Here is a 144,179-nt window from a genome sequence, read left to right as displayed (position 1 = left end):
GAGCTAAGCAGTGAGGAGAGAAGCAGCTCCCATCCAACAAAGAGACGACGGGTAGTGAATAAAGAGAACCATCAAGGGGAGGTGATGGTGTCTGAATGGTCTAGTGGTTAAAGTGTTGGGCTTGAGACCAGAGGATCCTCTGTTCAAATCCCAGCCTGACCGGGCCCTTCAAGGCCGGCGAATCGTTGTGAAAGGGTGTGGTCGGCTCATCAAGGTTTACCATTGCAACAGCGTCTTCATGCCAAACTGGAAATTCTGTGGGCAGACCCACAGATTTCTCCATCTCCTCAGCTGCATTGAGTTAAATCCATGGTAAATCCACCAATCAATCCAGTTAAATCCATTAAATCCACGCTTTTCATCATCGACGTCACTGCAGTAGTTTCTGTCGCCCTCAGCTGACAGTGTCATTGTTGACACCTGCGCAGCAACGCGGTCAGGGGGCGGAGTAACACATCAAATGTGAAACGGTTTTAATATTTTGCCACCGTCCACACAATATTTTATGGTCTGAAATCTCACACGATTAACCAATCAGATTCACGGAAAATAATTGGATTAGAATGTAATTTTGATTTGTCTTTAGTTTGTTCTTTTGTGGCCCCCATATGAAGAGCTTTTTTTCAATTTTTTTCCTCCAAAGGTGCACCCCCCCCTAACAATTTTAGCACCAACCGCCAATCCTCTTCACTAAATTTGATTGAAATCCATTGGTGTCTTTTTGAGGTATTCTGAAAGACAAACTCAGATTATGATTTGTCTTCAAACATTGCTCATATATGAAAGCTAATCATGAGCTATGTGCTAACCAGAGGAAATAAAAGTAGCGACTCACACCTGAATCAGCAGTGTGTAGATGCCACTGTCAGCAGGGAAAATAAATTTATTACACATCAACTGTTTTCCTCCATTAACCACTTCCAGAGAACAAATGAACCCTAGGGGGTAAACAGAAATAAACACATTTCCATGCATACTAAAGTATGCAGCTGCTGTCACAGACATATTATCAGGTTTTTAGCACACAAGGAGAAATAAGCCAATAGACAAGACATGATATGAAGCAAACCTGCAAAGAGATCATTGGTGACAGCTGTACATTTGATGTCACATGCTGTTACAACTTCACATCCTAATATTTTAAGAAATGTTGGTCAGACAAAGAAAAACAGTGGAATTTTCTTACTAAATCAAAGTTTAAAAAGGACAAAAAGAAGTCCAAAGCTTAGTGTCTACTTGCACTGCATCCTCTTTGCCTGTGTATTTGTGAGTCCTCACACTGTAAACTCAACCAAGTTAGAAGAACTCAAAAATACTGAGGTAATCAGTTGCCACAATATTTTTGAGTTCATAAACTTAAAATCAATTGTTCCCACAACTTAAATGTTTTGATTATATCAGGGGTGGCCAAGTTCGGTCCTCGAGAGCCACCTTCCTGACACTCTTAGTTGTCTCCCTGCTCCAACACACCTGAATCCAATGAAAGACTCGTTAGCAGACTTTTAATGAGCCTTTCATTGGATTCAGGTGTGTTGGAGCAGGGAGACAACTAAGATTGTCAAGAAGGTGGCTCTCGAGGGCCAAACTTGGCCACCCCTGGATTATATGCTACATGTACCTCATGATTACAATTAAATTAAGTAACAATAATTCCCTTCAGCTGCTCCGTTGCTTTTCACTCAGGGTCACCACAGCATATTCAAGGTGGATCTGCATGTTGAACTGACACAAGTTTTACACCGGATGCCCTTCCTGACACAACTCCACATTACATAGAGAAATGTGGCATGGTTGGGGTTTGAACCAGTAACCTTCTGCACCGAAATCAAGCGCACTAACCACTTGGCCACCACCCCTGCTAAAGTGTTTCAAAGGATTCAAAAGAATTTTATTGTCATATGCACAAGGGAACATGTTCCCTGCATAATGAAATGTGATTACTGCATTTAACCCATCCTAATTGCCAGTTAGGAGCAGAAGTCGCCTTTAGGCGCCCGGGAACCATCTCCAGATGTATATCCCTGCCTTAGGTCAACAGCAGGGCTGAGCAAACCTTGACCGGCCTCATGACAACAGACAACACACACATAACACACACATAAGCTGGCCCGATACATGAACACATATAAAAAGCAGACACAAGGTAAAACTTGGGAAAGAAAAACCTTCATTGCTGCTGCATTGAATCACGCAGCAGCAAAGCAGGAAAAAAACCCATCAGCACAGTGAACAATGATCACACACAACAACAGGACGAGAGACGACGACCGTGATTTGTAAGAGTCCAGTTATCAGACAGAACACCCGGAGGCCGCCTTTAGGCGCCATCAACGGCCTTGTTCGACCAAACTGGAGGGAGGAGGGGCCCAGCCCTGAACAGTCCACTGTCCACAGTCAACGTCAGAGCTGGAGAAGCTGAGGGCGGGGGGAGATGAGGGGGGGTGAGGCATGAGCGTTGTTCTTCTCCAGGAGGTTTTTATCACAGCGGCCTTGAAGTGCAGCTGTGTTTTGGGAAGCCGAATGAAAATCCAGATTAGCAGACGCCTGAAAGATTCTACAGTCTGAGAGAGTGGCTTCCAATACATCTGAATTAAGAGAGGAGATGTGGTCATTACTGACGATCAATGCGGTTTTCCAGCGCAGCAATCTTCCCGGAGATGGTATCCAATGCGCGGTTAACACCCGCCGACTGAGCTGACACTGCCCTTCCAATCAAATCAATCATGTGGGGCAGCCTGGACGGGCCAATTATTGCCGCTTCCACCTTTTTAATTTTCTGGTAAACCAGCGCTATGCCCGCTCCACACAGCAGAAACCCGGTCACCACCATACCAAATATATACACATCTTCGACGTCCTCCACAGACAGTGTGTAAAGGCACATGACCTGCCATTTGGTTAAATAAAAAATATATGCCACTGACGGGATTCAAACCTGCAATTTAAAAAAGGTCTGACTGACAGAAGGAAACATTACCACTGCTAATCACTATGTTATAACAGGAGCATAAACATGCAGGTTCAGTGTATTCGAAACTCTAAATTTTCTGTAAACCTGCTGACTTATTCTTAATCCTGTGAACACAGAGCAAGCTCACATCCTGTGATTTCAAGGCATGAGAAGGCACATACATTTTAACAAGTTCAAAAACAGCTCTTGTATCAGTATCAGCAGTTCTGTATCTGAATCAGATCGGAACTCAAAATCTGGATCAGCCCATCTCTACTTTAAAAATCAATTTTTCATTCATATACTGTATGAAAACTGTATGAATACTGGACAAAGCCACATCTGACATAAAACCAAATCCTTTTCAAGATATGCTGTATAACGTTACGTTTACATGTGAATCTTTAAAATCATCAAACATATGTTTGGACTGGCAACATATAACTACACGATTAATTTGACTTTTGGCAAATGCAGACATTGAACCAGCAAATATTCAATGAGTGATATGTGTTTGTGTATTTTGGTTCTTGTCTCATTCTCGGACACAGCCTGGTTCTCACAGCTGTGGTCCATGAACTGATAAAATGCACCTGAAACTTATCCACCAATTATCCCCTCATTATATTAGCCTCTATTCATCACACACTGCTGGCTTATCTGGTCGTGGTTGTTTTGCCCTGCTTTTCTTACTAACCTGAGGGCTATTTCACAAAAGCACAATTAAGAAATCCATGACAGCAGAGAAAGTGTGGCTTGACCTAGTCCAGTTATTGCAGCCTGGCTTTATATATTTCTTGCTTACGAAGCCATTTTCAGAAATTGTGACTAGGTGAAAGGAGATACAAGTACTGTAATCTGGATAAAAGTGCATATGCCGTCTTCATCAACAGACCATGACGTTGACCACTGCCTAAATAGAGAAGATTTGTACCATGTACTTCACAGCCAGTGAGTAAGAACTACGAATGGAAGGCTACAAGGAAGCAAATTATGTAATATGTAAAACTGGATATCACCAGTGGATGTATTTTACAGTGTTTCTTTCTGCAATGAGGCACTAGACAAGGATGTCCACACTGTCCTTGACTCTGGTCTCTTCTATAGAGCCTCTTGAATCCATGAGCCAACTGAACAGTAATCTGAAAGGCATACAAACTAGGGTGGGAATTTTTAGGCACTTCACGATTCGATTCAATTTGATTATAATTTAGACAGCTACTATTCAACAATAAAACAATTACATTTATTATCTTTTTTCTATACAAGATTTGTTTTTCTCACTGTGTGACTACTTGTTACTTGTCAAATCAAAGTGTGGCACCAGTGAAAAGTTTCATGTTGAAATTTTGGGAAAATGTTGAAATTTTTGACTGGTATTGTATTTTGTAATGATCTATAATGAATGGGTGCCTCTCAATCACTGATTCGAAATTCTAAATCCCAGAGGCTATTGCCCCCCCCTCCCCCGCTAAAACTGCCTATGTAAATGTGGGTTCAGACTGACTCTGTGTTTGGATTATTACCACTCCAACAATAAAAGGTGACATTCACATCTGCAGTTTCTTTCTGCATTTATGTGCACATCATCCCGATCCACATATACTAATACATTTTGTACTTGTGTTTGAATAATTAAAACAGGAACACCAGTTGTGTTAATGGCGAAATTTTGTTGACACCTCACTGATTTGCTGACATCTTTACACATGTATTTTCTCTTTAATTACACTTTGCACTTTAATATACCCCTCCACAATGCACATATTAAAATAAAAAATAGTGATGGAGACCATTTTAGGTAATCAGCCATGTTACCCGACAGATAACCTATTTGGATTCTTTCTCATCCGTTTATGAAACAACGGAATGAGTCTGTGTTCACCTGAGCCTCCTTACCTGATATAGGGATTTACCTGTGTCCAACAACAATTAAGCAGAATAGAAAAAGGTATAATGGTGCAACACACTGGTTGCCAATTAGAGCAACTGCTGACTGAAAAGAAAAGGCACCAGAGTTAGACAAACCTTGCTGCTAGCCTAGTCTGTGGCAGGCTAGCCACACAGAATGTCCCCATGGTTACTGATGTGTAACTTCTTTCATGAAAGGGGGACATCGCTAAATTCAATGAGGATAACAAATCCAGTTTTAAACCACAGTGTAGGTTGTCCAACACTCATTTACCGTATTTAAACTTTCCATCTCTCGTCTACATCTATCCTTTACTTACTATGCAATCATGTTCTGACCTTTATCGCCATTCACAAGCATCCATTTATCAACAATCACAAACTCCTTGGAGAAGAAAAATGTAGAACATGCTTTTAGACTACAGCCATTGTCAACATTAGAGCTGCAACAATTAATCGATTACTCAGTTCTTAATCACTCACTCATCTTCAACTGCTTATCCAGGATTAGGTCATCGGCAGTTATTAATCAACTATGAAATTACTCATCAACTATTTAATAATCAATTGTTCAGCTTCTTAAATGTGAAAACTTGTTTATTTTACTAGTTTTACTCCTATTATGTAGCAGTAAACTGAATATCTTGACATTATGGGCAAAATAAAACATTTGAAAGCATCACCTTGGACACTGATTGACATTAATCACCATTTTCCGAAATTTCATAGGACCTAATAATTGATTTAACAATTGATTAATGAAAACAATAATCAATCGATTAATCAGTTATGAAAATAATCATTAGTTGTGACCCTAATTAGCACTTATGATGTTTTGCAATATGAAGCTCATGCAATACACTAAAAAAAAATAAAAATAAAAATTATTTCCCTCATATACACTGGACCTAATACTTAATAAAAATACATTTTCATCTTGGAATATTGAAATGTTCCACCAAACACTGCAATTCACATTCTAACTCCCAAACATCTGAGTGCACACGTCAAAGTATTGCTCCTGGGAAATGCAGCAATAAAATTGCTAATGTAGCATTAAATCCTCCTCTGACCTGATTTTCTTATTCAATGATCAGTTATGATTTTTATCAAAATGGCTACAGTATATATCAAATCCAAATGAAATATTTTTTTCTGCAAACACCCACTACAAGTGGGATGTTTTTGTATTCAGATTCCAAAGACAAATCACAATGTCAGTATCAAAATCACCCACATGCTCCAGATACTTTAACATGAATATTAAACAGACTGCATTGTTTCCGATATTTGATGTCTTCTCATTATCAGACTACAGTGTATGAAGACTGGTGAGGTATTTAGTGTATAAGTAGATACTTTAGTTACTTTATTAATCATGAAGGCAATTGAAGCATCCAGTATCTTAGACACACAGACACATATACTTGTGCACACGCGCATGCGCGCACACACACACACACACACACACACACACACACACACACACACACACACACACACACACACACACACACACACACACACACACACACACACACACACACACACACACACCACAAAATAATCTACCAGACAGGCTGCATCACAAATTATTAACATCTACATGTTGCATTATAAAGTTTTTATATGAGGATGAAGTGATTTTACACATACATTTCCAATTCATGTTCTTTTGCATAATGTAAAGTAGTGTGATCACATAATATAAAAAAAATCTAATGCACCTAGGTCTCAGATCTGTACAGCAGGGTTGGCATGATTATGACTTTGTATACAAGGATTTTTCTCTTGTATTGAAATTATATGTGAAAAGCTGGCCAAAGGCAGTTCCAGAACATTTGAGTTGGTGTTGGATCTCAACATCAATTATGTCATTTGAGAGAGAAAAAAAAACTTCTTTGTCACCATTAAATTGGAGAAAATTCCATTCAAAGTATCTGGTAGCATGGACAGTATCCCTACAGAGGTGAACGTGTGCATCATGTTAGATATATCTGTGTGTGAATTCCTTATTTTGTTACTTTGCTTTTAGTATCAAGCTTTTCCTTTATTTAAGTGGTCATAATACATGCATTATTCATTTCCCATCTGGTTATTTGTCTAAAAATCCATGCAAACCAGTTCTAACTGGTTAATGACTGAACCAGGGTTCTTCCCCTCTGTCTATGGGAGCCAATAAAATGAGGTGTTGTGGAATAAGGTCCACCCATTGTAACGCCTATAAATGCTTTTTAGAAAATGTTTCGTCTTTCTTTGTTCATGGTTCTTGGCTGAATAAAACTCCTGCATCAGCGAAGTTCATAAGAACCCAGATCTGTAAATCTCACTGTAACTCTGAATAAGTCTAACTTGAGGAATAGTTTGTTTCCAGAATCTACTTGGTATGGACTCGATTTGTATGATTACAGAATCAGGAGAAGTCAACAATATTTACCTTGCTAAATGGAATGAAGCTTTTTAAAAATGACTGATTCTTTCCTTAGACTCCTGTCTATTCGGCGATGCTGGTCTCCACTAAGTCATTATATTGATGATGAGGGACTTGTTGAAAGCAGAACAATCTCCTCATGCAAGACTAATTTTCTTTTGCCAGTGTAAAATCCCATAGACATGTCTGCTACCTGGGGGGACGTTAGTGGATGCTGGATAAATTACTGAAAATTGAAAAACGTATTAAACTTACGTATATATAGGTTGTTTGTCTCCTGAGCATTGGACCTCATTTGCACGTCACTGTGCTCCACCCAGATAGCAAGCCAGCAACTGCTGGTATAAAAATGATGTCCATTACATGGGCATATTCTAGATGAAGTACACAACAGAATGGGAAAGTAAAACTAGAATTGAACAATAGATATAATGTGTGGATGGGGTTGTGCCAGACTTTTCATCTGGACTGCAAAGTACAACTCCTGGCAATAATTATGGAATCACCAGCCTCGGAGGATGTTCATTCAGTTGTTTAATTTTGTAGAAAAAAAGCAGATCACAGACATGACACAAAACTAAAGTCATTTCAAATGGCAACTTTCTGGCTTTAAGAAACACTATAAGAAATCAAGAAAAAAAAAATTGTGGCAGTCAGTAACGGTTACTTTTTTAGACCAAGCAGAGGGAAAAAAAATATGGACTCACTCAATTCTGAGGAATAAATTATGGAATCACCCTGTAAATTTTCATCCCCAAAACTAACACCTGCATCAAATCAGATCTGCTCGTTAGTCTGCATCTAAAAAGGAGTGATCACACCTTGGAGAGCTGTTGCACCAAGTGGACTGACATGAATCATGGCTCCAACACGAGAGATGTCAATTGAAACAAAGGAGAGGATTATCAAACTCTTAAAACACACACCAATTAGTTAAACTGCAGGAATGTCTTACAGACATAAAGACATGGATGACCTCTAATTTCCTGCTTTTAAATTCAGATAAAACTGAAGTTATTGTACTTGGCCCTACAAATCTTAGAAACATGGTGTCTAACCAGATCCTTACTCTGGATGGCATTACCCTGACCTCTAGTAATACTGTGAGAAATCTTGGAGTCATTTTTGATCAGGATATGTCATTCAAAGCGCATATTAAACAAATATGTAGGACTGCTTTTTTACATTTGCGCAATATCTCTAAAATTAGAAAGGTCTTGTCTCAGAGTGATGCTGAAAAACTAATTCATGCATTTATTTCCTCTAGGCTGGACTATTGTAATTCATTATTATGAGGTTGTCCTAAAAGTTCCCTGAAAAGCCTTCAGTTAATTCAAAATGCTGCAGCTAGAGTACTGACAGGGACTAGAAGGAGAGAGCATATCTCACCCATATTGGCCTCTCTTCATTGGCTTCCTGTTAATTCTAGAATAGAATTTAAAATTCTTCTTCTTACTTATAAGGTTTTGAATAATCAGGTCCCATCTTATCTTAGGGACCTCTTAGTACCATATCACCCCAATAGAGGGCTTCGCTCTCAGACTGCAGGCTTACTTGTAGTTCCTAGGGTTTGTAAGAGTAGAATGGGAGGCAGAGCCTTCAGCTTTCAGGCTCCTCTCCTGTGGAACCAGCTCCCAATTCAGATCAGGGAGACAGACACCCTCTCTACTTTTAAGATTAGTCTTAAAACTTTCCTTTTTGCTAAAGCTTATAGTTAGGGCTGGATCAGGTGACCCTGAACCATCCCTTAGTTATGCTGCTATAGACTTAGACTGCTGGGGGGGTTCCCATGATGCACTGTTTCTTTCTCTTTTTGCTCTGTATGCACCACTCTGCATTTAATCATTAGTGATTGATCTCTGCTCTCTTCCACAGCATGTCTTTTTCCTGATTCTCTCCCCTCAGCCCCAACCAGTCCCAGCAGAAGACTGCCCCTCCCTGAGCCTGTTCTGCTGGAGGTTTCTTCCTGTTAAAAGGGAGTTTTTCCTTCCCACTGTCGCCAAGTGCTTGCTCATAGGGGGTCGTTTTGACCGTTGGGGTTTTTCTGTAATTATTGTATGGCTTTTGCCTTGCAATATAAAGCGCCTTGGGGCAACTGTTGTTGTGATTTGGCGCTATATAAATAAAATTGATTTGATTTGATTTTGATTTAAAAGAGGGTAAATCATCACGCAATGTTGCAAAAGATGTTGGTTGTTCACAGTCAGCTGTGTCTAAACTCTGGACCAAATACAAACTGTCAGGATTTGGACTTTGTGCGTGGGTTGGCTTGTTGCTTTTGTATCCGTCTCTTTGGCTCTGTTTGTCTGCTTGTGTTTTCCCTGTCCTGCTTTCTCTTGCTCCCCTTCTTCTCTTGGTTCAGCATGGGAGGCGTTTCCCTCTGTGCTGGACACGCCCTGTCTCTGGAAGGTTCTCACACCTGTTCCTGTTTATCTGCTCATCACCTGAGGCTTTATATACCGCACTGTGTGCCTGCGTTACTCGCCTGATTGTTGTGCCCTGTGCCTCTTTCTAGCTCTGTTCCTTGTGTTTCTTGCCTGACTGCCTCATCGTGTTTTTGACTGCTTGCCTGTGTATTTGGACCTCGTACCTGCCTGATGATTATGTTACTGTTGCTCTTTTTGGACTGCCTCTTTGTGTACCGACTCCTGCTTACGAATCAAGTAAACGCCTCAATTGTACAGAGCTGTTCATCCGCGTCCCGCAATTGTGTCCAACCTGCTTTCCCAGTAGATCCTGATAGAACAATCAGGCCAACGATGGACGCAGCAGACATGGACCCTGAAGCTGTTCAGCGGGCGGTACACCACCACAGCCGGCGGCTTGCGCAGCAAAAGGATCAGCTAGCTGCCCTGAGCTCTGGAGTCAGTGAGTTAGCTAAATGACAAGACGCTTTCATGTCCTCTGTGAGCTCACAGATGGAGCAACTCCTGAACACACTAAAACATTAGGTTCCAACCGGTATGGTTGCCGCTACGACGCCGCCTCTGGGACCATCGACTGACCCACCGGCTACCGTTCCCACCCCTGCAGTATGTACCCAACTTGCTCGACCCAAGCGTTTTTCCGGAGAGTCCGGGGATGTTCGACCTTTTATCACTCAGTGCAAGCTGCACTTTGAACTGATGGCGTCAATGTTTCCGTCTGATCGAGCTAAGATCGTATTCATGATATCTCACCTTTCCGGTCGGGCGGCTACATGGGCAACAGCCGAGTGGGGCCACGATGCGCCATCTTGCTACTCCCTTTCGACATTCACCAACTCCCTGCAGCAGGTTTTTCAGCATGCCTCTCCTGGCCGTGAAGCAGCTCGTGCTTTGATGAGGTTAAGGCAAGGAAATCGTCGTGTGGCTGATTACGCCATTGACTTTCGAATTCTGGCTGCCAAAAGTGAGTGGAATCCCGCGGCGCTCCAAGACGTCTTCTTCCGGGGCCTGAGTGACTTCATACAAGATCAATTGGTGTCTGTGGATCTGCCTGAAACTCTTGACGAGCTAACTGCACTGGCTATCCGGACCGATCGCTGTCTGTCCGAGCGTCCGCGACGGGACACCCATCATCCACCTCCCCGGCACATCTTTCCATCGGTCCGTGCCTCGTCCAGTCACTTGGGAAGCTCCGCCACGGCTGGTTCGGCTGAAGAGCCCATGCAGGTGGGGAGGGCCCGCCTCTTGACCGAAGAACGTGAGCAACGCCATGTGGAAGGACTTTGTTATTACTGTGGACAACCGGGTCATGTAATTACTGTGTGTCCTGTGAGGGTTGCGCCAGGGCGGCCAAAAGCGGTATTACGGGTGAGTCAGAGCTCAGTAAATCCTGTTTCCAGGAACATTTTATTAGCTACTTTCACATCTGAATTGACTACATTAACCAGCCCTGTGTTCATTGATTCTGGAGCCGATTCTAATTTCATGTTGTCCTCTTTTGCCAGGTCCCTCCGCCTTAAATTATATCGGCTCACATGGCCCCTGATGGTCCACGCTGTGGATAGCAGTGACTTGGGCCAAATTACTTTTCGCACCCAGTCAGTTCGCATGACTATGACAGGAAATCATTCTGAACTAATCAGTTTTCATATTTTCGATGACTCACTCAGTAATTCTGGAGCATCCCTGGCTACAACGCCATAAACCCAGTCTTGATTGGGGCCTGGGAAAAGTAGGCAATCCGGAGACCGCGAACTGCTGGCAGTGAAAGTGGCCCTGGAGGAGTGGCGCCACTGGCTGGAGGGGGCACAGTTACCTTTTTTAGTCTGGACTGATCACAAAAACTTAGCTTACCTTCGTACGGCAAAACGGCTCAACGCCCGTCAGGCCCGATGGGCCGTATTCTTTAGCAGGTTTAATTTTGTGCTGTCTTACTGCCCAGGAACCAAAAATGGGAAACCTGACACGCTGTCCCATCTTGGGGACACATCAGTTTCCACCTCACCTCCTGAAAACATACTTCCTGAGGCTTGCTTCATCTCGGCTCTCACATGGGACATTGAGGCCAAGGTTCAGTCAATGCAGGGGAACACTCCGATTCCGCCTGAATGTCCCGCAAACAAGTTATTTGTGCCGGTCTCTCTGAAGGGGGAGGTCATCCACTGGGGCATGATAGCCATTTTTCTTGTCATCTGGGCATACAACGGACTAATGTTTGTGATTACGCAGAGATTTTGGTGGCCTAAGATGTTATCGGATGTCAAGGAATATGTTAATGCTTGTACTGTTTGTGCTATGCATAAGACATCTACACGCCCACCGGCGGGTGCACTTCTGCCTCTGTCTGTTCCGGTCCAGCCATGGACTCACATCGCTGTTGACAGGTTTGCCGCCCTCTAGGGGCAATACTGTGATCATGACTGTTGTAGACCGTTTGTCTAAAATGGTGCATTTTGTGCCGATGCCTCGCCTTCCTTCAGCCCGGGAGACTGCTGAAACCCTATTGACTCACGTTTTTAAATTGCATGGATTGCCTCAGGACATTGTTTCGGACCGGGGACCTCAATTTATTTCACGATTCTGGGGGGAATTCTGCCGTCTTCTTGGGGTCTCGGCCAGCCTCACATCTGGTTATCACCCACAAGCTAACGGTCAAGCCGAGCACCTAAATCAGGAGTTGGAAAAGGGTTGCGGATCCTGGCTTCCCAGCATCCCGCCACATGGTCTGCTCAGCTTCCATGGATTGAACTAGCTCACAACTGTTTGCCTACTTCTGCCTCTGGTTTCTCTCCATTCCATGTAGTGTTTGGTCATCAGCCGTCTCTTTTTCCCTCCACATGTCTGCTCTCCCCCGTTCCTTCTGCTTTGGGACTCATTTTGCGGTGCCGGCGGACCTGGGAGCGGGCCCGGAAAGCTCTGTTGCATTCCTCACGGGCCTATAAGACTGCTGCAGACCGTAAACGGTCGGTGGCACCCTCCTACGCCCCGGGTCGGTGGTTTGGCTGTCCACTCGGCACCTGTCGTTGTGTGGTATGCCACACAAAATGGCTCCCATTCTCTGTTACCAAAGTCATTAACCCTGTTTCTGTTCATCTCCATCTCCCTAGGTCCATGAAAGTCCATCCTACGTTTCATGTCAGCCAATTGAAGCCCGTTCTGTCCAGCCCATTGTGTCCGGCTGCCGGTCCCCCGCCATCCACCCGGTTTGTGGGTGGGGGTCCTGTCTTTTCAGTGCAGCGCCTTCTCACTTCCCGTCGCTGGGGTCGCGGGATTCAGTATTTGGTGGATTGGGAGGGCTATGGCCCTGAGGAGCGGTCCTGGGTTCCCTCCCGTTTTGTCCTGGACCCCGGTCTTGTTCGTGCTTTTCATGCTGCTCATCCTGCTGCTCCTGGGCTGTCGGGGGCCGGTCCTTGAGGGAGGGGTTCTGTCAGGATTTGGACTTTGTGTGTGAGTTGGCTTGTTGCTTTTGTATCTGTCTCTTTGGCTCTGTTTGTCTGCTTGTGTTTTCCCTGTCCTGCTTTCTCTTGCTCCCCTTCTTCTCTTGGTTCAGCATGGGGAGCGTTTCCCTCTGTGCTGGACACGCCCTGTCTCTGGAAGGTTCTCACACCTGTTCCTGATTATCTGCTCATCACCTGAGGCTTTATATGTGGCTCTGTGTGCCTGCATTACTCGCCTGATTGTTGTGCCCTGTGCCTCTTTCTAGCTCTGTTCCTTGTGTTTCTTGCCTGACTGCCTCATCGTGTTTTTGACTGCTTGCCTGTGTATTTGGACCTTGTACCTGCCTGATGATTATGTTACTGTTGCTCTTTTTGGACAGCCTGTTTGTGTACCGACCCCTGCTTACGAATCAAGTAAACGCCTCAATTGTACAGAGCTGTTCATCCGCATCCTGCAATTGTGTCCAACCTGCTTTCCCAGTAGATCCTGATACAAACAACATGGGAAGGTTGTTAAAGGCAAACATACTGGTAGACCAAGGAAGACATCAAAGCGTCAAGAAGAAAAACTTAAAGCAATATGTCTCAAAAATCGAAAATGCACAACAAAACAAATGAGGAACGAATGGGTGGAAACTGGAGTCAACGTCTGTGACCGAACTGTAAGAAACCGCCTAAAGGAAATAGGATTTACATACAGAAAAGCTAAACGAAAGCCATCATTAACACCTAAACAGAAAAAAAACAAGGTTACAATGGGCTAAGGAAAAGCAATTGTGGACTGTGGATGACTGGATGAAAGTCATATTCAGAGATGAATCTCGAATCTGCATTGGGCAAGGTGATGATGCTGGAACTTTTGTTTGGTGCCGTTCCAATGAGATTTGTAAAGATGACTGCCTGAAGAGAACATGTAAATTTCCACAGTCATTGATGATATGGGGCTGCATGTCAGGTAAAGGCACTGGGGAGATGGCTGTCATTACATCATCAATAAATGCACAAGTTTACGTTGATATTTTGGACACTTTTCTTATCCCATCAATTGAAAGGATGTTTGGGGATGATGAAATCATTTTCAAGATGATAATGCATCTTGCCATAGAGCAAAAACTGTGAAAACATTCCTTGCAAAAAGACACACAGGGTCAATGTCATGGCCTGCAAATAGTCTGGAACTTAATCCAACTAAAAATCTTTGGTGGAAGTTGAAGAAAATGGTCCATGACAAGGCTCCAACCTGCAAAGCTGATCTGGCAACAGCAATCAGAGAAAGTTGGAGCCAGATTGATGAAGAGTACTGTTTGTCACTCATTCAGTCCATGCCTCAGAGACTGCAAACTGTTATAAAAGCCAGAGGTGGTGCAACAAAATACTAGTGATGTGTTGGAGCGTTCTTTTGTTTTTCATGATTCCAGAATTTTTTCCTCAGAATTGAGTGATTCCATATTTTTTTTTCCCTCTGCTTGGTCTAAAAAAGTAACCGTTACTGACTGCCACAATTTTTTTTCCTGATTTCTTATAGTGTTGCTTAAAACCAGAAGTTGCCATTTGAAATGACTTTAGTTTGTGTCATGTCTGTGATCTGCTTTTTTTCTACAAAATTAAACAACTGAATGAACATCCTCCGAGGCCGGTGATTCCATAATTTTTGCCAGGGGTTGTAGTTATGGCTAACTGGAAACACATACAAGAGTGTTTCAAAACGTGGTTTGAACATCAATCAATCAATCAATCAATTTTTTTATATAGCGCCAAATCACAACAAACAGTTGCCCCAAGGCGCTTTATATTGTAAGGCAAGGCCATACAATAATTATGTAAAACCACAGGGGGTCAAAACGACCCCCTGTGAGCAAGCACTTGGCTACAGTGGGAAGGAAAAACTCCCTTTTAACAGGAAGAAACCTCCAGCAGAACCAGGCTCAGGGAGGGGCAGTCTTCTGCTGGGACTGGTTGGGGCTGAGGGAGAGAACCAGGAAAAAGACATGCTGTGGAGGGGAGCAGAGATCGATCACTAATGATTAAATGCAGAGTGGTGCATACAGAGCAAAAAGAGAAAGAAACAGTGCATCATGGGAACCCCCCAGCAGTTTACGTCTATAGCAGCATAACTAAGGGATGGTTCAGGGTCACCTGATCCAGCCCTAACTATAAGCTTTAGCAAAAAGGAAAGTTTTAAGCCTAATCTTAAAAGTAGAGAGGGTGTCTGTCTCCCTGATCTGAATTGGGAGCTGGTTCCACAGGAGAGGAGCCTGAAAGCTGAAGGCTCTGCCTCCCATTCTACTCTTACAAACCCTAGGAACTACAAGTAAGCCTGCAGTCTGAGAGCGAAGCGCTCTATTGGGGTGATATGGTACTACGAGGTCCCTAAGATAAGATGGGACCTGATTATTCAAAACCTTATAAGTAAGAAGAAGAATTTTAAATTCTATTCTAGAATTAACAGGAAGCCAATGAAGAGAGGCCAATATGGGTGAGATATGCTCTCTCCTTCTAGTCCCCGTCAGTACTCTAGCTGCAGCATTTTGAATTAACTGAAGGCTTTTTAGGGAACTTTTAGGACAACCTGATAATAATGAATTACAGTAGTCCAGCCTAGAGGAAATAAATGCATGAATTAGTTTTTCAGCATCACTCTGAGACAAGACCTTTCTGATTTTAGAGATATTGCGTAAATGCAAAAAAGCAGTCCTACATATTTGTTTAATATGCGCTTTGAATGACATATCCTGATCAAAAATGACTCCAAGATGACCAACATGTTTCTGGAATCTACGAGGTCTGTGAGAAAAGTATCAGACCTTTTTTTTTTTTCAAAAACTATATGGATTTGAATCATGTGTGATTACATCAGACAAGCTTGAACCCTCGTGGGCATGCAAGAGTTTTTTCATGCCTGTCGGTTACGTCATTCGCCTGTGGTAGTGGTCCAGCCCTCTCGTCGGAATTCCTTTGTCTAACAACTTCCTGAGAGACTGGCGCTTTGCTTTATCAAAATTTTTTCAGAACCTGTGAGGCAGATCGAAGTGGACACCATTCGAGAAATTCAGCTGGTTCTCGGTGAAAATTTTAACGGCTGATGAGAGATTATGGAGTGGTACTGTCGCTTTAAGGACTTCCCACGGAGCGGGACGTTGCACAGCGCTCCGAGGTGCCGTTGTCAGCCTGTTTCGAGCTGAAAACCTCCAAATCCCTTTGTTGACCCAGGACGTCGTGAGAGAACAGAGAAGTTTCAGAAGAGCTTGGGATCAGCAGTTTATCCGGACATTCCACTGTTAAAGGAGATTTTGTAATGAAAGACGTGCAGATGGATTGGTGCGTCGGCAGGCAGCCGGCGCGGCGCGCCGCCACAGGAAAAATACCTCCGTTGGAAGCCTTAAGGACAAGTTGGAACATGTCCAGATACTCTACTGAAAGCCATCAAAAGCCGCCTGGTTTTTACAAATGGTCATCAACAAGGAGGTGTTTTTCCTGACTCCAGCAGGTGATTTCAACATCACTTAACATCACTTTGAGCAGGTGGGATGAGTTTATCAGTGAAATCACCTGCTGGAGTCAGTGGCTGCAAGGAAAATCTGCACCCTCTCGGCCCTTTCTGGAATAGTTTGGACACCACTGACCTACTGAGTCAAAACAAATGCTTTGAAATCTTTCATTTGATTGTCCTCTGGTTTGGAAACATAATAAAACAAAAGTGAGTGAACTGTTTTTTATCTTCATATATAGAGTTAAGGCTACAGTCAGTGCATGGTCTGTGTGTGCACCAACATGTATGTTGCTTGTCCTGATGAAGTAAGTCATACATACACCCTGAGGCCCATTGGTGGCAGTGTATCTCTGGATTCCTTCTCCTGGACAAAAAGTTCTCTCCAATCAGCTCAGAGTTTTTGTTAAACATCAGGTACATCAGGAGAACAGGGCCCGATTTCATCAAACAGTCTAATCTTTCACTCTATTAGACTTACTTAGTCGACTGCAGTTAGTCGCCCAGCATTACCTGTATAATCGCCGTTTCACATCGACAGCTAAACTTGTAGATTAGCCATTTTACCTTAGTTAATGGTTTCACAGGCATAACGACCTCGCGTGTGCCATTGCCAAGAGATGGCGCCAATGCGTAACAGTTTTGTTTACTTCTGGGTTGGTCATTTCATGAACTATGTAGCCTTTGTTTCATTAACTGGCTTTATCAACATTTGCAAACACATACAAACAGAAGACTGACGTGCTTAGCGCTTAGCGAAACAGTTTCACTCTTCAGTTTTTTCTTCTACACTTCTGTTAAGCCTTTTTGTGCACACAACTTTGCTCAGCGTAACAGCAATGGCCAGTGGCTCATGTGAGAACTGTCACAAACACATCATGAGAGTCATTTTGAGTCATCTCTTGGAGGAATATGAGTCACATGGGATGCTCTTGAGTGTTCCATCAAGTGGTGGTACATGATAGCCACCATTTTTGAGGTAAGACACTGACGTTTTGTCAACTAAAATAAGATTAGCTTCCTCTTTACCAGGCTAAAAACTTTAGTCGGGTAACACAAAACTTTAGCCGACTAAGCGCTTTGTGCAATGACTAACGTCAAAAAAATTAGTCAACTAAGTGAGTTTATTCGACTAAACAAGATTAGATTGCTTCATGAAACCAGGCCCAGGAGAGACAGAGCATTCTGCTGAGTCACTGATCTCCATGAAGCATAAAATGAAGCAGTGAAAATAGTACTGCAAGTACATCTGTCTACGTGCAGCCACATTCTTTAGGTGTTAAGATTGTTCTTTCTGACCAGTTGTGATAGAAAGAGGTCATGTTATACAGTTAAACAAGCTGAATATCTCAAAAATGCATCAGTGTTCAGTGAAAAAATATCATAAGCTGTAAGATTATGTGTCAATAACAACTCTATTTTTGGGCTTTGAAGAAAAAGCCAGTTTGTGAGCTTGTTGCAGTTCTCTAAGCGAGAGAAACCATTCTTCATTCTGTCTCCCACACTCAGTGTGGGCATCTCACAGAGTCAGCAGGGGTCCAGATACAGACCTACTTCACAGAACTCTCAAATTAGCCATTTTTAGTTTAAATTTTCTTTATAGCAGCATGGCGTTTTGTGTGCACACTAATAAAAAGTGGGACTTTCAGGATGTTTAAGATGAAACTCACATTAAGTGATAAATGGTTGAAAACAGATTTTTCATTGGACCCCTTGAATTCACTTTGGTGGATCTCAGTCAGCATCACTTCTTTATGTATATGTGCAGTTATAGGCTATAAATGTGTAATCTATAGGACTTTAGCTCAGTATAAAATGAATGACATGAAGATATCACACCCAAACCCTGATTATCTAAAATGGGGTAAGGCGTTATTGTTTTGTCAATGAGGGTCCAATCAGGGTACATTATGATGCCTGATTGCCTGATTTGAAGATGATCAGTTGCCATCCAAATCACACCTATGTGCTCTGACAAAGCTCTACTTGTGTCAGAAATGTTGGCCCAAAATTGTTCTATGAGCTCATTACATCTACTGACCAGTAATCATAGTAATCATACATTAAGTGGATCTAACAGATGAATTTAGCGACAGCTGCTAAAAGTGCTAATGTCGTTAGCATACAACATTAAAGCCGCCGAGAGTTTCACTGTGTCTACTGCAACAGTTAGGATGTTTCATCACACAACAAGCCGTATTATTAACAAGCACTTAAACAGACTTTACCATGATAAACTGGTATTATGATATGAAAAAAAAAATAGTTAAGTGAATGTAAAGTTCATGGGTACACCGCATGAACTGTTTCTGTTTTAATCTGCCTTAGGACAACAGATGAAATTTAGCTATTGCGCTAATTCTGGCATATTTATGTTTAAGCTGTGCGAAAACATTGATTAATATGCACTGTCCTAATTCAAATAAAATAAATAAATAAAGAGCATATCACTATGTTGGTTTGTTATTTGTTAGTGTGTGTGGGGAAAGCACCATGGCGTTATTTATGCACCAAATATTTATAATTCTGATTTTTTTGGGAATTGCTGAGGATCTGCCAAACTTTTCTGAACGCGGAAGCAGGTGAGCGATCACTCACCTACACCAGAGATGCTCTTCTTTCCCTGCGATCTGCAGGAATCATGCCTCTGGCTGATCTGACACTGTGGAGACCTTTAAATCACGTTTAAAGACTCATTTGTTTTCCCTGTTTTATCATTAGTGTTATGATGTGTTTTTAATCTTGTACTTTTTTACTGCTGTTTTTTTCTTATGGTTGTTTTTATTGTGTTTTAAATTTTTAATTGTTTTTATGTTGTGAAGCGCCTTGAGACGATTTTGTCATGAATTGGCGCTATATAAATTAATAAATTTGAATTTGAATCTGCCGGAGACGCTGAGGATACAACAGGCCCGCAGAGCACGTCATTGGAAAAGAGGCAGACGAGGAGGAATATGCCAGCGTTTTCACCGAAGAGGTAACAGACCGCCGCTGATGATCCTGTACAATGCGCGGTCTCTAAGAAATAAGATGGAGGAGCTTCGTACCAATGCCAGAGTAGGCTTTGAGTAGCGGGAGTCAGGCCTGCTTGTGATCACAGAGACATGGTTACATGCGGATATTCCAAGCTCCCTTATTGATGTGGAGGGTTTTTCTGTCATTCGAGCGGACCGGAGCGCATCCTCAGGTAAGAGCTGTGGAGGAGGCATCTGTGTGTTCGTCAATGAAGTGTAGAAGAATTTTTAGGTCCTTATTTGAACTATGATGAACTATCAAGTGTCCTGATCTGAACTATATGTCCTCTGGCTGAACTAGCAGGTGTTCAACCCCCCAAAAAAGGGCTCTATTAGTCATTCGGTCTGTCAGGGGCTTTCCAAGGCCTCTTAGGTGCTTTCCCACAGGCCAGGTACAGTGGGCCTCAGGCCAGCTGCACCTGTGGCAGAAGGCCAGCTGCACCTGTGGCAGAAGGTTTTTTTTTTTTAAAAATCAGTTGTAAATCCTTCAAGTTTTAATGGGAGCGTTTGTCACATTGAAATAATGGCCTAACACCTGCTTAGGGTTCACTAGAGGACGCTTCCAATAGAAAACCATGTCTTGGGAATAAAATAAATAAAAAAGTCGAAGGAAGAGCGATGCCCGCGGGTCTCCAATAAATAGATGAGCGCGGTCATCACATATTCAGTCTCTCTAGAGGACTCAGTTTGTATAAGCTCTGTGTCAAAGGCTTACATAAACTTAAAAACTCTGTGCATTTTATCTTGCTTAAGGCTGAATTATTCCAAAGTGTTGTGTCCTTTTCTTGCAAGCCTCTTGCAATTAGTTTGTGTTATCTAAAGAAGACATCCTGAGACGACCAAAAGAAAGACCACGACAGAACTTGGCGAGCCAGCCAGGAGTGGGATCCAGGGGCATTCCGGCAGCCTGGGACGGTCCAGCTCATCCCTCCAGACCGTAAATAACAATGATCACAACTAAAAGGTAAGCAGAAACCTTTTATAACTTCTGCACGATCTGGAGGAGTGAGTCGGGTTTTCCGCCCAAGTTGACAGGTGATATTTTTAATTGCCTCTTACCCAAAAGAACCTGGACTAAGAAAATTGACAAGAGACTAAAAAGATAAGATTGAAAGTGATCAGGCCTTGTAGATAAAATGCTCAGAAGGTGTGTGTGTTCCCGGGAAAAAGAATGTCTGTGTGAGTGAAAGGTCAGGAATGTTCATGAACTCTGGTGCGGAAAAGAGTGCGTGGAGAACTAACCTGGATGCTTGGGGAATAATTGGTGTTGAAATTCGTTACTAATGTGCCGGCTGATAGCATGCGCTGTAGGGGTTAGTTTAGGGGAGTATACTGACAAATAGGTACAAGGTAATACGAGGTTATTTAAAGAAAAAAGAGACTGAAGTAAAATAAGTGAGAAAAAAGAGTTTAACAGAGAATACGTGCAGAGGAAGCACAAGATAAGTGCCTGAGGGGGCGCAGTAGAAATACCGTACGTGATAAAGAGATTTAAAGAGAAAAGTGCAAAGAAGCACAGCTGACAGTAAGTAAAAAGAGCTCAATAAAGGACGTCATTTTTTTAAGAAAAGAGAAAAACTATAAAAAAAAATGAAGAGTTAGTGCAGAATACATGAGAATTAATGAAGCAGAAAATAGTGCAGTAAGGCACCAAATACACGTATTTTCAGTGCAAAGGCACATTAAGCTCACAAGGAGCTCAGTAAGTGAAAAAAGGAAACATATACAAGTGAGAAGAACGTGCAGAAAAGCACAGGATATGCACGCGAGGCGTGGTAAGGCGTAGAAGTAAATGAAATATTGTACGCTCAAAGAGGAGCTTTATAAAAATAATATACGAGTTGAAGAAGAGATACATACTCAAACAGAACACATTGGTGTTAAGTGAGTAAAAAGGTTGTTTAAAGCCACGGAGTAAAAAGTGGCAGAAGTCTAGATAGAGATATATAGAAATTTGTTTTTAATAATTTTTGTGTATAAAGCTTTTGAAGATTGTTGAGTGGGAGAGCAGAGAGTAAGCGAGGAGTTACAGGCAAGCTGTGAGGGCTTGCAGGCTGGCTGACATACAAGATTAATGTGAAGCGTACGAGGAGGAGGAGACGTTTAGACCCAACAGAAGGACTTGGGAGGTGCATGACGGGCAAAAGAGGAAAGTGAAAAAACAGAGATAGTGGAAAAAAGACAGGAGAAGAGACTGCTGTGTAAATACAGACAAGGTAGATATTATTTAAAAGAAAGAAATCTAATAAACAAACATAGCAGAAAAAGACAAGAGAAGCGGAAAGTGAGAAATTAGAAGGAAAATAGAAATTCGGGAGCAAAGACATTAGGAAGTGTTAGGGTTGTAAGAGGATTAAAAAGAAATAAAGTTGGTTATAAATCAAAAGAGTTAAAGCTTAGATTATAGTGAAAAAGCTGACAGACTGATCAATGCTTGGGACAGTCATTGATGGGAGACTTAAGTGATGATGAAATAATACTCCCAGAACATTACTTGACTGACGGAGACATCGAAACCCAGGGAATCAGGACACATTTTTGGCTGGAAAGGACCTATTTTGACAGTGTAGGAGCAGAACATTGGCAGGACGAACAAGAGATCAATCAGAAATTATGGCAGATTACTAAGGTAATCAATCTGAAGCAAAAGAAAGAACAATTCCCTCTAATTAATTGGGAGCTGCTGATAAGACGTCTGTGGCATCAGGGTTTAACCCCGTGGCTGGAGCTGCTTTGTGCTGATCCTAATAAAGAAATTAGCATACCATTAAATCATTTAATAACACTACCAACCGATCCAGGTGAAGAACTGTTTCCTAGGTTGACTCTGACTGTGGTCCCAAGGAAGGTTCAGTGGGAAACAGGTACATTTTCATATTTAGTTAAAGAAAAAGAAGACGGGCATAACAGTTGGAAATTGAATCCTTTTAAGGGTTTAAAATACAAAACAGGTGTTACAGCCGGCAAGTTATTGGTCTGGATCAGGACAGCCCCTGAGGGACTACCAGAGCACCATAGAAACATCTCACATAGCGTTTGTCAGGGTTACATGGGTAACTCTCAAGGTCAAGGTCGGGAAAGTACCCCGCTAGACTTAGTACTAAGAAAGTATCCAGGAAAACGCATTAAGGCCAACCAATGTATGAGAAAGTGGCACAAAAGGTCACATGGGGGCAGGCAATGGCCTTTGGAGGGATCATTTGATCCGGTGATGTGTGAAGCAGTTGCGGTAGAAATACAGAAAAAAGAAATTAAAGATCAGCAGAAGAACGTAAATAACAACAAAAAACGCACTGAAGAAAAATAAGTTTTGGCCTTGTTCAAGCAGGAAGCACAGAGGCTACAGCAGAAAAGAGAAAAAATGACAGAGGAAAGATCCAAAGAGACTAAAGCCAGTGCACCAAGCTGGGAAGCACAGCCACCCCCATACAAACGTCATGATATGGGAAGGACAGCTGGACAATTTGTATTAGGAACTCATGAAGAGGACCAAGGCATGGATGTGGAGGGCAAATTCACACTGACACTAAAAGCTCGGGAGCCACAAGGAGACAGGTCCTCGATCTGTCAAATGGATCATACAAGGTCTCCAAGTCCAGAAGTAAGTGGTTTCCCATCACGACCAGTAGGGGGAGCCACATATAACAGTAACACTGAGGTAGACGAAGATAGAGAGAAAGACCTGAAGTCTCCACCTGCGCCCCGAGGTCCACTGAAAACCGTCCCCTCCCACCATAAGTCAGCCGACTGGACCTTCTCAGGCTATAGAGGCTCCAAAGAGTGGCACAAGAGCTTCTGTGACACACTGGATCTAGCCAGAAAAGGTAATGAAGAACTAGCTGAGCAACTTCGGCTAGTGGAGGAAAGAATACAAAGACATAGGGACGCCGAGGAAAGAAGAACATTACAACAATCAACGCCCAATCGAGGGAATCACATTATAGAGCCACCCACCCGGAAGATTTCTGGTGAGGTCGTCATTGAGAGTGCAAAAGAAGCCCGACTCAGGCAAAGACAACAATGTGTAGCAAAAAACATAACGGCTTTAGAACAGGATATAACCAACTGGATGGACTGCCTGGGGCCAGTCAGTCGCACTCGATCTGGAAGACAGTATGGAGCCCCCACAGAAGAAGAGGAGGACGAAGACCTCATATGCCCACTAGTGGTCAGAAATGGTCATCATGTGTATACCCCATGGAGCTGGACAGACATGGTGGGGCTGGCCAACAGGCTGCCAGACATCACCCAAGGAGCTGGGAGATGGATAACTGCCTTAGAAGAAGGCACTGCAGGGGTAACCTTGTCTTTAGGTGACATAAAAGCCTTGCTAATGCATGTAATGGGAAAACATGACACTGAAGAATTAGCAGGAAAGGTTGGACTAATGCAGATGATGGGCACTAATCAACATGATGAAGTCCCCTTTAATCGCTATAGAAACTCCATGTGGGAAGGACTGAGAAGAAAGTACCCTGAGGTCTTGGATCCCTCTAAATTGGATGATGAGGAGTGGACACCTGAAGAGTGCCCAAAGAAGTTCCTGCACCGATTCCAGAAGAGATGGGTGGAGGAAACAGGAAATGCATGGAACCATTCTCCAGCAACTGAAATCCTGTTTAAAATAACTGTAAAAAAGGCTCTACCAGATGAGGTTCAGAAAGCCCTAGATGGAGTCGTGGGACTATCGAAAATGAGTTGGGCTTTATACTCTGAGCATATTTGTCACCATCTTGAAATCTACAAGAAAGAAAAACAAAAAGAAGAAGATGCAGCAAAATCCCTGACGAAAAAATTGGTGCAGATGCAGTTGGGAGAACTAACCAAAGGCAAGAAAGAAAAAACAAAGACCCAGGCACCAATGATGACCCCTGTTCCTTCTGAGCCGGCAAGCACAGGCCCTATGGCAAACACTGCTGCCACCATACAGGCACCTGTGGTAACAGCCACACAGAGCCCCCAAGGAGCAGCAGGGAGCACTCCTGCAGGAGGAGTCTCAACACCAGTGGAGCATCACTATCACTACCATAGCACTGGCACACCCGGGAATGGACCCACCTACAGTCATGGGTGGAGAGGAGAGTCACGGAACTTTCAAGGTCAAAGAGGAGGGTGGCGAAGAGGATCTCGCCAACCTTCATTTGGAAGCAGATTCCAAAACTCAGCTCCCAGGAACAGTCAAGCGGGACCGCCTATGGGACCAACACCCCCAATAGGGGAGCAACCCTCTAATGAGTGTTGGAGCTGTGGACAACCTGGACATCGAATGAGAAATTGTCCAGCCCGACCTTGGGTTGGACCCTCTGCCTATTGGCAATAGGGGGGCCTAGAGAAGACAGAGGGGGAAACGGTGGCATTGGCTATTTCTATGATACCTAAGGAAGAGCCAACCGTCACCGTTAATATACAAAACAGAGATTTCCCTTTCATGGTGGATACAGGGGCAACATACTCTTGCATAGGGAAAATGGGCGCTCATCTCCCCCTCTCTGGATCTGTAATTAAGACCATCGGCTTCTCTGGGAAAACTCAAATAATACCTTTTACACGCCCACTTCCTGTAACGATTGCAGGAAAAACAATTGAAGCATCCCTGTTATACTCACAAAATACACCTGTGAATTTGCTGGGAAGAGACATTTTATGTAAGCTACAAACCCAGATAGTGTGTACCCATCAAGGACTGCAAATACACTTTCCTGACGAAGCACTCACCAACATTATAGTGCTTATGGACATGGAAAACAAGGTCCAAACTGTGCAACCCATGGTATACTGGCTGAAGTTACAACCAGAAAATTCAAATCTTCAACTGGAATGGGAAAAATGGAAGCCCTGGGCAGAACAACACTATGCAAAAGTATATACACCTAGTTTACCTTTACATGTCACCCTGATGTTCGATACCAAACAAGAACAGACTGATTATGCATGCTGCTGGGATGCATTGATGAATCAACGGCTGTTTCACATAACCACCACAGAAATTTATTTAGGCCCCCAAGGGGCCGCAGCTTCTGTCAAGCTAACTTCAGCTGAACAACAATGGTATCAAGTGCCGAATGCCACGCCTCATGTGACCCTTTTAGTCTCAGAAAAGTACGAATCCCATGACCTAGGTCTAATGGTAAAGACAGCCTCAGAAGTTGAAGAATGGCAAAACATGGAAAGTCCACAAGTACATCTGTCGAAAGACCAGCAGTTTATACACATTAACTTAAAAGTAAATGATGAGACTATAGCTCAAAAAGTGGAGCTCAATCCTAGACCAGAGGGACAGATGGTGTTATCGGCCCAACAAGAGAAATTGTTAGAGCAAATACCACCAGTGTTGTGGTCCAAAAGCAAAACAGATGTAGGACTAGTAAAAACAGCCTTACCAGTAAAAATAAAAGTAAAACCGGGAGCAAAACTGCCTCACCAAAGGCAGTATCCATTAAAACCTCAGGCTATTGAAGGCATAAAACCAGTAATTAAGGGACTAATGGCAGCTGGAGTTTTAATAAAAACTGCAAGCCCATGCAATACTCCTATCTATCCTATCCCTAAAAACAATACCAAAGAGTATCGGCTGGTACATGATCTGCAACCTATCAATGCAATAATAGAAATGGATGCACCTATAGTACCCGATCCGCATACTATACTATCAAGCATCCCTGCTGGGGCAAAATGGTACACAGTAATCGATCTGTGTTCAGCCTATTTCAGTGTGCCTGTGCACCCAGATTCACAACATTTGTTTGCATTCACATTTCTGGGACAACAGCTAACGTATACACGGCTACCTCAGGGACTGAACCTGTCCCCAGCCATCTTTAACAAAGTCCTGGCTGAAGATTTACAACACCTTGACATACCCAGTACATTGGTGCAATATATGGATGATCAGTGTGAAAAAGATTCATTAATTGTATTGCATGCATTGGCAGATGGAGGTCATAAAGTAAGTAAGGACAAATTGCAGTTCTGCAAACAACAAGTAGAATACTTGGGAAGACAGTTGTGTGGGATCACGCGATGTATAGCCCCAAGCCAAGTGGAGGCTATAATCAAGGCTCCCAAACCCCAAACAGTGGGACAGATGCTTTCATTCCTTGGGATGGCAGGGTACAGTCAGCCGTGGATTTGTGATTATGCTATAAAAACTGCACCTTTGCGTGCCATGGTTAGAGCAGTGGGCCCAACAAGCAATGCAGCTCTCCTCGTCTGGACAGAAGAGGCAACGGGAGCTTTTGAGGCCCTAAAAACAGACATGCAATCTGCTCCCGCGTTAGGTAACCCAGATTATGGGAAACCTTTCCATTTGTATGTTACTGAAAAAGCTGGTTATGCTTGTGCTGTATTAATGCAGGAAACAAATGAAGGAAAACAACCATTGGCCTATTACAGTACAAAGCTTGACAACATTGAAACAGGATTGCCACCATGCTATCAGGGTCTAGCAGCAGCTGCCTTTGCATTTCAAAAAGCATCATCCATAATCATGAGACATGCAGTAACGTTGTACACGTCGCATCAGTTACATGCCCTGCTAACCAGTCAATGTTTTGTCTTAACACAAGCTAGATGCACTGGATATGAAGTTGTGTTGTCCGCTCCAGAAATAACAATACAACATTGTCACACGGTGAATCCCGCCACCAAATTGACCACACCGTTAGATGGTACTCCACATAACTGTGTGGCAGAGACAGAGAAATTTTTGAGAGCCAGAGAACATTTGTATAATCACGCCATAGATGCAGATCTAACCCTGTTCGTGGACGGCTCATGCTTTCGGGATGCCGCGGGATTGCATGCGGGTATGGGGATTGTTAAATTAAACACGGATGGCGAGACCTTTGAATTACTGGAGTCCCAAGGAATTGATCAGCCTTGTTCAGCCCAACTGGCAGAAATCAAAGCCTTAACTATGGCTTGCCAGATAGCTAAAGATCAACATGTTAATATCTACACAGACTCAGCCTACGCTTATGGCGTATGTCATGTACATGCAAACATTTGGAAACAAAGGGGATTCCTGAGAGCAGATGGCACTCCTGTCACTCATGGAGAAGCAATTTCCCAACTGTTACAAGCTCTCCAATTACCGTCTGAGGTAGCCATCATTAAATGTGCAGGTCATCAAAAGAATAATAACATCATAGCTCAAGGTAACAACCTAGCAGATGATGCAGCTCGCAAAGGAGCACAAGGGGAAAATATGTTTCCCCTGTTAACCATCCAAGATTGTGCCCCACTGGTTTCACTTGACGCACTGATAGTGGCTCAAAGTAGGGCCAGTGGAGAAGAAAAACGAATGTGGGTTAAACAAGGCGCTATTGAGACACGCAGTCAGGGGCCAGCGGACAAGCTGTGGCGCAGTAGTCATGGACATTTTGTGTTACCCACCAATTTATTACGACATGCAATCATTTGGGCCCACGGACCCGATCATTGTTCGCGAGTCCAAATTATGAACAAACTAAAAGCTGTCTGGTGGTCACCATATATGGCAGCTACAGTGGACCGTTTGTTGAATGAGTGTGAGGTATGTGCACAGTACAATGTCCGGAAATCATTCACAGCCCCTTTAGCCCACATTCCGGTCCCTGATGGGCCATTCAGGCATCTTATGATGGATTTCATAGACATGGGAACTGAAAACCGAGTTAAAGCAATGAGATATGTTTTGGTAGTGATATGCAGGTTCAGCCGATGGATTGAGGCAGTAGCCTCTGCAAATCAAGACCATAAAACGGTAGCCAAATTCTTGTGCCGAGACGTCTTTCCAAGATTTGGCATTCCAGATACTATCTCATCTGACAACGGTAGGGCTTTTGTAGCCAAGGTTACACAAGAAACATTCAAACAATTGGGTATCAAACAGAAATTTGGGTGTGTTTATCACCCCCAATCAAATGGGGCAGTGGAACGGGCTAATGGCATTTTAAAGAACAAACTAGCAAAAATCATAGCAGACAGCAATGGCAAACTAACCTGGCTGGATGCGTTGCCGCTTGCTTTATTGTCAATGCGCTCACAAACTAACCGACTAACCCATTTGACACCATTTGAAGCTCTTACAGGTCGGCCGATGCCTATTCCATACCTGAGAGGACCCTACGAAGGACCATCGCTGGAGCAGCTACAAGACGAATGGCATAATTATCTGAGACAATTAACCCAAATACACAAAACTATCTTTTTGCAGGTCAAAGGTGCTACAGAAGACAGAGAAGCAGAGATTCCACTTGAAAATCAGACCATCCAGCCTGGTGATCTGGTTTATGTCAAAGTGTTCAAAAAGAAGTGGGACAGGCCCTGCCGAGAAGGTCCTTTTAAAGTTATTCTTGCCTCACGTACAGCAGTCAAAGTAGACGGTAAGGACACTTGGTTTCATTTAAACCACTGCTGTAGGGTTGGTGGCCCAGTGCCCCTGCGGCCTCGGCAAGCTCGTCTTGGCAGAGCCGCCGGTCCAAGGGGGGAAGCAAGAGAAGCCAGAGACCCTACAGCAGCACCGAGGGACGGCCATGCCTCCCTGCAGCCAGAAGCAGCACCGAGGGAAGGCCACGCCTCCCTGCAGCCAGGCGAACACCGGCCAAGGCGCTCACAGAGACTGATTGAACAAAGACGACGCACAGCTTCAGAGAGTAGTGGATCCCTGCCAGATAGAGCAGCGACAGACTCAGATACAGACTCAGAAACAACTGGAGACGCAGGCCAACAGACAGACAGAGATACAGACCAACAGATAGACAGGCCACAGGAGACATCAGACTCGGACAGCAACTCAGTAGATTTACCGACAGAAGAACCGCAGGAAGTACAGCCCAGACAAAGCACAGATACACCACACATCCCTAGTGACAGCTCATCTAGCAATGGCTCACTCAGTAGCACATCTAGTAGCACATCTCAACAGTCACCAGAACAATGATTAAGGAATTATTCAAGGGATTGACAATACTACTGGTGGTCAGTATGGGAGAAAATAGACATCCAAAACATACAACGGACTGTGCTGTGGCCATGGCCGCAATAGCAACTAAACAAGGCATTCTAAACACAGGAAAAACATATAATTTGGTATACATTAAATCAAGAGCCTACAAGAACATAGGAATACAGGGAAAGCTGGGGGATTACATATTAGGCAAAGCCATTAGCATTAAATGTGAAGAGGAGGGAACACTCAACATAGAGGTAATTTGTGATAAAAGAGGATGCAGGGAAACCAAGCAAGACGTAACTGTTACAGTACATGAAGCCACAAAATGGGTAAAAATCAAACCAAGGAAAAAGAGGACAATTAGAAGCCTAGAAACAAGCAGTCACTTAGGGAGATGGGATCCCAGTACAGACCTAGCCCGCACACAAGGGTTGAAGACCAATTTATTTTACCAATGGTTGAAATTTTCGGCTAGGCAGATCAGTGAAAAGCATTGCATAGCCTGTCACCGGAAGGGTGTGATACCTCAGGCTAAACCCCTACCTGATATCAACAACTGTTATAGGAGTCCCCAACATAACTCAGACCAAGCAGAGTGCTATACACAATGTGTTATGAAAATGGCAGTAGGTGATGAAAAATATGCTGCCGACAGTAAACTTTGTCCAGTGCCTCTAAGTACAGAAGGAACTGTTCCACCTATGATTAAAATAGAGAAAGGGATGATACACCCATTTTGTATAGCTAAAGGATTAGTAGCACAATACATAAGCGATTGGCAGGTAGGGACGACCCAGTCAAAACACCATATACAGTGTATGCAAAAGCAGCAAGAATATAAACCGGCCAAAACATCATGGAACATCACCGTATGTCACACCCTGCCAGCAGCAGGCATAGAGTGTGAACAAATAGTACTGGCCACAGGGGGGTCTGTAATTGGACTGAATCTCACCCATGCTTCATGGGTATCTACTCCAAATTTAGCTAAGGGAACGGTACCCTTAGCTGACATCTTTTGGATATGCGGACAAAAAAAGAAACTCCTGTCATCGCTGTCCCCTAATTGGAAAGGCCTTTGTGCTCCCGTGATGCTCACAGGAGCAATAACAGTAATTGAAATGCCAAATTCAATACAACCCATGCCACAGAAACTTTGTAAGAAAAGAGGAATAATGACATTTAAAACAGACTACAACGTCACAGTAAGAAACGGGATACCAGAAGGGATACCCCGACAATTAGAAGCCATAGACAGTAGCAGAGTTATAGCAGATGAAGACGGGGATAAATGGGGATGGGCATTGGCTCTGTTCGGGGTTACTCCAAAAGTCTGTTCTAGGTTCCAGGAGGTGCAGTGGATTAATTACTTGTGGTATAATCAACAAAGATATTTGAATTGGACATTGGCAGCTGTAGGAGCCTTAACCGAACAACTGCACGCCACCTCGCTGATGACAATGCAAAATAGATTAGCTATCGAGATGATGATGGCTGATGAACAAGGAGTTTGTTTTATGATCAAAGCCACCGAATATTGAACAGCTATTCCCATGCGTACAGGGGAAGACGGAAATTTGACAGAGCTCTTAATCACACTTGAAGAGATGCAACAGGGACTATTAAGTAACTCCATAGGAGGGAGAAATGAAACCGATGATTCTGGATACATCGTAGGGAATGGAATGAATATTGGCCCGCTATTTACACTATTTGGGGCTCTAAGGAGAGGGTGGATATCATGGAAAGACTGGTTATATCAGATAGGTGTAGTCTTGGCACTAACAGGGGTGGCGGTCTTGCTGGTAATATGTTGTGGTATTCCCTTGATAAAATTTCTGGTCAATAAATTGACTTCATCCACAGTAGGACAGCTCCCACTGTTAGCCGTCCGAGCCCTAGAAGAAAGCACAAACGAAATAGACAGAGAACCAGAATATATGGAAATGGATGAAATACCAATTATCCTCCCCAACAGCCCCCAGCTACCTAATATTGTGGCGTATACCCCAGATAGGGAGGACTGGGATGGACCATGCTTGGTGATATTGTAGATGAGGAAGAAGACATGCACGCACATTTACATTCACACACATGCACCCACAACAATGAGGGATAGGATAGACAGTATCTGAAAGAATGACATGGAGCTGTAATAATGAACGTATATGTATATTAATAGGACACAGGAGTATGGCTGAGAGACCAGACTCCCCTGATCAGGGACCTATGCCTGATCTGCCTCTATCAAGTCTGATTGGACTCTCAGAACTGTTTGGAGAAGAGGATATACTGGAGGGACGGTCGAGCCATGATTGGTCGCCACAGCCGCCATCCATCCAGCAGCTAAACCAGTTGGCAACAGAAGGATCCTCATCGTTCCAGCACCTGGTGATGACAGCTTCACAGAATCTGCCTGCAGCAAGAGTCGGCCCAAGGACTCCACCATCATCTGAAGGACCCTTTGGACTCAGGAACACACCCCTTCCGCAGATGCCATGGAGACAGTCACATGTGCCAGTGGCAACGATACCCTCCCGGGAAGGCAGCCAAGGTCGGCCATATGCAGCAACCGCCCGAGTGGTAGCTGGCCCCAGACTGTGGAATGAGCTACCTCTTGAGTTACGTACTATTCCTGACCTAGCACTTTTTAAATCTAAGTTAAAGACTTATTTATTTAAACTGGCTTTTAACACTTAGTGGGGAGGTGACATGTTCTGTTATTTTTATGTTTTTTTTATGTGTTTGTTTTATTTTGTAAATTTGTGTTTTTAATGTTAAGCACTTTGGACACCAGTCGGTGCTGTAAAGCGCTTTATAAATAAATGTTGATTGATTGATTGATTGATTGAGTGCATCCTAGACCCAATTCACTGCTAGGACCTGTCCCCAGCTTTCCACCCCCAAGGCAGGAGAGATATTCCGATCAGCCCAGTGCCTCTGGAGGAGGATCGGCAGGGGTGGACCTTAGCCGAACTCACCCACCAGGACAGAGGGGAGCTTTGTACAGGCTGCTAAATGCCCAGAGTGTCCCAACCACTTGCCCGTGCGACATCAACAATACTCCCCCCACACACGAAATGCCTTCCCCCTTGTACTTCCTGTCCCCTGGACTGCACAACCTTAATCTGGTCATGGTCACCCCACTGGACATGGCAATCTTGGCTCGAGAGCTTCATGTTCCACAAGAGTCTGCTCCAAAAACCTTGGAGTAGCTCCTGCCCCTCACAAATCACATTCCCCATGGACTATTTGAGGAAATCATGCCACAACTGAGTCAGACAGCTGCATACCTGTTAAGGATACACCGTGACAATGCCAACATCTCTTGTGCTCAGGAGGGCCTCCATACTCAACTGTGTGGTCTTCAGTCTAGTATGGACATGCTAGCCAGCATGATGGAGCATATGGAGAGGGAACACCTAGGGCTGGCCACCACCACCCTGAATGTGGGCAAGAATTCTCTGGGGGCCCTGTACAACTTGGCCAAGCAGCACAAGGAGCTGGAAAGATCCATCAGAGAACTGCGAGACTGTCTGAAAGCCAGAATTCCTGATCCTCCCCCCACTACCCCTGAAAGGCCAACCTCCCCATATTCCCCAACTTCTCCCAAAACTTCAGACGCTGAGTAAATGCTGAGGAGCGCGGACTGACGTAATGGCACTGAAAACGGACGATGACCTTGGTTCTTGAGTTTGAATTGCAGACTGGTTTCAGAAATCTGAGTGTAAATAAAAAAAACAAAAACAAAGAAGGATATATGTTAGTAACAAAGGTCAGGTAAATGTCTGTCCTTACCATCATCTGCGTAACACAGATAAAGCTAAATGCATACACATAGATATCACATTGCAAAGTTATAAAAAGGGGACCCTTACACGGCGTGTTTGGAGATTTAGTAGTAAAGAGGCACCATAGGGACCCCTTTTTCTTGAATTATAGCATGCCTCAAGAGACATGCATCGCCTAAATTTGGCGCCTGGCCAAAAAGGGCATTAGAAAACAAGCTAAAAAAGAAGAAAAGCAAAGTGGAAAATGTTGAGAAACGGCCTATAATGAAAACCATTATATGATTGATTAAGGCAAATGACTTAAGGACGGACATGAAGGGAAACCATTTATTGTGTTTATCATTTAACTAGATATAGCTGCGCTAACCTTAGAATAGTTTCTTGATTGGTTGACTAAATAGTGGTAACATAGGGGTTATTTGATGCATTTAAATAATAAATGTGTGACGCTTTAACAAAATATGTAGAACCAAGTATAATGGGTTGGAGCCTCTGGTTGAGTGAGACAATAGATGCCAGAAGATGATTGGTTGCACTAACGTCAATGTAATGCCTTTACTTTGCCATGATTAAGAGGTTGCTGTAACTTGTTTTATGTGGCCATTTTAAGTGCCTTGAATTACACCAAAACTCAATGTTTGAATGTCACCTTGCGTTGATATAATCCAGCTAATTGATCACCTTGTGCCTTAGTATGTAGGTTCACCTGCACTTAAACTTAAATATATTTACCGTGTGAAGTATCACTTAAATTCATATCCGCACCAGAGTTATCAGTAACTCGAGTGATGTGTTTTTCTGTTTTATTACAGTACACAAATGAGGACGTCTTGTCAGTAAACAGCCCAAGAGTATAGTTGATGTAATGGGACTCTTTCGAGTCCCAGAGGAGGGACTGTAGAAGAATTTGTAGGTCCTTATTTGAACTATGATGAACTATCAAGTGTCCTGATCTGAACTATATGTCCTCTGGCTGAACTAGCAGGTGTTGAACCCCCCAAAAAAGGGCTCTATTAGTCATTCGGTCTGTCAGGGGCTTTCCAAGGCCTCTTAGGTGCTTTCCTGCAGGCCAGGTGCAGTGGGCCTCAGGCCAGCTGCACCTGTGGCAGAAGGGTTTTTTTTTTTTTTAAATCAGTTGTAAATCCTTCGAGTTTTAATGGGAGCGTTTGTCACATTGAAATAATGGCCTAACACCTGCTTAAGGTTCACTAGAGGACGCTTCCAATAGAAAACCACGTCTTGGTAATAAAATAAATAAAAAAGTCGAAGGAGGAGCGATGCCCGTGGGTCTCCAATAAATAGATGAGCGCGGTTGTCACATATTCAGTCTCTCTAGAGGACTCAGTTTGTATAGGCTCTGTGTCAAAGGCTTAAATAAACTTAAAAACTCTGTGCATTTTATCTTGCTTAAGGCTGAATTATTCCAAAGTGTTGTGTCCTTTTCTTGCAAGCCTCTTGCAATTAGTTTGTGTTATCTAAAGAAGACATCCTGAGACGACCAAAAGAAAGACCACGACAGAAGGCTGGTGCAGGAATTACACTGTCAGGGAGATGGTGTGTAACAAAGATGTGGAACTTCTGTGCCTTTTCGTGAGACCCTTTTATCTTCCGAGGGAGTTTGGTAATATTTAAATTTTTGCTGTTTATGTTCCCCCAAGTGGAAACGCAGCCCGAGCTGCAGCTCAAATTGCAGACTTTGTTCACCTTCAGTTGCAACGTACGCCTGGTGCTCCTGTTTTTATACTTGGTGATTTTAATAGTTGTAAATTAGAACTGTCCCTCCCTGAATTTGATCAATATGTTGATTGTGCCACTCGGGATGACAAGATTTTAGATAAATGTTATGGCAATATTAAGAATGCCTACAGGGCCAGAGCAAAGCCTCCCTTGTGTTGTGTGGGCCGCCAGAAGATTAGGTACTGCTGGCCCACCACCAGAGGGCGCCCTGTCTGGAGTGCGGGCTCCAGGCACCAGAGGGCGCAGCCGCCTAACAGGAGCAGCCAGGGTGACAGCTGTCACGCATCACCTGCAACAGCTGTTACCAATCATCTGATCAGCAGGGGTACATCAGCAGGACAACGTCTCCACCTCTTTGCCGAGATATCGTTCTACCTGGAAGGTAACATTCTCAGCTAACTGTGTGACAGTAACCTTTTGTGACTTTTGTGCGTTGTATAACAGACTCCTTTTCCAACGAGAGGTGGAGGTAGTTTTCCTGCCGTGCGGATTGCTGGGTGCAAACGCGCCCACATTTAATTGTTTCTTTTTTCCTCGCCAGCAGTACCAGGTCCGACACGCGGAGGCAGTGGCCACCTGGGAATTCGGGACTTGGCGGCTCCAGTATTCCCGGGGTCTGGTGGCGGAGGAAATCGTGTGGTTCCGGTTCTGCTTTGGACAGACGTCTCCTATCTTTGAGCCTGCCCACACGACACCTTTTGTGATTTGGCTTTTTGTCCATTGTTGTAATCTGTTGTATTTGTTGTGCCCATTCACAACAGTAAAGTGTTGTTATTTGACTTCCTCCATTGTCCGTTCATTTGCGCCCCCTGTTGTGGGTCTGTGTACCTACACTTTCCCAACACCTTGTCTAATTCAGATCATAACATAATACATCTGATCCCAACTTATAAGACTGTGTTGAAGAGCAGCAAGCCACAGATCAGGACAGTGCCTGTTTGGTCAAGTGATAACGTAGAGGCTTTAAAGGGATCTTTCCTTTGCACAGATTGGGACATTTTTCATACTCTGGACATTGATGAGGCTACGGATACTATAACAGACTACATACAGTTTTGTACTGATTGTGTGGTTACCAGAAAGGATATTATTATGTATCCAAACAACAAGCCTTACATAACCAAGGAAGTTAAAGACTGTATTAACCGTAAAAAAAATGGCTTTTAAGAATCAAGACTGGATGGGGTTAAAAACTGTGCAAAATGAACTGAACCAGATGCTAAGGCATGCAAGGAAGAGGCACAAGGACAATATTGAGCAGAATTTTGCCTCAATGGACTCTAAAAAACTTTGGGATTCAATGAAAGTGGCAGCTAATATGGTAACAAAAAGGAAAAGTTTTGTAACAGATGATGATCATGAAAAAGCAAATGAGCTCAATGACTTTTATTTGAGATTTGAGACTCAGGATTTTTCTTTGGATCGTGTTAACATTTTAAATTCCATTTCATCTATTGATTTGCGCCCCAGGTTAGTAGTTGATCCAAGCAAAATTAAGTTACTTTTTAGTAGGGTTCAGAAAAATAAGTCTGCTGTCCCAGATGGCATCTCAGCTTTTCTTTTAAAGACTTTTGCAGAGGAGCTCACACCAGCCTGGTGCCCGGTTTTCCAGCAGTCTGTGGATCAGCACACAGTTCCTTTACTCTGGAAAAAGTCAATTATTGTTCCAGTACCCAAAAAAACCCTGCCCAACGACTAACAATGATTTTAGACCGGTAGCTTTAACTTCTGTTGTTATGAAATGTTTGGAAAAATATATGGTGTCTATTTTAAAGTCAGAGATAAATTCAGATCTAGATCCCTTGCAGTTTGCGTATAGGAGAAGGCGGGGTACAGATGATGCCATTAATGGCATCACCCACCTGTCACTAAAACACCTCGAAGACCCAAAGGCTTACGCATGTCTTTTATTTATTGATTTTAGTTCAGCTTTTAACACGTTACAGCCTCATTTACTGATTCAAAAATTAATTCACCTGTCAGTAAATCCTGTAATTATAAAATGGTTTTATTCTTTTTTAATAGATAGAATTCAAAATGTCAGAGTTAATAACACTGTCTCTGATTCTAAAAACATCAGTACTGGCGTACCTCAGGGTTGTGTCAGTTCGCCTGTCCTTTTTACTCTCTATACTAATGATTGCATTACCGCTTTCATGGAAATCATGTTATATGGCTGGGGGGGCCTGGCTGCCGGTTTGTTTCTGTCTTTTGGTTTTCCTCCCAGGTGGCGTGCATTTGGGACTGAGTGGCTGTGTTGCTGAGGCTGTCAGGACCTCACCCTGATCACCTGCGACTCGTCAGGACTCACAGCTGTGGTGCATCTGGATGGATTGGAACATGTTGGCATTTAAGACTGGAGTGCACAGTGTGTATTTGCCAGAGACTCGACCTTGTGACCAGACGGGTGAGATCGTCGTCTCGGGAGCCATCTCATCAGCAGCGGATGCTGAGAATGTCCAGGTTTGATGCACAGTCTGTGAAAGAGGAGGGGGTGAGGTTTCACGCTCGTCAGCACACTTCCTGAGGTACGTTAGATTTTGTGACTAACAGTTATACAGTCAGTAAATGTGGTGTCCCTCACACCTTATTGTATTGAGCTGTTTGTTAGTCATGTATCAGCTTCCACTGCAGTGGAGTTTTGTGAACTGGATGTTCCATGCCTGCAGGTTGGGAAGCTGATCAGTAATCAAGCCAGGAAGTGTTTGCTGTTTGTACACCTTTAAGTGTTCTGTGTGTAGAGTGTGGACTCACATAATGGTTCCTTCTTTCACAGACTCGGTTGTTGCGGCCACCTGGGGGGTGTCGGCGGGGTCCTTGGGTCCGAAACAGCTTCTGGCTCCGGACCGTTAGCGCTGCTGGGAGCGCACCACGCCAGGCCGCACCTTTTTGTTATTATATTATCACTGTTATGTATTAAATTCAGTTAGCCTTTGTACCGTGCTCTGCTTATTTCATACTGGGTCCTTCAAACGCTGGTCGGTTCTCCGAGCTGCGTCCGACACATAACAAATCATGTTTTTAAGTTTTCTGATGATACTGCCATCCTCAGTCTGCTTCATAAAGACTCAGATCCATCACTGTACTTTGAGGAGGTGCAGTCTTTTGTCCACTGGTGTGATGCTAACTTTCTTACTATAAATGTAAAGAAAACTAAGGAGATGATAATTGACCCTTGTTCTATTGGTGATCATACCCCTCTGGTAATCCATGATGAAGAAGTCAATCAGGTCAGCTTTTACAGGTATCTAGGCGTTTACTTATCCTCAACAAAAATATAAACGCAACACTTTTGGTTTTGCTCCCATTTTGTATGAGATGAACTCAAAGATCTAAAACTTTTTCCACAAACACAATATCACCATTTCCCTCAAATATTGTTCACAAACCAGTCTAAATCTGTGATAGTGAGCACTTCTCCTTTGCTGAGATAATCCATCCCACCTCACAGGTGTGCCATATCAAGATGCTGATTAGACACCATGATTAGTGCACAGGTGTGCCTTAGACTGTCCACAATAAAAGGCCACTCTGAAAGGTGCAGTTTTATCACACAGCACAATGCCACAGATGTCGCAAGATTTGAAGGAGCGTGCAATTGGCATGCTGACAGCAGGAATGTCAACCAGAGCTGTTGCTCGTGTATTGAATGTTCATTTCTCTACCATAGGCCATCTCCAAAGGCGTTTCAGATAATTTGGCAGTACATCCAACCAGCCTCACAACCGCAGACCACGTGTAACCACACCAGCTCAGGACCTTCACATCCAGCATGTTCACCTCCAAGATCGTCTGAGACCAGCCACTCGGACAGCTGCTGAAACAATCGGTTTGCATAACCAAAGAATTTCTGCACAAACAGTCAGAAACCGTCTCAGGGAAGCTCATCTGCATGCTCGTCGTCCTCATCGGGGTCTCGACCTGACTCCAGTTCATCGTCGTAACCGACTTGAGCTGGCAAATGCTCACATTCGCTGGCGTTTGGCACATTGGAGAGGTGTTCTCTTCACGGATGAATCCCGGTTCACCCTGTTCAGGGCAGATGGCAGACAGCGTGTGTGGCGTCGTGTGGGTGAGCGGTTTTCCGATGTCAATGTTGTGGCTTGAGTGGTTCATGGTGGCGGTGGGGTTATGGTATGGGCAGTCGTCTGTTATGGACGAAGAACACAGGTGCATTTTATTGATGGCATTTTGAATGCACAGAGATACCGTGACAAGATCCTGAGGCCCGTTGTTGTGCCATACATCCAAGAACATCATCTCATGTTGCAGCAGGATAATGCACGGCCCCATGTTGCAAGGATCTGTACACAATTCTTGGAAGATGAAAATGTCCCAGTTCTTGCATGGCTGGCATACTCACCGGACATGACACCCATTGAGCATGTTTGGGATGCTCTGGACCGGCGTATACGACAGCGTGTACCAGTTCCTGCCAATATCCAGCAACTTCGCACAGCCATTGAAGAGGAGTGGACCAACATTCCACAGGCCACAATTGACAACCTGATCAACTCTACGCGAAGGAGATGTGTTGCACTGCATGAGGCAAATGGTGGTCACACCAGATACTGACTGGTATCCCCCCAATAAAACAAAACTGCACCTTTCAGAGTGGCCTTTTATTGTGGACAGTCTAAGGCACACCTGTGCACTAATCATGGTGTCTAATCAGCATCTTGATATGGCACACCTGTGAGGTGGGATGGATTATCTCAGCAAAGGAGAAGTGCTCGCTATCACAGATTTAGACTGGTTTGTGAACAATATTTGAGGGAAATGGTGATATTGTGTATGTGGAAAAAGTTTTAGATCTTTGAGTTCATCTCATACAAAATGGGAGCAAAACCAAAAGTGTTGCGTTTATATTTTTGTTGAGTGTAGATAATCAGTTCAGCTGGGAAACGCATGTCAATAACCTATGCTCTCGTTTACAGCAGAGGTTATATTTTCTGCGCAGACTTAGGGCATTTGGGGTTGAGCAGAAAATCTTGTTTTTGTTTTATCAGGCTGTTTTGGAAAGCATTATCCGGTATGGGATGTCATCTTGGTACGGTAATCTCTCTGTCCAGTTAAAATCCAGGCTTCCTTGTCTGGTGAAGACTGCTATGAAAGTGGTAGGGAGGACGGGAAACTCTTCCCTGCAGTCCATGTATGAACAGTCTGTTCTCAAAGGAGCGCAGCGAGCTTTGTCAGATCCTTCTCACATCCTCTATCCTGAGTATGAACTCCTACCATCTGGTAGGTGATACAGAGTCCCTCAGTGCAAATTGAATCGCTTTAAAAACTCATTTGTGCCTACATCAGAGTCTTAAATATGGTTCCTGGGATAGGTAGTAGGATTGTGCGTTAATGACATGGTGGCATTGTTATTTTAGTGTTATTTATTCACTGTTAGTATTTTCCTTAACCATATGTGGGAGATGGCTGTGCAATAGGGGTATGTGTGTTTAGGGATATGTGCAATATGCATGAATTATTATGGGAGACCGAGGTGTAATACGGGCATGTGTAATTTGGATATGTGTATTAAGGATGTGCAATATGTATGATTGATGTGTGTATGAAGTTATGTAATTTGTATGAGTTATGTAATTATGTCATGGCGGTTTTACTTTTACTTGTGCAGCTCTTGGAGTCTAAGACAAATTTCCCGGAAGGGACAATAAAGTGTATCGTATCGTATCGTACTATCAGACATGATGCTGCTTTTGTTCATATCTTGTCGACAAGGGTAATGTTACTATGACAAATCTTGCCAGCTCCTCACGCTAGCTAGCCTTTAAATTTTTACGAGAGTTTGAAGATGGAAAAGTAGCAACATAACAGCTTAACTGATTCATAACATTAAAATTAGGCTATTCCATCCAGTTCATACTACATTTATGTTAATCCAGGGGTCCGTGTACCAACATAGATGTATCTTATTTTAATGTCGATTTTCAATTCATATTGGTGAATTATTACACTTCTGTTGTCGTAGTATAAATGCTGTGGGCAGACACATGAGACCGATCATAGTCTCAGCGAACAAGTAACTCAATATGACAGTCAATTCATCTAAAAAAAATTCTGAGAGACCATGCAAGAAGGAGACAAGTGAGGAAAACCACCAAGATTCTACACTGCACACTACAAAAACTATTATAATATGATGGGAGAGGAAGGAGTGAAAGCAGAAAAGTGTCAAATCACAGCCTTTTGCTGTGTCAGATTTAACAGGTGCACTTCAGGCTGCAGGTTTGAGCCTGAGCATGGTGTGAAAAAAATAAACAACCATTTTTTTAGTCACAGAATTTACTCCGGTCCCACATGCAAGGGTTTTTTAACAGAAATACATTGCGATCAGATGGGACATTTTATCTGATGTGAGCGAAAAATCCGTTCTACAAAATACGTTTTATATGGTGTTTATTACATGGAAAATAATACAAAAACATTGGGACTTTTTTGTCCGGTGACTGCGGATATCTGGTTTATATGATGACGGTAGGTGAGTTTTACTTTACATGTGACTGAACAATAAATTTACCTCTCAAAGCTTTGACGATGAAGTCGCGGCTGTCCCACACAGCTGACTTTATTTTTCTTTTGTTCAGATCTGAAGGGAATCTGTACTTGAAGCCCTTGCTATGTCTATTTGTGCCTCCAAATGCACAACGACCTGGAATTTTCAGAGAATAAATAAATAAAATAGCTGGATTTACATGCAGACAGATTAACAGCAAGATGTCACCACAAGTCACGTAACCGTTTTTTTTGTTTGTTTTTTTTTTCCACTCGTTATGACACTTTCCATTTGACCCTGAAGTCATAAATTGCACCTGGAAATGAAATTGTGACTGGAAATGACATCACACCCACATGCTTCCATTTTCCACGCAACAGTGCAAGTCCTAAAACAAGCTGAGCCCCACCATGGTTTTGGAGTATAGAGTGCCACAAAAATATAAGGCCCACTGAAGAGAACTTTTAGAAGAAGAGGACAGATGGTGCACAAGTTACATTAATGTTTTAATTCACTGCTCAGTGTGTAGCGTGGTGTCACAAGTCATTGTTAGCAACATCTGCTGGGTTAGCCATTATTAATGGCACCAATTGATAAATACCACATTACGTGGTATTTCATGCATAAAAATACTATAACAACATGTCCACAGACAGCAGGAGGAGAGCACTGTGTGCACAATTTGTAAATTTGGACACAAAAAAGACAGAAGTTGTTGTGTGGGCCGCCAGAAGAGGAGGTACTGCTGGCCCACCACCAGAGGGCGCCCTGCCTGAAGTGCGGGCTTCAGGCACGAGAGGGCGCTGCCGCCACGGACACAACTGGGACAGCTGTCAAGAGATAATGAGTGACAGCTGTCACCCATCTGCTCTACATCATCTCACTCCATAAAGACCGGACGTCATCTCCACCTGATTGCCGAGATATCATCTACCTGTGAAGGTAATATTCTCTGCTGTGTCAGAACTGTGACTTACGTGTGATCTGTTTGCAGCCGTTTTCCTGTGGAGCCTTGTCAGCTGATTGGTGGTTTATGAGAGTGCCGACGTCTTCGCCTCTCACTCCTTCCAGATAAGTGCTTTAACAGGAGCTGCACATGTGTGTGATTAGAGGTGGAGGTGACTTTCCACCTTCTGACTGTTTTTGTTACTGGGTGTGCACACACCCACATCTCACTGTTTGTGCTCCTCACCAGGAGTACCAGATCCGACAGTCGGGGACGGTGATCACCTGGGAATTCAGGACTTGGTGGCTCCAGTATTCACCGGGTTCTGTGGCGGTGGAAATCGTGTGGTTCCGGCTCTTCTCAGGACAGACGTCTTCTATCCTCGAGCCTGCCCACACGTCACCTTTGTGAATTGACTATAATCAGATTCTGAGATTATCTGTATATTCGTTGTGCACATTCACAACATTAAATTGTTACCTTTTGGCTCATCTATTGACCGTTCATTTGCGCCCCCTGTTGTGGGTCCGTGTCACTACACTTTCCCCAACAGGAGTCCTAAAAAAAAATGTAAAAACTACATCTTTCAGTACTACTGATGCTCACAGCCATCTTGAACTTTTGATGAGTTGGACTTACAATTTTGGGGTGGGCGGGGGGGGGGGTCATAATGGAAACAGAAATGGGACACACCATTAGAACGTGTGTGTAACAGGAAGACAGAGGCAGGAATGAGAATAAGAGGAACAGTAGTAGCCAGTAAACCAGTACTGATCGGTATATCTGGTGTTTCTATTGTTTATTTGTATTTATATGTATATTTGCAAAATGTTTTTCTTTTTTTCACTTTTGATACTCTGTGTGCTTCTTATCCTATGTGCTGCTATACAATGCTGCTGGAACCTCAATTTCACTGACGGATTCTTCCCAAGGGATTAATACATTTATATCTAATCTAATGTATTTGCTCCACCCATCATCATTTCGACCTCATGTGTGAACAATCCAGTTCAGGGGGATGGGTGTTATGCACAGGACCATGTGGGCTGCATTTCAGGGGTTCCCAAGCCATGTAGTGTTTTGTTTGTTTGTTTATTCAAATCAAAAATGCTTTGGTGACTTGCAGGAAGATGATCAAATCAAATCAAATAAATTCTATTTATATAGCGCCAAATCACAACAAACAGTTGCCCCAAGGCACTTTATATTGTAAGGCAAAGCCATACAATAATTACGGAAAAACCCCAACGGTCAAAACGACCCCCTGTGAGCAAGCACTTGGCGACAGTGGGAAGGAAAAACTCCCTTTTAACAGGAAGAAACCTCCAGCAGAACCAGGCTCAGGGAGGGGCAGTCTTCTGCTGGGACTGGTTGGGGCTGAGGGAGAGAACCAGGAAAAAGACATGCTGTGGAGGGGAGCAGAGATCAATCACTAATGATTAAATGCAGAGTGGTGCATACAGAGCAAAAAGAGAAAGAAACACTCAGTGCATCATGGGAACCCCCCAGCAGTCTAAGTCTATAGCAGCATAACTAAGGGATGGTTCAGGGTCACCTGATCCAGCCCTATCTATAAGCTTTAGCAAAAAGGAAAGTTTTAAGCCTAATCTTAAAAGTAGAGAGGGTGTCTGTCTCCCTGATCCGAATTGGGAGCTGGTTCCACAGGAGAGGAGCCTGAAAGCTGAAGACTCTGCCTCCCATTCTACTCTTACAAACCCTAGGAACTACAAGTAAGCCTGCAGTCTGAGAGCGAAGCGCTCTATTGGGGTGATATGGTACTATGAGGTCCCTAAGATAAGATGGGACCTGATTATTCAAAACCTTATAAGTAAGAAGAAGAATTTTAAATTCTATTATAGAATTAACAGGAAGCCAATGAAGAGAGGCCAATATGGGTGAGTTATGCTCTCCCCTTCTAGTCCCTGTCAGTACTCTAGCTGCAGTATGTTTGAATCATATTTATCTAATAGATTACAATTTGTTCATGTAAATGGGGAATCTTCTTCACAGACTAAGGTTAATTATGGAGTTCCACAAGGTTCTGTGCTAGGACCAATTTTATTCACTTTATACATGCTTCCCTTAGGCAGTATTATTAGACGGCATTGCTTAAATTTTCATTGTTACGCAGGTGATACCCAGCTTTATCTATCCATGAAGCCAGAGGACACACACCAATTAGCTAAACTGCAGGATTGTCTTACAGACATAAAGACATGGATGACCTCTAATTTCCTGCTTTTAAACTCAGATAAAACTGAAGTTATTGTACTTGGCCCCACAAATCTTAGAAACATGGTGTCTAACCAGATCCTTACTCTGGATGGCATTACCCTGACCTCTAGTAATACTGTGAGAAATCTTGGAGTTATTTTTGATCAGGATATGTCATTCAAAGCGCATATTAAACAAATATGTAGGACTGCTTTTTTGCATTTACGCAATATCTCTAAAATTAGAAAGGTCTTGTCTCAGAGTGATGCTGAAAAACTAATTCATGCATTTATTTCCTCTAGGCTGGACTATTGTAATTCATTATTATCAGGTTGTCCTAAAAGTTCCCTGAAAAGCCTTCAGTTAATTCAAAATGCTGCAGCTAGAGTACTGACAGGGACTAGAAGGAGAGAGCATATCTCACCCATATTGGCCTCTCTTCATTGGCTTCCTGTTAATTCTAGAATAGAATTTAAAATTCTTCTTCTTACTTATAAGGTTTTGAATAATCAGGTCCCATCTTATCTTAGGGACCTCATAGTACCATATCACCCCAATAGAGTGCTTCGCTCTCAGACTGCAGGCTTACTTGTAGTTCCTAGGGTTTGTAAGAGTAGAATGGGAGGCAGAGCCTTCAGCTTTCAGGCTCTTCTCCTGTGGAACCAGCTCCCAATTCAGATCAGGGAGACAGACACCCTCTCTACTTTTAAGATTAGGTTTAAAACTTTCCTTTTTGCTAAAGCTTATAGTTAGGGCTGGATCAGGTGACCCTGAACCATCCCTTAGTTATGCTGCTATAGACTTAGACTGCTGGGGGGTTCCCATGACGCACTGAGTGTTTCTTTCTCTTTTTGCTCTGTATGCACCACTCTGCATTTAATCATTAGTGATTGATCTCTGCTCCCCTCCACAGCATGTCTTTTTCCTGGTTCTCTCCCTCAGCCCCAACCAGTCCCAGCAGAAGACTGCCCCTCCCTGAGCCTGGTTCTGCTGGAGGTTTCTTCCTGTTAAAAGGGAGTTTTTCCTTCCCACTGTCGCCAAGTGCTTGCTCACAGGGGGTCGTTTTGACCGTTGGGGTTTTTACGTAATTATTGTATGGCCTTGCCTTACAATATAAAGCGCCTTGGGGCAACTGTTTGTTGTGATTTGGCGCTATATAAATAAAATTGATTTTTATTCGGCACACAAAGTTTTAATTCGGCACACAAAATATTCAAATAGAAAAAAATGAACAATTCCACAAACAAACACAGACAAAACTAGTGAGTCCGAAAGGGTGTGGGCTGAAGCAAAGCTTATTAGCGCCCACCCCTGCTAGTACAAGTCCAACAATTCTAATCAGTCATATTTACATAAATATAAATTCACTACTACATGTCGACACACAGACATACACATCAATATACTATTCACTTATAATTATATTTATATAGTACCAGATCATAAGAAAGTCAAATCAAGGCAGTAAGGACTAACCTTACCAACCCCCAGAGCAAGCACTAGGCAACTGTGGTGAGGAAAAACTCCCTATAAGGAAGAAACCTCAAGCAGACCAGGCTCTTGGGGGTGACCCTCTGCTTGGGCTGTGCCACATATACCTATATACATACGTATATACTTTACAAACAAATATATACATACATATACACAGTCACTTATATACATATACATATACACCTACCCATATCTATATATCTACATACGCATATACATACCCACACATTCAAATATACAATAAGTCCCACTTATAAATTGAACATTCCATATAAATCAAATTATATTTGCTTCTTTATGATACTTAGACATGATGTTCTTTTTGAGTAGTTTCTTAAATCTCACTCATTCTAACCTCTGTTGAACATTTGTTCCATTTCCTCACCCCAACCACAGACACACAAAAACCCTTTACATTTGTTCTTACTGGTGGTTTCATAAAAATTGCACAACCTCTTAAACTATATCTGGATTCCCTCAATCGGAACAGACTCTGGACATGTCTCGGTAAGGCTTGGTTTTTCGCTCGAAATAAAGTTTGAATTGTAATGTAATTGACCAAATCAATGAATTTTAATAAATTTAAAGACACAAATAGAGAATGAGTTGGTTCACGATATTGTTTATTGCAGATGATTCGTATGGCTCGTTTTTGCAAAAGGAATATTGGATTGGTATTTGATTTGTAAGTGTTTCCCCATGACTCAACACAATATGTCATATATGGTACCATCAGAGAATGATATAAAGTAAGTAACCCTTCTTGCGGCAGTAGGTCTTTGGCTTTATACAAAATGGCTATAGTTTTTGACAATTTTGATTTCACATAATTTATATGTGGTTTCCAGCTAAGTTTATTATCAATTATAACACCTAAAAATTTATTCTCTGTTACTAACTCAATTTCCTTATTGTTTATAGTTAAATTTTTACATTTGGGTGCCTGTTTATTTCCAAATATAATACATTTAGTTTTCCCAAGGTTGAGTGACAACTTATTAGCATCAAACCAAACCTTAAATTTTTCCAGTTCTTTCTCCACTATGTCCAGAAGCTGTTCAAGATTTTCACCGCTACAGAACACAGATGTATCATCCGCAAAAAGGACACATCTCAGTGAACTCGACACCCAACTTATATCATTTATATAGATTATAAACAACAAAGGACCCAGCACTGAGCCCTGCGGCACCCCACATGTGACATCCCTGAGTTCAGAATTTGTATTATTGAATTGAACATACTGAAATCTGCCTTGTAAATAACTAGCTATCCATTCATATGCCAGACCTCTGATTCCATATTTCTGCAGTTTACTTAATAGTATTCCATGGTTAATTGTGTCAAACGCTTTCTGTAAATCAAAAAAAAAAACACCTATTGTGTATTGTTTATTATCAATTGCAGTTGCAATACTTTCCACAAAGTCCATCAAAGCATGTGATGTAGTTCGAGACCTTCTGAATCCATATTGTTCTTCACAAATGATGTTATGCTTCAGTAAATAATCATTTAATCTTTTAGCAAATATTTTTTCCAAAATTTTGGAAAATTGTGGCAGGAGTGATATAGGTCTATAATTAGAAAATGTGTGTTTGTCACCAGTTTTAAACAGAGGAATTACTTTGGCTATTTTCATTTGAGAAGGAAATTTACCAGTACTTATTGACATATTGCAAATATAATTGAACGGTTTTACTATACAATCAATAACTTTTTTTAATAAAGCCATATCCAAATTATTAAAATCAGTCGATTTCTTACTTTTTGAACCATGAACCAGATCAAGTATTTCCCTTTCATGAGTACCACCAATGAACATTGAAACAGATTTGTTAAACGTTGAATTATTTACCCAGAAGTTATTAGTTGATGAGTCAATCTTACTGGCAAGATTTTTACCCACATTAACGAAGTATTCATTAAAGTGTTCAGCAATAGACTCGTCGTTATCAATCGTGATGTAGTTGTTACTCTGAAAAAATGAAGGATAATCTCTAGTTACTCTATTCTTTTTTACTATTTCATTTAATATGTTCCATGTGTTTTTGATGTTATTTCTATTTTTGACAAGTAACTCATTATAATATGTTTTTTTACTGAGTCTCATGATATTGATTAACTTATTCTTATATGTTTTATACTTACTTTCAGCTTCCTTAGTTCGTAGTTTTATGAATTGTTTATATAGTACGTTTTTCTTTTTACATGCCCTCTGAAGTCCCTTAGTTATCCATGGTTTGTTGCTATATTGATTTCTATATATTTTGTCAACAAATGGACAGTGTTTATTATACAAACTGGAAAAAATGGAAATGAAAGCATCATATGACCTGTCAACATCATCAACAAAAACATCTGACCAATTCTGACTTGATAAATCCTCCCTTAAATTATCAGTTGTTTCAGGTGTTACTTTTCTACTCATGAATTTGATATTGCTTTGATACATACAACAACCCTCCAATGCAAAGACTGAGAAAACTGGCAAGTGATCACTGATATCACTGACCAGTAGTCCCCCACTAAGATTACCGGATATAACGTTAGTTAAAATATTGTCAATGAGAGTTGTTGAGTCCATAGTTATTCTGCTAGGATGAATGATGGTTGGAAACAGTCCTAAACAGTACAAGGTGTTTATAAATGAGGTAATTTGTGGATGATTGTGAGGGTTTAAAAAAATCTATATTGAAATCTCCACAGACAAATAAATGCTTATTTCTGTTGATTTTGTTGTACATTCCTAAGATAATGTCTTCAAAGGTGTCAATATTTGTCCCAGGAGCTCTGTAAATGCAACTAACAACTATGTTTTTGGAGTTTATAGATGTAATTTCTATGGTAACACATTCCATGATGTTGTCCACTGAAAATGACATGTTGTTAATGAGTTTACAGTTATAATCTGACCTTACAAACAATGCAACGCCTCCGCCCCTTCTCGTCTGCCTATTAACCAGGAACAATTCATAACCATCAAGATATACCAGATCTTTATTATCCTCATTTAACCATGTTTCTGAAATTGCAATAACTGAAAAACGTTTTTTGGATGTTTTCAAACAATCATTAATAGTGGACAGATTACGAGAAAGACTTCTGCTGTTGAAATGTATAATTGAAAAATTTTCATCATTGATTTTATAATTTTGAATTGTTCTTCTGTAAAATATTTGCACTGTCTCATTTGATTTGATATGAAGCAATTAAGATGTGTAGTGTAGTTATTACTACCATTACTATATAGTATCCACCCATTTTCAGAGGCCATAAGTAATCCAATGTTTGACAATGAGTTTCAAGTCTTAGGTATATATATATATATATATATATATATATAAAACGTTTACATAAGTGTGATATCATGTTCTGATGACTCGTTTTTTAAGTGATAACTGTTAATTTTGATGCAGTCACGATAAAAGGAGCCGCTTTCCACTGTGCAAAAACTGCGGTGTGTGCTGCTCAGTTACAGAACAGTCTCACGTCTAAAAAGGAACTTTGAGACTGATTTGTATATATATGAAACAACCAGATCATTTCCAACGTGAAGGCTTTGTTGATCCGGGACATCGTTTGACTTACACAAAAATGGCAGGAGACGTGGACATCAGTACTTTTTTGGCACATTCCAATGTTACAGGAGTTTTTTTCATGGAAAGAAAAGCGGACGGATGCGCACGGAGCCGCTCATGGCGCGGGACAAAAGCACCTCCGTGTTGGTCTCATAGGACGGCTTTCAGATGGCTTTCAGACGGCTTTCGGTGGCTTTTCAGTCGTGTGACTATCCGAGAAACTGTGGATGAGCTGGACATGCCAGAACATGTCCTGTGAGGCTTCATCACGGCGTTGCTTTGCGCCATGCGGCTCCGTCCCGACGCGCGGAATTCCTCCACTCCTCTTTCCATGACAAAAACTCCTGTAACAGTGGAATGTGCTGTTAATTTCAAAACTGGACGCTGTGTTTTATCCAGGACGTCCTCTGACTAGCACAGGAATTGCAGAAGACGTGGACATCAGATTTCGATGAAATCTCAAGAAAAAGTTAAAATTACTCAGTTCATTATGTGGAGCAGAGACACCGTGCGTGCGCTGGATGACGTGCGCATCAATATTTAACACTTCAGGGGAAAAAAGCATTTGCAGACGTATTTCATTAAAAGTTAAAAAGTATTGCTGTCTAACATCTTTATGTGTAAATATCTCATGTTACAATGTGGAGACCCACGGCTTATAGACAAGTGTGGCCTATTTATGTACAATTTCTTTTTTCTTTTTAAAATTGGTGGGTGTGGCTAATATTCAGGTGTCCGGAAATTATGGTACAATGGGGTGTGCAATGTGCAATGGAAAGTGCAAAATGCAAATGTGTATGTACAAAATGTATAATGAGTGATGAGGTAGTCCATGGATGTGACTCCTGTTAACTGTACAGGAGTCTGAAAAGCGAGAGCGGGAAAGAAAGAGGTTTTTTTTGTCTTGATGTGCTGCATTTCACACTTTACCTCCAGCATGCGGGAAGAAGGGTGAACAGTCTGTGTTTTGGGTAGGTGGGGTCTTTGAGCATGTAAGCAGCTCTCCTGTGGACTCTGTGTGGTAGATGCTCTGCAGACAGGGCAGTGGAGCCCTGGTGATCCTCTCGTCAGTCTTAACCACTCTTTGTGATGAAGTTGGTTAAGATGCTCTCAACGACACAACTGTAGACGTTACTGAGGATCTTGGGTGACATGCCAAACTTCCTCATCCTCCTCAAGAAATACAACTGTTGTTGGGACTTCTTAACCTGTGAGGTGTTCAGTGTCCTGGTGAGGTCCTCACTAATGTGGACACCCAGGTATTTAAAGCTGCTCTTCCTGTCCACTTCAAGCTCCCAGATAAATAGTGGTTGATGAGGTTTCTTCTCCTTCCTTGTGTCCACAATCATCTCCTTCATCTTGTTTGTGTTGAGGGTGAGGTTGATGTCCTCACCCCATGACACGAGACCGGCCACCTCCCTCCCGTAGGCCACTTTGTCACCTCCAGTGATATGACTGATCACTGCAGTGTCATCTGCAAACTTCAGGATGATGTTTTAGAATCAGCAGTTTTTCTCTGACGTTTTTGTTCAAAACACTACACACAATCTGGCCCCTGATCATAAAGTCCCTTAGTGTATCAAAATTGCATGTCTGTGCTTTTAGTTTGAGGTCATTCGGAAATTCACCATGCTGCTGCTTTTGAGAACAGAATACATATCTCTCATATTGTATATCTCATTTTTATTTGGAGCACAATGAGCATCAAAGTTGCTGAGCCCATTTTCCAATTTCACATGGTCTTTTTCATTTACAAACACAAATGTAGCTACACTCCCTAGACTTGTAAAACTACTATTACAGCCAATGATGCTCATTTCACTATGTAACATTTTTATTTTTGTTTTGTTCCTGGGTACACAGTGTGTTTTCCTAACCTGTTATGCCTTAAATAAATAGAAAATAGCTGTTATTCCACAGAAACTTTGCTTCTGTGATCAGGACAATGATATTTTGAAATTTGTCTGTTTTCAAGAATATTCTCGATTCACCTTCACTACTACTGAGTAGTCTTCTAGAATATTCTTTAACTGCTAGAACTGTCCAGAATTTTCTAGAAGTTTCCAGAATTATCTAGAAATTTCAAGAAACTTTTAGAACTTTCTAGAAAGTTAAAAAAAAAATAAATCAAAGTTTGTGCTGAATGTAGTCATTTTTCCATAGACTTTAGACATAAGCAGTTGAAATATAACACTTAGAAGCCAGGAACAAAAATTGTGTTACATAGTGTTTTCAAGGATCCTACTTCAAGTCCAGTCTCATGGCCTCAATGTATGGTGATTTTTTTTTTTTTTTTTGCTGGAAAACACAGCAATTCCTGCTCTGTTGGCTTTACCTCCTCCACCATCATGTCTTTTTTCACAAGTCAGTTCACGCCATGTTCACATGTTGTTTGATTGGACATGATAAAGAACTGCAACAATATATTATTTACTTTTATTCAAGTCCACTTCCATCAATATTGTCTTCTCAAGCCTTTTCTTCATTTTTCCCATACATTTAACTAACATTGCTGACAGGGTGGTGGCCAAGCGGTTAGTGCGCTTTGTTTCAGTGCGGAAGGTTCACGATTCAAATCCCACCCCTGCCACATTTCTCCATATAATGTGGAGTTGCGTCAGGAAGGGCATCCGGCATAAAACTTGTGCTAATACCAGCATGCAGATCTGCCTTGGATTTGCTGCAGTGACCCCGAGTGCAAACAAGGGAGCAGTCGAAGGGACTTACTATTTAACTAACATTACTGACATCTAGCAGGCAGAAGTAAAATATATAATGATCACAAGTTGGTGAAATAATAAGGCACCGGTTAGCACAACACATGATGTCTTCCAAATGCTCTAAAAGACAGGTGGTCATAAGGTTTTGAAACATTCCCAGTGTTTCTCATCAGTAATTTGCAGTGTTGATAAAAGGTTTTTGGCTTGTAGAGCAGGTAGCAGAGGAGATAAGGAGCTGTCCTGTCTGTGTTCTCTGGAAAGACAATTAATCTGCATTGTCTCAGCCCACCCAACTGCCAAGATGGGTACTGGCCTTTACTGGGGAAGGACATGTAAGGCATTATTAAGTGCTATCAGCATCTGCTTGATCAAAATGTGGCCGTTCTTTTGGTATCATCCCTAACGCCATGCTCTATCCATTATTAATTGCTGGTTTAACTTTACCTTGCTCTTGATAATTTCATCCTGTATTTGCCAACACAGTGGCCATCGCCTGTGGTTGCTATCTTAACTTATTCGCTCAGAGTATTTCAATAAATAAATAAACAGAAGCAGTCCAATCCATTGAGTAGGTAGCAGGGTAAAGACTTTTGCCATGTCAATCGGAAACAGTCAGTATAATAAATAAAGTGCATTCAATGTGATATTGTAAGCTGCATTTGCTTGTGTATAAGTAGTTTTTTTGTTGCACTTATCTAAAACGATATGACATTTTTTCAGTTTGTTTGTAATGAACCTTTAATTCATACCTGTGTGTGTGTGTGTGTGGGGGGGGGGGGGGGGGGGGGGGTTAAGATATAACTCAACCACAGATGTGGTGTGAGTGCTCTGGGCAGCTCTAATTATCTGGATTTAACAAAACATAATAGCACATAAGAACAATAAGTAATCCTTATTTTAAATGCCCATGTAAAACATCACGTCATATGCATTTTTTTTTCCCTATTTCACATTAATTTAAGTCTCTGCACTTTATCTCACATTGATGGCAAGTCTTAAAAAGAGAATTAAGCTTTCAGGTGATCTGAACTTTTCTTTATAATGATGAGAAAGCATTAAACAGTTTATTTAAATAAATATGCATATAATTAAATTTATATGTATAGTGACACATGTGTCCTCAAGCCCCTTCAAATGAGCAAGATTAAATAGTAGCGGCCCCATCTTGGTTGGGTGACCAACCATTCTGGCAACCACAACAATTAAAAAAAAAAGATCTACAAAAGCAAGACAAAATACAAGAAATTTGTAGCACACAATTCTAATTGCAACTACCAGCAATAAGAAAAAATGATGGAACAAGCAATGCAATTCAGTAAAAATACATTTCAAACAATAAGAGGAGTAGAAGAACAAATCAACTTAACTAAATGAGTGGCAGTTTTAAGAAAAAGAAAAGAGATGTTTTTACCCAGAATTATATGTATATTTACACAAATCACATAGGTGTCTTCATCATCTGTGTGTAATACTCCAGTGCATACCAATGGGAGCAATAATTTTAATAGCAATGGGGGAGTGATATTTAAAATAAATAAATAAATAAGTAAATCCTCTCGCATTGCATTCATCTAATATGTCGATGGATTAAAACCAATTTATTTGATTATTTGAGTAAATTTGGATTAAATAAGATGGAAACAAGCTTGCAAGTTGAAGCCCTCACTGATACAGAAATGCACAGTCCATGAGGGGAGGTCATGTGAGGCAAGTTAGCCAGAATGGAACGAGAGGAGAAAATCAAAGATGGCATCCACCAAAAACAAACTGTGAATAAGCATGGAGAAGTCCACATGAGTAAACTACTATGCCATATGAACTGGTCTTTGCATGTGAAACAGTACAAAATAATTTAAAATAATGTTTAAAATATGATTTATAGGCAGCAGTTCATCATGTGGTAGATGGCGGCTGCACCAGTTGGCACCACTTCAGAATTCTATGCAGCTCACACTCACGTGACACCGAACACCAGTGGATCCAATGCAACAACATGCATGACATGCCCAGTGTTTGGCTGGTACCAGACAAAGTATACGAGGGCTGTCAATAAAGTATAGGTCCTTTTTATTTTTTTCAAAAACTATATGGATTTCATTCATGTTTTTACGTCAGACATGCTTGAACCCTCGTGCGCATGCGTGAGTTTTCCACGCCTGTTGGTGACGTCATTCGCCTGTGAGCACTCCTTGTGGGAGGAGTCGTCCAGCCCCTCGTCGGAATTCCTTTGTCTGAGAAGTTGCTGAGAGACTGGCGCTTTGTTTGACCAAAATTTTTTCTAAACCTGTGAGGCACATCGAAGTGGACACGGTTCGAAAAATTAAGCTGGTTTTCGGTGAAAATTTTAACGGCTGATGAGAGATTTTGAGGTGATACTGTCGCTTTAAGGACTTCCCACGGAACGGGTCGTCACGCAGCGCTCCCAGGCGCCGTCGTCAGCCTGTTTCAAGCTGAAAACCTCCACATTTCAGGCTCTATTGATCCAGGATGTCGTGAGAGAACAGAGAAGTTTCAGAAGAAGTCGGTTTCATCATTTTATCTGGATATTCCACTGTTAAAGGAGATTTTTTTAATGAAAGACGTGCGGACGGATTGCAGCGTCGGCTCGCAGCCGCCGCGACGCTCCGCCACAGGAAAAACACCTCTGTTGGAAGCCTTAAGGACAAGTTGGAACATGCCCAGCTGTTAAACAATTCCTCAGATACTCACTCCACTGAAAGCCATCAAAAGCCGCCTGGTTATCAAATGGTTATCAACACGGAGGTGTTTTTCCTGTGCCGCTGCACCGTGCTGGCTGCGTCCCGACACGTGGACCCGTCCGCACATCTTTCATTAAAAAAATCTCCTTTAACAGTGGAATATCCAGATAAAATGCTGAAACCGACTTCTTCTGAAACTTCTCTGTTCTCTCACGACGTCCTGGATCAATAGAGCCTGAAATGTGGAGGTTTTCAGCTTGAAACAGGCTGACGACGGCGCCTGGGAGCGCTGCGCAATGTCCCACTCCATGGGAAGTCCTTAAAGCGACAGTATCACCTCAAAATCTCTCATCAGCCGTTAAAATTTTCACCGAAAACCAGCTTAATTTTTAGAACCGTGTCCACTTTGATGTGCCTCACAGTTTAGAAAAAATTTTGATCAAACAAAGTGCCAGTCTCTCAGCAACTTCTCAGACAAAGGAATTCCGACGAGGGGCTGGACGACTCCTCCCATAAGGAGTGCTCACAGGTGAATGACGTCACCGACAGGCGTGGAAAAACTCACACATGCGCACGAGGGTTCAAGCATGTCTGACGTAAAAACATATGAATGAAATCCATATAGTTTTTGAAAAAAATAAAAAGGACCTATACTTTATTGACAGCCCTCGTATAGTTCCACCACAGCTGTTGTTAATTTTCCATAATCCATCCAGCAGAAACATCTATGTTGCTTTTTTTAATAATCTGGTGCATCCAAATAAACCACCGTTTAATCACTTCATCCCTATTATGTGCTATTTTACTATAATTTGATGAGTTTCAACATGATTGCATTTAGTGTTGTCTTCCTCAAAGCTGGGATGGAGGATGAACCCACCCACTCATCTATACATTTCTACCATACATACCCTACGCTGTTGCCAATGCAGGGAATAACTGTATATGTAGGGACTGTCCATATCAATGGTTGGAATTCTTTAGTGGTTAATGTGATATTGTTGTTAAACCCTTTGAATTAAAGGCAAAAGTCTGCTCTCTAATCATGTTTAGATTATTTCATTTCAACACTATTGCAGTAGTGTACAGAGACAATATTACACAATTGCCTCAGTGTCCCAAAACTTATATAACTGATTGTAGGTTATGAGGTTGTCCACTGCAGAATTTCACTTCAGACCATTTGGGGATTTGTCACCTCACTGTTTTATCTTTAAATTGTAGACAGGAACTCATCAGTGCAATCGACCAGCTGAGGTGACTGGTTGCATTAAGCTTCTGCAGACTGTAGGCCTTTCACAGCACCTACATTTAAGTGCCATCACCGAAAAGTAATGTGCCTCAGTAGTGCAGCAGATAACTGAAACAATCCTTCAAATGGTGATACAAGCATCAAATTCGGCACAAATACTCCCCAGACATTCCTCTTTTGAAAAAAAAAACAAACAAACAAAAAAAAAACGATTTTCTCCACTTAAATTTTCAATAGGCATCCAGGTAGGGGTCAATTGACGAAATACACAGATGGTTCACAAGTTTTTGGTTTTCCTTTCCTTTGTCTTTACTTAAGTCATATCCAATGTCATGCTCCTTCAGAATCTTGCTGAGCAGGTCCATGATTAAGCAGAATAAGAGAGGCGAAAGGCTGTCTCCCTGAAGTATCCCTCTCTGAACTCGTACGTCTGGGATTGTTATTTGTCCCTCTGTGTGATTGAGGGTGATGGTGATGTTCCGCTTGTTCATTTGTGCTCTCAGGAAAGATCTTATTTCCTCATTTATGTTGTAGAGTTCTAAGCACCTCATGATCCAGGAGTGTGGTACACTGTCAAATGCCTTTTTGTAGTCAATCCAAGCCATGCTGAGGTTCCTCTGCCTTGTTTTGCAGTCCTCCAGGATAACTTTGTCTGTCAGTAACTGGTCTTTAGCTCCTAATCTTCTTTTGGAACATCCTTTCTGTTCATTTTCCAGGTAGCTAGTGTCAAGGTGTTCATAAATGGCATCAGCTATGATTCCTGTCAGCCATTTGTACGTTGTTGTTAGGTAGCAGATGGGTCTGTACTTGTTGGGAAGCTGTGTTTCCTTGGTCTTTGGAATTAGGGTTGTGTTCCCTGTCGTTAGCCAGTCTGGTGTGTCTTCTTCTCCATTCAGTATTTTTGTGAAAGTCACAGCATAATGTTGGTGTAATGCTGTCAGTCTTTTCAGCCAAAAATTTGGGATTTTGTCGATGCCAGGTGCCTTGAAGTTACTGTATTCACTCATTTTCTTTCTGATGTCCTCTTCAGTGATTACAATTGCTGGCATTTGTTGTTTGTCTTTGTTTTTCTGTTTTATTTTTTTAATCCACTCAGCCTCTTGGTGTTGTTTTGGGTCTTCAAAGAGTGGTCTCCAGAATTTTTCAATTTCCTCTCTCTCAGGTGGCTGTTGTACTTCTATTGTGTTGTTTGCCAGCTTTCTATACACTAGTCTGGGATTTTTTGCAAATAGTTTATCTGTTTTGCTTGTATTTTCTTGTCTTTGTTCCTAATTTGTGCTGCGAAAGCTTTTACTAAGGCTTGATGTTCAGCCAGCCTTCCACCTAGCAGTTTGTCTTCAACATTGTATTTTCTTTAAATGCGATTCTTTTTGTGGTTCTTGTTTCCCAAAAATGTGGCCATTTGGGAGATCTCTGCTCTTAGGTGGCTGATTTTTTGTTGTAATTTCTTTTTCCATCGTGGCATGGTATTCTTTTTCTTATTTGTGGTGCCGTTTCTCTCCAATGCATGTGTGTGTGTGTGTGTGTGTGTGTGTGAGTGTATATATGTATATGTATGTGTGTGTGTGTATGTGTGTATATATGGATATGTATGTATGTGTGTGTTCATATGTATGTGTGTGTGGGTGTATGTTCACATACATATATAACTGTATTATTTATGTGCTTTATATATTATATATGAAATATTAAGCTCAAAATGACGGCAACCGTGTAATTTAAGTAATTTAATTTAATTGAGGATGGAATTGGGGGTGGGAGTCAATAAGCTTGTCTTCATCCCACTCCTTTCCAAGTTGATTCTGTTTGTGTTATGTTAATTCATTTATGCCTTTTTTGTCTTTATTAATTTTCTTTTTTCTTTTCACCATTTTATTAACAGTGTCAAGTGTGTACATAAAACTGTACTATTTGTTTATTTGTTTATATTGTTTATATTATTATTGTTTATATATTATGTTATATATTATATATTATGTTGACTTGGAATAAACAAACATATATATATATATATATAAACATGCAGACTTACAGTATCGCACGAATATGAAAGCTGCTGATGACTCGTAGTCTGACTTGTTCGCTTCACCTCCGTGAAGAATTTGCTAACAGATGGTCCGGTGGTTAGCTGGTAAGCTTTCAATCTGTGTGTTTTTTCAGATGCTGTTTAGATATTTATGGAGTACGTTCATGTCCGACTTACTTTTTCGAATCGTGTTTTTAGCTTCTGGTTTGTAAAGAAAATACGCATTTCGGACTGATTGTCATGGGAACTGGTCCGATATGGGAAAATATCCAACCAGTAATCAGCCTTTCAGAGCGTGCAGCCATATAAAAATTGGTATCTTTATCAGTATGTTTGGAGCATCTTTTAATTTTGACCCCTGTGTAATTCGTCAATTGTCCCCTTCCTGGCTACCTATTGAAAACTCAAGTGGCCAATCGATTTTTTCAAAAGAGGAACATCTAAGGAGTATTTGTGACGAATTTGATGCTTGTATCACCATTTGCATGATTCCACTCTGAATATGATCTTATCTGCTGCACTACAGTCAGTGATGTCCAGTTGCACTGTCAAACAATAACCTGTGATCACAGGAAGACACACGGACAGACCCTGAATAAAACTGACTGCAACACTACCTTAACCTGACCACCTGCTCCTGGCAGCTGTTCTTCGATAACAACTTTCCAGCCTCCTGAGCGGTGACCTCTGAGGTGCTTGAGTAGATCAATCACAGCCTATTCACTTCTGCTGTGGTCATGCCTGCTCTCAAAAAGCCGTCACGGGGGGGCAGCTGTGAACATTTTCCTACCCCGGCACTCCTGAGACATGTAGTCGGACAGGATATCAGTCTCTTTCACAGAGGAAAGCCGTGTCAATACACTCTACAAGCTGAATGCTGACAAAAGGGCAGAGTCGGTACAACAGTCCAGGGAGCTGATTTCTGGCAGAAAACCTTATTATTCAGTAGAGCGTTATGCAGGTTACGCTCTGTGTTTCTGCTGTTCAGGTGCAATGTCTGTACAGTTTATGGTTTTATGAACAAGCCAGCTGCCGTTGTGTTAACCTGGAACAGCCACGTAAAAACACAAATGAGTGATCTTCTGCTTTTGTATTTAAATTTAAATGCTTTGAGAATCAGTTTGTCTGACAATCTCGTCGCTGTTGGTGCGTAAAACAAACACACAGTGGTAGTCACTATAACGACTGCAGATTTGTCTTGGCACATGAAGGGGTGCTGTGTTGAATGTGCTGCATGCAACACAACCACTTGCCTGAACCTGTGCACATATAGATGAGGTAATATCGCCCCCTTGCGGTCATTTGGCTTGCTTGTTTAGTGCAGAAAATTCACAGTAAAACTTTAATATTAAGCACATATATTATTATAAGAAGGACAACCATCCTCAAGATTATTTTTAAAGAGTATCATTTTCATGCCATAAATGTCATCACTTACTTTGTAGACTTGTGTTATCTTTCAACAACTGCAGTAAAATCCAGCAACAAATCATTGTTTGGAATTCAACAACCTGAATGGAACATTAAATAAACTGACAGCACTGAGATAAGATACTCAGAAACATTTTGCTGCAGGTCGTCTGCCAACATTGAAGTCGAGGCTTAAGGAATTTATCTTGAATCTTGTGTTCTGGTTTTGATTTCAACAATAAAACTACAGCAAAAGCACCTTGCACTTCTTGGGAGGGATTGTCACAATAGAGCAAGAGAATCAAGTGGATATTTTGGATGTGGGTGGGGAAACCTGGAGCAATTTTAGGCTACATAAACATCTGCACAGAAATTGTTGTGACACAAAGAAAAATGGGTCTGATTTTAAGGTTCTGTTCCTAACATCATTCATGGACTAGCGCCTCACTACCTGGCTGACCTAATTAAATCTTATGTACCAGCCCCTGCCCTGCGTTCTCAGGATGCATCGTTATGTGTCCCTAAGGTTAAAAAAAGAAATCAGCAAACCACAAAGCTTTTTCTGATTAAACAGGCTGATTTTCTGGGCCTGGTTTCATAAAGCTTCCTCCACTTTTGGCCATGGTTGCAGCAGACAATAACTGTTTGATGTGTTTGTGACAGTTCTCACATAAGCCACCAGGTGTCGCTGTTACCTGTTAACCAGTTGTTAGCCAGTTCTTCACTCATTTTGAAAGTTTCCAGAGAGGGGAGCCTGCCTGATTCATTTGTCCAACTGCTGGAGAGATGACACAGATTCTACCACGCTGACAGGTAAGAATGATGCTGAGGAAGTTAAGGAAGGAGCATAAAGGCAGCAGGCCCAGATGGTGTGCCAGCTCAAGTAACAAAAGCATATGCAGAACACCTTAAAGAAATGAAAATTTTCTGCCTGTCACTACAACATGCTAGTGTTCTGACACACCTCAAATCTTCATCCCATTCCCCAAAAAGTCATCTGTGAAAAGCGTAAATGATTATTGCCCAGTGGCGCTAATGTGGACACCGGTGCTGTCATACATGAGGAACACAAGCCACCCAGAGCATGTGAGAACCCAAAATCACACATCTTCTACCCTCATTCTAAATACAGGCACTCCACAGGGCTGTGTACTGAGTCCTATACTCTTCACACTGTATGACTGTGCATCCATTTATCCCTTCAACTCCATAATAATATGTGGAGACAACACAAATGCAGGAGCACTGATTTCAGACAGTAAACATATTTCCACTTCAGGAACTCCCCAGATTTCATGAATGTTCACGGTATGGCCCAGTATTTGATCTTTTCAGCCATTGTGACTCCACTGCGATGAAGACCCACCAGGCTCACAGTGAATGCAAGCATCTGATGCTGAGAGCAAGCAAAGAAAATGTACACATTTCCATTCCAACAATTTTCTGTTCATGCCATAGAAGTCAAGTCACAGCAAGGACACAATTATACAAAATTTGAAACTATCCAGCAATGCACAGTAAATTGATCGAACAATATTCAGCAATACTAATTTGAACTGATATTCAATAACAGAATAATTTGTCATTCAAGGCTTGGCAGGCTTAAAACATTGAGGTTCTAGATGATATGAGTTAAAATAATCAATTTTAAAATTGCATGTCAGAGCTGCTTTATCATGTATCAGTGAGAATGGAACAGCTTAGTTTGAACTGAGATATTATTGAGCAAATAAGACACCTAAATCAACACTCGGAATTTAACTGGTTCATGTGTTGCATGAGTTTACAGCTAAAACACATTCATTTTTACAAAGAACTGAACATGAACTGAATCAGTGAATTAAAAAAAATGCCTTTGTCAAAACCATGAAAACTACAAAAGAGAGAAAAAGTGCAAAATTGATAGGAATTTATAACTGTAACTCTTACAAAAACAGAGAGAGAGGGTGTGAGTGAGAGAGCGAGAGAGAGAGAGAGAGAGAGAGAGAGAGAGAGAGAGAAGATGAGGACACCCACATGGCATGGTCTGGAGAGAGGGTAATAAGAATAATTTTAAAACCCTTTCTTGGATGTGCATGCACAGTTGGACTCTGTGTGCACAACCTGTCCATGCATCTATATATTTATAGCCGAGTGGCCTCTCCGTGCGTGCATGCGTGCGTGTGTGTGTCTGTATAACTTTGATCACGGAAACACGGGGGGAGCTGACATTTTCCATTTGGTATGCTTATGTAGTTTAGGTCAACGATGAACACCGCCAAAACAGAACATTGATAGGTCTAATATTTTTGGGGAACAAATGGATATTAGCTAACAACACTGAACAGTGGATGTTGGTAATTACATTCTGGACTTACACACCATTCCAGCAGGGGGCGGTAAATCATGTATATATTAAAAGTGAAGTGGCATCTGTGTACATGTATGCGTGCATGCATGAGTTTATTTAGTAAGTTCAATGTAAGTACATAATATAATTGTAAATACATTACAAATACAGGGATGACAAGAAAGTGAAAATACTTATTTCCATTGTGGTCCATTTAAAAATCAAATGACAAAATAGAAGTAATAATATAAAATGAAATAATAATAATAATAATAATAATAATAATAATAATAATAATAATAATAATAATAATAATAATAATAATAATAATAGTGTGTATATGATACCAAGAATCTCAACAATTTATAAATACATTAAGACAGTAAATTATCATTAAAATTAGCTGGAAATAAAAGGTTTCAGTTCATCTTCTAAAAACTGTTGAGGTTGAAGGTTCTAAAAACTTTCTGAACTCACATTACAACTCATTATTGAAACTTTGCATAATTGGTTGCCACCCTTGAAAAATGTCATCTACCCATTTTATAAACACTACCCATGGGGGATGGTTTAGTGGTTAAGGCATTGGGCTTGAGACCAAAAGATCTTCTGTTCAAAGCCCAGCCTGACTGGAAAATCACTAAAGGTCTTTAATCCCCTATTGCTCCCAGTGTGTAGCGAGCGCCTTGTATGGCAGCACCCTCACATCAGGGTGAATGTGAGGCATTATTTGTAAAGCGCTTTGAGCGTCTGATGCAGATGGAAAAGCGCTATATAAATGCAGTCCATTTACCATTTCCATTTACCCAATCTAGAGCCCATGGATCCCCACAGGCAACACCCTATTAATCACTTAATTCCATTAGATGGCCCAGCTCCTCCATGGCCAGAAAAAGGCTGCATGGGCACCGTGATCCTTTGGAAGTGTTCCGATAACAATTCATCTTAATCCATTATGCAGAGTATCAGTTAAAGCTCACAAACCCAGGACATAATACCGCGCTCAACAACAGCAAACAGAAGCAGCTGATCGGTGAAGCTGCATATCATCATATGTAGACCACTGGCACAGCCTATGGTGGACCAATTGTTCCAAATTTGAATGAGATTAGTAAGAGGACAGCTGAGGAAACCTCAAAGTGAGTCTGTTCTAAGATATCACACGGGGATTTTTCCCCCAACCCTGATAAGGTTTAGTGCTCCAATTTCTTCTTAAGGTTAATTGTGAACTGGACCAGCCCACAGAGAACCACTGTGCCAAATGTGACTCACATCCATTAAGAGATTATCCAGGACTAGCTGTGAAAACTTAATTTGTTCATATACTTTTTTTCTTTTTACACAAAGACCAGAACTGCAAAACATGCATATGCTGTTCTGGTTCTAATCTTCCCCTCTTGACAATATAGTCTCATGGACAGTTACTTCAGCTGTCTGTAAACAATTGTGAAAATGATGTATGATAATTTGGCGATCACAGTATGTCATGCTGCCTCTGTGCACCCGGTTGTGGTTGATCCTTCTCCCTTCTGGTAACTTGATATTGACAGGGACTTAAACCAGTGACTGAGTGCACATCCGAATGGCGTACAACCTCTTCTTGCAGTCATCATCCTAATCTATGGGATTTTTATTTATTTATTTAATGTGGAACTAGTTGTGACATGTTAGAAACATATGATAACACCAATCCAGTGCCAAATATGCATGCATGGTAGAGAAAACAACAGGAACATACAACTACTGTACATGAAAAAAAGGAGATATGTGTCATATTTGATACTATAAATAATATCTTAAAACTACTGAGGCAGCACAGTGACTGTAAGTGTTGTAGTCCACACAGTCAGCCACTAGAGGTCAGATTTGTACAACCTCACAAAAAGGTTTGAACTGATTTGATGCATTTTCACAAACACCTGGAAGATATCTTATAATTTCTTATGCTTGTCCAGTCAGAAGTAAAGCAGAGTTGTGTCATCACCCCTACACTCTCCATCATCTTCATAGCCACAATCCACCATCTGATCAAGGACAAGGTGTCACCATTAACTGACATCATGTGCAGGATGGATGGAAAGTACTTCAGCCTGAAGTAACTGAGAACCAAGCAGCATGTCATCATTGATGGAAGAAGATCTTCATAAAATCCTTGAAACCCTTGACAAAGCCTATACCAAGCTTGGTCTTCACATCAGCCTGAAGAAGACACAGATCCTGTACTAACCTCCACCCAACATGATCAGTCCAAAGCTTCCTGTTGTGAAACTGCACTGACGGGTCCTGGAGAACATGACCTACTTTCCATACTTGGGCAGCCAACTGCCAACACCGATGACAAGATCCAACACCGACTCAAGTGTCCAGTAACTGTCTTCAGCCAGCTTGGCACCCCTGTGTTTTCAACAATAGAGACCTTCAATGTGACATGAAAATCCTTGTCTATAATTCCATTGTCATGCCACCCTGCTGTACAGAGCTGAGACCTGGATCACCTACTACTGCCACCAGAAAACCCTTAAGCGATTCAACCAGTGTTGTCTGAGGAGTATCCATATCAGGTGGGAAGACTAAAGTAGCTTGGGTGGGTGGGTCAAGTCTTTAGGGTGGATGGCAGCCAACTTCACAAGCAGATCTTCTATTTCCAGCAGAGTTGAGGAAAATGGTCCAGTGTAGGCAGACGAAACCCTGGAAGGACCTCAAGAAGCATCACCACAATATTGACTGGAAGACCTCCATTGACTGGAAAACATGGGAAGAACATGTGAGAGACCCAGACTGCTGGTAAGCAGTGATCCACATGGGAGTGGAAGCCTTTGAAAAAATGTGTAGAAACAATACAGAGGAGGAAAAAAAAAAAAAGAGCAAAGAGAGCAAGATCCTGACCAGCAGAAGGTTTCCACAGCAATAACATGCAGCGTCTGTCAGAAACAGTGCACGTCAAGACTGGGCCTGTTCAGTCATCTCCAGGTCCACCATCCCGCCTCACCACCAAGGGATTATCACGATGAGTTATGCACACGATTTTTATGTTTTTGAAGTGTAAAATAAAGCTGAGTTTGAGGTGTGTGTGTGCGCGTGTGTACACACACATGCATGTGGTATCATGATTGATTTCAGTTCTCCACTGAAGGAGGATGGAATTTTCCAATTAAATAGTTCAGTTTCTCAAAATCTCTTCTGCAGAGCGTGTGCGTCAGAACCTGTTTTAGATACATATTTAGAACTGCTTCATTTTCAGACAAAAAAAAACAAACTGCATCATCACCCATTTTTCTTCTTCATCTTCTTTTAATGTAAGCTTGCTTCAGATTTTATACAGTATCATTTCAGGAGAGCTTTCTGTTGTGTGGGCCGCTGAAGAGGAGGTACTGCTGGCCCACCACCACCAGATGGCGCCCTGCTTGGAGTGCGGGCTTCAAGCACGAGAGGGCGTCATAGCAACCGGGAGTGACAGCTGTCATTCATCATCGGCACCAGCTGTCACTCATTCACAGTTCATCACCACCACCATAAAGGCCGGACTGCAGCTCCACCTCCCCGCCGAGAAATCAGCCACTAGAGAGGTAATTTCTCTGCTGAACGTGAAACTGCATTATAGTCTGAACTCTTTTTGCAGCCGTATTCCTGTGGTGTTCCTTATCCGTTGGATTGGCATTAGGTGTGATCAGCGACGGCTTTGCTCCACACTCCATCCAGATAAGTGGTTAGACAGGAGCTGCACGAGTGTGTGATTGGAGCTGGTGCTCCCTCCCAAAGGAACACAGACTGTGGAATTACTGAGTGTGCGAACTCACACTCATCTATACTGTTTCTGTTCTCTGCCAGCAGTACCAGGTCTGACAGCTGGAGGCGGTGGCCACCTGGGGATCCAGGACTTGGCGGCTCCGGTGTTCTTCAGATCCGTTGGCAGTGGAGGCCGTGTGGGATCCGGCTCGGTTCGGGACGGATGTCTCCTATCCTCAAGCCTGCCCACACGTCACGCTACATATAATTATCTGTGGAACCAAAACTGTGATTGTCTGTATTTCGTTGTGCATTACAACATTAAATTGTTACTGTTTGGCTCATCCATTGCCCGTTCATTTAACGCCCCCTGTTGTGGGTCCGTGTCCTTACACTTTCATTGGCTGATTGCATATTAAAATTTTTAAAAATATGATGAAAAATAATAATTAAAATAAAATACTTTCATGCTTCCTTCCACTGTGAATACTTATAGTACATGACCACTGTTAAACAATCAGAAAACTACTTTTCTTTTTAGTTTTTATTTTGGTATAATTTATTACATTTCTGAGCTGAAAAAAAAATGTTCTCTCTAATAAATAAAGTGCCTTGGCAGATATTACTATCAAGCAACCATTCATTAATTTTCCATACCTGCTTACTCCAATTAAAGCAGTGTATCCCGACAGACATTTACAGCTGGCAAGGTTGAGGTATTTCCTTTGTTTAGAGCTTGTGTGGTTGTTGTCAGGGACTGATAAATGGTCATATCAATGCCAATTATTCACTGTTGCTACCTAATATCCGTAATTTCTCCAAAAATATTTGTCCTATCAACTTTTCATTTTTGTGGCATTCATCCTTGACCCAAAATACATAAGCAGGTCAAACGGCAAATGTCATCTCTCTCTCTCTCTCTCTCTCTCTCTCTCTCTCTCTCTCTCTCTCTCTCTCTCTCTCTCTCTCACACACACACACACACACACACACACACACACACACACACACACACACACACACACACACACACACACACACACACTCTCACAGAGGCCACTTGGCTTTTATTAATATACAGATTGAATTGAAATCAGTTCTTCCCATCCATAGGCCCAATGCACCTCCCAAGTTTGATCAAAATGATGTTAGACATTCTATATCTTCCTAAAATATGTACAAACATAGCCAAGAACACGGCAACCTGTCAGGATGTGAGGTTCTGCCTGGTTTTGTTTTCATGCTTTTGGCATGTTTGTTCCTTTGTAGGCTTATTCTCTTGTTGGGGTTTTTTCCTGCTTGGGTTTTACTGTCCCTGTCTCTCTTGTTTGTATCTCCTGTTTCTTGGTGGTGGGTGTTTCCCTCTCCCTGGCCACACCGTCATTTTCGTGCGTTCCACGCACACCTGCTCCCAATCTGCACCTCATCACTTGGGTGTATTTAAGATCCTCTTTTTGCCCCGTTTCCTCACCAGATTGTTGTGCTCTAAGCTTTCTCTCCAGCCCTCTATTTCTTGTTCTCGACCTGCTTGCCACCCGTGTTCTTCGACCCCTTGCTTGTACTCTCGACCACGCACCTGCCTGATGTTCTTGCTTTTGTTTGCCTTGTTGGACTTCCTACCTGTGTAGCAGACCCCATTTTTCACCCAAGTAAACTGCTTTTACATACAGAGCCTTGAGTCCAAGTCCTGCATTTGCATCCTGCCACAGCCGTTTACCCGTTGTGATACAACCACAAGAGCAAAACTATCCAGCCCAGTCTTACGTTTTTTTTTTTGTTGTTTTTTTTGGGGGGGGGGAGCTCCCGTCATGAAATGAGTCAAATTTTCATGAGAGGGTTTTTTTTTAACTCACTATTACTAACACTACTCCTTCCCCCAACCCTAACCATAACCACCCGACCCCCCCACCCACACACACACACACACACACACACACACACACACACACACACACACACACACACACACACACACACACACACACACACACACACACACACTTTTAATTTCGTACAGCCATCACGGAATGAATGAGAATGAATTTGTGTTGCCGTGACAAAAATGTGGCGCTTTTTTCATCACAATATCACGAACCAATGGATTAATGTATATTTTGTGCTGCTGAATCACAATATGCCATGAGACAGGGTTGAATTATCCACAATGAATCATTTCTCCATGGAGTCTGTGTTATTGGAAATTAAACAAAAAGGCTTTGGTGTGCTAAAGTTTAAAAGTGAGTCTCCGCTTTGAAACTGCAGTCGGGGAACACAAAAATCTCCTCTTTCCCCATTGTGTCCAGTTCTGCACTGCCATGGAGCAAGGCATTGTTCTCCTTTCTCTTGATATGTCTTTTTAGAAGTACAAAGCCCAAGATACACAAGAAGTATGAGACTGTCCTCAGGCCCAGTGTCAGACCCAGGAACACTATCCTGCAAGAAAAACATGGAATCATTTGCCTTTACTACAAAATCTACATTCACATTTATAGGGTAACAGTGGGTCTAACATTTTACTTCACAAATTGTGTTTAGAATATTATATAACACGAGAAAATGTGCAATTTCTAACTGTTGCATATTGCCAAAAAAGTGGTGCACAAAAATTTGTGTGACAAACCTGTAGGCTGAAGTGTTGTGTAATTGACATTCTCCACATTCTCCACAAGTCCTCTCTTCCCAGTGTCGGCATGTGGTGTCAATAGCAGCTCCAAAGTATACAGGAGCAGGCATTCCAGCTGTTATACAATGTCAAAAAAGTGACTTTTAATACACCCTCTGACATACACTATGCCAAAGGTTTCCTCCGAGGAGATGTATTTGAAATTCAAACTGCATGGCAGAAGTACAAGATGGTTCTCACCAAGCATGCGACTGGCCAATATGTAGATTCCAAGAGTGAGTGACTTCAGCTCAGGATTAATAAACCTGCAAAAAGGATTCAACCCCCACCCCCCCCCAAAAAAAAAAAAAAAAAAAATTTGATGATTATTTTGACATGGAGTTGGTGGGCTAATGTCATTAATACCTGAGTTTCTCAGTGATGTTAAGTCTCATCTAAATGTGCCATTTCAGTCCTCCTATATGTAAAGCACTGTACACGTGTGCCTCTTTGTGTGTTTCCACAGTGAAGGTAGCACGCTTAGTGTCGTGGCTTTCTGTGTGTGTAAGCTGCCACCTCACTCAACAGAAAAACTGAAGCATACACTTTTTAAGACTCACTCACAACTTCTATGGGCAGTCTACATGGAAAAATATGGCAAAACCATGCTTGAGATGTGCGCATCACTTGCGTATATGCAGCACTGTAGAAGGTCGCAAGACTGCCCGTGGACACTTTTGTCCTGCACATGCAAATTCTACGGGTCTTGCAAAAAATCAAGAACACATACAATACAGCTAACACTTAGCCTAGGCTTGTGTGTCTTACATCACACTAACAAAGTGAGGAACCTCGGGGTAATTTTTGATCCTACATTGTCCTTTGACCCCCAAATTAGAGATATTATGAGGACTGCTTTCTTCCACCTGCTAAATATTGCGATGATTCGTCCAAGCCTCTCTGTGGCTGATGCTGAGACCCTGATTCATGCATTTGGTTCTTCTAGTTTGGACTACCGCAATGTTCTATTTTCTGGTTTACTGCAGTCCAGCATTAGGGGTCTCCAGTTGGTTCAAAATGCTGCTGCCAGACCTTTGACAGGAAGAAGAAAGTTTGACCACATTACAGCCATTTTGGCTTCCTGTCCCTGTGAGATCAACTTTTAAGGTTCTGTTACAAACCTATAAAATTGTTCATGGACTGGCACCCCCCTACCTAGGTGACCTAATTAAACCCTACGTACCGGCCCAGGCTCTGCGTTGTCAGGGTGCAGGACTACTTTGTGTCCCTATGGTTAATAAAAATTCTGCGAGTCACAGAGCTTTCTCTTATTGTGCCCCTGTTCTGTAAAATGATCTCCCTGTGTCAATAAAATAGATTCCGTAGAGACTTTCAAGTCCAAACTTAAGATGCATTTATTGTCCCTTTCATATGGCTAGCATACTGGCATAGTATGGCACTATGCCTTTTACCCTTTTTAATTCATTCCATGAGTAAAGAGAGCGAACCGCAGCCTTGACTTTATCTAAAGTCTGGGTCTTTCAGTGAAGCTTAGGGTTAGTGGCCGGCAATCAGCTTATTATTTCTTCAGTTTTTCTTGTTGCTTAATGCTGACAAATTATACTGTATTTGTTGTCTTTCTGACACCTGATTCTGTTTTGTTTCTCTCTGTTTGAGGTGTGGCTCTGTCCAGAGATGGGAGTGGTGCCTTCTATTGCAAGCCTCCCGTCCTGTGCACCGGCATGGACTCCCAAAATTTCCTCTATATTTGTATTGTTAATTGTTCAGAGATTGGCTGGCTGAAGATCTTCACACTTTGTTTAGTAGAGAAGCTTGAATCTTCGACTGGACTGGAATGCTTGACATGAGGACGTTTCGCTTCAAATCACAGAAGCTTCCTCAGCTAAAATTCTTGCTCTGGTAGTTTGACTTCTGTCTTGACTCTTGTAGAGAAGAATAACAGAAGCCACAAAAGCTGGAGTTTTAAACCTAACCAGACCCCTCTTACCGAGAGGCAGACTGCTATTAGCTTGTGACTAACAATTGCTCTAATTAGCACCTATTGTGCTCTAGTTAGCACCCTCCAAATGACACCTAACGACGGGACTGATGCTTCTCCTGATGGCTCTCCTGATGACTCTCATGATGATCAATCAATCAATCAATCAATTTTTTTTTATATAGCGCCAAATCACAACAAACAGTTGCCCCAAGGCGATGATGTGAATGACTCTACCATAAACAAAAGACTGAAACCTCTTAGACCTGAGTGCTCCATTGTAAACAGAGGACAAAGCGTGTCTCAGACCCCCTCCCCGGTTAAGGCTGGGTTTCAACTGTTTCATATACAATGCCTCCTTCACTCCTCTCTCAAATCATTTCTTTTCTCTGGCTAAGATTTTAACTTCCTTGTCCTCAAACGTGTGGTTAGTGTCTTTAAGGTGGAGATGAACTGCAGACTGAGGTCCACCGGCGCCCTCTCTGCGGTGCTGGTATTGCCTTTTGTGTAACGGCTATTACGGCTAATGTTCATTACAGTTTTCCAAACATCTGATAGAAAACATTACATTGCTCTGTTTGTAACTAGGGATCCTGTCCTTAGGGTGAACTAATTTCTGTCTCAATGTGTTAACAGGTTTAAAGTAAACTGGGATTTTGTGCTGTCTGAAGATCCTCTGTTGTTTTTCCCCTACTCCTGCTAAATAAGGGAGAGACCTCTTCTTCTTGGCTCCGTCTCCTGTCTGTCTGGTCTCTTTGTTCTTTCGGACTTCTGCACTTTATCCAGGGACCATCATGGGTACCCACATACTGTGAGGGCTTTCCGGACATGTTGTTGTTCTTTAGCCCTTCCCTCTGTAGTTGTGGGCACCTGAAGGGCTCTGTGTTGAAGAGTCCTGATCACCCCAAGCTTCAAACACTTCCAAACAGAGGTTAAAAAAAAACCCAACCTGTAATATTTGGAAGAAAATAGTGAAGACATAAATTATCATCACATTGAAAAGGCCCTAAATGGTGGGTAAATCTCCATGACTATCTCTTAGGATGACAGTGAAACTACAGCACTATACCCGGCATGCTGGAACACAGTAAGAAGCAAAATATATTGGAGTGGTTCCCGGCCCTGGTTCTCAAGGATCCTGTGACCTGCACATTTTTCATCTGTCCCTGCCTATCAATCAATCAATCAATTTTATTTATATAGCGCCAAATCACAACAAACAGTTGCCCCAAGGCGCTTTATATTGTAAGGCAAGGCCATACAATAATTACGTAAAAACCCCAACGGTCAAAACGACCCCCTGTGAGCAAGCACTTGGCGACAGCGGGAAGGAAAAACTCCCTTTTAACAGGAAGAAACCTCCAGTAGAACCAGGCTCAGGGAGGGGCAGTCCTCTGCTGGGACTGGTTGGGGCTGAGGGAGAGAACCAGGAAAAAGACATGCTGTGGAGGGGAGTAGAGATCAATCACTAATGATTAAATGCAGAGTGGTGCATACAGAGCAAAAAGAGAAAGAAACACTCAGTGCATCATGGGAACCCTCCAGCAGTCTAAGTCTATAGCAGCATAACTAAGGGATGGTTCAGGGTCACCTGATCCAGCCCTAACTATAAGCATTAGCAAAAAGGAAAGTTTTAAGCCTAATCTTAAAAGTAGAGAGGGTGTCTGTCTCCCTGATCTGAATTGGGAGCTGGTTCCACAGGAGAGGAGCCTGAAAGCTGAAGGCTCTGCCTCCCATTCTACTCTTACAAACCCTAGGAACTACAAGTAAGCCTGCAGTCTGAGAGCGAAGCGCTCTATTGGGGTGATATGGTACTATGAGATCCCTAAGATAAGATGGGACCTGATTATTCAAAACCTTATAAGTAAGAAGAAGAATTTTAAATTCTATTCTAGAATTAACAGGAAGCTAATGAAGAGAGGCCAATATGGGTGAGATATGCTCTCTCCTTCTAGTCCCCGTTAGTACTCTAGCTGCAGCATTTAGAATTAACTGAAGGCTTTTCAGGGAACTTTTAGGACAACCTGATAATAATGAATTACAATAGTCCAGCCTAGAGGAAATAAATGCATGAATTACTTTTTCAGCATCACTCTGAGACAAGACCTTTCTAATTTTAGAGATATTGCGTAAATGCAAAAAAGCAGTCCTACATATTTGTTTAATATGCACTTTGAATGACATATCCTGATCAAAAATGACTCCAAGATTTCTCACAGTATTACTAGAGGTCAGGGTAATGCCATCCAGAGTAAGGATCTGGTTAGACACCATGTTTCTAAGATTTGTGGGGCCAAGTACAATAACTTCAGTTTTATCTGAGTTTAAAAGCAGGAAATTAGAGGTCATCCATGTCTTTATGTCTGTAAGACAATCCTGCAGTTTAGCTAATTGGTGTGTGTCCTCTGGCTTCATGGATAGATAAAGCTGGGTATCATCTGCGTAACAATGAAAATTTAAGCAATGCCGTCTAATAATACTGCCTAAGGGAAGCATGTATAAAGTGAATAAAATTGGTCCTAGCACAGAACCTTGTGGAACTCCATAATTAACCTTAGTCTGTGAAGAAGATTCCCCATTTACATGAACAAATTGCAAACCACTGCAGCGCAGTGCCTTTAATACCTATGGCATGCTCTAATCTCTGTAATAAAATTTTATGGTCAACAGTATCAAAAGCAGCACTGAGGTCTAATAGAACAAGCACAGAGATGAGTCCACTGTCTGAGGCCATAAGAAGATCATTTGTAACCTTCACTAATGCTGTTTCTGTACTATGATGAATTCTAAAACCTGACTGAAACTCTTCAAATAGACCATTCCTCTGCAGATGATCAGTTAGCTGTTTTACAACTACCCTTTCAAGAATTTTTGAGAGAAAAGGAAGGTTGGAGATTGGCCTATAATTAGCTAAGATAGCTGGGTCAAGTGATGGCTTTTTAAGTAATGGTTTAATTACTGCCACCTTAAAAGCCTGTGGTACATAGCCAACTAATAAAGATAGATTGATCATATTTAAGATCGAAGCATTAAATAATGGTAGGGCTTCCTTGAGCAGCCTGGTAGGAATGGGGTCTAATAGACATGTTGAATGTTTGGATGAAGTAACTAATGAAAATAACTCAGACAGAACAATCGGAGAGAAAGAGTCTAACCAAATACCGGCATCACTGAAAGCAGCCAAAGAGAACGATATGTCTTTGGGATGGTTATGAGTAATTTTTTCCTCTAATAGTTAAAATTTTATTAGCAAAGAAAGTCATGAAGTCATTACTAGTTAAAGTTAAAGGAATACTCGGCTCAATAGAGCTCTGACTCTGACTGATGAGTAGAAAGATGTCCTAGCTTTATGGAGGGCTTTTTTATAGAGCAACAGACTCTTTTTCCAGGCTAAGGGAAGATCTTCTAAATTAGTGAGACGCCATTTCCTCTCCAACTTACGGGTTATCTGCTTTAAGCTGCGAGTTTCTGAGTTATACCACGGAGTCAGGCACTTCTGATTTAAAGCTCTCTTTTTCAGAGGAGCTACAGCATCCAAAGTTGTCTTCAATGAGGATGTAAAACTATTGACGAGATACTCTATCTCACTTACAGAGTTTAGGTAGCTACTCTGCACTGTGTTGGTATATGGCATTAGAGAACATAAAGAAGGAATCATATCCTTAAACCTAGTTACAGCGCTTTCTGAAAGACTTCTAGTGTAATGAAACTTATTCCCCACTGCTGGGTAGTCCATCAGAGTAAATGTAAATGTTATTAAGAAATGAACAGACAGAAGGGAGTTTTCAGGGAATATTGTTAAGTCTTCAATTTCCATACCATAAGTCAGAACAAAATCTAAGATATGATTAAAGTGGTGGGTGGACTCATTTACTGCCTAGCTGCCAAATACCAATTGGCTCACTCTGTTGTCTGTCAGCTCTTGATTGGCTGAATGAGGAAGTTTTAGCAAAGCAGATGAAAAAAAGTGCAAGTTAAACGTTTCAGAGGACCTGCACTGATCTAATGACAGACAGCATGACTTTGTTACAGGGTCTATGGGAGGACTGATGACTGACCTGATGAGCAGCACAAAGACGTGAGCATGGACAGAGTCAAAAAGTAAGGGAAGATCGATTGGCAGCTGTCAATGTGTGGACACTGGCCCAGAGTGGCTGTCAGGTTGCCAGGTTGGAAATTATCCAGTTTGACACATCTGCAATTATCAAACACCTGTCAAAGAGAAAAGTGATGGAATAGAATTGAAGAATGAAAACAAAGGGTTCATGCTAGTGTCTTGCTGAAATGAGTAGACAATGAGAACACTGGTTAAGGGCAAATCTATGTAGCATTCATGTACTGCATTTTCCAGAGGATGAATCACGTTTATTTATTTATTTTTTACTAGTTTCAGAGGTCCTGCGACTTATAGACCCGTGCAACTTATACAATGAAGAATCACAATTCGCAATCATGAGTTTTCATTACAGTGGAAACAAGAAGCAGAACAATAAACTGCTTTTCTTATTTAAAAACAAACAAACAAAAAACAAGAGAGGTGGAAACTTCATAATGGGACTCATTTGCTTTCAGTATGCGTTTAAAACCAAGTCGAGTCACACTTAAAGCGTTTGTTATACAAGCGATCGTGATGGTGTCACTATTTTGAGCTTGTCCTCATGTCAGGTTCCAGATAAAATATAATTAATAGTCATGATCATTTCAAGCAAATAAATATCTATAAATGTCTTTATCAAACAACAAAGTGTCCTGTTGAATGACACAAACAACTGAGTAAATGAATGTGTAGCGAAATTCTAAATCGTCTCACACGCAGGCACCAGAAATAATGTAGTGAATTTACAGGTCCTTCACACGGTTGCATCAAAAATACATGTAATGAAATTAAATTAATTTCATTATTTGGATGGAATGGCACCTCACACCGAGGGACCAATTTAATGTAGTGAAAGTATTGTTAAACTCCCAAATTGAATTCAATTGACCTAGACCTCATTTAATGGGTCATCAAAATAATTAACAATTTTAGGGTTTAATAATTATTTAATTAGGATAAATATAATCCTCAGGGTACCATCTATTTAAAGCATAGGTACTTTAATTTAAACCTTCATTAATTTATCAGTCTCAGATTAATCAATCAGTCTCAGTTTAATTAATCAGTCTAGGATCTGAAAGTCTGAATTCTACGATACGATTGACTGAAGGGTTTCCTTCTGAACACAAAATGAACCACAGCAGAAATATTTACAATTTATTTACAATTATACAAGAAATGAACAGTTTACTGGCATTTTTGTATGGGAAACATTTGCTTAACTCATGAGACATGAAAGAAAGAGAGATGGCGCTTAAAGACTTTAAGTAAATAAATCTGATTAGAATTTAGTGATGAAATTTGAAGCCAATTATTTTTAAGAAAATTATTAAATAAACATATGAATATGTTTAAAAAGAAGAAGGGGCCACTTTGCATCCATTGACAACAACCCTTTTTCTGGACCCTTTAACTGGGTCACTTAGCTGATATGTTGAAGAGGTGGTTCCGACAACCCGTCTCTCCGTCGTTGATATAGGCTCTGCAGCATGCTCACTTGGGTCAGGGGTTAACTCAGCGGTCTCCTTGTGTGAGCTGGGTTTACCGACAGAATGGCTGCTTGCAGTCAGGACGTCATCTTGCTGGATCCCAGAGGTGGAAGGCGTTTGTTGAAAATGGTTTCTGGTAGCTTTTAAAAAGTTGGTTGGAGCCAGATTACAAGTCTTTGTGAATTTAGAAAAAAGAGGATAAAACTTTAAAAGCGCTGGAAAATTACAGAAAAAGGAAAGTCGCTTTTCTGTAAATTTGCTATTATTTTGAAAAGTTCAGATCAGAAGTTCTCTTAAAACGTCGAAAGACTTGATGCACCTTAAAGCATCAGGTTAAATTCTCAAAACAAGAATGAAGCAATGAATGAATGCCACGTGGTAGCTTTAGGTTAGCTTAGCATGGGGCCTTGTTGATTCAAAAGTAATTAAGCATTTAAGAAAGGAAGAGAGAGTGAGCAGAAGAGGTTGCCAGAGTACTCCAAGAGAGGGAGACGAGAGATTTGAAAAGAGATTGAAGAACGGAACGAGAGAGAGAGAAGAAAGCCTCTGTTCTAACTTTTTAAAGGGGACTGACATCACTAAACTCCGCCCATTCAATCTCACAGAAATCTTCATGTGCTCAAAGGCAGACAAAGAAATGATTCAATTATTTAAACACATTAACTATTTTGGCATACTATTTGTTCTAAGACACTTGAATGGATACACATTATTAATACTCACTTAAACATATCCTTTGGATAAACAGAATGCTCCACCATCAACATATTGATAATGAAGAAAGATCACACTTAAACACACATCACTTACAAGGAACACATGTCAATAAAATAGAATGATTATATACAAAGAATTTTGTTTGATTAATCAATACAAACAACATTAGAAGTTTTTATATATGAATAAAAGAATACTGATACAATTTTTTTATTTTAAGCAAAGGTCTTTCTTCACTTGGACCTAAAGATAATAGCTTGTTGTCAAGACTCAAAGTTTTATGGCCATGTCTTACCATGGGGGAAGATCCTTTTGCAGTCTTGAGAGGTTCTGGCTTTGATGTTTGGCTATGCGTTCTTTGGGCCTGGGAAATTTCAGATTCTGACTTGAAGCCATTATAATGTCATGTAATTCATAGTAACCGAAATTTAACTGAAAAAAAAGGCAAGGGCTCCCTTTGAAGAACTTTGAGTTACAGTTCTGTTTTGCTCTGAAGTACAGTGTTGAGGCCCAAAGGGGGGGGGGTCTCCAAGAGCTTATCTACAGATCTCCAGATGGCACAGAAATTTCTCAACTGGGAGTGAAAACACTGTCTCTGTCCTCACTTCCAAACCTTAGGTTTTTGTTGAGACAGCATTAATGTATTTATTTAATTAGGACGAATCGAGACCATGCGCTACAAATGTCTGTCTCCGTGTGATGCTACAGCACACAGCAGTGAAACATAAAAAAATAGCAGATAAATGCAGCGGTGAGCTGAACTAATCATGTTGTTGGTCTACCGTCATTCATTTCAGGAAATGTTCCACATACAAAGAACTACAAAAGTTCACAAACATAAGTTAGGGCTGGCCTTGGAACATCAGTCCGGTACCAGATCTGGATGCTTCAACCCCAAACTGGGGGGACGAAAAAACTTGTTTTGATTTCATCTGTACTTACCTGAGTTACAAAGCTTTACTTGATTGGGAGGACCAGGGACTCTAACTTTCTGGTATTAGAGACTTTATTGCTGACCTCATTGCTGATCAGGATGAAGAAGTCAAGCAGCCTGGACAACGAGAGGATGAATGATTGCATTAGCACCAAGATCTACATCTGCCATTGCTATTCAGCACAGTGGTGTAGAGGGTGAAAAATGCATACACGTGTCCTCTTGAGACTACTGATTCTCAGGTTCCTGACTATGAGAAGCTAATGGCTAATTATGAGGTGTTGGTAGTAAGCTAGCTGAGTTACTGAACCAGTGTCACACACACCTACATCCACTGTTGCACAATTACCCGAACAGTCACCCTGCCACAGACCCCAAAAACACTGTGTATCTGAGAATGTGGTCTCTCTAAGAGATTTATCTTTCCTCTAGCATAGATAATTTACAGTATATGGGGGTCAGATAGGAGACACTATATCAGGTATGATCTGCCATGGGCTATGTAAGCAGACTGATGATGGACTCAAAACTAAGCACACACAGGGAGAAATTATTGTGATGACACACGTTGTAACAGTGTTATGGTGATTCTCCCAGATAACAGTGATCCCAGTTTGTCAATACAAGTCCCCTTCCTACTCAGTAGTGTTCCTATGTACCATCCATTAATTGGGTTTAATGTGATTGAACAGCTAATATTGGGATCATAGGAGGGTGCAGACATTTTGCCTACTTCTGTCAATCTCCTTCAAGGTGCAATCAACCTCCAAGGTGACAAAGCCATGACACTGGTCAGCTTTATCTGGGCCAAAGTTGCAAATGAGAGTGTGGTTCCTCTTGCTATACATAAAGTGGGATTACAGGGTGTAGTCATTCTATCTAGGCAGGTCAAGCATATCATATGCAATATACCATCCACAGTTGACACATCAAACATCCTTGTAGTTTTTGAACCCAATGAGGAGGCTCCAGAGTTGTAGATGTAGGCTACAGCCTTCCAGAGAGCTATCAGGCAAAAAAGTCCCCTCTGTCAAAGTCCCCATTGCCAATCACAACAAACATGACTTGAGATATATATATATATATATATATATATATATATATATATATATATATATATATATATATATATATATATATATATATGTAGAACTACTCTTGGGAGAATTGAGCCAATAGCAAAGATAATACAGACTTATGAAATTCAATCAGAGATCACACGGGAAGTCACTACAGCAGGGTCACAGGAGTTGAAAAATGATAAAGAGTCAGGGGAGGTGCATGAATGGGACCCCCCAGTTGAACTAGATCATTTAAGTGAGGGGCAACAGAAAATCAATAAAAAGATGTTAAGGGAAGAGCTGGAAGCTTTTGCATGACATGACAATAGCATGAGATGTATAACAAGAGCAATCTGAGATTTCTGACATCAAAATAAAAGCTATGTGATTCACGTCTTGACCCGGACTTTACATGGATCTGGATTCCACAACACAATGCAATAATTGCATACTGATCCAGAATGATCCGACTGATCAAGGTGTTGCGGTCTGATATTTTTTTCACAAGATGAAACAAAATAGTGTCTTCCTGATCTTGGTTTTACATTGTGATGTTGTATGTTTCTTCTGCAGGACCTACATATTGATCTGGATCACTCCCAACATACAACTCTAACAGGATCTTCCTTTGTACAATAGCCATATGTGATTTAAATTTTGTCAAGATTCATCAACCAGATTTGAGATGATCCTTGAAATGGTGAAAATTTAAGAAATGATTCAGAATCGGGATCTTGATCCTGATCCACTCCAAAATTTAATATTAGGCCATGGAGTCTTCCATGGCCTAATATCTATCTGTGGTGAAAATTTTGTCTAAATCTCTGCAGTAGTTTTGACATAATCCTTAAAAGCCTATAAAGTGAAATACTGAGCCAGAATCCAGATCGAGATCTGGACCCGGATCACCTCCAAAATTCAGTGGAGTCTTCCATGCCCTAATATCTATCTGAGGTGCAAATTTGGTGAGAATCTGTGAAGTACTGAAGTAATCCTTCAAAGCCTACATTAAGTAAAATCTTGATCCAGAATCCGGATCTGGATCCATATTCTGATCACCTCCAAATTTTTATGGAGTCTTCCATGACCAAATATCTATCTGTGTTGAAACTTTCTTTAAACTCCGTGAAGTAGTTTTGATGTAATCCTGAAAGCCTAGTCACCTTATTCTGGAAGTCAGGGTGGGCGGCTCCATTTTGTCAAACAAGTTCCGGTTTGCCACTGCGTCGATAATTAGCTATGTGGGAACAGAGTACGCTAGAAGTGTCCAAACATGAGCAGCATTAACTGTTCAGTTCATGAGTGGCACAACAACTGGAAGAAGAGGAAACTATCGCTTTCAGAACAATGTTTTGAACATGCAAAGGAGAGATCTGAATGCCATGGACCAGCATTTAACTTGTTCCCTCCTCAATCGAAAGACGAAGATCTCCAGTGCTGGCTAAAGGCGCTGAATTTGAAAAATCCACCAAACGTCCCTATGTTTGTTCTTTTTATTTAATGGAGAAAAAACCCACACAACTGGATCCTTACCCAGAGAAATGGTTGGGCTACAATGCTCCGTTGAAGAAGCCACGGCAGATGCTAGTGAGATAAACGGGTAAGCTGTGTTTGTAGCGTTAGCTGCTATCTAATTTACTCATTTTCTGGCATTTGATGCAACCAAGTACTGCATGAAATAACATATGTGTATTAACGTTACGTAATCTTGGCATTATGGTGGTACTACTTATCGGGTAGTATTTTAACTTGATTGTGCTTTTATATGAGATTCAGCGGTGCTGTGCGACACGGAGCTCGTTGTTCCTCATAGCCAAACCGGCCACGGTGAGTGACAACACAAAATAATTAAAAATAATCGAGGGCCACTTTTTCATGTCATCTTCCCACTCTGTTATGACCCGTGGGTGAGCCAGAGTGGATCGCTTTTAGCTTTTCAAAAAGGTTTTTGTTTCTATCCATGTAATATCTTCCATTGTTTGATATTGAAAACACCACTCACCGGAAGTCCTAAGACAAAACGGAAATGCCTCTGTTGTAAAAGTGGGCTGGGCTGAATAAGGTCAATAAAGTGACATCGGAAACCAGAATCCAGATCACCTCCAAAATTCAGTGGAGTCTTCCATGCCATAATATCTAGCTGTGGTGCAAATTTGGTGAGAGTTTGATGAGAGAAAGTAGTTTTGAGATAAATCTTCAAAGCCTACATAAAGTGTAATTTTGATCCAGAAATCTTGAGCCAGAATCCAGATCCGGATCACCTCCAAAATTTAATGGAGTCGTCCATGGCCAAATATCCATCTGTGGTGAAAAGTTCATCAAAATCTAACAGCTAAGCTAACAGACAGACAGACTGACAGACAGACAGACAAATAAATAATGATGATTTTTATGATGTTCTTGACGGTCGTAACTTGTTTGGAGATGCACATTATCCTCAAAGACAATGCCACAATTCAAAAATCTTCTTATTCAATCCAAAAACTCCTATATAGGGAGGTAAACAAGTATACTGAGGATCTCCTGGCAAAAGGCTGGATTGTAAAGTCCAAATCCCTTATTCATCACCAGTAGTCTGTGTGCGAAGAATGATGGTACGCTGTGACTCTGTATCAATTATCGCTTGCTGAATCAGTACACTGTTCCAAACAGACACCCCTTACCAAGAATTCAAGACCTTACAGACACATCGGGTGGGTAGAGTTGGTTCTCTATGCTAGAACAAATGAAGGCGTACCACTACGGATTCACTGCAGAGGTATCACCCCCCTGGGGCTTGTATGAGCGGGTGTGAATACCCTTTGGCCTGACAAATGCACCATTCACATTCCAACGTAGCATGGAGGAAATGCTCGTCCCCCTCAGAGGTGTGTTTTGTGTTCCATATTTGGATGAAATACTGTGCTATGCTGAAACCTTCAAGGATCATGTTGAGGGACTTGGAAAAGTCCTCAGAGCTATATAAAGTCATGGCATCAAACTTCAGCCTGTAAAGTGTGACCTGTTTAAGCGACAAGTGAGGTATGATGGCCTGGATGCAGTACAGAATGAATCACGGGCCACTGTGGGAGATATAAGGAGGATTGTTGGCTTTTTGAGTTCTAATCACTCATGTATTCAAGATTTCTCAAGGATAGCTGCTCCCATATATGAACTTTTGCAAGCTAAGAAAACCAGAGGAGAGAAGTCTCAAAGCAAGTCCCCAGGGCAGAGAGAAAAGTGTACCCAGTTTGCATTCAGAGCCTCTGTTGGGCTGCGAGACACCAAGACACATTATGTAAGTTGATTGACATGCTAACAAACCCCCCGTTCTCCCCTACCCAGACTTCGAGCAACCTTTTGTGCTCCACACAGATACTTCCGATAAAGGATTAGAAGCTGTCCTTTACTCTTTTAATTGGTTATGGCTCGAGGACTTTCACACCAGCTGAGCGGAATTACACACTCCACTCAGGCAAACTAGAGTTCCTCCCCTGAAGTGGGATGTCTGTGAGAAGTTCTGCGATAATTTGTTCTATTTGGACGTTGACCCGTGGGGAACCATAGGTTCTAGATTTGTAGGATATACTGAGGACAACTGACTTTTGGAGAAAATCTGTTTATAGTTATACTACATTTTTTAAGTATTCACATAGACAAAAAATTCTTGGCTTCTATGAAAGTCTTTATTGAAGGTTTAATCTGTTTTCAGTTGTGTTCAATTTTCTAAAATTAAATTTTCTCATGAATAAAAGCAGGGGTGGTGACTAAGCGGTTAGTGCGCTTGGTTTCAGTGCAGCAGGTTCCTGGTTCAAACCACACCCCTGCCATGTTTCTCCATGTAATGTGGAGTTGCGTCAGGAAGGGCATCTGGGTTAAAACTTGTGCCAAATCAACATGCAGATCTACTTTGGATCTGACGAGTGGCAATGAGGGAACAGCCAAAGGGACTTACTTACCACAGTTTTTTAAAAAAGAGGGATTATTATTAGATTTTTCTATTTGTAAGAAACCTTATTTGATTTTTTTTTAAACTACAGGTACAACTTTTTTAAGAAGAACAACAAAATTAACAGTAAGTGTTCAAATGTTCCATTGCTTTGCAGATTCACCTCACACGATTGTTCAGTGGCTTAAGGAAGCAGCTAATTCTGGTTTGCACCAAGTTTTCATACGTGTCATTGCATTGCACGTTCACCTTACATATGATTGTCTGTTCAGTGGCTTAATAAAGCAGTTGAATTGTGTTTTGTGCTTGTGACACAGTGGAAAAGTATAGTAGCTATGAGTGTTTTTTTAAGAAAAATTGGAGAGTCCGTAATTGCTGTTTTTGGCAGGAGGTTGGTTGGCTAACTGTAGTTACTTGCTTTGGGCTTCTTCCTCCAGTCCAAACTCTAAGGACATCTGAGTTTCATCTCTAATTGTCTCTCCATTTCACAACAACAGACTAAAGTTATGTGTCATAGTATTAAGTAAGTTGTGCTTGTCAAGAGAAATTGCTGTGCTTCTATCCATCCTTCTTTCTGTATGAACGGTGCATCCGGAAAGTATTCACAGTGCTTTACTTTTCCACATTTTGTTATGTTACAGCCTAATTCAAAAATGGATGATTTTTTTTTTCTTAACCTTCTACACACAATACCCCATAATGACAATGTGAACAAAGATTTTTGGAGTTTTTTGCAAATTCAGCAGCAATAATAATAATAATAAACAAAACTTAGAACTCAGAAGCATCCTGTTTCCACTTATCAGGACAACTCTGTGAATGTCCTTGAGTGCCCCAGCCAGAGCCCAGACCTGAATCCCATTGAACATCTCTGGAGAGATCTGAAAATGGCTGTGTACTGACACTCCCCATCCAACTTTGTGGTTCTTGTGAGGTGCTGCAAATAGAAATGGGCAATACTGCCCAAAGATAGGTGTGCCAAGACGAGGCTGTAACTGCTGCCAAAGGTGCATCAGCAAAGTACTGAGCAAAGAGTGTGAATAAATTATGTACATGCAACTTGTGAGTTTTTATTTTTAATAAATTTGCAACAATTTCCAAAAAACTTTTTTTCATATTGTCATTATGGGGTGTTGTGAACTTGTTGTGAATTGTGAATTTTGAGGAGAATAAATGCATTTACTCTATTTTGGAATAAGGCTGTAATATAAGAAAATGTGGAAAAAGTGAAGCACTGTGAATACTTTCCAGCAGCACTGTATGGCAAATTCTTTCATGTCCTAAAACTCAAGAAGTGTAAGACTTTCAAAAAAAAAAAAAAAAAAAAAAAAAAAAAAAAATATATATATATATATATATATATATATATATATATATATATATATATATGTATATATATATACACATTAATATTGGTACGTCACAGATCTGCCTGCCTGCTTGCAAAAAAAAAAAAAATCATGTATTTTTGACATTTATAATTGCTTTTTTTTTTTTTTTTTTACTAAATTTTGGCTTTCAAGTAGTAAATAAGCCCTGAAATCCTCACATCACCCGCTAGATGGAGAGAAATGCTCCTCAAATGTGCTGCGAGGTCTCGACTGTTTATTCATTTGAGAAGTTAAAGGACATGTCGTATGTCGCTTAATGTCCCGGTTAGCAACACATCATTAAAGTATTCATGATTGTAAGTCTATCTGCGCACATGCGGTAGTAATTCATGGTTTCAGATGTATTATATTGTTAATTATCTGTCTCGCTGAGAGAGCATTTCTGAGAAACGTCTTACTTGGCAATTCTCAGTATTTCTCAGCATGTGACGTACATTTTAGAATAAGCAGAAACATCCTGATGGCCAGCAGACAGAGCGAAACAAATATGGTTATCTGATAATGAAGGTTCTGTGGTTTCACTTGAATGTGATGACTCTGATTTATCAGATACGGTCAGGAATGTCACCCTGACGTCTGGCAGTGAATTTGATGATGATGATGATGATGACGATGTTGAGGGAGCTGCAGCACTATCTGCTGAAATACAACCCTACCATTTTGAGCCAGAGGTCCAGCAGCAGGCCGCTGCCACTAACATGGAGGATACATGTCAGGAATGATCGTGTGGGAAATACAAAATGGTGAGAAATCACTGATAACTCATTTTGTAGAACTGTACTGTTTTGGCCTATACTAACATTAGATACAAATGAGGACAAAATTATTAGGCCCCTGTGAAAGTTAATGTTTTAATTTCATTTAAGGCCTTCCAAAATTCCCCAAGTGATTTTTATTTTATTTTTTATGTTGTAAACACAGCAAGGAAACTTTGACACATTTCTAAAGTTTCATTTTGGATACTTAAAGTTGTTTTACTACTAGACTTCTTTGGAACACAAGCGGCTGTGTATGTTTCTCCAGGTGGAACTGAAGTTGCTTCAGGAAGGGCATCTGGCGTAAAGCCTGTGCCAAATACCAATGCAGATCTGGTTGTATTTGCTGCTGCAACCCCGAACAAAACAGGAGCAGATGAATGGACAACAACAGTTGTTTTACTGCTCATACAAAACATTATTTCTCTAAGCGCAAAAACCTTGAGGGTCAAGATTAATAATTATTTTTATACTGCGTGTACATTGGAAGATAACAGATATATCTTGATTTTACAAGCTTTGAGCATCACATCATCAGCAAAATGGGAAATTCTTAAGGGGGCCTAATAATTGTGACTCTGGTAGTTTTTGATTTTTGTAAGGGGTGTTCACACCTTAACTGACATTTCTGAAATAGTCTGCCCCTCCATCCATCAAAGATGTGTTTGTGGACAGTGTGTGGAAACTGAAATAGTAATACCTAATAAGTAATTCGTTAATAGCTATATGTCTGTTACATTAAATGAAGATTGTCCTGCAGGTGTACCTTTGGAATGTGCACAGACATGGGAATGACAATTGAGAACATAGTCAGTTTGGACACGTGGTCACTGGAGACTGCCTACGACATCTACAGTCAGGAACATCCGAAAGATGCAAATGTCATACCACATCAGCATGAGTGAGTTTTACCTTCTTATGAATAAACAAAAAACAACAATACACAAAATTGGAGATGTTCAAAATACACATTGTATTGTATCAAAGTATAATGACAGTGCAAACAACTTAAAACTATTTGTCAAACCTCAAACCAAGTAACATTTTAACAAAAACAAAAAATAAAATAAAATAAAATAAAAAATTAATGCATGCAAAGCCACATTACATTTATATACAGCAATATATGAAATCTGTTATGTTTCGGACGCGGTCGGAGCACCGACCCAGCGTTTGAAGGACCAAGCATAAAATAAGCAGAGCACGGTTCAAAGGATAACAGAATTTAATAAACATAACAGTGAGTGATATTAAACAACTAAACAGTCCGCGGTCTGGTGAGGTGAAAACACGGCGCGCTCTCAGCAGCGCAAACGGTCCGGAGCCACAGCAGTTCGGACCCAGGGACCCCGCCGACACCCCCCAGGTGGCCGCGACAAGCCGAGTCTGTGAAGAAAGAAAACATGAGATGAGTCCAACTCCACACAGAGAGACACAACTCAAAGGTGCACGCAATCAGCAAACACTTCCTGCCTTAAATCTATACATCAGCTTCTCACCCTGCAGGCACAGAACAACTCAGTTCAAATCTCCACTGCAGCAGAAGCTGATTAGACAATTAGAATAACGTGACAGCTCACTAACACAAGGTGTCAGGGACACCCAATCCACTGTCATTACTTCATAAAAGTCACCAAAACAAAATTACCTCATGAAGTGTGCTGAAGAGCGTGAGACCTCACCCAATCCTCCTTCACAGACTGTGGCGTCAAACCTGGAGCGGTCTCTACGTCCGTGATGGTGAGATTGTTCTCCTGACGTCGATCTCACACGTCTGCTCACAAGGTCGAGTCTCTGGCAATCACACACTGTGCATTCAAGGTTTAAATGCAGCAATCTCTGATTATGACAAAATACACCACAGCTGTGAGTCCTGATGACCTGCATGTGAAAACAAGCCTCAGGTGTTCAGGGTGAGGTCCTGATGCTCAGCCACTCAGTCCTGAATGCATACCACCTGGTGGGAGAAACAGAAAACAAAAACCAAACCAGCCAAACACCCCAGCCCACAACAGTACCCCACCCTCACGGGAAGCCTCCCGGCGACCACACGGACCTGGGCCAGGAAAAACAAAGCCCCCCTCCAGCGACCATGGCTGGAATGTTGGCTGGGAACAAAAAACACCTCCTGCAGCTTCAGCTCCTTGTGCTGACGATCCAGCTGGGAAAGGCCCGTCTCCAGGAGCTGTGTGTTACTGTGCTCTCATGACAGCTCCATCATCAGCTGCTTCACCTGCAATGTTAATCTCTTCATGCAGTCATTGATCATCTCAATGTTGAGCCTCTCCAGCTCTTCCCTCAGCTGGATAACGCACGCTCCCAGCCGCCTCTTCTCTGTCAACAGGGAACTCCGTGCCGAGACCATCACTCTCATCCTGGAGCCCATCCCTTCCCATCCTGAGCCTGTCTGCAACAGACTGCTCCGCAGCTGACACTCCAGTGCAGAGACATCCTTTGTTGACTTGAATGGTCTTGCCCTCTGTTTCATTTAGCAAACCTGTTAGAGTCTCCACCTTTGCGTTCATTCCTGTCGACTCTTGCTTTAGTTCACTTTGCATAAGTTTGGCCAGGAGTTCTTAAACCTGTGCACTCAGCCTTCTTCCGACTATGTGTTAAAGTCTGCTTAGTCATAAACAAAAAAAAAGACAAACACAAACAACCATACCAACCCCCCTCCCCAGAGGACCGTTCCATCAACCCCGGGAAGAGGAGAAAAGAAAAAACACAAACCAAACTTAAGCTTGCAAACAAAAAAAAACAAAACGCTAACACCCCCCCCCCCCCGGATGACATGTAGGGACCAACACCCCCCAGAGGACATCCCGCCAGCTCCAGGAGTAATAACCACAGCCGAGGTCCCTCTAGGACCCAAAGTCACCCACGGGGACTCCCAGCGCCTCCCAGAGGACCGTTCCATCAAACCCCAGGAAACGCCCCCCCCTCATGACTAACAGACCCAGCCCCGGCCGTCCACGGCTAGATGGACCCACAGTCCTTTCCCCCCCAGAGGACACCACAGTCACACCCTGAGGGCGGAAACTGGGGGAAAAACAAAAAAAAAACATACAAACAAAACAACAACCCCAACCCCACCCCCACAGCGCGGTGGAAACTGGAAGTACGTCCAGTGTCACCAACCACGACTATACCCCAAAAGTCAACCGGGAGGAGTGGAACAGCGGTAATGGCATACGGCACAAGACGGCGCCACCCCTCCAACTTTTAAACCAGCCACCAGCTGTGGGTATATTCCACTGCCCCAAACCTCAGCTACGCCGATGGCGTACGGCTCAAAGGCGCGCTGAAGCCGGAGGTGGAACAGGGAAGTAACAAAAAAAAAACCCTAAACCCCCCCCCACCCGGGTGCAGAGGTTACCTGGGAAACGCCCAGCATAACCGAACTGCACCACCCCAGCAATGCCGACAACGTACGGCTCAAACGGCTGGGGCTGGAGGAGAAGACAGGGAATAAAAAAAAAATACCCCAAACACCCCCCCCCCCCCCCCGGGTGCAGAGGTTACCTGGGAAATGCCCAGCATAACCAAACTGCACCACTCCAGCAACGCCGACAACGTACGGCTCACACGGCTGGAGCCAGAGGAGAAGAGAGGGCACAACAAAAACAAAAAAAAAAGAAAAAGAAAAACAACCCAATTACCCCCCCCCCCCCATCACCCCCCCAGAGGACTGTCCCATCAAACCCTGGGAGGTGAAACCAAAAGAAATAAAAAAGAAAGACTAACAGACTAACATAAAGTCACCTGGGTCAAACTAAGCTCCAGACAGCCTGCATTTTCAACTCCACCAGACCACAGACAGTGCTTAAAAACCCACAAAAACAACAAATTAACCCCTGATAAAAAACACCACATACTAAAACAAGAAACAGATAATAGACCAATAAAAAAAAACTACCATTGGCCTACATCATCAAGTGCAAAGAATGGAAAAACATTGTTTTCCATCCTTTGAACCTGGACGGTAATGTGACTCTGTCACCAACAGAGGGAGCCAAAGTGCCAAATAAGAAAATCCCCGTGGTAACAGAGTAAAACCCATTCACACTGCTGCAAACGACAGCAGGTTATACCAAACAGCTTAACGTGCAAACTAAATACCACCGGGGCTGCTACAACAGGCGTCGGAGCCCGCTGCACGGGAGGAGACGGGGCTACAGCCGTAACAGCGGGGTGCGACGCGACCCAAGCTGTAAACTCCGCCATGCGCGCACCAACGCGCACAAACCGGGCGGAGAGCACCCGCAACTGATCCCGGATCAACGCCAACATCTGTTGCAGCCTTCCCGGCAAAAAATACCGTCTCTGCTTCCACTGGTCCATTGTTAAATGGCCAGAGACTACTGTTATGTTTCGGACGCGGTCGGAGCACCGACCTAGCGTTTGAAGGACCAAGCATAAAATAAGCAGAGCATGGTTCAAAGGATAACAGAATTTAATAAACATAACAGTGAGTGATATTAAACAACTAAACAGTCCGCGGTCTGGTGAGGTGAAAACACGGCGCGCTCTCAGCAGCGCAAACGGTCCGGAGCCACAGCAGTTCGGACCCAGGGACCCCGCCGACACCCCCCAGGTGGCCGCGACAAACCGAGTCTGTGAAGAAAGAAAACATGAAGTGAGTCCAACTCCACACAGAGAGACACAACTCAAAGGTGCACGCAATCAGCAAACACTTCCTGGCGTAAATCTATACATCAGCTTCTCACCCTGCAGGCACAGAACAACTCAGTTCAAATCTCCACTGCAGCAGAAGCTGATTAGACAATTAGCATAACATGACAGCTCACTAACACAAGGTGTGAGGGACACCAAATCCACTGTCATTACTTCATAAAAGTCACCAAAACCAAATTACCTCAGGAAGTGTGCTGAAGAGCATGAGACCTCACCCAATGCTCCTTCACAGACTGTGGCGTCAAACCTGGAGCGGTCTCTACGTCCGTGATGGTGAGATTGTTCTCTGATTATGACAAAATACACCACAGTTGTGAGTCCTGATGACCTGCACGTGATAACAAGCCTCAGGTGTTCAGGGTGAGGTCCTGATGCTCAGCCACTCAGTCCTGAATGCATACCACCTGGTGGGAGAAACAGAAAACAAAAACCAAACCAGCCAAACACTCCAGCCCACAACAAAATCTCCAAAAAACCTTTTTCAGAATCTTTCTGCAATCTTCCAAAAGTTACATGTCATTGACAAATGACAATTGACAATGGCAAAACATGTCATTTAAAGAAGCATATTCTTATGTTCTTTTTCTTGTATAAGTAATTTGCCATTTTTACACTATCACTGAAAGAATACACTGATTCTTTTATTTTTCAGCAAACTGTTTACACAAGTTACCGCCAGCTAGTCAGGTGGTGTTGGAGATGGCTGGGACGACATAACCGGTGTCGCCAATTGAATGGTCCCTTCTAAAAATTGGTCAGCCCTGCCTTCACTGCGCATGCGTCATTTGGGACCACAGCAGCACGACTGAGACTGACTCTCTACACCCAAAGCGATCAAAGGGAATAAGGTGATTATTAACCATGAGATCAGATGACAAGGTAAAAGTTAAAAAAAAGGTAGTTAGTTTTAAGCAGAAACGAGATGATAATCGATGAAGCCTCCGCTCCTCTTTCCATGACAAAAACTCCTGTAACAGTAACAGTGGAACATTTCCTGACAATGAAAATCCGACGAGGGGGCTGGACCACTCCTCACTCAAAGCCTGCTCACAGGCGAATGACGCAACCAACAGGCGTGGAAAAACTCACGCATGCGCATGAGGGTTCAAGCTTGTCTGACGCAATCACACGTGATTCAAATCCATATGGTTTTTGAAAAAAATAATAAGGTCGGATACTTTTCTAATAGACCTCGTAATGCTGAATTTATGTGGAAATGATTGTTGTACAATCTACAAGCTTCAGATATCTGTCACTGAGATAGATGATGACTAGAGTGCAGTTTGAAGCAGAAACGAGGTGATAATCAGTGCACTGCTGCTGATGCTCAGAAATGACGATGCTGTGGTCCAGTGGCAGAATTTTGGGGATGGGGGGGGGGGGGTGTTCGGTCGGCAACACTTGGTTCGGCTGCCAGTGTCTGCCGTCAAGACAGTCAGGAACAATTTCTCTCCAATTCTGGGATATATAAGGGATTTCAATATGCGTGAAAATAAAAACTGATGTCTTAGTTACTATGAAGAGCTTCTGTTTGTTTTTACTTTTCCCATCAATTTGTAACAACCTAATCCAGGTACTTCTATAACAATAATTTGAATCCTTAGGCACAATCTCAAGTAGCAGTTATACAATAAAATGTGAACAGTGTATATTGACAATGTCAGGGGGCTGGGGGGGGGGGCAGCGGGTGAAGTGTTGCTGGTGCAACTGGCACAGGATGCAAGTCCTGTTGTGGAGTCGGCAGCTGTGATGTTGTTGAATGTGGTAAGACCTGGAGGTTGTGCTTCAGCAGTATAGAACTGGCTGTCATCCACCATCTAGACATCTGTGTCCAACTTGACAGCACATTGCTGCTTAGACATTTCCTGTAAATGATGTAATCCACATTTTAACCAGTAGTCATACCAAACATACTTTATAAACACCTGAAATGTGCATACATGTGCATTAATTTTGTAATGCAGTGCTACAATAATACATGCTATATTTACTGTATATACGGTCAGGTGGTGTAGTATTAAGCTTTTGCTTTTGCCTGCACCCTTTGGAACTGTGGAATTGTTTTTTATAAGTTTTTTTGTTGTTGAGTCTGTATGTGTGCCAAATCAATCAATTAATTAATTCATTCATTCATATGCATTTCTTGAGGAGTGGAATTCATTCTTTGTAAACATAATTAGGCACCACATCAGTAGTGTACTGGAAGACTGGAACCTGTGTTTTCAGACCACCTTTGCAACCAACATCTGTGGTCTTTCAAGACAGGTGCGCTGAACATGCAGGTAAACTACCTCTTTCATACATAGAACATATAGCTGGAATCAAAGAGTACTTTGTTTTTTCTGTCTTTCTGTTTGTTATGTCTGGCTTCTGCGTCTGATTGTTTCCAGAAGTGCACAAATACAGGTATGTCATCTGATGGCCTCTAACAGCCAAAATCGTATTTGTTTCAAATATTGTCATATAACTGGAAGCTAAATCCATTCACTGATTGCTTATGTTGATTTATTATACTAAGTATAGAATAGAATAGAAAATTTATTGTCATTGCACATATATACATAGAGTACGTACATACATACGACAAAACTTGTCCTCTGCATTTAAACCATCCTAATTAGAGTTACACACAATCCAACCACTAGGAGCAGTGGGGAGCCACAGTCCAGCACATGGGGACCAAATCCAGATGTAGAGATGCTGCCTTGGTCAGGGGCAGAGAAAAGCACCCCCTAAATAAGTAAATATAATGGATGAGACAGTTTATTCTTATAGATATTTAGAACTATGGCTGGATTTAGAATATTAAAAGCAGAATAAACTTACTCCTTTGGTGGACCAGGATCACATCCGCAGACTTTAGCGTCTTGCTCCGCAGACTGCACATAAAGCTTGACGCGAGTGAGCTATGGTCTGGTTGATGTGTGGCTGAAAGTCCGAACAACACGATGCCACGTAGCCACACTCCATAGCCAACCACAATCATCAGGTACCACAAACTGCTCCTCGCATATTGTTGATGTAGCGGTAGAACCCTTCCGGAACTTGTGACTTGATTTCGCAAACTCTGCCCACTTGGCCATCCATTCGGGGTCATCTTTTGTCCAATTATGCAAACTAATCCACTTTCACTCCTTTTTGGCAACACAGAATCACTGTAACGGGTGTCACAGCCTCCTACGACACATCTTCGTGTCATCTTGACCGTGTAGAATATCTACGAAAAATAACTGTTATAGTTTTCTTGCTTACTTTAGCAGAGGTTTGTCTTCATTCTTCTACAGAGCATGCATCAAAGGTACGCCACCGCTGTCGGAAACACTCAGAAAACTGAGTAATCATGAGTACTCTGTAACTATTTCTTGTGAATGCTGTATACTTTGAGACCAGTCAGAGAAGTGCACAAAGTAATCCGGTATATCATCGGAGGGTCACTATCACCTTAAATCTAAGCTGTTATGATTTCGTGCGACATGTCCTTTAATTTTGAAAATAAGATGGGCTAACAGCCAAAAATTAACCTACAGTTGTGTCCCTTGCCTTTATGGGCAATTTACATTCAAATGAATGGGAAAGTGTGTCCATACTACAAATAGTGTCCTTACTACAACTTCTATTGTGTGAGGTTTTACTGAAATGCATCATTCAGTTTAGGAGGAGTAGCACTTACAAGACTCACAATTAGACGAAAGACAACTGACGGACAGACATATCATGTGCTTAACTTTTTGTTTGCAGGAGGTATAATAAACTGGTGATATACTCGTAGTGTTATATTCTTTTCTTCATCCATTCAGTCCACATTTATTACATTTATTCACATTATTCATTTAATTGCATTGCATTACATTTATTTGTTTGATTCAATCTATTGGATTAAGAGCAGAAGAATCATTCTAAATATCCTGAAGACCATTTATGGACAGATATATCCAGGTCAGAGCCACAGTTCTTCAGACCTTCAGCCTCACAGTCTCCATCAGGACATTTTTACAAAATAATCCTTCAATGACTTGTGCACTCCCATCACATCACAGATTCCTCTGCTCTTCCACCAAAGGACAAAACAAAAGAATAAATGCATGTAATTCATGAATAAATGTAATAAATGTGGAATGAGTGGATGAATATATGAAAAAGTACAACAATATTGAATTTATTAATATGTTGAGTAATTGAATTGCATATTAATGCTGCAATAGACTGGCATCCTGTCCAGGGTGTACCCTGCCTCATGGGGTAGTGCCCTCTTGACCTTTGATGGAGTAAGCTGATATAGAAAATTAATGAATTAATCGCTATTATTATTATATTACTTTTTAATTATGTTTATAACATACAGTTGTGCTCAAACGCTTACATACCCTGGCAGAATTTTTGCTTTTTTAGCCATTTTTCAGAGAATATGAATAACAACACAAAAACTTTTTTCTCACTCATGGTTAGTGGTTGGGTGAAGCCATTTATTGTCAAACAACTGTGTTTACTATTTTTAAATCAAAACGACAAGAGAACTACGCAAATGACCCTGATCCAAAGTTTACATACCCCTGTTTTTAATACTGTTATTGCCCCTTTAACATCAATGACAGCTTGGAGTCTTTTGTGGTAGTTTTGGACGAGGCTCTCTGATGGTGAAACTGTCACTGAATACGTCTTGGACTTTATTTACATTAATTACAAAGAAATGCAAACAATATGGCACTTTATGGTAAATCTGCATGGAGTAGACAGTTCTCAAAAACTGAGTAACTGTGCAAGAAAGAGAAGAGTGAGGAAAGCCACCAAGACACCCAGACAACCCAGGAGAAGTTATGGGCTTACGTGGCTGTGATTGGAGAAATTATGCACAGTGCAAGCTTTGCATTTTGTATCACCAGTTATCCATCTTCATGATGAATTGGTATAGAGGAGGATTTTCTTAAAAAGAAGACCTGAAAATTTAGCTACAAAATGCCAGAAGGTACATCTGAGATGCAAGCCTGGATTTGATCTGTTTTGGTGAAAGAAAATCCTTCTCTGCTCGACTCCACTATGAAGCTAAAAGTAGTGATGCAAAATGCAAAGCTTGCTTGTTTCTTTCGGGAATTATGCTAACTTGGCTGCTAACTTGTTTATGGTAGTGACTTAAAATAGCTCCCTCAACATGGGTTCCCCACTTGTAAAACATGTTTGTTTTCCACCAGCCTGGCAGCTGCAGACACAATATGATGATTGCAAGCTCACAAATGTTTCTCATCGCTGACTGTATGAACTTATTGTGGACATCTCACTGATCGTCTGATGCACAGCATCACCAGTAGAGGAGGCTGATCAATAAGCAGAGGTTCTGTTGTGTTCTAGCTGCTGCAGTGTGTTGACATCTCCTTAAGCAAGACAATGACCCCCCTGCCCCCCACCAAAAAAAAGAGATCGAACCTGGGAATGTTTCCCCTTTGACCCCACGCTCTGTGGGGCACTGTCAAAAATGTACAAGCAAATCTATTTAGCGCTTGTCCAACACCACTTTGCTATTTTCACAGCACATAATTTGAGTGCATAGTAACGTGCAGATGGAGGAGAGCAGAGAAGGATATTCTTTCACCAGAACAGATCAAATCTAGGCTTGCATGTCAGATGTAGTGTACCTTCTGGAAATTTGTGTCAAAACTTTCAGGTCTTCTTTTTTTAAAAAATCCTCCTCTATACCACTTCATGAAGCTGTATAACTGGGGATACAAAATGCAAAGTTTACACTGTGCACAATTTCTCCAATCACAGTCAGAGAAGCCTATAACTTCTCCTGGGTTGTCTGGGTGTCTTGGTGGCTTTCCTCACTCTTCTCCTTCTTGCACAGTCACTCAGTTTTTGAGAACTGTCTACTCCATGCAGATTTACCATGGAGTGCCATACTGTTTGTATTTCTTTGTAATTGATAAAAATAAACTCCGAAACATATTCAGTGGCAGCTTTACCATCAGACAGCCTCGTCCACAACAACCACAAAAGACTCCAAGCTGTCATTGACTTTAAAGGGGGCAATACACAGTATTAAGAATAGGGGTATGTAAACTTTTGATCAGGGTCATGTGGATAGTTCTCCTGTCATTTTGATTTAAAAAGAGTAAACACAGTTGTTTGACAATAAATGGCTTCACCCAACCACGAACCATGAGTGCGAAAAAGTTTTTGCGTTATCATTCATATTCTTTGAAAAATGGCCAAAAACAAACAAACAAACAAAAACCTAAAATTCTGTCAGGGTATGTAAACCTTTGAGGACAACTGCATATATAGAAGTTGCATTGAAGTTTGTCACAGGACCAGCCAAAAAAGTAAAAAAAAAAAAAAAAAATCGTGATTTATCGTCTGGTAAATTTGATCATTTTTGTCATGAAATGGGACCATCACTGTATTCAGATTGTGTTACTGATCAGTCAGTGTTGTGTTTCTAACCATATTTTTGCCAAAACCTGCAGATGAGGTGCATCCGGCCAAACATGGTGAAATGTAGGTGATCCTGTTCTCTCCGCACACAGGATGCCATTCCTTCTGGGAGCACGAGCAACCAGAATTACAATCAGAGAGGACAGACTCTTGGCAGCCAGGTGGGTTCTCCACTCTGCATGTGACGACAAAAAGAACATTCATGTATTATTGATGATTCATGTGAAAAATTGACCAACTTAACAAACGATGGCATTCGTGTGCATGAAGCTCATTGGTGTGAAAATGATCTATAACACTACAGCATAAGGACATTATGGTTGATGTCACATACCCGGTGTACGAAACTGTGACACTTGCCACTCTGGGGCCCTCACACCCCATGGCTAAGAAAAAGAATGATAAGAAATACCCCAGCAGAGATGATGTGAAGGCAAATTTAGCTGCTCCCATAACACCCAGCTTGTATTTCTTCATGATGAACCCTCCACTCAACATCCCAAGAGACACAGCCAGGACGTTGGTCATGCCTTTCAAACACAAAAATACAACTTCTTTAATGGATAGTGGATGACGTTATGCGTAAAACAGTCAACTTCAGTCAGCAAATTCATCCTTCTCAAGCAGGGCCAACGTCGGAATGCTTATTTATACATTTTAAATTACTTTCATTCATATTTCATGCAAACTGAAGTCATGTTGGGAAAGATGAAAATGACATGACTGAAAAGAAATTGAAAGCATTTCTCATCACCCAAAAACACATGCACTTATTCTGTTAAAGCTGTCAAATTCTACTTTGTTGAAAAAGTGGTCCTTTCATATTGGTGAGCTTCAGCGATTGCATAAGAGGGATGTAGAAGCGACAATGTAAAATAATTAACCACAACACAGCTCATGAAGCACTGAGGCCAGTTTTACACATACCATGTGTGTGTTGCGTTACATTTGCATTGCATCATTGTCACATTTTTAGATCCGTCCTACACGTGTTTGTTGTGGGGAATAGGGCAGCACAGTCTCGTTTGAACCTCTATGTAATATCGTGGGATTTGGCCACATCTGGGGACAGCCGGCACGAACACGGCAGAGAATTCCCAGGTGGAGTGTGGGAGTTTCAGCACAAACCATTCAGCCAGGCTCGGTAAACTTAAAAGCATACGCGCTGTCACCTAGCCAACCTACCAGTTTAAGACGTGCTGGTTTAACCCTCTGGGGCCGACGCCGTCGTATACGACAGCTAAGACCAAGCTTTACTAAATTATAAATAACTTTTTAATGATACGAGATAGAAACTTACTTTTTTTTGCTGAAAAGTTAACTCCGCGGACTTTCCAGTCAGCCATCGGCCATCTTTGTACTCCTCATAGAAGCTGTGTGATGACGTGCGCAATGTGAGTGTCCAATCGGAATTGGTTCACCGTCACATGGTTTTCCAAAATCCAATCGTAGGGCAGATTTGCCTCACGTGAAAAGCCAAAGATCATTTTCAGGAGTGATATGTTACTAGTTGGCCAGTTTGAATAGCCCCTGGGTGCTCCAATGAGTACATACTATAGTACATACTCGTGCGCCCTGCGCCATTACACACAGCGAAAGTGACAGCAGGAGCAGACTGAGAGCCTCTGATGACAATCTCACTTGCTCAAACAAAGAGTGTGTAACTATCAGGATTGCTCCACTAGTTTGTATGTGAATGTTACCGGATAACTCTGTTGTTTTCTTTGCGAAAGCACTGTTTATCATATCCAAGTAACATTGTATATATTGTTTAAAATGTGCATTTGTGTTTATTGTTTGAACCTTTTTGTTGCACAGTGTTTCACACAAGACCTCAAATTACCTTTATAAAGTGTCAAAACAGTTGTTTATTATAGTTTGCTGTGTGTTTTGAATAAATGTGTGGAAAATTATTTTTCGCTTTATTTTTTCCTTGCCTATTTTTGATTGTAAACCTTTATTACACTTAGAAAACACAATAAAACATATATATTCTGAAAGCACAGGTTGTCCTGAAAAAAAAGAGACATAAAACTTGATTGTGGGATGCAGGGAGAGCTGTTAACAGCAATAATAAGACATTTATGCCAGGCGACGTGAACTGTCCAAAAAATGCCCTCAGACCCCAGAGGGTTAAAATGGTTCCAGTAAAACCCCAACCTCCAGATGTTTGTGCTGACACTCCCACACTCTGCCCAGGTATTACTCTCTTCCCACAAATAGTGTCAATACTAAAGGGAAAATGGTGTACTGTAGCCATGTGAATCTCATCACTGACAACGATTCGATACGCACCTCGATACACTACCAGCGATACAATACGAGGTCTGTTAGAAAAGTATCGACCTTTTATTTTTGCAAAAACTATATGGATTTGAATCATGTGCGCTGGCATCAGTCAAACTTGAACCTTCGTGTGCATGCATGAGTTTTTCCTGCCTGTCGGTTGCGTCATTCGCCTGTGGGCAGGCTTTAAGTGAGCACTGGTCCACCCCTCTCGTCGGATTTTCATTGTCAGGAAAATGTCTGAATGGCTGGAGCAGCGCTGCATCAAAGTTTTCAAGAAAGTGTGTGAGACAGCCAGGTGGAAACCATTCGGAAAATTCAGATGGCTTTCGGTGAAAGTCCTATGGGCATCACACAGATTAAGGAGCATTATAACCAGATTAAAGACGGCCCACAGTGGCTGAGGGCGCACCGTGCTTCGAGCGGCCATCGACAGGCTGAAATGACCAGATCATTTCCAAAGGGAAAGCTGTGTTGATCTGGGACGTCGTGTGACTACCAGAGAAATGGCAGAAAAGGTGGACATCAGCCATTTTTCATCAGATTCCACTGTTACAGGAGATGTTGTAATGAAAGACGTGCGGAGGCATTCGCGCGTCGGGATGAAGCCGCAACGGTGTTAGGTCTTCCACCATTCAGAAGATTCAGACGGCTTTCGGTGGCTTTTTAATCGAGTGAGTATCTGAGAAATTGTGGCGAGCTGGGCATGTCACAACATGTCCCGTGAGACTTCCAACACGGACTTGCTTTTGTTCTCCGCCATTGCAGCTTCGTCCTGACGCGCGAATGCCTCCACACGTCTTTCATTACAAAATCTCCTGTAACAGTGGAATGTGACGAAAAATGGCTGATGTCCACCTTTTCTGCAATTTCTCTGGTAGTCACACGATGTCCCAGATCAACACAGCCTTCACTTTGGAAATGATCTGGTCTTTTCAGCCTGTCGATGGCCGCTCGAAGCGCGGCGCGCCCTCAGACGCTGTGGGCCGTCTTTAATCCGGTTGTAATGCTACTTAATCTGTGTGATGCCCATAGGACTTTCACCGAAAGCCATCTGAATTTCCGAATGGTTTCCACCTGGCTGTCTCACACAGTTTCTTGAAAAATTTGATGCAGCGCTGCTCCAGCCATTCAGACATTTTCCTGACAATGAAAATCCGATGAGAGGGGTAGACCAGTGCTCACTCAAAGCCTGCCCACAGGCGAATGGTGCAACCGACAGGCGTGAAAAAACTCACGCATGCGCACGGAGGTTCAAGCTTGGCTGATGCAAGCGCACGATTCAAATCCATATAGTTTTTGCAAAAAATAAAAAGGTCCGATACTTTTCTAACAGACCTCGTACATACAGCGCTACATGACAATACTGAAGATACAGTGCGATACGATTCACCTCTGTTCCCGATTCGATGCGATTTGATATGTATTTGATGGCAATTCAATTCCTCACAATGCGATATGATGCAATTTGGTGCGACGATTAGGGATGAGTATTGATAACATTTTATCGATATCAATGCCATTATCGATTCTGCTTATTGATCCGATTCTTTATCGATTCCCTTATCAATACCTTTTGTGAATTTTATGTGTACTAAAAGTAGGCTTTATAGGTTTACTATGTCAACACTGAGTCTTAAAGTAAAGAAATATGAAATTGGTCACTGGATCCTTGCTCTGTGGACATAAATAGAAATAAACAAAATCTGTAGTTTTGTCAAAAGCATTTCCTTCAGATATTAATGGCACAAATGTAAACTCCATAGACTGAGCTGAGCTCTTCAGCTGGCTGCTACAACGGCAGGATGTAATTCATAAAAAATGCAGGATGTCTCATTTTGTGGAAAAAACATTTTGGTCAGTTGTAGTTTTATTGTTTGTATTATAATGTTTGGAAAGAGGTGTCATTTGATTTAAAATGGTGATTCACTCTGAAGTTATTAATTCAGACCGAAATCTGCACGGCTCTTTGGTGCTGCACACTTAGTCCCACAAACAGAGATATTATTATTATTATTATTATTATTAGCAGTAGTAGTAGTAGTAGTAGTAGTTCCTTTACCTGATGGAAAACTTCAGCTGGTACTCATGCTAGTGGATTTGCCACTTCTGAAAACCAGCAAAGCAGAGAACCAGCGAACAGCGGGTTGAAGCACTACTTCTTTGCTTCAAGCTTCAAGCAGACCCACTGCAGTCCACAATCAATGTAGAGAAATAATTTTCTCGATAAACACTCTCAAAAACAGTGGCTGCTCCAGTGTCCCGAACTTTTCGCATTCAGTGTGCTTTGGAAAAAAAATCAATGCAAGCAGGCAGGGAGCGAAGCAACACGATTCAACTGAATTGAATCAATGCACACTGAATGAATCGATGCACTCGCTTGTGCACGTTTATATCTAGATACGATTCGTATCAATTAATCTCCACATGCCTAGTGTACTGTTTTGTTTTCAGCTGCAGCAGTCATTTTCGGTTCCCAGTGGAGAAGGGAAGACGAGGCAAATGTGAGAGGTCATGTCGGTAAGTGTTAGCCTACACAGCTAACCATAGTAGCTGCATTCTTTCCATGCACAACCACCTTGACAAGTTTGAGCTCCAGGTCATAAACAAATCACAACACATGTCCACTTTCCCACCGCATCATCACTTTTTCTTTGCAGTTTTCACTTTGTGTCGTGTGTAATTTGCCCAAAAATTTGCCCCATGTTCTGTCCGCAGGAAGTAGAGAAATTATGTCATATTTACCTTTAGTGCCCGCCCCCAAACGAGACTGCATTGCCCAATTGCAGGGAATTGATGTACAAGAGAGAGAGTGAGGATAGATGTATGAGTCACAGTGAATCCATCAGGCACTGTGCGTGTGCATAGTTTACAAAACTAAATAAAAAAAAACACGGGACATGCTGATTTTTGGGGTACAAGAAGAGTACAGCTGGATTACAAGTAGAAAAATTGCTGTATATGTACAGCTATCAGCCAAATCGAGAAAGCAATGATTTGTTCAGCCTGCGTTGTGGTGTGCCAGGCTATTTTTCCTGTATTTTCTTTAAACATCTGCAATGAGTAAGAGCACTGTGCTGTTAATATTGATGACGACAGGGCATGACAATGTGATGACTGATGATCTGATTGGAAATTCAGTTGCATTTCAGCTCTGACATCCAAAACAGACCCACTTCCTATTTACTACGTACATTCTACTGCAACTGAAACATACCGCTGCGGAGGTAGCGGAAAATAAAGCACTGAGTGCAGTCTGTTAGCTCTGTACACGTATAACAGATAATGCCAACATAGTATGTGGATGACTGGCCTTATGGTTAACGTGAAGCTCACTGCACAGCAATAAAATGATTCCATCCAGTGAAATGTCACAGGTTTTCAATAACCATTTGACTCTTGGACAAAGAATAAAAAGATTATGAATCAGTTCTTTCTGCTTACCCATAAGGAAACTGGCCTTTGAGGCTGACTGTCCATAGAGTTGCTGGAAGTATTTGGGTCTGTAGGTGTCCAAACCAATGACAGAGTTCAAGTGAATGATGGTCACATATAAGTAGATCATGAAAATATGATTTCCAAGGAGACTCTTCAGAGTTGATGCAAAATCTAGGAGACGAGACTGAAATTAGTGAATTTAACTAAAACACAAAAATACTGTAGGTTCTACACGTATTGGGCGTTTTGCAAGGACAAAAGACAATGGCCCCTATGGCGCCACCTAGGTGGAGCTAACATAGAGTTTATTTCATGCTTATGCTGAGTGACATGACACAGCTACTGCCAATCCGAGTAAAGGCAGGGTCAGCTGGCTGCTCGCGTGAACAAAATTGTAAAAATAGTAAATGGACTGCATTTATATCGCGCTTTTCCATCTGCATCAGACGCTCAAAGCGCTTTACAATTATGCCTTCACATTCACCCCGATGGAAGGGTTATGCCATATAAGACGCTCACTACACACCGGGAGCAATATGGAATTAAGGCCTTGCTCAAGGGCCCTTAGTGATTTTCCAATCAGGTAGGGATTTGAACCCATGATCTTCTGGACTCAAGCCCAACACCTTAACCACTAGACCATCACCTCCCCTAAAATAAATCAACATGGTGGATTACTGTTGAAACAGCCTGTATTTCCACTGAATTGAATGAGAAAGTGTGTCCAAATTTTTGACTGGTAGGGTAGTTCTATATTTATGGTCTCTAACAAGCAAGTAAATAATCCTCTCAGTGTGTAACGTCAGTATAGGAAGCTTTATGAATACCAGCACCATCTGCAAGCACTTCTCCCGTGAATTAAGCTGATATTCTGCTGCCAATGAGATGATCAATTTAATAATATGTATAAGTTACCTTACCTTACTTATGTAAAACTTACCTTATTTGTTTATTCTATTACCAATGCCCACAAGGATGGAACACATCTCCACATTGTACTCAGATTGGTTTGTAAAGCACAAATTGCTCATTGCAAAGCTCTCGATTTACCGATCGATCTACGTTCCGACCCTCACCTATGGTCATGAGATTTGGCTCATGACCGAAAGAACAAGATCGCGAGTACAAGCGGCCCGGGATGGGCACTCCCTTAGAGATTGGCTGAGGAGCTCTGTCACTCGGGAGGAGCTCAGAGTCGAGCTGCTGCTCCTCCACGTTGAAAGGAGCCGGCTGAGGTGGCTCGGGCATCTTTTCTGGATGCCCCCTGGACGCCTTTCTGGAGAGGTGTTCTGGGCACGTCCCATCGGGAGGAGGCCCCGGGGAAGACCCAGGACATGCTGGAGGGACTACGTCTCTCAGCTGGCTTGGGAACGCCTTGGGGTTCCCCCGGAGGAGCTTGGGGAGGTGTGTGTGGATCGGGAGGTCTGGGTGGCTTTGCTTGAGCTGCTGCCCCGACTCGACCTAGGATAAGCGGAAGAAAATGGATGGATGATTGGAAATTGCCCATTTGGAAAAAAAGAGCCATTGTTGTGGATATGTGATGTCACACTTTGAAAACTAGTTTGACTTCCAAATTTAACAGCTGTGCCCTCTTTCTCTGCCATGCTCCTCCCCCTTTTCATGAACCAATTAAAAAAAAAAAACACCCACCAAATGCTGTTTCTGAACCGTCTATTCAGCATCAAGTGACTCAGCTAGATACATTTGTACAAGACCATGATTCAGCAAGGTCTAGTAAGGGTGTTCACTTTTTTTTTTTAGCTACAGACCTTTATTCATAGCATCACATTCAAGATTGTACAATGCAAGTTCAAATGAATAAAAAACAGGTTTTAAAGTATCTTTAAGATCGTACAATGTAAGTTCAAATGAATAAAAAAACAGGTTTTAAAGTATCTTTAAGATCGTACAATGTAAGTTCAAATGAATAAAAAACAGGTTTTAAAGTATCTTTTCTCTGTGATGTATTTTGTGGTGAAATATGCACCAAAATACAGGAAAAGCCACCTAAAAATTCAAAATACTCTAGAGGGCATCACCCCCCCCCCCCCCCCCCCCCACCACCACCACCACCACACACACACACACACACACACACACACACACACACACACACACACACACACACTCTACAGAAACAAGATCTCTTGGTCATGCTTGACTCATTCACACATCCATGCCCCCCCGGATATGCATATATCTCTCAGATGTTCCACCAACTCCTGACAGTTGTATATCTCTATATCTCTACATTCCCATTGCAGACATTGTGATTTTGGACTGTGCAAATAGAATGGAATACAAATTTATATCCAGAAAAAGAAAGGAACAAAAATTTTATTGCAAGAAATGGGGACACCTCACTCCAAGGTGTGACCATAATAAATAAAGCAAGAACAAACTTGACAGGTTCGGCATCATGTCACTCTGAGGAATCTGTGAGGTGACACGGATGCCAAAACATCGTCTGAAGGGCCTATTGTTTGCAGCAAGTCTGATACAGTGTCACACAGAGGCCATGGGTATCTGTCTTACTGTAAACAGACATATGCCAAAAAGAACAGTGAAAAATCCCAGACGGCGTCATTCCCTAGATAACTGCCACGTACCTGCAAGTTCAAGCAAGTTAGTGACCCAGCTGTTAAATTTGGAAGTCAGGTAACCCTGGTCTTTTGTGTTCAGTTGGTAAAGTTGGTCTAAGTTGATGAGTTTGAAAGGAAAGTGTTTGTAAAACACACGTGTTAGGCCAGATTTCCATACACTAAGTTTGCATTCTGTCTGCACTTCGGTGCATCTGTAGGCATGAGTTGGATAATATGATGAAAAACAGAACATGCTGGTTCACAGTAAATTTTGCAGAGTAAAATATACTCAGGATAACATTTGGTCCCAGTCCAAACAGAGTTAAATATACTCCATCACAGTGCTGTCACGGTGTAAAATCAACTCTATTATGCTGTAAATGACTGTTATTGGAGTTGAAAAATGTGATTTGACAAGACGGTAGAGCTGATTTCTTTCTATAATAGAGTGTATTTAACTCTATTTGGACTAGGGCCAAATGTTATCCTGGCAGAGTAGATTTTACTCTGAAAAATGTACCGTGTTGTTTCACACAAGACCGAAAACCAACCAAAGGTTAAAATCTGGAGCTTGGAGGCCTCAGTATGCAGATGTTCCAGTCAAACACATTTCGAGTGTGACTCAAAATCCACACTTTCTGCCTCAGCAGAATAGGTGTTTAAACTGTTAAATCATGTGCCTGCCAGATGTTACCAAGCAAGTGATTAATTAGCAGAGCCTCCTGACGGTGCAATGCCACATCCAGAATGATTGCTGTGGGGAGCCCAACAGACATTGGTGCAACTTGCAGTAGAGCAACTTTCACCCACCCCTATTAATGCATATTTATGAGCTATTGTTAATGATAATGCAAAAAAATATTTTTTTAAGCAGAAAATGCATAGATAAGTGAAAAAGTGAGCTTTCAACCACATTTCACTTGATGACTCTACTCTGCTACCTCTTCATTTTGTAACTTTTTGATTTCAAACATGCATTCTTTTTCACATGATGATTTTTACAGCCCACAAGTGTAATTATTTTAATAAAGTGTTTTTTAAAAGAAACTTTAACCCTGAACTAGCTACATGTTATCCAGTGGTTCAGCAGAGAAGGAAGTTTCAAGGTGATGACTGGGGAGTATTGCTGCGATGAAGGATTATGCCAGTACTGGGCCAAGGACATGTTGCCATATTAAGGAGGATCAGCAGGTCATGTGGATAGACAACAGCACTGAAAGAACTGGGAAATGTGAATAGAAGTGGGATGAACTCATGGTATATTACAGGTAAATGTGACTGTTCATAAATGTGAATGTAGTCCATGGGCCAGACATGGTCCATGATCACCCCCACCCCAAAAGACCAATTATTTTATTTGTCCTTGACCCTACTGAACACAATTTCTAATGTTATAAAGAAACTAATGTGTTAACCGTGGGGACCCATGGGCTCAAGATTGGGTAGTGTTTATAAAATAGGGAGCTGACATTTTTGTGGTAAGGGTGGTAATAAATTAAGCAAAGCTTGTATAATGACTTGGAATGGTGTGTGAGTCCAGAATGTTTTTTAGAACCTTAGACCTCAACAATTTTTAGAAGAAATCAACCCTTTTATTTCCTGTTAATTATGTAATTTTTAATGTTAATTTACAGTAGTGTTCAGAATAATAGTAGTGCTATGTGACTAAAAAGATTAATCCAGGTTTTGAGTATATTTCTTATTGTTACATGGGAAACAAGGTACCAGTACATTTAGTAGATTCTCACAAATCCAACAAGACCAAGCATTCATGATATGCACACTCTTAAGGCTATGAAATTGGGCTATTAGTAAAAAAAAAAAGTGGAAAAGGGGGTGTTCACAATAATAGTAGTGTGGCATTCAGTCAGTGAGTTTGTCAGTTTTGTGGAACAAACAGGTGTGAATCAGGTGTACCCTATTTAAGGATGAAGCCAGCACCTGTTGAACATGCTTTTCTCTTTGAAAGCCTGAGGAAAATGGGACGTTCAAGACATTGTTCAGAAGAACAGCGTAGTTTGATTAAAAAGTTGACTGGAGAGGGGAAAATTTATACGCAGGTGCAAAAAATTATATGCTGTTCATCTACAATGATCTCCAATGCTTTAAAATGGACAAAAAAACCAGAGACGCATGGAAGAAAATGGGAAACAACCATCAAAATGGATAGAAGAATAACCAGAATGGCAAAGGCTCACCCATTGATCAGCTCCAGGATGATCAGACAGTCTGGAGTTACCTGTAAGTGCTGTGACGCCTGTGTGAAGCTAATTTATTTGCAAGAATCCCCCACAAAGTCCCTCTGTTAAATAAAAGACATGTGCAGAAGAGGTTACAATTTGCCAAAGAATACATCAACTGGCCTAAAGAGAAATGGAGGAATATTTTGTGGACTGATGAGAGTAAAATTGTTCTTTTTGGGTCCAAGGGCCGCAGACAGTTTGTGAGATGACCCCCAAACTCTAAATTCAATCCACAGTTCACAGTGAAGACAGTGAAGCATGATGGTGCAAGCATCATGATATGGGCATGTTTCTTGAAGAGGTCATGTTGCCTTATGCTGAAGAGGACATGCCCTTGAAATGGGTGTTTCAACAAGACAATGACCCCAAGCACACTAGTAAACGAGCAAAATTTTGGTTCCAAACCACCAAAATTAATGCCTCGCCGAAGTGAAGAAATCATGAAAAACTGTGGTTATACAACTAAATACTAGTTTATTGATTCACAGGATTGCTAAAAAGGCAGTTTAAACATAACAGTTTTGAGTTTGTAGCATCAACAGCAGATGCTACTACTTTTACTAATAGCCCAATTTCATAGCCTCAAGAGTGTGCATATCATGAATGCTTGGTCTTGTTGGATTTGTGAGAATCTACTGAATATACTGGTACCTTGTTTCCCATGTAACAATAAGAAATATACTCAAAACCCGGATTAATCTTTTTAGTCACATAGCACTACTATTATTCTGAACACTACTGTACTTAATGTCTTAATGTATTTATAAGTTGTTTAGGTTCTTGTTATCATATACACTATTATTTTATTTCTACTTCTATTTGTCATTTTCCTGTATTATCCATGTATTTTTATCATATTTACTCACCACACTCGTGTTTTTAACAAAAAGATGACTTATTGCCCCCTGCTGGAATGGTGTGAGTCCAGAAGGTTGTTAGCAACACACACGCACAGCTGCTGTAAGGTAGTTTTAATTTGACAAACAAACACAGTGGCTGAAGACATTAAAACCACTAAACAGTTCACTCTTGGTACCAACATGACACTTAAGTCACTCATGGTGATAGCAGCATGAGACTTATCTAAACTGACAAAACCAATTGAGCTATAAAACACAATGAATCAATAACATTAACAACACTGTTAAACTAACATAAACCACAATAACAACATTTAAATCCTCAAAACCCCAGATTTTCATGGTGCATTGCAGCACAGCATCCATTGTTTATCAGTTAGATAAAATTGATAATTTCTCCAAAAATAATTGTCCTGTCATCTTTTTGTTTTCACAGCATTCATCGTTGACCCAAAATACATAGCATGCCAAACAGCAAATATCCGCTGTCCCTGTTTTTGCATGATCAAAGCCATACACACGCACACAGAGGCCACTTGGATATTACACTATAGAAGGTTTGGGATATAGCCCCAATTGTAGCTCACTACAATTGGGGTGTCTTAAAACACATTGGGATCTTACACTGCCAACATGCAGCATCCCAGAGAAAATTTTACATATTTGTCCTAATATAAGTTCATTTTGTCTTCTTATACTCACTCACTCATTCACTCATCTTCAACCTCTTATCCAGGATCAGGTTGCAGGGGTTGTCTTATACATCAAATTTAAACATATTAATAGATCTGGCAACTTGCTCCTGACGAACTGTGTACTGTTGCGATGCTGTGACACCTTTCTAATCGCTACAAGGTTGTATTTGTTTCTTTTATTTCTGTTTGACATTTCTTTAGTTTTTAAGTGTACCTATTGTGAATCTTATTTAACTAAATTTCTCCTCTTGTGAATTTTAGGAGTGGTAGCATTTTGCTAGCAGTTAGCATGCATTAGCTAGGTCACCTTTTTTATTGTTTCTTACTTACTGTTACTACCAGTCTAAAACATCTGTTCGTTTTTCAGTGTAACTACTGTGAATTGTAGCTCATTATTCTATTCTTGTGTGAATCTTAAGAGTGGTTAATTAGCATTTTCATTAGCGCGTGCTAGCTTGGCTGCATGCTGTGAATTGTCTGGTGCACAAATACACTGCTTTAAACTTTACATTAATCCTACATGATGCTGGCAAGAAGAAGGGTGGCTCTCTGAGAGAGCCATGTCCATAAGTTAGAACAGCTTCTTAGCTCAGGGGAGTTAGATTTACGGGCAGTCCAGACGAGGGTTAGTGTTGGCTGGCAAGTGTGCCCATTACCATCAGCCTAGAAATGCCGGCTGTGGATGATGGCTTTCACATTGTGGTTAGACAGAGGAAGTCACGTAGGGCTTGGTGCCCGGTTGCGGTACCCTGATCATACTCGCCACTGTGAAATGTGAATCAGTTTTCTCCCTTGGATATAGGGTGCTGATTAGGGTGCTGACACTGCAGAGACAAGATACAGTCACATTGTTATTCACGTCTGTGCCAATGATGTCAAAATGAAGCACTCTGAGGTCACAAAAATGGACATAAAGAGGACTTGTGACCTTGCCAGAAAGATGTGTCAGCATCAATTAATAGTCTCTGGTCCCCTCCCTTCCTGGGGTAATAATGAGGTGTTTAGCAATCAATCAATCAATCAATCAATCAATCAATCAATCAATCAATCAATCAATCATCAATCAATCATCAATCAATTTTTATATAGCGCCAAATCACAACAAACAATTGCCCCAAGGCGCTTTATATTGTAAGGCAAGGCCATACAATAATTATGTAAACCCCAACGGTCAAAACGACCCCCTGTGAGCAAGCAGTGGGAAGGAAAAACTCCTTTAAAAGGAAGAAACCTCCAGCAGAACCAGGCTCAGGGAGGGGCAGTCTTCTGCTTGGGACTGGTTGGGGCTGAGGGAGAGAACCAGGAAAAAGACATGCTGTGGAGGGGAGCAGAGATCGATCACTAATGATTAAATGCAGAGTGGTGCATACAGAGCAAAAAGAGAAAGAAACAGTGCATCAGGGGAAACCCAGGCAGTCTACATCTATAGCAGCATAACTAAGGGATGTTTCAGGGTCACCTGATCCAGCCCTAACTATAAGCTTTAGCAAAAAGGAAAGTTTTAAGCCTAATCTTAAAAGTAGAGAGGGTGTTCTGTCTCCCTGATCTGAATTGGGAGCTGGTTCCACAGGAGAGGAGCCTGAAAGCTGAAGGCTCTGCCTCCCATTCTACTCTTACAAACCCTAGGAACTACAAGTAAGCCTGCATCTGAGAGCGAAGCGCTCTATTGGGGTGATATGGTACTACGAAGTCCCTAAGATAAGATGGGACCTGATTATTCAAAACCTTATAAGTAAGAAGAGACTTTTAAATTCTATTCTAGAATTAACAGAAGCCATGAAGAGAGGCCAATATGGGTGAGATATGCTCTCTCCTTCTAGTCCCCGTCAGTACTCTAGCTGCAGCATTTTGAATTAACTGAAGGCTTTCAGGGAACTTTTAGGACAACCTGATAATAATGAATTACAATAGTCCAGCCTAGAGGAAATAACTGCATGAATTAGTTTTTCAGCATCACTCTGAGACAAGACCTTTCTGATTTTAGAGATATTGCGTAAATGCAAAAAAAGCAGTCCTACATATTTGTTTAATATGCGCTTGAATGACATATCCTGATCAAAAATGACTCCAAGATTTCTCACAGTATTACTAGAGGTCAGGGTATGCCATCCAGAGTAAGGATCTGGTTATACACCATGTTTCTAAGATTTGTGGGGCCAAGTACAATAACTTCAGTTTGATCTCAGTTTAAAAAGCAGGAAATTAGAGGTCATCCATGTCTTTATGTCTGTAAGACAATCCTGCAGTTTAGCTAATTGGTGTGTGTCCTCTGGCTTCATGGATAGATAAAGCTGGGTATCATCTGCGTAACAATGAAAATTTAAGCAATACCATCTAATAATACTGCCTAAGGGAAGCATGTATAAAGTGAATAAAATTGGTCCTAGCACAGAACCTTGTGGAACTCCATAATTAACTTTAGTCTGTGAAGAAGATTCCCCATTTACATGAACAAATTGTAATCTAATAGACAAATATGATTCAAACCACCGCAGCGCAGTGCCTTTAGTACCTATGGCATGCTCTAATCTCTGTAATAAAATTTTATGGTCAACAGTATCAAAAAGCAGCACTGAGGTCTAACAGAACAAGCACAGAGATGAGTCCACTGTCCGAGGCCATAAGAAGATCATTTGTAACCTTCACTAATGCTGTTTCTGTACTATGATGAATTCTAAAACCTGACTGAAACTCTTCAAATAGACCATTCCTCTGCAGATGATCAGTTAGCTGTTTTACAACTACCCTTTCAAGAATTTTGAGAGAAAAGGAAGGTTGGAGATTGGCCTATAATTAGCTAAGATAGCTGGGTCAAGTGATGGCTTTTAAGTAATGGTTTAATTACTGCCACCTTAAAAGCCTGTGGTACATAGCCAACTAACAAAGATAGATTGATCATATTTAAGATCGAAGCATTAAATAATGGTAGGGCTTCCTTGAGCAGCCTGGTAGGAATGAGGTCTAATAAACATGTTGATGGTTTGGATGAAGTAACTAATGAAAATAACTCAGACAGAACAATCGGAGAGAAAGAGTCTAACCAAATACCGGCATCACTGAAAGCAGCCAAAGATAACGATACGTCTTTGGGATGGTTATGAGTAATTTTTTCTCTAATAGTTAAAATTTTGTTAGCAAAGAAAGTCATGAAGTCATTACTAGTTAAAGTTAATGGAATACTCAGCTCAATAGAGCTCTGACTCTTTGTCAGCCTGGCTACAGTGCTGAAAGAAACCTGGGGTTGTTCTTATTTTCTTCAATTAGTGATGAGTAGAAAGATGTCCTAGCTTTACGGAGGGCTTTTTTATAGAGCAACAGACTCTTTTTCCAGGCTAAGTGAAGATCTTCTAAATTAGTGAGACGCCATTTCCTCTCCAACTTACGGATTATCTGCTTTAAGCTACGAGTTTGTGAGTTATACCACGGAGTCAGGCACTTCTGATTTAAAGCTCTCTTTTTTAGAGGAGCTACAGCATCCAAAGTTGTCTTCAATGAGGATGTAAAACTATTGATGAGATACTCTATCTCACTTACAGAGTTTAGGTAGCTACTCTGCACTGTGTTGGTATATGGCATTAGAGAACATAAAGAAGGAATCATATCCTTAAACCTAGTTACAGCGCTTTCTGAAAGACTTCTAGTGTAATGAAACTTATTCCCCACTGCTGGGTAGTCCATCAGAGTAAATGTAAATGTTATTAAGAAATGATCAGACAGAAGGGAGTTTTCAGGGAATACTGTTAAGTCTTCTATTTCCATACCATAAGTCAGAACAAGATCTAAGATATGATTAAAGTGGTGGGTGGACCTCATTTACTTTTTGAGGCAAAGCCAATAGAGTCTAATAATAGATTAAATGCAGTGTTGAGGCTGTCATTCTCAGCATCTGTGTGGATGTTAAAATCGCCCACTATAATTATCTTATCTGAGCTAAAGCACCAAGTCAGACAAAGGTCTGAAAATTCACAGAGAAACTCACAGTAACGACCAGGTGGACGATAGATAATAACAAATAAAACTGGTTTTTGGGACTTCCAATTTGGATGGACAAGACTAAGAGTCAAGCTTTCAAATGAATTAAAGCTCTGTCTGGGTTTTTGATTAATTAATAAGCTGGAATGGAAGATTGCTGCTAATCCTCTGCCCCGACCCGTGCTACGAGCATTCTGACAGTTAGTGTGACTCGGGGGTGTTGACTCATTTAAACTAACATATTCATCCTGCTGTAACCAGGTTTCTGTAAGGCAGAATAAATCAATATGTTGATCAATTATTATATCATTTACCAACAGGGACTTAGAAGAGAGAGACCTAATGTTTAATAGACCACATTTAACTGTTTTAGTCTGTGGTGCAGTTGAAGGTGCTATATTATTTTTTCTTTTTGAATTTTTATGCTTAAATAGATTTTTGCTGGTTATTGGTAGTCTGGGAGCAGGCACCGTCTCTACGGGGATGGGGTAATGAGGGGATGGCAGGGGGAGAGAAGCTGCAGAGAGTTGTGTAAGACTACAACTCTGCTTCCTGGTCCCAACCCTGGATAGTCACGGTTTGGAGGATTTAAGAAAATTGGCCAGATTTCTAGAAATAAGAGCTGCTCCATCCAAAGTGGGATGGATGCCGTCTCTCCTAACAAGACCAGGTTTTCCCCAGAAGCTTTGCCAATTATCTATGAAGCCCACCTCATTTTTTGGACACCACTCAGACAGCCAGCAATTCAAGGAGAACATGCGGCTAAACATGTCACTCTCGGTCTGATTGGGGAGGGGCCCAGAGAAAACTACAGAGTCCGACATTGTTTTTGCAAAGTTACACACCGATTTAATGTTAATTTTAGTGACCTCCGATTGGCGTAACCGGGTGTCATTACTGCCGACGTGAATTACAATCTTACCAAATTTACGCTTAGCCTTAGCCAGCAGTTTCAAATTTCCTTCAATGTCGCCTGCTCTGGCCCCCGGAAGACAATTGACTATGGTTGCTGGTGTCGCTAACTTCACATTTCGCAAAACAGAGTCGCCAATAACCAGAGTTTGATCCTCGGCGGGTGTGTCGTCGAGTGGGGAAAAACGGTTAGAGATGTGAACGGGTTGGCGGTGTACACGGGGCTTCTGTTTAGGGCTATGCTTCCTCCTCACAGTCACCCAGTCAGCCTGCTTTCCCGGCTGCTCGGGATCTGCCAGGGGGTAACTAACGGCGGCTAAGCTACCTTGGTCCGCACCGACTACAGGGCCTGGCTAGCTGTAGAATTTTCCACGGTGCGGAGCCGAGTCTCCAATTCACCCAGCCTGGCCTCCAAAGCTACGAATAAGCTACACTTATTACAAGTACCGTTACTGCTAAAGGAGGCCGAGGAATAACTAAACATTTCACACCCAGTGCAGAAAAGTGCAGGAGAGACAGGAGAAGCCGCCATGCTAAACCGCCTAAGAGCTAGTAGCTACGCTAAGCTAGCGGATTCCTAAAAACACGCAAAGTGAATAATGTGTAAATAATTTAGAGGTGATTCAGCAGAAGGAGTGCTTTAGTTAAGGCACGTAAAGATTACACTGGGAAACAAATCGTAATCTAGATAACTAGATCAATCTAACTGCGCAGATTAAACAGCTAACAGATACAGAAAAACACCGCTGTGCTCCGGAACAGGAAGTGATACAATACCGCAGTGAGAGCCAACCACCAGTAGAGGCAAGCAAGAGATATGGATTAACTCCGTGCTGTGACAGGCCGATATTGTTAAATAGTTGGCTGGCACAATTTTGTAGACAGCAATGCTTTAGTTTTATTGATAACTGGCCTTTGTTCTGGGGCTGCTGTGGCTTGCTGATGCCGGACTGCCTTCACCCTTCTGGGGAAGGCGTCGCCATCTTATCTGCAAACATAGATAGAGCTCTACAGGGAGGGTAACATTAGGACTTTACAGCAGGTCATGGAGCAGGTGATTAGAGACCCTGCAAGGCTGATGACAAATGTGGGTGTGGAATCTATTAGCTTAGCGGGAAAATTAGTGCAGAAAATCCACTATGGGTGATAGTGCAGTTTATGTGGCAGGGAGGGAAATTCATCAAGTTGAGACTGTGGCCTGTTTCCGCAGACATGTCCATAAAAATCATAGAGGGATATGCTTTGCAAACTAAATACCCATTATTACATTGGATGACGTTGAAACTGAGGATGACCCGTTGGCTGTTGCAGCAATATGAAATATTTTGTATCTGCTACCTACAACCTGCGTGGAATGTCTCAAATGTAAACCTACTTCCAGGCATCTTATATATGCTACTCTGGAACCATCCCTAAATCCAGACATTCCAACTGTCAACCCCACTGAGTTCCTTAGTCTGGGTCTCATTAACATAAGATCACTGTCCTCAAAATCATTGCTGATTAATGATCTAATTATGGATGATCACTTAGATAGAATTGGTTATGTGAAACCTGGCTTAACCCTACAGCTGTCCTCCCCTTAAATGAGGCCTGCCCACTGGCGTACACAATTAGTCACGTTTGTCGTGATGCGAAGCAAGGAAGGGGTATTGCTCTTATTTCTAAATCTAGGTTTAGTTTATTAGCTGTTGGGGGTCACAAATATAACTCGTTTGAACATCTGATTCTCCGCTCTGCCCACAATGCTATTGAAAGGTATTGCCAAGGTCAGAAGAATAAAAATATGCCGTATTACTTTGTCACTGTATATAGGCCCCCTGGCCCATACTCTGAATTCATGGATGAATTTGGTGGGTTCATCTCTAACTTGTTGACTAGTGCAGATAACATTCTGATTATTGGTGACTTCAACATTCATATAAATAAGCCTTCAGATCCCCTCTGCAAATAATTTATGGAAATTGTGGATGCATTAGGATTCCAGCAATGCATTCAGGATTTGTTCCACATTAGTGGAAATATCCTGGTATTGCTGTCACAAATATTGATATCATGCCTCTTGCATCTGTAGTTTCTGATCACTCACTTATTAGGTTTATAGTTTCGCTGCTGTGTTTAGTGGAACAACAATCTTACGTATTTATCACTGCAGCAACGCTTCAACTCCTCAACTGTGACTGAAGTCAAAGCTCGACTGCCTGATATCTTAGCTTCACATTTGGAAAATGACCAATCAGTAGACAGACTGGTGAATAGTTTAAACCCAGCGCACAAAACTACACTTGACATGATTACACCACTTATATTAAAACTACACCCCCCCCCCCAAAAAAAAAACACAGTCACATTGGTTCAGTGATTACTTGCGTGACATCAAGCATAAGGCTGAGACAACAGCACATCCATCAAGCATAAGGCTAGAGGTCTAGAACGGAAATGGCATAGTTCAAAATTAGAAGTATTCCACCCTGCGTAGCGTGATGCTATCTTAGATGATAAGCATGCACAACTGGCTACAAAGCAGGCCTATTACTCTGATTTGATCAGCAAAAACAAGCATAACTCAAAGTTCTTGTTCAACACCGTGGCAACACTTATTCATGGACAACCACCTGTGACTTGTTCTCCTTTTACAGCACAAGAATTCTTGGATTACTTTGAGAAGAAAATAGATGACATTAGGTTAAACATATCCCAGCATGCCTGAACCCACCCACTACACCCTGCTATTGAGGTGGGTGCCATTACTGCGGTATTACCTAGATTTACAGAATTTGATAGTCTGTCACTAGGCGTGCTGACGAAACCCGTAACCTCTACAAGCACTACCTGCTTATTTGATCCCATACCAACAAAACTGTTTAAGGATCTGTGGCCCACTCTTGGGCTGACTGTGCTGGAAATTAGTAATCTCTTTAACCTCTGGATCTGTTCCTAAATGTTTCAAATCTACAGTGATTAAACCATTACTTAAGAAATCTAATCTTTACTCTAGTGTACTGAAAAATTGTAGGCCGATATCAAATCTATTATTTTGCTCTAAAATTCTGAAAAAGGTGGTTTCATGGCAGCTCGTGGACCACCTTACTGAGAATAATTTTTCTGAGCCACTGCAGTCTGCTTTTAGAAAATATCATTCCACAGAGACAGCTCTCACTAAAGTGGTGAATGATCTGGTTGCAATGGATTCGGACACCACTATGGTTCTGGTGCTGTTAGATCTTTGTGCTGTGATGGATACCATGCCTCATCATATTCTACTCAATAAGCTGGAGAATCATTTTGGGATTATTGGGAGTGCCCTTGCATGGTTGACATCCTACCTGACCAGTTGTTCTCACTGTGCTTTTTACAATAATACTACCTCTAACCTTAGTGACATGAAATTTTGGAATCCACAGGAGTCTGTCTTAGCCCCCCTGCTTTTCTCCATTTATATAGCACCCATTGGGCACATATTGCAGAGTTTTGGGATTACCTTTCATTCCTATGCTGATGATACTAAGTTATACATGCCGATAACTGCTGGTAATGTCATCCACATAAAATCCTTAGAAGATTGCCTTGCATCAATGAAAAGCTGGATGTCTAGCAATTTCATCCATCCATCCATCCATCCATCCATCCATCCATCCATCCATCCATCCATTTTCTTCCACTTTATCTGGAGTCGGGTCGCGGGGGGCAGCAGCTCAAGCAAAGCTGCCCAGACCTCCCAATCCACACATACACCTCCCCCAGCTACTCCGGGGAGCCAAGAGACGTAGTCCTTCCAGCGTGTCCTGGGTCTTCCCCGGGGCCTCCTCCTGATGGGACATGCCCGGAACACCTCTCCAGTGAGGCATCCAGGGGGCATCCGGAAATGATGCCGGACAATTGTCTAGCAATTTCCTGCTTTTAAACTTCAATAATACTGAAATTATGGTTCTTGGTTCAGTGAGACACCGGCATCAATTTGACCAGCTAAACCTTAGCCTAGGCTCATGTGTCATACATCACACTGACAAAATGAGGAACCTTGGGGTAATATTTGAGCCTACACTGTCCTGTGACCTCCACATTAGAGATATTACAAGGTCTGCTTTCTTCCACCTGCGAAATATAGCGAAGATTCGTCCCACCCTATCTATATCTGATGCTAATCAATCAATCAATCAATTTTATTTATATAGCGCCAAATCACAACAAACAGTTGCTCCAAGGCGCTTTATATTGTAAGGCAAGGCCATACAATAATTACGTAAAAACCCCAACGGTCAAAACGACCCCCTGTGAGCAAGCACTTGGCGACAGTGGGAAGGAAAAACTCCCTTTAACAGGAAGAAACCTCCAGCAGAACCAGGCTCAGGGAGGGGCAGTCTTCTGCTGGGACTGGTTGGGGCTGAGGGAGAGAACCAGGAAAAAGACATGCTGTGGAGGGGAGCAGAGATCAATCACTAATGATTAAATGCAGAGTGGTGCATACAGAGCAAAAAGAGAAAGAAACACTCAATGCATCATGGGAACCCCCCAGCAGTCTAAGTCTATAGCAGCATAACTAAGGGGTGGTTCAGGGTCACCTGATCCAGCCCTAACTATAAGCTTTAGCAAAAAGGAAAGTTTTAAGCCTAATCTTAAAAGTAGAGAGGGTGTCTGTCTCCCTGATCTGAATTGGGAGCTGGTTCCACAGGAGAGGAGCCTGAAAGCTGAAGGCTCTGCCTCCTATTCTACTCTTACAAACCCTAGGAACTACAAGTAAGCCTGCAGTCTGAGAGCGAAGCGCTCTATTGGGGTGATATGGTACTATGAGGTCCCTAAGATAAGATGGGACCTGATTATTCAAAACCTTATAAGTAAGAAGAAGAATTTTAAATTCTATTCTAGAATTAACAGGAAGCCAATGAAGAGAGGTCAATATGGGTGAGATATGCTCTCTCCTTCTAGTCCCCGTTAGTACTCTAGCTGCAGCATTTTGAATTAACTGAAGGCTTTTCAGGGAACTTTTAGGACAACCTGATAATAATGAATTACAATAGTCCAGCCTAGAGGAAATAAATGCATGAATTAGTTTTTCAGCATCACTCTGAGACAAGACCTTTCTAATTTTAGAGATGTTGCGCAAATGTAAAAAAGCAGTCCTACATATTTGTTTAATATGCACATTGAATGACATATCCTGATCAAAAATGACTCCAAGATTTCTCACAGTATTACTAGAGGTCAGGGTAATGCCATCCAGAGTAAGCATCTGGTTAGACACCATGTTTCTAAGATTTGTGGGGCCAAGTACAATAACTTCAGTTTAATCTGAGTTTAAAAGCAGGAAATTAGAGGTCATCCATGTCTTTATGTCTGTAAGACAATCCTGCAGTTTAGCTAATTGGTGTGTGTCCTCTGGCTTCATGGATAGATAAAGCTGAGTATCATCTGTGTAACAATGAAAATTTAAGCAATGCTGTCTAATAATACTGCCTAAGGGAAGCATGTATAAAGTGAATAAAATTGGTCCTAGCACAGAACCTTGTGGAACTCCATAATTAACCTTAGTCTGTGAAGAAGATTCCCCATTTACATGAACAAATTGTAATCTATTAGATTACAATTTGTTTCGGCGTGTCAGAGGACAAGTTTGGACATGTCTATCTCGGCTTTCAATGCTTACCAGCCCAGTAAGTATCAGTGAAATTGTGGAGAGCTGGACATGTCCAAACTTGTCCTCTGACACGCCGAAACGGAGGTGTTCCTTTGTTTCGCTTCCAAAGCGAATCGGTCATGACGCACGAAGCCTCCGCGCGGCTTTCCATGACAAAATCTCTTGTTAAAAGTGAAATCTGCCGGAAAATGGCTGATGTCCAGCTCTTGTGATAACCAGAGAAAGAGCACACGACGGTCTCGTATCCACAGAGCCATCAGCTCAGAAATGGTCCGGTGGCTTGTGCCGTGTCGTCGCAGCTCGGAGCACGGTGCACTGAGTGTCCTTAAAGGGGTCCTTAAAGCTGTACTAACAGACCTTATTCTCTGTGAAGCCCGTAAAATTTTCACCGAAAGCCAGATAAATTTTTCGAATAGTTTCCACGTGCCAGTCTCTAACAGCTTCTGAAAAAATTCCGATAGAAAAAAAACCCAAATCATTCTGCCATTTCCAGACAATGAAAATCCGACAACGGGGCGGGACCACTCCTTCCACAAGGCGTGCTCACAGGCGAATGACGTCACCGACAGGCGTGGAAAAACTCACGCATGCGCACAAGGGTTCAAGCTTGTCTGACGTGAAAACATATGAATCAAATCCAATATAGTTAAAAAAAAAATAAAAAGGTACGATACTTTATGGACAGACCTCGTACATTTATCAGAATCTGCAGCTTGGTGTTTTCAAAAAAATGCTAAAGAAACATGAAGGTAATGTCCACATTCCACGGCACTGCAGCAGACACACAACTAGTTTCTCTGTGGGATGCATCCTAGTTTTGCAAAATTCTGTCTGGGTTTTTGATTAATTAATAAGCTGGAATGGAAGATTGCTGCTTATCCTCCGCCTCGGCCCGTGCTACGAGCATTCTGGCAGTTAGTGTGACTCGGGGGTGTTGATTCATTTAAACTAACATATTCATCCTGCTGTAACCAGGTTTCTGTAAGGCAGAATAAATCAATATGTTGATCAATTATTATATCATTTACTAACAGGGACTTAGAAGAGAGAGACCTAATGTTTAATAGACCACATTTAAGTGTTTTAGTCTGTGGTGCAGTTGAAGGTGCTATATTATTTTTTCTTTTGAATTTTTATGCTTAAATAGATTTTTGCTGGTTATTGGTGGTCTGGGAGCAGGCACCATCTCTACGGAGATGGGGTAATGAGGGGATGGCAGGGGGAGAGAAGCTGCAGAGAGGTGTGTAAGACTACAACTCTGCTTCCTGGTCCCAACCCTGGATAGTCACGGTTTGGAGGATTTAAGAAAATTGGCCAGATTTCTAGAAATGAGAGCTGCTCCATCCAAAGTTGATCCTCGGCGGGTGTGTCGTCGAGTGGGGAGAAATGGTTAGAGATGTGAACGGGTTGGCGGTGTACACGGGGCTTCTGTTTAGGGCTACGCTTCCTCCTCACAGTCACCCAGTCGGCCTGCTTTCCCGGCTGCTCGGGATCTGCCAGAGGGAAACTAACGGCGGCTAAGCTACCTTGGTCCGCACCGACTACAGGGGCCTGGCGAGCTGTAGAATTTTCCACGGTGCGGAGCCGAGTCTCCAATTCACCCAGCCTGGCCTCCAAAGCTACGAATAAGCTACACTTATTACAAGTACCATTACTGCTAAAGGAGGCCGAGGAATAACAAAACATTTCACACCCAGAGCAGAAAAGTGCAGGAGAGACAGGAGAAGCTGCCATGCTAAACCGGCTAAGAGCTAGTAGCTGCGCTAAGCTAGCGGATTCCTAAAAACACAGAAGGTGAATAATGTGTAAATAATTTAGAGGCGATTCAGCAGAGGGAGTGCTTTAGTTAAGGCACGAGAAGATTACACTGTGAAACAAATCGTTATCTAGGTAACTAGATCAATCTAACTGCGCAGATTAAACAGCTAACAGATACAGCAAAACACCGCTGTGCTCCGGAACAGGAAGTGATACAATACTGCAGTGAGAGCGAACCACCAGGTTGGCTCTCACTAAGACCCTGATTCATGCATTTGTCTCTTCTAGATTTGACTACTGCAATGTTCTATTTTCTGGTTTACCACAGTGCAGCATTAGGGGTCTCCAATTGGTTCAAAATGCTGCTGCCAGACCTTTGACAGGAAACAGAAGGTTTGACCACATTACACCCATTTTGGCTTCCAGTCCCCGTGAGATCAGATTTTAAGGTTCTGTTACAAACCTATAAAATTATTCACAGACTGGCTCTTCCCTACTTAGCTGACCTACTTAAACCCTACGTACTGACCCGGGCTCTGTGTTCTCAGGGTGCAGGACTACTTTGTGTCCCTTGCCTGAATACAAAGTCTGTGGGTCACAGAGCTTTCTCTTATCATGTCTCTGTTCTGTGGAATGATCTTCCTGCATGAACAAAACAGATTCTGAGACTTTCAAGTCCAGACTTAAGATGCACTTATTTTCCCTTTTGTATGGCTAGCATACTGGCATAGTATGTTACTATGCTTTTTACTCTTTTAAATTCATTTTATTAGGAAAAAGAGTGGGCCGTGGCCTCAACCTTATCTAAAGCCTGGGTTTCTTAGTGAAGCTTACGGCTAGTAGCTGGCGATCACCTTAGTATTTCTTCTGTTTTTCTTGTTGCTTAATGCTGACAAATTATACTGTATTTGTTGTTTTTCCGATGCCTGATTCTGTTTTTTTTCTCTCCGTTTGAGATGCGGCTCGATCCAGAGATGGGTGTGGTGACTACTTCTGAATCAGAATCAGAATCAGAAGAAGTTTATTGCCATTGCCAGTGAACAGGATTCACACACTAGGAATTTGCTTCGGTACAATGGTGCAACATTAAGAAGAGATAAAATGCTAAGATAAAATATAACATATGTGTCAAAATAAGACAAAATATAAGATAAAAAAAAAAGAAATATGAAATATGAAAGGCTGTGTGCAACAGAAAAACAGAGAAACAGAAAAACAGTGCAGTGGGAGGAGTGCAATTAAAAACCAAAGTACATTGTCTAAAGTGATCCGTGATAAAATGATAAAGTGACAGAGTTAAGCTTAAGGTGACTGAGTTATGAGGTGTTCATGAGTCTAACGGCAGAGGGGAAGAAACTGTTCTTATGGCGGGAGGTTCTGGTCCGGATGGACCGTAGCCTCCTGCCCGAGGGGAGTGGTTTGAATAGACCGTGTGCAGGGTGAGAGGGGTCAACTGTGATCTGACCTGCTCGGCCCAGAGTCCTGGAGACGTGCAGGTTGTGGAGAGATGGAAGGCTACAGCCGATCACCTTCTCAGCAGAGGCCACAATGCGCTGCAGTCTGTGTCTGTCTCTGGCTGTGGCCCCGGCGTACCACACCGTGAGGGAGGAGCAGAGGATGGACTCGATGATGGCCGTGTAGAACTGCACCATCAGCTGGACAGGCAGCTTGGCCTTCTTCAGCTGTCGCAGGAAGTACATCCTCTGCTGGGCCTTCTTGATGAGGGAGCTGATGGTTGACTCCCACTTGAGGTCCTGGGTGATGGTGGTGCCGAGGAAGCGGTGACAGACCACAGTGGTGATGGGGCTGTTGGTGAGGGCAAGGGAGGGCGGGGGGGCTGTGGCTTTCCTGAAGTCCACGATCATCTCCACTGTTTTCTGGGCGTTGAGCTCCAAGTTGTTGCTGCTGCACCAGGTCACCAGCCGGTCCACCTCCCTCCTGTAGGCAGACTCATCCCCATCCGAAATGAGTCCGATGAGGGTGGTGTCGTCCGCAAACTTGATGGGCTTTACAGAGTCATGGTTGGAGGTGCAGCAGTTAGTGTAGAGGGAGAAGAGCAGAGGGGAAAGGACACAGCCCTGTGGAGATCCTGTGCTGAGAGCCCGAGTGTTCGAGACATTTTTTCCCAGCCTCACACGCTGACTCCAGTCCATCAGGAAGTCTGTGATCCACCTGCAGGTGGAGTTGGGCACGTGGAGCAGAGAAAGCTTGTCCTGGAGCAAAGCTGGAAGGATGGTGTTGAATGCAGAGCTGAAGTCCACAAACGGGATCCTAGCATAGGTTCCTGGGGAGTCCAGGTGCTGCAGGATGGAGTGCAGGGCCAGGTTTATGGCATCATCTACAGACCTGTTGGCTATGTAGGCAAACTGCAGGGGGTCCAGGAGGGGGTCGGTGATGGACTTCAGGTGGGATAAAACCAGGCGTTCAAAGGTCTTCATGACTACAGACGTGAGAGCCACAGGCCTGTAGTCATTAAGTCCAGTGACGCGTGGTTTCTTGGGGACTGGAACTATGATTGAGGACTTGAAACAGACTGGAACATGGCATGACTCCAGGGAGGTGTTGAAGATCCCCATGAAGACTGGGGCCAGCTCATCAGCGCAGTGTCTCAGGGTGGCAGGAGAGACACAGTCTGGTCCCGGGGTCTTACGTGGATTCAGCCTTTTGAAATGTCTCCTCACGTCCTCCTCTTGGACCGAGAGGGCAACAGGGGGAGTGGGGAGGGCAGCAGTGAGAGGGGGGAGGTCCAGAGTGTTTGAATATCCAGTTGTGTGGGGGGTGGGGAGGTGTGAGTCCTTGTCTTCAAAGTGTGAAGACAAAACAGGGAGCACCAGAATACCAGGGCGCCTTCACGTGGTGCCATCTTGGAAGGGACCCTCCCATCCCTCTGCAACCCTCCCATCCTTTGCAGCGGCAAAATTTCCTGTATTTTTTCTTTTTGTAATTTTTTTTGTCAATTGTGTTGCTTGCATGGCCCAGTCAGAGGGTCGCCCCTTTGAGTCTGGTTTGCTTGAGGTTTCTTCCTCAAAACATCAGATGGAGTTTTTCCTTACCACTGTCGCCTGTGTGCTTGCTCTTGCGGTTGGTAAGGTTACACCTTACTTGTGTGAAGCACCTTGAGGCAACTTTGTTGTGATTTTGTGCTATACGAGGTCTGTTAGTAAACTATCCAACCTTTTTATTTTTTGCAAAAACATATGGATTTGAATCACCTGTGATTTCATCAGCCAAGCTTGAACCTTTGTGCGCACGCATGAGTGTTTTCACGCCTGTCGGTTGTGTCATTCGCCTGTGAGCACGCTTTGTGGGAGGAGTGGTCCAGCCCCCTTGGCAGATTTTCATTGTCAGGAAAATAGCCGAGCGACTGCCGCTTTGCTGCATCAAAATTTTTTCAGAAACTGTGAGAGACAGCCAGGTGGAAACCATTCGGAAAATTCAGATGGCTTTCGGTGAAGATTTTATGGGCATCACGCAGATTAAGGAGCATATACAACCGGATTAAAGACGGCCCACAGCAGCTGAGGGCACACCGTGCTTCAAGCAGCCATCGACGCTGAAACGACCAGATCATTTCCAAAGTGAAGGCTGTGTTGATCTGGGACGTTGTCTGACTACCAGAGAAATGGCAAGAGAGGTGGACATAGCACTTTTTCGGCACATTACACTGTTACAGGAGATTTTGTAATGAAAGACGTGTGGCAGAATTCACGCGTCAGGATGGAGCCGCTAATGGCGCTGAACAAAAAGCACCTCCGTGTTGGAAGTCTCACGGGACATGCCCAGCTCTTCCACCATTCGGAAGATTCAGACGGCTTTGGGTGGCTTTTCAGTCAAGTGAGTATCCGAGAAATTGTCGAAGATCTGGGCATGCCACAACATGTCCTGTGAGACCAACACGGAGGTGCTTTCGTTCCACACCATTAGAGGCTCCGTGGCGAATTCCTCCGCTCCTGTTTCCATGACAAAATCTCCTTTAATAGTGGAATGTGCCGGGAAAGTGCTATGTCCACCTTTTCTGCCATTTCTCTGGTAGTCAGACGACGTCCCAGACCAACACAGCCTTCCCTTTGGAAATGATCTGGTCATTTTAGCCTGTCGATCGCCGCTCGGAGCGCGGCGCGCCCTCCGCCATTGTGCGCAGGCTGTAACACTCCTTAATCTGTGTGATACCCATAAAATCGTTCCTGAAAGCCATCTGAATTTTCCGAATGGTGTCCACCTGGCTGTCTCTCACAGCTTCTGGAAAAATTTGATGCATTGTTGCTCCAGCCGTTTAGACATTTTCCTCACAATGAAAATACGACAAGGGGGGTGGACCAGTGCTCACTCAAAGCCTGCTCTCAGGCGAATGATGCAACCGACAGGCGTGAAAAAACTCATGCATGCGCACAAAGGTTCAAGCTTGGCTGATGCAATCACACGTGATTCAAAGCCATATGATTTTTGCAAAAAATAAAAAGGTCGGATAGTTTTCTAACAGACCTTGTATAAATGAAAATAAATTGAAACTGAAAATTCTTTCCACAGAAATTCCTTGTTTTACTATTTTACTCAATGGTGCAAGATATAGCTTATTACAACACTACCACCCAACACTTGAATTAGCTGTCTATATCAGGGTTGGGCAACTTCTTCTAGAAAGCAGGGGCGTAGGTTTGCATATGGACCATAGGGACAAGTCACAACCAATATTTTGGGATGGCAAAATAGTCCCTAACAATATTTAACATTTTTTTTTTCTATATAACAAAATCATTCACTATTTTTTTGCGAACTCGATACTATAATTTTAGTCGTCACGTTTTGTGTTTTCGACGTGCCAGAGTGACAGGGTTACCCATGTTGCAATTTCATTGGCTCACGTTCTTCTCACATGGACGTAAACAAAGCGCATCTAGTGGCAGGCAGTGCTTAATTTGTAAAGTGGGAGGTCCCGGAGCACAGAGGATGGGTGGCCACGGTGCAGTGTTGCCAGATGTACGATAATTATCGTATTTGTATGATAGTTTTGCCCTCTGTATGATGTACGATCAATAATGGGAAAAAATCCAATATGTACGATAATTTCAGTTGGTTGCCCAAACACGCATCTCTCTCTGACACCCAAGAATCATTTTGCAGGTGTTGCACTCAGGCAACATCAAAGACACACCACAAACAGGGCTGCTGCTGGCTTTGGGCTGCCGGGACAAAGTCATTTGAAAGCCCGCCCCCTCCCCATACAAAGTAATGAGTACCAATCCAGTCTCTGCTGTGACAGGAAGATTCCCCAACCAACAACATCTTCTTTTTTTTTCGAAACTTTATTTCAACAAATGCAATAACAAACGAACAAAACACAAAAGCAAAGAAATATACAAGAAAAATAAAAAAGTTCAAGTTCCTTATGGAGGTGTCAACATTTTTTCTGTGTTCAACAAAATCTGCACAAGTGTCCATGGCATCGGATGACGACAGCGACCTCGAGGTTGAATTCGACTCTTTCTAGTCTGGTAATTAACACGTTTGTGTCCCTTCACAGAAAAAAAAAAAATCTTTCTAGTCTGGTAGTGCATTTTCTTGTGCATTTGCGTTTTTTGTGCCATAGTTTCCCCATTACTATAATTACTGTTTAAAAATGTGACATAAAATTCTTTGTAAATTAAAAAAAAAAATGCTAAAATAGCTATGTTGTATGCGTTTTGTTTGTGTACGATAATTTCTCCCAAAATACGATAATTTTGAGGTTTTGGTACGATAGTTTCATATTTCATATCTGGCAACACTGCTCCGGTGCAGAAAAACAAGAAGGGCGGGGCTTGCGAACAATGCTGTGCGCCACACTTAAAATAAACTGCACACCCACACAAACACGCACGCACACCTTCACAAATGACACTAACACCCTGCCTTTTCCTCAAAAATTACTACATTTATGTTTGCTGTCTGTCTCTGTACTTTTCTGTCACTTTTGCGCTCTTTTTCATACTTTTCCCTCGTTTCAAAAGTCACCGAACGCACTTTACCGTAATATATGCAACATATAGCATACTGTTGGAAAGCACGGGTTCTTGGCTTGCTGTCAGTGTTGAAATTTTTCAGAGTGAGGGCTTACATGAGAACTTACGGTAATGAGAATCAGCGGCGCACTAGTGTGAAACTTCCGTGTTTTTCCTCTGCGTTATGACATCACAGGCTTACGTTTACCGTAATACACCATATATCATTGGAAAGCCCTTTTTTTTTTGGCAAATTAGGTTGCCAGATACCTACAGCTGCATTATTGATGAAGAGAATAGATTATACATCTTGGTTGCAAAACCTTTTTTTTGTTGTTTTTTGTTAGCTCCACAAGTATTTTTTTGTTGTTGTTGTTGTGTTGTTCTCTCAGGTGTAGGCCTATAGAATAGATTCGTGATTTTGGGTGCAATTTTGTTATTTAAGCTATTTGTTTGTTTGCCTACACACTTAATATTGTAAATAAAGTGTTAAATTATTCAGCATTATGTCATCATATGTTATGTATTATGCTGTACTTGTGCGTGTAATGGTATGAGTGGGTTAGGGGGTGGTGGGCAGGGGGGCCGGGGGGGTGGGGGGTGGTATTGTCCCTACCAAAGCTGAGACCAAACCTACGCCCCTGCTAGAAAGGGTCAAGAGGGTACAGACTCCACCAGGTGATTTCACTGATTAATATCACTTTGAGCAGGTGGAATTAGTTAATCAGTGAAATCACCTGGTGGAGTCAGTGGTTGTAAAGAAAACCTGCACCCTCTTGGCCCTTTCTGGAACAAGTTGCCCACCCCTGGTCTATATAATGAATATTTTTCTTTTTATTTACCTTTCTGGCTAATATTCATATTTATCTGTTAGGTTTTGCATTCTACCGTTTATTAGTTTCCAGGGGATGATTTTAGAATATTTATAGCACACTCCAGTCTGAAATATCAACAAAATGTGATTTCTTTCAGAATGTTTAAATTACTAAATGCCAAAGTACAAGTCCTCCAGTCATATCATACATCTGTGATAAATTGCTAGGAAAGCCTAATGGTCATCATATCATTTGATGTGAATTCTAAATTTTGTAGTGCAAGATGATCTCACTTGGCTGTTTAATTAATAAATGTATGTTTACAGAGCCAGAACTGTTATTGAAATGCACAGCAATCTGATTTTTATGAATGCTCAGTGACAAATGTAGACTTTTATTCAGAACAATAGTTAAAGAATGTAATGCCACAAACATGTGTGTGGTTTTATGGTTTGCTTAATTCACATCACTGTATCTGTCATCATCATCTGAAGCAATGCTTTTAGCAGGAAGTGTGTCAGCATCATGATCACGATTATTTTCTTCACTCTCTGAAACAGTTTGGGTGAGGAGGTTTGATAAATATAACTAATAATCACTGCAAGCTTCCACATTTTTCAGCATTACAACTTGATGATAATGATAAAATGATACCTTTAGCCATCTGAGGTAAATTTGCTGGTTCTTTAGGTCTGAACCTGGTTGCCATGCCTGGAGAATCCTTGATAAACCTGGTCTGCTCTGTAGTGCAATTGTTGTCATATTTTTCTGTGGGTACAGGCAGGGATTTGGGCAGAAACCAGAAAGGCACTGCAGTCATGAGTGTAATGCTTCCAGAAATAAGGAAGCCAAGCCACCATGCCCCCAGCCAGCCTCCATCTCCTGGGTTAATGGTCACACCATCTGGAAAGACATAAGGATCCAATCAACAGAGTCTGTACTTCATGATTTTTTTAAATCTTCTTACTTAATTCACTTTTAATTACAGTACTGCAGTCTTGAAGGAGAGATATCAATCTTAAAATTAAAATAAAATAATTAAAATAAAATACGAGGGCTGTCAATAAAGTATAGGTCCTTTTTGTTTTTTTCAAAAACTATATGGATTTCATTCATATGTTTTTACGTCAGACATGCTTGAACCCTCGTGCGCATGCGTGAGTTTTTCCACGCCTGTCGGTGACGTCATTCGCCTGTGAGCACTCCTTGTGGGAGGAGTCGTCCAGCCCCTCGTCGGAATTCCTTTGTCTGAGAAGTTGCTGAGAGACTGGCGCTTTGTTTGATCAAAATTTTTTCTAAACCTGTGAGACACATCGAAGTGGACACGGTTCGAAAAATTAAGCTGGTTTTCAGTGAAAATTTTAACGGCTGATGAGAGATTTTGAGGTGATACTGTCGCTTTAAGGACTTCCCACGGTGCGAGACGTCGCGCAGCGGTCCCAGGCGCCGTCGTCAGCCTGTTTCAAGCTGAAAACCTCCACATTTCAGGCTCTATTGATACAGGACGTCGTGAGAGAACAGAGAAGTTTCAGAAGAAGTCAGTTTCAGCATTTTATCCGGATATTCCACTGTTAAAGGAGATTTTTTTAATGAAAGACGTGCGGACGGGTCCGTGCGGACGGGTCCGCGCGTCAGGACGCAGCCGGCGCGGTGCAGCGGCACAGGAAAAACACCTCCGTGTTGATAACCATTTGTAAAATCCAGGCGGCTTTTGATGGCTTTCAGTGGAGTGAGTATATGAGAAATTGTTTAACAGCTGGACATGTTCCAACTTGTCCTTAAGGCTTCCAACAGAGGTGTTTTTCCTGTGGCGGAGCGTCGCGGTGGCTGCGAGCCGACGCTGCAATCCGTCCGCACGTCTTTCATTAAAAAAATCTGCTTTAACAGTGGAATATCCGGATAAAATGCTGAAACCAACTTCTTCTGAAACTTCTCTGTTCTCTCACGACGTCCTGGATCAATAGAGCCTGAAATGTGGAGGTTTTCAGCTTGAAACAGGCTGACGACGGCGCCTGAGAGCGCTGCGCGACGTCTCGCACAGTGGGAAGTCCTTAAAGCGACAGTATCACCTCAAAATCTCTCATCAGCCGTTAAAATTTTCACCGAAAACCAGCTTAATTTTTCGAACCGTGTCCACTTCGATGTGTCTCACAGGTTTAGAAAAAAATTTGATCAAACAAAGCGCCAGTCTCTCAGCAACTTCTCAGACAAAGGAATTCCGACGAGGGGCTGGACGACTCCTCCCACAAGGAGTGCTCACAGGCGAATGACGTCACCAACAGGCGTGGAAAAACTCACGCATGCGCACGAGGGTTCAAGCATGTCTGATGTAAAAACATATGAATGAAATCCATATAGTTTTTGAAAAAAATAAAAAGGACCTATACTTTATTGACAGACCTCGTATATATGCAGTGAAAAAGTGAAGAAATTAAAAGTTGGTCCATTCATTAATTGCGTTCTTTGTCAGCTGATGTCTGCCAAGTCCATCATGAAGTTTTGTGCATGTGCAAAGCTTTGCACGGACATCAGGTGGAGAGCTGCATATTTGTTTACCATTTTGTTCTCCACTTGTTTTTAACTTTTACGGTACTCATGCGTTTATATCTGTGACTGTCTGCTGCTTCAGACTGTGTTTCTGATTGGCCAAAGGTCCTGCGTGGGCTGTGAATTCTGCATGGTTAAGGAGAGGACCTGGCACAGTCCTTTCTATCTGGACATCAGAGTACATTCAGCAGATTCTCTTGGTGAGAAGGTGATGCAGAGTTGTTTAATGTCATCACCGCTACAGCCATTCTGAACAATGACACAGTGAGAAGACACTGTCAACACACTTCCTGTTGTGAGGAAGTATGACACCATGGTCCCCGAAGAAGCCAGATTCTATCCACATTTGTGTTCAGACTTGATGAATCCCACTCAAATCTGCTCCCCCCCCAGCATGCATATATGCCATGAAACCAAGAAAATTGTACTGAATGCAGCTGTCTATGTTGCCAGTGGAAATGTGACATCATCTGTCCATCAGAGCCACAATTCCATGAAAAACTGATGGATTATACTATTTTGCCACCGAACAATACATTTAAATACATAACTAATCCACTTGCTCTGTCTGTCACAGTATGACAACAACTAGGGTCTAAACTTTTACACATCAATGCATCCGCATGGTAGGTGGCACTGGATGCCCATAAAATGAGTGTCCTCCACTTGACCCATCCCTTTAACGTTCTTTGGCAGCAGTTGGATGGACTCTAAATGTTGATGGTCTTTTTGTTTAATCACTGTAAACAGTCTATACTTCTTGTTAGCTGTTATACAGTCACCCACGCACAGAGTGTGATAACACTCTCTCCAATATACCATGACAGAACAGGAAACAAATGATAAAAAATAAATATGGGGCCTGCAAAACTGAGGAGACATTATGATGCAAACTTTAAACTTATAGTGATAAGTGCAGCAGTGTCATTAAACAACTCTCAAGCAGCCACAAAATAGCAGCATCACAGAATGTAATGTTATATGATGGAGACCCAAAATAACAATACAAAGAGTTTTCCTAGATATGACTGGGGATTCCTTCAGTATGTGGTTGAAAGAAGAAAGGAGAAGCTGCCTATAAAATGTGCATTTATTTGCAATTTCTTCACATGAAAGGATTTGCTTTCTAAAAAAGCAAATGCTTTCAAAATCATCATCAACAAAATAAGCATCATTGCACATCCCTAATGTACATACAGCAACAAATTTCCAAATGCAATTCTCCACAGAGAAGCAAGAGAATATTTAACTGCTGTAAAGAAATGAACACCCTAAACAAGATAAAAACCTCAAAACAAGTTACTGGTTGTTATTTGATAGTAAACATATGTTTGTCACCTTACTTGACTGAACTCACTTATGTCCACATCACTGATGTCCATATGAATCTTTGCACATAGTGACCCTAACATGTATCCAAAGACAGGCCCAACAACTGACACAGTTTGTAGTACATCTGCTTAATTAAACACAGACAAGCATTTTCATTAGGCGACATTTAGAACCAAATGTGTTTGAAATAAATTGGGAAAAGTTACACATGCATTGTTTTTCTACAGCTTGTTTAATTTCTTTTCCAAATAAAAGCTTGTTTGGTGGAAACACTTTAAATAAATCATTCATATTACGAGTATTAATATTTCAGATATTTATTTCAAATCTTCCTGGCTACTGCAGTATTCATAATTTCATTCATACAAACACACAAAGTCATTCCAGCAGAACCCCAGAATCCTCCAAAGACACCTAGTGTAAAAGACATTCAGTCATCGCTTTAGGTCACTGGTTTGTGTCCAATTCTGACAACCATACATTAAAACAGCAGGACCCCAAAGATTTAGACATTAGTTCTCTGCAATGGCACTGACATCGGAAAACACAGTTTTCTGATGATGTCATAACTTTAAAGTTGCTACAGCATTCAGGTATATTACCAATGTAGAGTGCAGTGTTCTCTGATGTTGCATGATCATCAATGTAAGAGATTCCCAAAGGCTGAATTGGAGTCTCTCCAATCCCCCGTATGACATTTCCTAGCAACAAATAGATCCACCAAGAAACACTGGAGACTTGATCACAACCTACAGAAAAATGTTGAAGGAGGAAAAACAGTTTCATATTTTCAACACCATAAAGATCAACTTCTAATGGTTGAGACCAGGAAGTCATTGAAAGCCTGGATCTTACTAATGAACCAGGACATTTGCAAACCCAGGCACTCTAATTCATTTCTCAGGGCCCTGTCACCTTGACAATTTAGCCAGTATATGCTGATGTATGAAAAAAGTGCCAAATACGCTGGATACGTCGAGTACATTATGCAACTGTCGCACCTTGATGAGTTAGCCTATGCTGACAGCCTTGTTTCCACTGAGTGGTCTGGGTCGAAACTGCATGGTATGGTACGGATCGGAACAGTTAAATCTGACTTGGTTTGTGTTTTCACCCCCGGCAGAACCCTTTTGTTTGGCAGGTAAATATTGGCAAGCTTGTCATCGAGTAAACAGTCACTGTCGTGCGGCCTGCCCACTCCATGGAGGTCAAATAGAGCAATTTAACATTTTTTAAATTTATTTAATTTATTTTTGTTTTGGTTGATCATGGGATTTATTTTAAAAATGCTGAAGAATCAACTGTTGTCTGTGAAAAACACTGATGTCAATGAATGAGGCTCTGTGCCTCTTTCAACTTTTAAAGTAAGGTGGATAAGTATATTAATTTTATAATTGTGGCACAAAGCACTGGTGTCCCCTGGTTCAGACTGAGAAACGTACAAACCACACAGGAACTGCTTTTAAAATGCTGCATTTCTTTAGCAACAACAAGGAATGAATGTATTTTCAGATGTAATTTTCCAAAATCAGGACACTTTATGTTGATAAGTTTTGTCAGGCTGTGATGGTGAATCCGATTGAAACGACGTAACAGGTAAGATTAAGACTTTATATTTACTCAGTGTGTGAATGGTTTTAATAATTGAAACAGCCAGTAATGTTTGCATGAGGACTGCGGCTTTCAGTGGTTGAGCCAATCAATGGACAGCATCAATGGACATATTTTGACTAATGAGTAACTTACAAATAACGTGTGTCAACAATTGCATAGCTTACCTACAGCTTATGGCCCGCATATGTGGAACGTATGAAGCATATGCTGGCATACATCAAAAATATTATGCATGCCCAAAACCTTTCAACATATTTGACATACAGTATATCAGCATGCTTCAACGTGCTCTTAACTTGCACAAAACTTACCCATAACTTATTAGACGTATGCCGGCGTATGCCAGCAAGAATCTTAATATTTATCTTTAATACGCTCGACATTCTCTGGCTAAATCGTCAAGGTGTAACAGGGGTGTCAGCTTCACAAGTGCAGCAAGGTATCGAGTGATTCCACAAAGGTCACATCACTGTACACAGTGAACATTTCCTCAATGGCAAGTACAAGTAGGAGCCACCTCACATCCCCAAAAAACACCAGAACTCACTTAGAAGAAGCCCTATTGTACTTCCATTCCACACAGCACTCACAATGTCTATGTTTGCACGAGTTATGATTTCCAACACATGGTTGGGGATCATACAAATTCTTGGTTTGTCCTAGAAAGTAGCCCAATCAATCAAATTAAATGTTTTGCAAAAATCACTACAGACTGAAAGTAAGCCTTGTTGATATTTACACTCACATTCAGTAAAAAGTCATGGAGCTAAGATCCAGTCCATGCTTGAGTTCTTAGTTGTGAAAACAGACTGCTCCTGTCACTGAGCAGCAAACATTGTTTATCACTATCGCCATCACAGTGAGCTTTCTCAGTTCACTCTACAGCCTGGATTTTTCACCAAGTCACATGCTGCGTCTCTTCTGGATGAACACTGGAAACACTAATGCATGCACTCCTTCCAGCAACTGCAGCTTCTTCCTATCTCCAAAGACATGCAGGCTAGGTAAATTGGAAATTCTAAATTGACTTTAGGTGAGTGAGAATGTATTTGTTTGTCTGGATGTGTTAGTCCTGGGATAGACTGGTGGCCTGTCCAGGGTGTACCCTTCCTCTCACTTTATTACTACGGGGAAAGGCTCCAAACCCCCTGTGACCCATCCATCCATCCATCCATCCATCCATCCATCCATCCATCCATCCATCCATCCATCCAGCGTGTCCTGGGTCTTCCCCGGGGCCTCCTCCCAATGGGATGTGCCCGGAACACCTCTCCAGCGAGGCGTCCAGGGGGCAGCCGGAAAAGATGCCCGAGCCACCTCACCTGAGTCCTTTCGACGTGGAGGAGCAGGGGCTTAACTCCGAGCTCCTCACCCTATCTCTAAGGGAGCGCCCAGCCACCCTGCGGAGGAAACTCATCTCAGCTGCTTGTACCCGTGATCTCGTTCTTTCAGTCATGAGCCAAATCTCATGACCATAGGTGAGGATCGGAACGTAGATCGATCGGTAAATCAAGAGCTTTGCCCCCCTACACAGCTCTCTCTTCACCACGACGGTCCGATACAGCGACCGCATCACTGCAGACGCTGCACCAATCCATCTATCGATCTCATGCTCCATCCGTCCCTCACTCGTGAACAAGACCCCGAGATACTTAAACTCCTCCACTTGAGGCAAGGACACTCCACCGACCTGAAGAGGGCAAAGCACCTTTTTCCAGTCGAGAACCATGGCCTTGGATTTGGAGGTGCTGATTTTCATCCCGGACGCCTCACACTCGGCTGCAAACCACCCCAGTGCACGCTGAAGGTCCTGATTTGACGAAGCCAACAGAACCACATCGTCCGCAAACAGCAGAGATGAGATTCTGTGGTTCCCAAACCAGACCCCCTCTACACCCTGGCTGCACCTAGAAATTCTGTCCATAAAAATAATAAACAGAACCAGTGACAAAGGGCAGCCCTGGCGGAGGCCAACGTGCACTGGAAACAGGTTTGACTCACTACTGGCAATGCGAACCAAGCTCCTGCTGCGGTCGTACATGGACTGGATAGCCCTTAGCAAAGGACCCCGGACCCCGTACTCCCGGAGCACTCCCCACAGGGTGCCCCGAGGGACACGGTCGAACGCGGTCGAACCCCCCGTGACCCTTAACTGCAATAAGGGGGTTCAGAAAATGAATGACTGAATATCATACAGAGCTAAAGGATGTCCAAGGTGCTTACCTGCAAAAGCCAATTCAGGTTTGAAGCAGGATACTGCTGTGCAGTGGACAACCACTGTGAAACATCCTGAAAATCTTCAGATTCCCCAACAAGTTTCTGGACATCATTGCAAGCCTTTATGTAAGTGCTATGAGTGTTGTGTGGAGTGGGGGCAGAGTCTTTGACTTCTTCCTTGCCATTTGCCACAGATCACTTGTGACTGACCTCAGAACAGTGGCTTAGGTGCCTTGGTAGGCAAGGAAAGCTTACTGATCTTGAGTTTTCCGTTACCACCATTGCCTATCTGCTTGCTCTCAGTAAGGTTAGACCTTACCCTTGTGAAGGATCTTGGGGTGACCTATGTTGCGATGCTGTAGAATAGAATTAAACTGAAGTGAATCAAAGGAGCTGGGCAGACACGTCACCTGCCATTGTGCTGCTCCACTGACCTCCAGATCAAAAGTAGATGTATCCACCTATCAAGATCTGACTTCTTCCATATCTGTGGACCAGAAAGAGCACTACCACTACAATGTGGAGCTTTTGATGCTCCCTTGACAGCAATGGAAAATGGGGATTCTTGCTGAGTGAGAGAATGATTCAGAAGCTTACTGGCTTTAGCCACCATGGGTTTGGGCCTTTCTGGTAGATCTAAATGACTTTTGCCCATCCTCTTCAAAATTACTGACATCCTCCAATAAAAAGCACAACCATGTACTCCAGTGACCTGCAGGAGAGATTTATTTTCTGGCATTGACTATTGAGAATTTTTTTTTTTTTTTTAGTTGTTGGAATGCTAGTTCAGCCACAATCCCCCAAAAGGAGGTATGTGCCAGCTGGAGGGGTGCCTATAGTCCTAGATGGAGTTTAATGTTGCTCACCAGAACAATTGTCAGTTGGTTCAAGTAAATTTCTGTGAAACAGGGTTTACCACATTTTGTTCTCAACAATAAGTAATTTGTTTTCTTCACAAAGAACAAATATTTTCCTCCTGAGCTCACCTTTAGAAGACGTTATAGTTGCTCTCTCTGCTGAATTGGTGGATTTTGCTGGACACAGAGAAAGGTTACTAGTTGAATTTACTGATGGTCTTACTGATGTGTCAGTTTCATAGCAGCATACAAAATGCCATATTGTTAGACACACAATGTGAAACAAATAAACAGGGTACTTTATATTGCACAATTAATATGATGCTTAAGGAATTCAAACTGAAGTAATATATCAAGGGAGGAAAATTTAACCTACCGGCCAATGGAAAAATGAGGCATAGCCATCAAAAAAGTCCCAAAAGACATTAAGACACAGCCAACTGCTATGAGCTTGGGTCGATGAAACTTGGCACCAAAATAGCTCACAAAAGCAATCACAAACAAATTCCCTGTGGGGTTTGAGTGACACAAAAAGAATTAAGAAGATAGACAGACATGAAATATGAGGAAAAAATAGGCAGACGTTTAGGGAGTTTCTGTAGGTTGAATCTGATAGAGATTTTAATACAACTTAAATGGTTTCAGAATGTTCAGCATCCAAGAACACATAAATCCATTTTCTGATTAAAACAATGTAAATAAAGGGAAATAGCCCTCTTGACAGATATAGGGCCTTATCTTGAGATTCTATGGCACACTGGTGAAAATGCAGAGTGCAAATTAATTGGGGCATGTCTAATTTGTAATCTTAGCACAAAGTTAGGTGCTGAGCACAAAGGAGTTGTTTTTTTTTTGGCCTCTTCATTATTCATAAGCATGTTTTGGGCATAACATGAAATATTCCTAAGTGTAATCTGTCATACCCATTAAGACGGAGTTTGCCAGGTTCACAGTACTTTACTGTTAACAAAGCAGAAGAAAGTGAGATGCTTTCTGGTGAATTAAAGTATCAGCCCCAACCTGTCAGAGCACAACAGTGGTCAGCAACCACCAAAGCTACCTAAGGTGAAACAGTGAAGACATGAGGTAATTTTTTTTTTTTTTTTTTGTCCATGAGTGATTACTATTATTACATTTAATGGTCATTTTCCTTTCAGTTATTTTTTCTGTGTATACAACCTGGCAGTACATGGGTCATGATATTTGAGCAATGATTTGATCTGTTTTCTTGCATCAAAATCCATGTCTGTTCCACTCCACCATGAAAGTGTGACAAGTGGTATAATAGAAAAAAGTTGAACAGTTTTTCTAATCACAGTGAAAAAAGAAAAACAAATCATATAACTCCTGAGTTTTCATAGGTACAGTATCTTGGTGGCTTCCATCACTCGTCTTCTTGCATGGTCAATCAAACCACAAACTGCAGACAGATTGTCCTTACTTCTTGTATTTTTCATTTTCTTTATTCATTGAGTTGGAAATGTTCATGTACCTTACTGATTTTTCATGTATCCATCCCCTGACTTGTCTGAAGAAAACCATCTGTAAATGTAATGATTTGTAATAAAAAATAAAAAAAAAACTTTGTTCAGTTGCATCTGGGCTTTGAAAATGGAGGAAGTGTGTTCCTTAATGATTAATTCAGTATTGTTGTGAAATTCTCCACTACAAGCAAATCTTGATTGTCTCATTTGAATTCTGTTGTGGTGGTGTACAGAGGCGAAACTGCTAAACTTGCTAAACATTGTCCAAATACTTGTGAACCTGACTGTACTATCGTGTCTTATACAGTTTGTGTAATTACAATGACAGAGATGAGGAACTTACCTATTTTAAAGCTCCTGTCTGTGATGCCCTTCAGGTCCCTAGGAACGTTAAAATGCCTTTGGAGTTGTGTGATTATGTGTTTCATGTAACTGCCAGACAAAGCTGTGGCAAAATATGCAAAGGACAAAGCTGAAACAAACATCTGTGGGGAGACACAGAAACCTGAAGAGGTGGTCACAAAAAGATTCAACTACAAAAGTGTCTTTTAAACTATATCCGTGGGAATACAGTGTGTGCATAGTGTGTACTGCATAGTATTCATTCATTAATTCATTTTCTGTCCCCACTTATTCCAGTAAAAGTTCACAGGATGTTGTGCCAGCAGTCACTGAGCAAGAAGCTGACAGTTTCCATTCTATCACAGTCTAACCTGATTGTCTTTGTACGTGAACATCCCCAGAGCCAACCAACGCAAACACCGGGAGAACATGCAAACTTCACTCAGAAAGAATCAGATCAGAAGGAAACCCGGGACCTTGTCGCTGTGAGGCAGCAGCACTAACCACCATGCTGCCCTGTACAGTGTTCAGTCGATTAAAAATAAAACACAATAAGTGATTTGGTATATTTTTTTTCAGTTATAAAACATGATCCTACTGTTCGAATTTGAAAGACGTGGATCATTAATTATTATTTCTATCCAGAAAATAATATATTGGCATGCTTTATTTTGGTGTTTGTGAGTAAAATTGTTGGGGAACCAGCATCTCAATCTGAACTTCACTTAGGTTCCAAACAAACTTTGGGTCTTGGTAGTTCCCAGAGTACTGTGTAGTTTTATATGAGTTGTGTGGAGACAGGAAGTGCAGTTTTATTAACCCTATAATGCCTTATGTACCATGTTTTATACATACACTTCGTGGGTCAGGATTAAAATTATAGGATTAAAATAAGTATTCAGTTGTGCCTAAACAAAAATCTTCAAAATCAAAATAATGAAAAAGACCCCATTTTTTAAAATTAAGTAAAGTGATCATTGACAGCCGGTCTGCTCTGTGTAAGCCTGATCCCATCAGATCTCAGAAGCTAAACAGTGCAGGACCTGGTTAGTAGTACTTGGATGGGAAACCTCTTTGGAATACCAGCAGCTGTGTGTGTTTCTCCAGGTAAACCAGAGTTGCATTAAGAAGGGCATCCGGCATAAAACTTGTGCCAAATACTGATGCTGTGGCGACCCTGAACAAACAACAACAACAACAAAAAAAAACAGGTGCAGCCGAATGGACAACATCAACATGTAAAGTGATATATATATATATATATATGTGTGTGTGTGTGTTCGGGCATGTGCGCTTCAACCTAAGGGCCCCAGTGACCTCCCCCTTGGTGCCCCAGTCACCATGCCAAGTTTGGTGTCGACTGCTTGAATACTGTGGCAGTTCACCCCAAACACAAACCATGCCACATACATACATACAGTTCCCAAACGCTTATTGAGTGTTGTTAGAAGGAAAGGTGATGTAACACTGTGGTAAACATACCACTGTCCCAGCTTTTTTGAAATGTGTTGCAGGCATCCATTTCAAAATGAGCAAATATTTGCACAAAAACAATAAAGTTTATCAGTTTGAACATTAAATATCTTGTCTTTGTGGTGTATTCAATTGAATATAGGTTGAACAGGATTTGCAAATCATTGAATTCTGTTTTATTTACATTTCACACAACGTCCCAACTTAATTGGAATTGGGGTTGTAAAAGGAACAGAGAATTTTATGAAACATTCTTGCCTGAGGTCCAGTTTTGTTCTTAAATTTGGTAACCTGGGACTCAGCTGTCTTTGGTTTTGAAGATCATGAAAGTTCACTGAAGTTTAGAAAAAGTAAATGTGATCAGGAATAAATCTCCAGTTTCACCAAGCATGAGGCTGCAGCTACATTGTAAATTTGTTGAACAAAAACTACACAGAGGATCAATGGCACAAACAAACTGTGGATGCTTTACCAAGTTAAACTAAAAATCTAAATGTATAGCAAAAACTCAGATGAGCTTTGGTATCATGGATTGTGCATCTGTTGTTTGGCTCTTAGTCAAAATAAGGGTTGTAATGGAGTTTTACCTTCACATTAGGGCACGAGTGCTTCATTGCAGATGATGAAAAGCAACCGTCTGGTGTTGCTGTCTCTGGGGTTGCGATTGCCATTTTCTTCGTGAGATCTCCTACAATGTCTCTCCGGAACTGAATGTGGTTTCCACTCAGAAACCTGATCCAATAAAATTCAGTGCTCCATCAATGAAAAGCTGAGGAATAACATATTAGTTTGACAAATGATGTAAAATAAACAAAAAACATTTTGGACAGGGAGCTGGATGATAAGATTAATTTCATTTTGTTATTTTCATAACAGAAATACAGTCCGCTCCAAAATTCCTGGAAGGCCAAGGCCAATTCATATATTTTCACTGCAGACTGAAAACATTTCAGTTTGAGTTTAATAGTTGAATATGAGAAGAAATTTTCCTGTAGTTTATATCTGGATATTTATAAATGACAAAGAATACAGCATATTTTGCATAAAATTGGCCAACTTTAATGTGACAAAAATATATGAAAAAAATATAAATTAAGACTCAGAAGGCTATACATGACTCATGCCATGCATATAAACATGATATGACTTTGTCTATTTCTTGTTTCCATAGGTGTCTTGACCAGTTATTTTATCAAAATGGAATTTATGACAATACAAACCTCTGTCTCCTCTTAGTTTTAGTATTGGGTTTGATCTGCGAAGACTGAAAGGTTTTTTTGAAGGAAGGAAGTCAACATAAAGACTAGAGAGTTGTCTTGGGGGGAAAGTCAAAGTAGGGCTGCATGGTATTGTTGTTTTTTTTTCCTGCAAAACACACACACACACACACACACACAGAAAAAACTCAAAATTCTTTTCAAAATTTAGGATACATAATTGACTAGTAGCATCATGGGGCTAATGACCCTGGTAGTTTTTTTTTTTTTTTTGTATGTGAAATAATTGAGTTTCTGTGTGCAAAATAAAACAACATAAAAATACAAATAATATAATACAAGGATGTTTAGAAATGCTGTGTTAAAAATTCCTTGCTCTGTTAAAAATGCACTCAACATTAAAACATTAAATTTCATAGGAAGGCTAATAATTTTGTCTATATATATATATATATATATATATATATATATATATACGAGGTCTGTGAGAAAAGAATCTGACCTTTTTATTTTATGCAAAAAATATATGGATTTGATTCATATGTTTTTACGTCAGCCAAGCTTGAACCTTCATGCGCATGCGTGAGTTTTTCCACGCCTGTCGGTTGTGTCATTCGCCTGCCCAGCTCTCCACAATTTCTCTTATACTGACTCGACTGGTAAGCACTGAAAGCCGAGATAGGCATGTCCCAACTTGTCCTTTAACACTCCGAAACGGAGGTGTTCCTTTGTCTTGCTTCATCAGCGAATCGGTCGTGACACACAAAGCCTCCGCGCGGCTTTCCATGACAAAATCTCTTGTTAAAAGTGAAATCTGCCAGAAAATGGCTGATGTCCAGCTCTTGTGATAACCAGAGAAATTGAACACGACGGTCCCGGCTCCACACAGCGATCCGTTTAGAAATGATGTGGTGGTTTCTGCCTCTCAATGGCGGCTTGGAGCGCGGCACGCCGAGAGCCATTGTGGGCTGTCCTTAAAGCTGTAGTAACACTCCTTATTCTCTGTGAAGCCCGTAAAATTTTCACCGAAAGCCAGATAAATTTTTCGAATACTTTCCAGCTGCCTGTCTCTAACAGTTTCTGAAAAAATTCTGATGGAAAAAAAAGCCCAAATCATTCTGCCATTTCCTCGCAATGAAACGACGACAAGAGGGGTGGAGCAGTGCTCACTCAAAGCCTGCCCACAGGCGAATGACGCAACCGACAGGTGTGGAAAAACTCACGCATGCGCACAAAGGTTCAAGCTTGGCTGACGTAAAAATATATGAATTAAATCCATATATTTTTTGCATAAAATAAAAAGGTCGGATTCTTTTCTCACAGACCTCGTGTGTGTACATATATATATATATATATATATATATATATATATATATATATATATATATATGCTGGCACAATCAAAAACAAACAAACACATCACATGGCGAAAATGTCATGGAAGATGTTAACTCACAATGCAAGTGACCCTCCTCATCTAAGTAAGTCCATCTAAATATTTGTTAATTTGACATAAAGCACAAAGTCATTCCAGCAGTACCCAGGAGTCCTCTGAAGAGACCAAGTACCAAAGCAAAGTACCATTTGCACATTACTTTAGTTCAATGGTTTTCCTGTATGGTCTCACAAGCATACAGGAAGCACCAGGACACTAAAGACTTGGACCTGCAAAAATAATGACATCACCAAACCCTCTGTACAGTGACCTCATAATTCAAAGAGAGATGAATGTCACTCCCAAGATAGGTGAATATCTTGACAAGTTCACCACTTTCACCACACACAGACAGAGGTACATTTCTGATGGATGAGTTCAGGAAACATTTACAGCCTGGATCTTAGTCTTGATCCAGGACAATCGTAAACCCTGACCTTCTGACTCCTCTATTAGCTTCTCAAGTGCTGCAATCAGGGTATCCATTGGTTCAGAAACAATCCAGCATTGTTCTTGAAATCAAGGTCAGTAGACCATTTCCTTACCAACAAAGGCACACAAAATGGCGCCGTTGTATGTGGCCTGCACTCGCTTCTTTTGTTGTCGTTTTTATTGTTTTTGCATTTTGTTGCATGGAATGTGTCACCGCTCCTGGTGTATGATCGCCAAACCCTTATCAGCATTCGGGCTTCGCTGGAGAATCTAGCTGTTTCTGGCTCGGGCGGATGGCCAGGGATGGCCTGTTATCTTTGAATTTACTGCTCCTCCATCTGCTGGTAAGCCACTTGTTCCTGTCTCTCGCCACCGTTTGGTCACATCCTCAACAGCGGGGACTTTGCTGCTGCCTTCATGGACTCTCAGTTTTATGCCATGAATGGACTGGTTTCTCCATTACTCCCAGATAACATCCTCTCTTCTTTTCACTCTACATGCACAGTAATTTTGGACTCTGTTGCACCGATGCGCTGCAAATCCACGAAATCAAAATCCGACCCCCCCGGTTAAATGCCACGACCCGTGCCCTCAGGCAACGCTGCAGACAGGCGGAGAGAAAATGGAAAAAGGACAAACTACAGGTGTCTCTGGGTTTTCTGAGGGACAGTCTAACTGACTATCAGAAGGCTGTGAAGGAGGCAAAAGCACAATATTTGTCTCATATTATTTGTAGCAGTTGTCATCGTCCCAGTGTGTTATTTCAGACTATAAACTCAGTTGTAAATCCACACACCTCTGTTTTGATGGACGCTACAACCACAACCTGTGAGGAGTTTCTTCAGTTTTTTATTGACAAGCTTTCATCAGTCAGACAGAACGCTGATTAGAACTGAAATGTTGAGTTGTCTGCTCCTCGTGCACATTCTGCTGTGCTCGAACAGTTTGAGCCCATTTCTTTTGCATCTCTTGCTGATGTTGTCAAATACCAAAAATCTACAAGTTGTCCTTTTGATGTTGTTCCAGCTAAGGTGCTGAAGAAGGTTTTTAATACTGTTGGAGCGGGTCTCCTAACTTTTATCAATGCTTGTCTTAGATCAGGGTCTGTTCCAGCTACTTTTAAACATGCTGTGGTTTGACCTCTTCTTAAAAAAACCTCACCTGGACTCATCAGTTTTATCCAATTTTAGACCTGTGTTTCATCTGCCATTTCTGTCTAAGGTTTTAGAAAAGGTTGTCTTTTTACAATCATTTTTAGAAGACAATCTAATCCTTGAAAAATTCCAATCTGGGTTTAGATCGCGACACAGCACTGAGTCAGCACTTTTAAAAGTTCATAATGTCATTACTTTGTCGGTGGATGCAGGGAATCCTGCTCTGCTGGTTCTGTTGGACCTCAAAGCAGCCTTTGATACTGTGGATCACACAGTACTTGTTTCCCGGTTAGAACATTTTATTGGCATTCATGGTACTGCACGTAAGTGGTTTAGATCATATTTGGCTGAAAAGAGCTTTTCTGTCATGATTGGGGACCTCTCCTCATCAACTGCTCATCTGTCTTGTGGTGTGCCGCAGGATTCTGTCCTTGGGCCGATTCTGTTTTCTTTGTACATTCTGCCATTGGGGTCAATTATAACCCAGCACAATCTGTCCTTTCATTGTTATGCAGATGATCTGCAAATCTATTTGCCTGTGAGGACTAATGGGAGTGATGCTTTTTCGTCATTATTTAATTGTATTTGTGATGTAAAGCAGTGGCTGTCCCAAAACTTCCTTTACCTGAATGATGGTAAAACGGAAATCATGGTGTTTGAGCGCACTGGCATACCAAATGTGGTAACACCAAATTTTGGTGCTTTGGCTAACTATGTAAAACGAGCTGTCAAGAATTTGGGAGTGATATTTGACATCTGTTTGAGGTTCCATCAACAGATAAACTCT

General features: G+C 41.8%; 1 protein-coding gene across 1 annotated transcript; it reads right to left on the bottom strand.

The window, feature by feature from the left end:
• Window positions 1–68,240: 68,240 nt before the first annotated feature.
• On the bottom strand, window positions 68,241–140,044 carry LOC117514905 (solute carrier organic anion transporter family member 1C1-like). Its single transcript, XM_034175474.1, has 14 exons — window positions 139,742–140,044; window positions 137,683–137,824; window positions 136,233–136,364; window positions 135,985–136,098; window positions 131,770–131,916; window positions 131,193–131,291; window positions 127,943–128,191; window positions 101,845–102,009; window positions 96,449–96,644; window positions 96,124–96,289; window positions 74,700–74,833; window positions 68,884–68,948; window positions 68,641–68,758; window positions 68,241–68,453 (listed from the first exon to the last, which is right to left on the bottom strand). The coding sequence occupies exons 1-14, from the start codon at window positions 139,823–139,825 to the stop codon at window positions 68,252–68,254; spliced, it is 2,013 nt and encodes a 670-aa protein (XP_034031365.1). The 5' UTR covers window positions 139,826–140,044; the 3' UTR covers window positions 68,241–68,251.
• Between the last annotated feature and the right edge of the window lie 4,135 nt (window positions 140,045–144,179).

Source organism: Thalassophryne amazonica, chromosome 8, assembly GCF_902500255.1.
Source record: "Thalassophryne amazonica chromosome 8, fThaAma1.1, whole genome shotgun sequence".
In the NCBI taxonomy this organism is placed as follows: Eukaryota; Metazoa; Chordata; class Actinopteri; order Batrachoidiformes; family Batrachoididae; genus Thalassophryne; species Thalassophryne amazonica.
The sequence above is the reverse complement of the archived record's forward strand: the minus strand, read 5'-3'. Positions and strand labels throughout refer to the sequence as shown.

What these genes read in the sequence shown, in the direction of transcription:
- LOC117514905 (XM_034175474.1), bottom strand. Translation starts at nt 139,825, where the DNA reads ATGGCAATCGCAACCCCAGAGACAGCAACACCAGACGGTTGCTTTTCA. An exon ending in GCCTCATTTTTCCATTGGCC is followed by an intron (nt 136,099 to 136,232) that starts GGTAGGTTAAAT and finishes ATTTTGTATGCT; the next exon opens with GCTATGAAACTGACACATCA. An exon ending in CACAACACTTCAGCCTACAG is followed by an intron (nt 68,454 to 68,640) that starts GTTTGTCACACA and finishes TTTTTCTTGCAG; the next exon opens with GATAGTGTTCCTGGGTCTGA.